The 130,063-nt window shown below is 43.2% G+C and overlaps 1 protein-coding gene across 2 annotated transcripts; it reads left to right on the forward strand.

The window, feature by feature from the left end:
- Positions 1 to 23,044: 23,044 nt before the first annotated feature.
- On the forward strand, positions 23,045 to 116,489 carry NUP93 (nucleoporin 93). 2 transcript variants are annotated; one of them, XM_069456733.1, is made up of 22 exons: positions 23,045 to 23,099; positions 35,132 to 35,324; positions 44,199 to 44,316; positions 79,654 to 79,716; positions 85,252 to 85,380; positions 96,077 to 96,151; positions 98,494 to 98,583; positions 100,116 to 100,255; positions 103,310 to 103,442; positions 104,211 to 104,368; positions 105,473 to 105,638; positions 105,913 to 106,006; positions 106,800 to 106,991; positions 107,912 to 108,038; positions 108,155 to 108,227; positions 108,468 to 108,512; positions 110,022 to 110,138; positions 110,849 to 110,967; positions 111,892 to 112,009; positions 112,451 to 112,534; positions 113,974 to 114,102; positions 116,028 to 116,261. In XM_069456733.1, exons 2-22 carry the CDS (start codon positions 35,146 to 35,148, stop codon positions 116,136 to 116,138), a joined length of 2,460 nt encoding a protein of 819 aa, XP_069312834.1. In that variant the 5' UTR covers positions 23,045 to 23,099; positions 35,132 to 35,145; the 3' UTR covers positions 116,139 to 116,261. The 2 variants fall into 2 exon arrangements, with proteins under 2 accessions (XP_069312834.1, XP_069312835.1); XM_069456734.1 differs by lacking the exons at positions 23,045 to 23,099; positions 35,132 to 35,324; positions 44,199 to 44,316 and adding an exon at positions 66,675 to 67,091 and having other exon boundaries at positions 116,028 to 116,489.
- Positions 116,490 to 130,063: the final 13,574 nt, after the last annotated feature.

A 130,063-nucleotide genomic window follows, 5' to 3' on the forward strand; every position in this document is an offset into this window, starting at 1 on the left:
TAATTTGCATTTTCTTGGTCACCAATGATGTGGAACATCTCTTCACTTGTTAGTTACCACATGTATTTCCTTTTCTGAGAAATGTTTGCCTATATCTTATGCTCACTTTTAAAAATTAACTGAAGTCCATGCTCTATTCTGATTTCCTTAGTCTTTACCTAATGCCCCTTTTCTGCTCTAGGATCCCATCCAAAATACCCTGTCACATCCAGTCTTGTGTCTCCATAGGCTCCGCTGGGCAGGGACAGTTTCATCAGACCTTCCTTCTTTCGATGACCTTGACGGTTCTGAGGAGTACGGGTCAGGTACATTGTAGGAGACCCTGTACTGGAATCTGTCTGATGTTTTTCTCATTCTTACACTGGGGTTATGGGTTCCTGGGTAGGAGACCACAGGGCCTTCCTCATCACATGGTATCAACGGCATAACACTATCAGCATATCCCCGCTGATGGTGACCTTGATCACCCGGCTGAGGGAGTGTCTGTCAGGTATCTCCACAGTGAAGTTCGTATGCTGTATTCTTTGGAAGGAACTCACCATGAATAGCCCATACTTTAAAAATGGAGATTTACACTCTTTGAGGACAAGTATTTAAACAGATTATTTAGAATTCTTCTATATAGGAGATTTTTTCTTCTCCTTTATTTACTTATTCAATTATTTAGTTATATCAATATGGATTATGGACATTTATCTTATATTTTGGGTTATAATACAGTACTACTTTCTTTTGTTGCCCAAATTGTTCCAATTTTGGCTATTTGGAGCTCTTTCAGGTGGCTCCTGTATCCCTTTGACATACCCCATATCATTATGAGTTATCTTTTTTGTCTTGGAAAAGTATTTATTCAATTTGTGCTGATTTTACTATGGGTTGTTTGTATTCTTATTGCATGATAAATATTCTTTTTTTTTTTTTTTTTTTGAGATAGAGTCTCACTCTGTTGCCCGGGCTAGAGTGCCATAGTGTCAGCCTAGCTCACAGCAACCTCAAACTCCTGGGCTCAAGCAATCCTTCTGGCTCAGCCTCCCAAGTAGCTGGGACTACAGGCATGCGCCACCATGCCCGGCTAATTTTTTCTATATATTTTTAGTTGGCCAGATAATTTCTTTCTATTTTTAGTAGAGACGGGATCTCGCTCTTGCTCAGGCTGGTCTGAAACTCCTGAGCTCAAACGATCCTCCCGCCTCAGCCTCCCAGAGTGCTAGGATTACAGGCATGAGCCACCATGCCCAGCCTAGAATCTACATTTAAATTGTCAGAAAGAAGAGGAGAGTTTAATAAAGTGACTGTGTATGTACAAAGGTTGGTTGTACTTCTACACACCAGGAGCAAACAACTAAAAATATAATTAAAGGATAAACACCATGTACAATGTTATTAGAAAACACCAAGTGCCCAGGAATAAATCTAACATAAATAACGTTCAAAATTGTCACAGGGAAAATCATAAAACCTTATTAAGAGATATTAAAGGCTTTCTAAATAAATGGAGAGATAAACAGTGGTTCTGGAGCAAGCTGGTATTGGCTCATGAGAGTCAATTGTTAAATTTTTAGGAATTTTGTAAATTTTAAACCCAGCCATTGTACAAAATTATATAAACTTACAATTAAACAAATTATATGAAAAATAAAGGTAATAAATATTCAAACTCATCAGTTCCTAGTTGCTGTACTATATTTTATTGTTACATATGCCAGAGTCTGCAAAATTTTTCTGCAAAGGGCCAGATAGTAATTATTTTAGGCTTTGTGGGCCACGTAGGGTCTCTGTTGCATGTCCTTTTCCTGTTCCTCCTCCTCCTCCTCCTCCTTTAAAAAAAAAAAAAAAAAAACCCTTTGAAAATGAACCATTCTTAGGCCACTCAAATCTTGCAATTTTTTAGGACAAGCCAGAAATCCAGATTTTTATGTAAAATATTCAGGTTTTAAAACGATTGTGTGGAACCTGAAAATATTACGTTAACTAAAATAAGCCAGACACAAAAGGCCAAATATTGTATCATTCCACTTACACGAAACAGCTAGAAGCAGCAAATTCATGGAGACAGAAAATCGCACAGAGGTTACCAAGGGTTAGGGGGAGAGGGGAATGAGGAGTTACGCTTTAATGTCCAGTGTTTCTACTTGGGATGATGAGAACGTTCTGGAAATGGACGGTGGTGATGGTTGCACAACATTGTGGATGTACTTGGTGCCACCCACTGGATCGTATACTTAAAAGGGGTTAGAATGGTAAATTCTACAGAATGCATATTTTACTACAGTAAAAAATTGCATTAAAAGAAAAGAGGGAACAAGACACAAACAGATTGTGTGGACCAAAGAAAAGGCAGAGGGCCACATTTGGCTGATTTGCAATTCCCGGTTGAAACATCCCTGTGGGAAATGCTAATTCCCACTTATTTCCCCTCCATCTAGCAAAATTCTGCTCATCTTTCAAGGAATGGCCCAAATGTCACCCCCGCCCCATTCCCAGGGCTAAAAGTACAGCAGTGCTGGGCACACTGTCCCGCGTGGCAGCCGTGAGCTGGGACAAGTGGTGGCTGCCCCTTCAGAACCACTTTCTCCAACTTGCCACAGTCCCCACGGCTTCCCACGCATCTCCCGCCTGCCCGCTTCACCCCTTTATAGGACCCCCATGGCCCTGTAGGCAGGTGAGATTTCACCGCCCAGTGGCTGTCAGTGCCCTGGGGACGGCGATGCTGCCTTATGATAGTTTCCAGTGCTCCTCTAGAGTCTGGTGTGGCAGCTCCAGAGACACAGGGTTCTCCGGTCTCACATCATCAGGGGCAGGACTTTGCTGTTTGTTGGTTTAACCCAGGCTGTCTCAACCTCGGCACCGTCGATGTGAGGTTCAGATAATTCTTCCTTGTAGGACGTCCTGTCCTTTGTAGGATGTTTAGCAACACCCTTGGCCTCAACCTACTAGATGCCAATAGCACACCCCTAATTGGGACAACCAAAACTCTTTCCAGATATTGCCAAATGTCCCCTGGGAGGCAAAATAACCCTCAGTACCAAGTGAGGACTGTGGTTTCATTCATTGTTGGTTTGTCACATAAGTACTTTCTTAAAATCAAGATCCCAGATAAGGGTAGAGGGATAGTACGCAGTTTGGAAACTGGATACATTTAAAAAAAAAAAATCAACAACATAATTTAGCTATGGTTACCCTGAATTCCAAGTACCCGCCACCGCCACCCCAGTGACACAGATCCCAGCTCTCCTGTTCAAATCTGCAATCTGAGCACTTTCTATTCATAATAGTTTGAGAGGGGGTTGACTTCACTTACTGGACGTTTTCTGCCATCTGGTGGTCATTTCTCTTTATTGCAAGCTCAGAGGAATTCCAATTCAGGGGCACTAGTGGACCAACCAGAGCACGAAAAGGTTAAGACAATGAGACTTGCCTTAGATGCTAGAAAGCAGCTCTGGAGCTCACAGCTCAGATAGCGTGAGAGGTGTACAGACAGGCCCTTGCAAAAATACTCTGGGGTTAGTAAGAGCTGGAATAAGCGGTGACTTGCCAAGTTTCCTCGGGCCTATCTCAGTCTGAACTTTAGGACATCCACCCTGCCCCTGTCTTTCCTACCTGTCCTGCTGCTGAAGGTTCTAGTTGGAATATGTTTATAGTTTATGATCAAGTGCATTTGAATTCATTTCATGATGATATTTTTGAGAATTTCATAGTATACTTGGAGATAGACACATTCAGGGTATCATAAAACCAGGGCATTTTATATTAAAGCAGTATTTTCCAAATTTGTCTCATCATAAGAAACAGACACAATTGATGCAATAAACCTAAGGTGGAACCTTCCAGCAGACTGTTAGGAGCAAGGCCATCTGGGAGCCTCTGTGTCATGGGGTGTCAGAGCTGTTGCTATGGTAACTCAGGGTACTGGATGACCTTGGCAATGAGTCTCCCTGAGACTCAGTTTCCAGGCTTGGGCCACCTCTCTGTCACCTGGACCCAGATAAAATGGTTTTTCAGGGCTCAGGCTTGGGCAGAAGCCGAGTTCTGATTGCTGCCAATGCCCCAGTGGAGAAGCTGAGGTAAATAGCAGATTCAGAATATTTAAAGTGAATACAAAACTATTTCAGCAATGCAAACAATTAAGTGCATTGTTGTGGGAGATGGTGCTGTTGATAAAACATGTCTCCTGACAGCCTACACAACAAACAAATTTCCATCCAAATATGAACCGTCTTTGACGATTACGCTGCCACAGTTAGGATGGGTGGAGAGCCGTATACTCCTGGACGTTTTGATACTGCAGGGCAAGAGCGTTATGGCAGATTACAGCCCCAAGTTATCCACCAACAGATACAGAGACGGGGTCTGCTCTTGCTCAGGCTGGTCTCGAACTCCTGAGCTCAAGCAATCCTCCCGCCTTGGCCTCCCAGAGTGCTAGGATTACAAGCGTGAGCCACCATGCCCAGCCTTGTGCCATCATTTCTTGAGCCTGTTCCTTATTGTTGGAAAGTTAAGATTGTTCATTTTCTTCCTTTGACAGTAGGATTTAAGCGTCTCGCCGTCGTTAAAGCGAACACAGGAGTGTTTTGCCATTCTGTGTGAGGTTTGCCCTACTCCCTGCTTAGCCCAGGGCTGCCCCTCTTCTCCCACCAGACACCCCGTGTCCCCCCACAGTGTTGTAGGGAGCTGGCCTATGTCCGGGTGTCTCGGATGCAGAGCGGGAGACGTGACTTACTGAAGCAGGGACGGAAGCAGAATACACAAGGGAAAGCCTCGGCCTCATCCATCCCCCCAGGCTGCTCTGGAGCAAAGCTCATGTCACTGAATTGTCCGGCTGTGATCCAAGGGGGTGAACTTTTGTTCTGTTGCCAGGCACCGGCTGCCCCAGGGGTGGGGTGTAACCTGCCAGGCATCCTTGGGGGGTGCACTGGCAGCAGCTGTGGGGTAGTGACAGCTGGTGAGGGGATCTGGAACGCCCACCTGGGCACATCCTGCATGGGGAGACCCTTCCTGACACCTATTTATGAGCGAGGTTTCCTAAGAAGCATCTGTGAGGTGAAGGCATCTTTAGAGCTCTTGGATGAAACTGGGAGATTTGGGCTTGGAGAGGCAGGCAGCAGGAAATGAATCTGTTTTCTTTTCATATCTGGCTGCAAAGCCCACAAACGCCCAAGCTCAGGCTAGATATGGAATGAGATGAAAGATTGGGCCACATGATGGCCCAAGTGGAATTTTAATAAGAAGCAAACAAAAAAATCAGTCAATAGAAAGGCAGCAGGAGACAAAGGGGAGGGCAGAGGGGACATGTTCCCAAGCTTTGGCAGATTTATGGGCCTTTGGAGCCCCGGAGGAGGGAGGGGATGGTTAGCGTCCGGGATGGAGCTACTGTTTTGGGGAAGGTGCAGGCAGGTAGGAGGGTGGGGAGAGGAGAGCAGACATTGCAATCACCCTGGCTGCATCATACCCCAGACACGTTTCATTTTTCTGGAATGTGGGCTATCAAAATCAAAATAAAAATCTTTAAAAATCTGGGTTTCCAGGAACACCAGGCCAGTGTTCCTACAAGGCCACAGCAGGACCATCTCAGTAGAGGCCATCCCCTTTAAAGCAGGCCACAGTCCCCACCACTCACTAACGCATCACACCTGCCACTTCGCTCCTTTGCAAGACCTGGCTGGCCCTGCAGGGGTTGTGCCTTCTCACCTACCAAGGCTTCAAGAAGTCCAACTTCATTGTCTTCTTTTTTTATTCTCAAGCATTGTTTGGGGTTCCATTCTCTACCTCCAACAATTGGTCCAATGTTCAGAAAGTGGGGGTACTGGGGGTAGTTGAGGGGTAAGAGCAGCCGAGAGGGAAGGCTGTAAGCCCTGGAACTGCGCTGCCTGGGCTCAGATCCTGGCTCCGGCACTGGTTGTGTGAGCTTGGCAAGTTGCTTACCCCCCCAGGAGTCTCAGTTTTCTCATCTATAAAATGGGGATGATGAGATGAATAAATACATGTAAAATTCTTAGCATTTATGAAAGGCTCAGTAAGTGTTAGCTATGATTGTGGTTGCTGGCCCTGGACACCAGTGTCACCAGACCCCCTGCTGCACAAGGCCACTCACGGGCCATCAGCCACAGCCGCTCTGGGCAGGCCACACAGGTGCCCTCCCAGCTGCCTCGCCACTGACCACAGACCTCCCTGATGGGGCCCCGCCTTCTCCCCCAGGGCCCCAGCAGTCCTTGCCAGTGTCACTGGACATTCTTGTACCACCTCTACCCAAGGACTCCCTCCAGGGCACCGTGCGAAGTGGACCCGGGCCCTTCTCTCCACCTCCACCCCTGACCCTGTGGTCCTCCGGACTTCAGCTCCCTTCAGAGCCACGTGCCGCCACCCCTCCCTCCCCAGCATGAGAAGCCACCATCTGTGCTGCCTACCTGCCTCAGGATACCCTGCGGCAAGGGTGATAAAAATGCCAATCCCTGGACCAAAAACTGTGAATTCCTCCATCCCATGAATCAGAACTTCTGACCTCAGGACTAGCAATTCATATACACACACACACACATATACACACACACACACACACACACACACACTGAGTTTTTGGAGTAAAATTACATTTACATTCAGCAAAATGTGCAAATCTTAACTATATAGTTTGATGAGTTTTGACAAGTGTACACCCCCATGTAACCCATACCTCAACTAGGGTATAGAACATGTCACCTAGAAATTTCCTTGTTCCACCTGCCATTCAATACCCCACCACTCCCCCCATCAGGCAACCACTGCCGTGATTTCAATCCCATGTTAGTTTTGTCTGTTTATGGACTTCATATAAATGGAATTGTACAGTGTGTACTTCTTTGTTCTAGCTTCTTTTATTCAGCCCAGTATTTTTTAAATGCATCCATACTGTTGTAGGTATCAGTAGCTTGTTCCTTTATATTTTTAAGCAGTATCCCATTGTATGCATATTCCGTAGTTTGTCCATTCTGCTTTCATGGACATTTAGGTTGTTGCCAGTTTGGAGCCACTATGAATAAAGCTGCTATGAGCATTTTTGTGCAAGTCTTAGCACAAGCTTAAAATTTGTGGAATTTTACTTTTATTTCTCTTGGGTAGATACCAAGGAGTGGAATCACTGGGGCATTATTAGAATCTGCCAAACTGTTTTCTAAAGTGATTTAGCATTTTACACCCCTCACTGGAAGAATATGAGAGTTCCACTTGCTACACATTCCTGCCAGCTTTTGGTATTGTCAGACTTTGAAATTGTGGGTGTGAATTGTAGCCATCCTAGTGCTATCTCACTGTGGTTTTAATTTAGATTTCCCTGGTGACTATGATGTGGACTATTCTTTCCTTTGTTCATTGGTATTTTTATATCCTCTTACATGAAGTGCCTATTCAAATTGGGTTGACTTTTGAATTATTAATCTGCAGAACTTCCTTACATATTTTGAATATGTGTCCTTTGTCATGTATATGTACTGAGAAAATGTCCTTTAAGTCTATGGCTTACCTTCTCATTTTCTTCAGGTTATGACCCCGAAACGCTGCCCACTCTGCCAAGAGGGCTGCCTCTCTTCATTTTCTTAATGGCATCTTTTAATGGTCAGAGATTTTAAGTGTTGATAAAGCCCAGTTTACTGCTTGGTCTCCTTTGCTCAGTGCTATCATAGTTTTCTGTCTAAGAATACTTGCCCACTGACAATTTATATTTTTATCGAACTTCTCAGGTAACTCTGTTGTGCACTAAAATTTGAGGTCCATTGGGCTCAGGTAATGATGCATCATTGGGTTTCTTCCCCCTGCTGGCACCATTTCCCCCCAGCACACGTGTGTGAGTACACACACACACAAACACACACACGTATGCACACACATCTGCCACATGGAACAAGGAACCCAGAACTTAAGACCCCAAGACATGGTGGGTCAGAGACAATAGGTTTGCCCTACTATCTGTCCCTTCTTCTTCTTAGTAATAAGAACCCAGCGAGTATGTGGGACATGGACATCCAGCTAAGACTACATGTCCCAGTCTACCTTGCAGCCAGTGATTTGTAAGTAGAAGTAGATGTAAAACTTCAGGAATGTATCCTTAAAGTGGTTGGGAAGCTCCTTTGGATCTCTGCCTTCCTTCCTACTGGCTGGAACATGGGCATCATGGCTGGAGCTTAAGCAATCGCCTTGGAGACTGAGGCAGTCTGAGAAGGCAAGTGACTTGCCGACCATCCCAAACAGGTCACAGGCAGACTTTTTGCCTGGGGCAAGTGGTGCAGGGAGACCTGGAAATGAAGCACCTTAGAGGGCAAACGTGAAATCCTGTTCCCCCAGTCGCGGTGGGGTGTGCCTGTAGGACTAGGGGAAGGCAAGTGAGGTGCCTCACACACAACACTTACTGGGGTGCTTCCGCCTGGTGGCCGCCCTGCACTTGCCCGGCCCTGAGAGTGAGCACCATTTTAATTAAGTGTTAACACCCTCCCTGCCTTTCTTGTCTCACCCTAGTGCCTGCATGGAGTAGAAGGCTCAACTTTTTCTCTTTCAACAGCAGCCCCTCATTCCCCAATATTAAGTCTAAAAACAGAGTGGTACAGAGGCAAGACCCTGGGCTGCAGAGTTAGACCAGCCTGGGTTCAAATCCTTTTTTGTTCCTTGGCTACACGACTTTGGGCAACTTCCTTAGCTGAGCCTCCCTCCTCCTCTGAAAAAGGGGGATACTTTGAGGGACTGCTGGAAGGATTAAATTAAACAGCATTAAGAAAAGTGTCCAGCCGGTAATCCCAGTGACTCGGGAGGCTGAGGTGGTAGGATTGCTTGAGGCCAGGAAATAAAATCAGTTAATGCTTATTGAGCACCTAGTATATGCAAGGCTCTGCTCCAAGTCCTTCGCATGTATGAACTAATTCAATCTTTATAACAACCTTTCATGGTAGGTGGTGGTGGTTGTTGTTGTTGTTGTTACTGTTATTATTATTTTAAGAGACTGTGTCTCACCCTGTTGCCCAGGCTGGTCTTGAACTCCTGGGCTCAAGCGATCCTCCCGCTTCAGCGTCCCAAAGTGCTGGGATTACAGGCATGAGCCACTGGGCAGAGCCCATGGTAGTTTATTATTATCCCTATAAGAATACCTGCAATGGGAAAGACGTAAATCCTCCCAAAGTAAACAGGGTTGGGGAGGTTCTCGGTATTGTCACCAAAGAAGGCAGAACTGACGTTGGGAGGCCCCCAACCCAGCCATGTTCATTGCTGTTGTCCATACTTGTTTGCTAATACTAATTTTCTCCTAAGTTTGCAGAGAAGGATTAAGTCCTCTGATTTCTAAGAGCGGTAATAGTTATAAATCTGTTTCCATTTTCCACTTTCACTCTGGGGGACACTTTTCTTTTGTCATTTACGTTTTTTTTTCCCTTGAAACTCCAGCTGCAAATACATTTAATAATCAACCACAACAGAGCCCTTGACAGATGGGCCTTGAAACAGATGGCTCCATTGAAAGGCAGCAATTGAAATTGGAGGGTAATTTGAACCAATCAAGAAGATGGGGTCTCTGGGAGGCAAAGTTTCTACAAAAACTGAGACCATATCCCCCCCGAGCTCCTTTGGTACATTTTTCACCCACAGATGAGCCTTCCTGGGGCTCGATCCAGCTTTTTTAAACATCTGGAATGTTGAAAAGGAAGAGAGAGAAGCCCTGGGGCCTTGTCAATCAAATTCACTTTTGGCAAATTCAGCATCAGTGACAAATTGTGCAATTTGACATAAACAAAGTGGATACATGTCGGCAAAACTGTTTTTAAACAGCAGCAATGGAGAGATATGTAAGATGGGTGTTTTTTTTTTTTTTCACTCAACAGTCAGTATGTTTAATAACAAATAGATCAACCAGATGTTTTAAAAACTTACCACCTTGGCCGGGCGCGGTGGCTCACGCCTGTAATCCTAGCACTCTGGGAGGCCGAGGTGGGCGGATCGTTTGAGCTCAGGAGTTCGAGACCAGCCTGAGCAAGAGCGAGACCCCATCTCTACTAAAAATAGAAAGAAATTATATGGACAGCTAAAAATATATATAGAAAAAATTAGCCGGGCATGGTGGTGCATGCCTGTAGTCCCAGCTACTCAGGAGGCTGAGACAGGAGGATCGCTTGAGCTCAGGAGTTTGAGGTTGCTGTGAGCTAGGCTGACGCCACGGCACTCACTCTAGCCTGGGCAACAGAGTGAGACTCTGTCTCAAAAAAAAAAAAAACAAAAAACTTACCACCTTCACAATGTCATCTGATAGTCAGCTGCTGCTAATTAATGACAATGTGGGATTCGTTCCAGTTTCAATTCAGAAAGTTGGCAGTAATGTCCATTTAAGGACTTCTTTGGACAGCTCTTTATTAGAGTTCATGAAGAGTTCTAAATACATCTTGGAGGCTTTCTTGAACTAGAAAGCACTAGCCTCCATTCCAGACTTTAGTGTGGGCCTTGGTCTGTCACTATGTCCTTATTGGCCTTGGGTAAGTCATTTCACCCTCTTCCAGCTTGGGTTTCCCACGGGATACATACATGTATCCAGTGGATACGTGATGATGATAAACTCTGCTCTGCCTACCACTAGGTTGTAGCAAGGTTCAGGTGGAATAATAGCTGTGAATCACTTTTTCCTTAATTCTAATTTATTGATCTTGTTATGAAGAATAATTTAATCCATTAAAATGCACACATCTTAAGTGTACAGCTAAATACATTTTTGCATACGTGTACTCCTGTGTTGCCACCCAGCTCAAGATATAGAATGTTTGTGGCACCCCAAAAAGTTCCCTGTGCCCTTTCCTGGTTAATACTTCCAAGGAACAATCATTCTCACCTATATCACCATACATTAGCTTTGCCTGTCTGGAACTTGATATAAATAGAATCTCACAGTATGTATTCTTTTATGTTGGGCGTCCCGTTGACATAGTGGTTTCTGAGATCCATTTATATGGATGCAGCACTCAGCAGCGTGTTTCCTTTTGCTATTGAGTAGTGTTCCATCGTAGGGCCGTCCTACAGTTTGTTTCCCCATTTGTCGCTTGTCCAGTTTGGGGTTATTATGAAAAAAGCTACTATGAACATTTTTGTAGAAGTGTTTTCGTTTGTGTCAATGTGTTTTCACTCCTCTTGGGGAAATAACCCAGGAGTAAAATGGCCAGGTCACAGGGTAGGTGTGTGTTTAACTTTCTCAAAAATTGTTACTTTTCCAAAGCAGTTGTATAATTTTACATTCCCTTAAGAAAAATCTGGGAACTCTAGTTGCTCTGCATCTCCACTGTGCTTGTCACCTTTAAACTGCGGCGCCCTCTACAGTGTAGGGGGTGTTACTACACCGTGAGGAAGGAGAGCTTGGAGGAAAACAGGGCATGGGTCTGATTGTTGTTTGAATCATCCTTCTGCAAAGGGCTTGCCCAATGGCCTTGAATAAACGACTTAATCTCTCTAGCTTTATTTTCTGCATCTGTAAAACGGGGATCTCGATAGCACCTCTCTCAAAGAATCGTGAGGATTAAATGAGAAAAATCTTGTAAAGACCTCAGCACAGGGCATTGTACATAGTACTCAATTAATGATAACGGTGATCTTTCTGTCTTTCCCTCCCTCTCTCTTCTCTCTCTCCCCCACCCCTTTCTTTTTCTTGTCCACTCCTTAATAGATCCTAATAGGAGAGATTATCTTTAAGTGCGACACATCTGTCAGGAGTGTTGACAAAGCCTAAGACTTATGATCCATTTTATAGGGGTAGGAGCTGTCTCCCTTTGACCAGACATGTCTTTACTGCTCCGAGATGGAGTCCACACCAAGGAGGCAGAGCAGAGAGGAGGAAAAACCTGAGTCCTTGGTGAGCTGCTGAATCAACCAATTTGACACTAACCTAACCACTGGACTTCCACTTAGGTTACCTATAAATTTTTGTACAGTTTAGAGCAATTTCAATTGGTTATTTGCAGCTCAAACATCCTGACTGATGCTGTAAATGATCCCAGCATTCTTCCACTGAACCTGGACTTGTTCTCAGCATCCTTGACCCTGGGCTTCCAGCAGTCTCAGCCAATTGCCAGGAGCTGATGTTCTAGTGAAGGCCTTTTTGCCATCCTGGATAATGTCAAGTCACCGTTTGTGCAGCTGAAATTAAAGGCATCCGAAGGGCAAAGTAAGGGGCTTCCCTTTTAAGCTTTTAATGACTTTTGAAGAATGTTGCTGATCGCTCAGCCACAGATCACAAAGCTTTATGTAATTTGCGGCCACCCACCAAGAAACCATCTCTGGCAGCAGCAGCTCCAGATAGGGGCAATCAGTGGAGCTGCATTCTGTCTGTATTTAAGAAATATTTCTCGCTTTCCTTCCATCAACCACATGCTGGGTATTGCGGGGAATACCAAAGAAGTAAAACTAGGCTCCATACTGCAAACAGTTGGGGGAGAGGAAGTGATATGAAGTCTGTGTCACAAATATATTTAATATTCCACAGTGAAGGGGATATTTTATTTTTTTACTTTTTATTTTAGTATAATGAATAATATATGTATGGTAAAGTGCACAAATCTTAAATATGTAGCTCAATGAATTTTTAAAAAATGAATGCACCCATGCTCTCAGCATCCAGATTAAGAACTGGAACATTAACAGATCTCAGAAGTTTCCTTCATTCCCCTTCCCAGTCAACAACCTGTCCCCACTCACAAGAACCACTGTTCTGACATCTGTCATCATAGATTAGTTTTGCCTAATTTGAACTCTGTGTGAGTGGAATTATACTTTTGTATCTAGCTTCTTTCATTTGCCATCTTGTCTGTGAAATTCATTCATGTTATTGTTTGTGGATGGAGTTCATTCTTTTTGTTATATTTTGCTATATGACCACAATGTGATTTATTCATCCCGTTTTCTGCTAATGGACTTTTGGGTTGTTTCCATTTTAGGGCCAGTACAAATAATGTGCAATGGACATTGTTGTACGTGGCTTATGGTGAAAATGTGTACACATTTATGCTGAACATAGACAGACTTGCTGGGTCATAGAGTGTGTGTATATCTAGCTGTAATATATTAATATTTTGCCAGTTTTCAGGAGTGGTTGTCCCTATGGACAACCCCTCAAGAGTAAATGACAGCCCCAGTTGCTCCATAACTGTTTGAACAATTGGTATTGTCAATTTATTTATTCTGTTTTTTTAATTAATTAATTTTTATTTTTTAGAGACAGGACCCAGGCTGGAGTGCAGTGGCATGATCATAGCTCACTGCAACCTCCAACTCCCAGGCTCAAGCGATCCTCCCACCTCAGCCTCCCCAGTAACTGGGACTACAGGCACATGCCATCACACCTGGCTAATTTTTTAATTTTTTATAGAGATGGGGTCTCACTATGTTGCCCAGGCTGGCCTCAAGCAATCCTCCAGCCTTAACCTCCCCAAAATACTGGGATTACAGGCATGAGCCACCACACCCAGTACGTATTGTCAATTTTTAAATGTAACGATTTTCTCAACATCATTAGTTGTCAGGGAAATGAAAATGAAAACCACAATGAGATACTCTGCACATTTATTAGAATGCCTCAAATAAAGGAAAAAAATATGACAATACCAAGTATTAGCAAAGATTGGAGCAACCGGAACTCTTATACATTGCTGGTAGGAATATAAAATGGTATTATTTTAGGAAATAATTTGGCAGTTTCTCATAAAGCTAAACATATATTTACCATATGACACAGAAATTCCATTCCTAGATACTTACCCAAGAGAAACAAACACAAATGTTCACACAAAAACTTGTACAAGAATGTTCATCGCAGCTTTATTCCTCATAGTGCAAAACTGGAAATAACCTTCAAACATTCATCAGGATGAATGGGTAGACAAAATGTGGCATATCCATGCAATGAATGCTAGTCATCAATAACAAGGAATGAACTACTGATACAGGCATTGACACCGACAGATGTAAGAAGATGTTATGCTGAGCTAAAACCGCCAGACACAAAAGACACAGCATGATTCCATTTACGTGAAATTCAGAACAGGCAAAACTAAGTTATAGTAACAGAAAGCAGATCAGTGTGTTCCTGGGATGTGTGGGGGGTGGGGGTAGAGAGGAGATTGACTGCAAAGGGACACAAGGGAACATGACGATGACGGAAATGTTCTACATCTGATTGTGGTGGTGATCATACAAATACATACACATACTGAACATATCTAAGTGTACTCTCAAAACAGGTGCATTTTATCGTATGTAAATTATACTTTATGAAAAATCTAGTCCTTCTGGTCCAGTGCATGGGTAGTGGTTTTTCACTGTGGATTTAATTTTCATTATCCTGATGACTAATTATGTTGAGCACCTTCCATATACTTATTGGTGATTTGGATATTGTGTTAGGCTTCTCCAAAGAAAAACAACCAACCAGATGCATAGAGAGAGAGAGAGAGAGAGAGAGAGAGTTATGATAAGGAATTGGCTAAAATGATTATGGAGGCTGACAAGTCCCAAGATCCGCAGTTAGCAAGGCAGAGACCCAGGAAAAGATGATGTTTTAGTTTGAGTCTAAAGGCAGAAAAAACAAACAAACAAACAAACAAAAAAAACCAATGTCCCAGCTGGAAGGTAGGCAGAAGGAATTCTCTGTTACTCAGCCTTTTTGTTCTATTCAGACCTTCAACTGATTGGATGAGGCCCACCCACATTAGGGAGGACAATCTGCTTTACTCAGTCTAACAATTCAGATATTAATGTCATCCAGAAATACTCTCACAGACACACCCAGAATAATGTTCATTGGAATGACTGGGCAACCCATGGCCCAGTCAAGTTGACTCATAAAATTAACCATCACATATCCTCCTTTGTGAAATACGTGTTCAAGTCTTTTGCCTATTTCTAATTGGGTGATCTGTTTTTTCTTCTTGATTTATAGAATTTCTTTATATATTCTGGATATGAGTCTTGGTTAGATACTTGTACTGAAAATTTCTTCCAGTGGCTTAGCTTTTCACTTTCTTAATGGTGTCTAATTTATCAGTCTTTTCCTAATGGTTAATGATCACTGTGTCTTATTTAAGAAATGTTTTCCAATACGCCCTTCCCCCCTGCCCTAAACCCTGAAGTTGTGAAGTCTATTATTTTATCTTTTATCTTGTCGAAGTTTTATTGTGGTTTCTTTTCCGGTTTGGGTCTATATTTTACCTGGAATTCATCTTTGGTATATGGTGTGAGGTAGGAATGAATGTGCTTTTTTTACTTTTTTTTTTAACCAATAGATTCAATACCGTTTACTGAAAATAGCATCTTTCTCTCCTCTGAGTTACTTTTGTTGTAATCAGGTAATTATGTAAGTGTGTATCTGTTTCTGGACTCTGTTCTGTTTCATTGGTTGACTTATTTATTCTTTTGCTACTATTATCCTTTTTAAATTACTATAGCTTTAAATAAGTCTTGAAATCTAGACATGTAAGTCCCCTTATCACTTTGTTTCTCTTCTTTAAGAATGTCTAGTAGTAATATTCTTGGCCTTTTGAATTTTCAGTTAAATTTTAGAATCTGGTTGTCAATTCTAAATTTCTATGGAAACTTTGCTAAGATTATGGTTGGAATTTCATTGAATCTATAGATCACTCTGGGGAGAACTGACATCTTAAGACTTCACACCAAAAACGTGATATATCCCTACGTTTATTTAGGTCTTCTTTTATTGCTCTCAATAATGCCTTATAGTTTTTAGCATCAAGATCTTGCACATTTTTGTGAGGTTTATTCCTACTTAAATGATGTTTATGCTAATGTAAATTTACATTTGAAAATTTTCATTTTCCGATTATTTTTTGCTAATGTATACAAATGCAATTAATTTCTGTTTATCAACCTGGTATTTTACAACCATGCTAACTTCATTAATTTTAATATTTTTGTCTGTAGATTATTTTGGATTTTCTTCTTATGAACTCATGTCATCTGTCTGTGACTATGGTTTTATTTTTTTCCTTAGCAATCTTTATACCTATTATTTCCCTTTCTTGCCTATTGCACTGGCTGGGACCCCTATCACAATGTTGAATATATTAATAAATGGTAATGTTTGTCACATTTGCGACCTCAGGGGAAATATTTATATTTTGCCATTAAGTAATATTTGTTGAAAGTTTTTTGTAGATACCCTATATCTGATTAAATTCCCATCTATTCCTAGTTTATTAAAGATTTTTGTCATAAACGAGTATTGAATTGTATAAAATGCTTTTTTAGGGCATCTATTAAGATAAACATTTATTTTTTCTCATTTATGTTGTTGGTGTGGAGAATTACATTATTTTCTAATGCTAAATTAACCCTGCATTCTTGGTTTAAAAAAATTCCTCGTTTGGTCACAGTGTATTATACTCTTGCTATAATAGCTAGATTTAATTTGCTAATATTTTATTTCAGATTTTTGTCTTTATGTTTACTAGGGCTGTTCTATTTCTTTTCTTGTAAGGTCCTGCAAGATTTTGCCATCAAGGTAATGCTGGCCTCATTGAACAGGTTGGGAAGTGTCCTCATTTTTTTTTCTGTTCTCTGGAAGACTTTATGTAAGGTTGGTGTTATTCCTTCCTTAAATATTTGAAAGAAGTCACCCGTGAAGACATCTGTGCTTGGAGCTTTCCTGTTTTGGTGTGTTTGTTTGATTTTGGTGGGAAGTAGAAGATGTGTTTTGAAATTCTGTCTGTACCAGGGGGGATGACACTTGCTGACACCCTCCTGTCTCCCCATAGCTGTTCCTTCGGAGCTCTAGGGCTCTGCTCAAATGCCACCTCCTCAGGGAGGTCCTCCATGACTTCCCCAGCTAGAGTAGCACCCATTCCCCTCCGCTGCCCTTCCTATTTTTTCATAGGCTTATCACTCCCTGAAATTAACCTTTCCAAAATTTTATTCATTTGTTTATTGCCTGTCTGCCCTATTATTAATAGAATGTGAGCTCCAAGGGGCAAGAAACTTGTCAATCTCATTCCCTTCTGAATCCTCAGCACTTGGAAAATTGCAGTTGCCCAACAAATATTTCTCAAGTGACTGAATGAGAGGTGGTCACATGGAGGCCCTCTCCCCACAAAGTCACCAGAAGAGCAATGGTGAGAGTTGCTAATCACTGAGACTCATTTTTTTAAAAAAATGTTTATTAATAGAGTTTATTTTTTAATTGCAGTTTTAGAGTCACAACAAAATTGAGCAGAAGGTACAGAGATTTCCTACGTACTCCTGCCTGCACACATGCATAGCCCCTCCTGATTACTAACGTTCCGCACCAGAGTGGTACATTTGTTACAACTGATGAACTCACAGTGACACATCATAATCACCCAAAGTCTGTAGTTTACATGAGGGTTCACTCTTGGTGTTGTACATTCTATGGGTTCGGACAAATTTATAATGCCATGTATCCATTGGCCTCATCTTTTTAATGACAAAAATTGTCCAGGGTCTCAATCAGACTTACATAGAAACAAAAACCTGCAATATAATTCTGTACTCCCTGCCAAGTTACAATGTCATTTTGAAACAAAATGTAATGTACATAAAAATAAGACTTTCCCAGCTTCTTTCTTTGTAAATGGAACTGTTTAAAGCTATTTTTAAAATGGATGGAATAAAATGTAATCCAATGGTGGAAACATTCTTCTTAACATTGTTGGAAGTACCTCCGTATATTGCGTGTGAGGGACAAGAACATTCCATTGGAAAAAGCTTGCTGAATTCTAGCCCTCTGACCTTGTAACAAGTGTGGTGGATGAGATGCTACAAGGGTTCAAGTATCCTGCATCCTTCAGGATTATTTTGATTGCAAGCGACAGAAAACCTAAGTGAAATTGAGCAAAAAATGGAATTTTCTGGGTCATGCAACAGAACATCCCGGCAATAGGGTTAGTTTTAGGCACAGCTTGATCTGGAAGCTCACACAATGTCACTTGAGTCCATCCTCTCTCTCCATCACGACATTGCTTTCTTTCTGTATTGGCTTCATTGCCAGGCACGTTCTTCCTTCATAGCAAATAAACAATTAAAGGGTTTTTTGGTTTGTTTCTTTCTTTTTGAGACAGAGTCTCACTATGTTGCCCTGGGTAGAGTGCAGTGGCATCATCATAGCTCACTGCAACTTCAAACTCCTGGGTTCAAGAGATCCTCTTGCTTCAGCCTCCTGAGTAGCTGGGACTACAGGCACACGCTATCACGCCAGGCTAATTTTTTAATTTTTTTTGTAGAGACAGGTCTCGCTCTTGCTCAGGCTGGTCTCAAACTCTTGACCTCAAGCGATCCTCCTGCCTCCGCCTCCCAGAGTGCTAGGATTACAGGCATTAACCACCACACCCAGCCTCAATTAAACAATTTTTTTAAAGGTTAATTTCAGGGAATTATAACGCCTACAAAAACGTCTTCACAGTTCCAATTTCAGTGGTAAAGAGAACTGTCTGAGCAGGACATCTGGAGAGTGCATTTTCTTGACACTCTTGGGTCAGAGACCCATCCCTGAACTAGTCACTGTAGCCAGAGTACTGCAGAACCCTGCTCTGATTGGCTAGGCCGATCAAAACACAGGGACGGAGAGTCAGGGCAGGAAAGGTCCCCAAAGGGGAGTCAGAGTGTTAGGCAGCAGCTGTCCACTGGAGACCCACTGTCTGGTAATACAGTCTAGTGCACTGAATGCCCATCCCATAACCTCAAAGAGTTAATATGAAGACTAAGAATATCTGAAAGTGCTACAGTTCAACTAGTCAAGAGTACAAAGACTTATATTTGTTTAAAATGATTATGCAGGAAAAAAAGATTGTGCTATATCCTTGGCATATACACAGACATGCAAATCTTTGCTACATATAAGGCCTCCACCAAAGATTTCCTTTGGAAAAGTGCACTCTGCTAAAGAATGTTTGGGAACCAACGGGACTAAATGGGGAAAGGGAGGGACTCCCTGCTGCCATCCAGCTCCCTTTTAAATAGGAAAGAGCATGAAAACCCCTAACTTGGAGAAAGTGAAGCCCAGGACCTACGAGGACCCTGGGACACATCTCAGAACAATCTTCAAGCCAAAGGCGCTTAGAAGCTTCTGAGCTTAGTTAAAAGTGTTGTTCAAAAAGCTCTTCTAAGCTATATAATTAATTAACAGATAGTTAGAAGCAGCTCCAGAAATGACTCTGATACAGGCCTTGCCACCAGGAGAAAGAAACTCCTGTCTTTGTGGCATTTGGGTAAGAAGACGGCTCATGGAGCAGACTGGGGTTGGAGGTGGGTTCGGAATCCTCAAAGGAAATTCTGTGGATTATATACCTGGGTAAAACTTGGGAAGCTAATGTTTGTTATAACTCTGTGCAAACAAAACAAAATAAACAAAACAAGTTTTAGTGTATTTTTTCTGATTATGGGAATTACGCATGGTCATTTCATTGCAGAAATTTTGAAAAGTACACTAGCTTTTCGGGGCTCACCTGTGGTTCACCGCCCAGGAGAAACACTACTCCCACTGTATCATATCTCCAATATCTTCCCTCTCTCTTCCTTTTTCTCTCTCTCTCATATGTATTTTTAACATAGCTAAAATTATAGTTACATTGCTCTGCTTTTTTCCTCTTCTTGGGCATTTATAATGTAAATTATTATATGTCATAATGACTAATAATATAATGAACACCTGTGAACAACCACTCAATCCAAGAACTAGAACATATCCAAAATATTACATTTTCCAGGTGGTCCTCCTGTAGTACTTCCTATCCCCAGAGATAACCACAATCTGAAATTTTTTGTTCATCACTCCAAAGTTTTATAGTTTTGTCATAAATGTATCTATGTGTAAACAATATCTTATTTGGTTTTACCTGTTTTTTAAACTTTTTTAGAAATTTTGAGCTCATACTGTACTATATAGTCTTCTGGTACTTGCTTTTTCCATCTAACATCATGTTTTCAAGATTCATCTACGGTGCGTTTGTGCCTGTAGCACACTCATTTTTCACTGCTGTGTAATGTTCCATTGCATTATAGCCCACAATTTGTTTATTTATTTATTTTTGTTAACAGACATTTGACTTGTTTCAAGTCTTGTGTGAATATGAACTGTGCTGCTATAAAGATTCTTGTTCAGGCCGGGCGTGGTGGCTCACGCCTGTAATCCTAGCACTCTGGGAGGCCGAGGTGGGCGGATCGTTTGAGCTCAGGAGTTCGAGACCAGCCTGAGCAAGAGCGAGACCCCATCTCTACTAAAAATAGAAAGAAATTATATGGACAGCTAAAAATATATATAGAAAAAATTAGCCGGGCATGGTGGTGCATGCCTGTAGTCCCAGCTACTTGGGAGGCTGAGACAGGAGGATCCCTTGAGCTCAGGAGTTTGAGGTTGCTGTGAGCTAGGCTGACGCCACGGCACTCACTCTAGCCTGGGCAACAGAGTGAGACTCTGTCTCAAAAAAAAAAAAAAAAAAAAAAAAAAAAAAAAAGATTCTTGTTCAAACCTCTGGGTGCACATGTGTGAGAGTTTCTCTAGGGCATGTATCTAGGAGTGGAACTGCTGGGTTTTACATATGGAAATATAAAATGTCCTGATTTTTCATATGGCGGTGTTGCACAAGCATTTGTCTAAGATGTGATTAATAATTCTTTTTTACATACAGGGAAAGCAAGGTAGAAGTATAAAACATCATTTGGATGCATGATACTATTACCTTTGTGGATATTCTCTGCCCACAGCAGGATCTAGATACATATTTAATAGCTTGGGGACAAAGGCCACATCCACATGTATTGTCAATCAGCACTGAGAGGACTCACAATATGCTGGTGTGAGGCATTAAGAAGAAACAAAGCTGGACATTAGTTGCTATGGACTTAATATTTGTGCCCCCCAAAATTTATATGTTGGAATCTGGCCCCCCCACCCCCTTCCCCACGTGATGGTATTAGGAGATGAGGCCTTCGGTAGGTGATTAGGTCATGAGAGTGAAGTCCTCATGACTGGGATTAGAGTCTTTATGAAAGAGACACTGGAGTGCTCCCTCACCCTTCCTCCATGTGACGTTACAGTCAGAAGACCACTGTTTGTGGATCAGGAAGCAGGCCCTTACCAGACAATGAATCTGCCAGTGCTTTGATCTAGGGCTTCCCAGCCTCTAGAACTGTGAGAAATAAATTTCTGTTGTGTATAAGCCATCCAGTCTATGGCAGTTCATTATAGCAGCCAGTACAGACTAAGACAGTAGTTAAAGGGGCAAGGGCAGATTTTAAATAGTAACATGCTATTGCAATAGGAAAAAGAGTCCAATGTGAACTGAACTCAACTTTGATTTGTAACAGAGGTGACTGGGCATCTTAAAGGGAGAATGAGGGACTGGAGACAGGGATGAACAGAGGTTCAGTAGAGTCTGGAAGTGAAAGATTACAAAAAAAGTAGGAAGGGGGTTGGTCCATGTGAAATGCATCTGGGCTTGTTAACTGGCACTTATGGAAGTTAGCCTCCTGCACTCCCAGAAGCTGACGGATAGGGGCCCTATCTTCCTATCTTCAGGTGTTGGCTGGAACAAATAGTAAATTCTTTTGGCAGCCTTGAGTTTTCTTAGGCAGGCATTTTAAGGAGCGTGGGGTTATCCTAGGGATGTACCCTGGAGCCGTTAGAAACTATGTTAGTGTTTTGTTCAAGTCTTTATGGGCCAAGGTTGATACTAGTCAAGAAGAGGGCTGAGAGGAGCCTGGCTAGAGCTTGGTCAAGAAGAGAAGCTTTGTCAGAGGTGGGAGGAGGGGTGCAGCAAGGATGGGGAGAGCACTGTTTCTCTCCTCTCCGCCACCACTTACTCCATTCCTTAAACCAGGAAAAGCCCTCTGTCAGTCTTTTGCCTGGCTAAGCCCTCCCTACTCATCCTTATGGCTCACTAAGGTGTCACTTCCTCCAGGAAGGCCTCTCTGACCTGTACCACCAGACTAGGTTAAGCTCCCTTAGCATCCTTCCATGGTTCTGTCATGCACTTACCACATTAGATTGAAATACTATCTGTTTATGTACTTGCTTTCTCACTGGATCTTGAGGACTGGGTCTTCCTCATTTTTGGCACATTGTGAGCCCTAATGCATTTTGCATTTGTGGACACTGTCACAACCTTAGTCCCATCATCCTTATGTACTGGACAAAGCTGTAGTCTCCTAGCCCCTCTCTTTTTCCTATAGTTCATTCCCCACCCAGAGGGCCAGAGGGATCTTTCTCAAGGTGTCAGCTCACAACACACCCTTGCTTCAAACTCTCAATGGCTTCCCATTTACATGATGAATAATTTCAACTTTCTTGCCATGTTCTAAAGGACTTGCTAAGTGGGGCCCCAGACCCCTCTGAGTCTTACCCCACCCTCCCCGGCACACCATCTTCCAGCCATACACCCCTTCTTTCTATTCTCCAAACACTAAGCTTGCTTCCTCTTGAGGCTTCACTCTCGTTGCTTCCTTCTGCTTGGAATGCTCTAAAGCTAGGACTTTGCAAGCCTAGCTTTTCTCATCATTTTTCTCATCATTCTTTTTTCAGTTCAGATGTCACCTCCTCAGAGAGGCCTTCCTTGACCACTCAAGCATTCTTTCTCCTATCACCCTGTTTTTTCCTTCATAGCCCTCCTTATAAACTGCAGTTACTTTTTATATTTCATTTCCCCCACCAGCCTGGGAACTTCGTGAGGGCAGAGATTTTTGTCTGTCGTGGTCGTCACTGTGTTCCCAGCTCCTAGAATAGGGCCTGGCACTTGGATGGCGCTCAGTAAGGGGTAAGAAATTTCTTTAGCGCAGGGAATTGTAGAATCGCTTTCTCGCGACAGCGCCAACTGTAACCGCGTGGGAAGAGTGAGGGCGGTGGCTGCCAGGGTCTCAGGAGTGACAGCTCAGCCTAAGGCCCCGCCTCTAGCCCCGCCCCGACACGCCCCGGCCCCGCCCATGTCCTTGTCCTTCTCCACAGGTCTCCATAAAGTTCATTTGGCGGCGCGCCGCGCGGGGGCTTCTGGGAGTGGCCAGCCTCGGCCAATCAGGAAGCGCAGGCGAGCGGCGCGAGAAGCGGCGGCCGCGTTCTCAAGCCGGGACCTGAGCGGCGGAGACGGGTGCAGTGCAAGGTAAGGGTGTCTCTGGTTGCGTCCTTCCGACCTGGGGCTTGTCCTTGAACCTGGACTCAGAGGCTGGGTGGAGCCCCGTCCCCACACTCGGAGCCATGCGGCTTCCACTTCTCGTTCCCCTCATGGCAGCCGGGCACGCCTGACGCCGGCGACACTACGCCTTGTCGAACCGCCCCCTATTATAGCGTCGGGCTGCGCCCCTGGAGTGCCTTTCGCTGCCCTCTTTCTGAATACAGAGCCGAGGCCTCCCCACTCCCCTTCCCCACTGTAACGCTCTGTCGTGGCTCGCCACGCCGTCACCCCTGTGCCCCGCGAGCTCTCCTGGCTAGATCGGCGCCCCCGCACCGCCACAGCACCCCGCCTGATTACCTTCCTGACCGCCCCGCCAGCTCGCTTGCCCCCCGCGGACACACCCTGTGGGGGGAGGCGTTGCCCTCTGAGGGAAGGGGTCTTTGGAGTGAGGGGAGACGACCCCCGCTAACTTACCCCAGCGCTTGGCATGTCTGCTGTACCGGCAGATAGGGAGATGCTAGTGACTGGAACCCGAGGTGGCCCACCTTTCTCTGGACTCACTACATCCCATCTTCCGCAAAGGCGATGTCCAAGTTGACTGGGTCCCTTTTGAAAAGATTACGAGGATAGCCCCATGGGTCAGTTTTCCAAGTATGGACGACCGGTTGACAAAGCCGCTGGTGTGGGTTTGCCCTTTTGCTAGGTGTAGGAAGGAGGTTTCAGTTTTTCACTGAGATACGTCTTCCAGCAGAAACAAGGGTCACCTTTTATATTCCCTCTGGGGGATGTGGGAGGGTAGCCTTGGGCATCGTAGCTTTTCTTCATTTCTTTCTTTCAACTATTCTCCTTTGTGCATTTGTGGTTGCAGTATTTCCATTTTTCATTCATCATGATCTCAAACAGGCTCATAGCTTTACATACTTATATATTCGGCTAACAGATCCCATATTTAAAACACTGGCTTTCAGATCATATCATTCCTTGGCTTAAACCCTCCCGTAGGTCCCCGTATCATTAATAATAATAGACAAACCCTTTACAGTGAGCTGTAAGGCTTTACATAATCTGACCCACTATTACCTTCCCAGTCTTATTTTCTGCCACTGTCCCTTTCCACATGTCTGGCATACTTTAGCCTCTGGGCCTTTGTGCTTGCAGTTTAATATCCATGTCCTCTCACTTCTTTCAGGACTTTACTGGGGTCACCTAGTAAGGCTTTCCCCACTTCCTGCCTGCCTGCATTGCTTTAGTTGTTCTTAACACTTATATTTTACTTATTTATCTTGTGTATTGTTTATCTTCCCCCTCTGGAATGTAAGTGGGGGGATTTCTGTCTGTTTTTTTTTTTTTTTTTTTCCTGATGTGTCCCTAATACCTAGGCCTGGCACACAGTAGGTGCTCAAGAAATATGAAACATCTGAAAGTTCCCGACATTGTTACAGGCTTAGGGATATGGTGGTGAATGAGACAAGCCTGCTCTCATTGAGCTGATGTACCTGTGGAGGGCACCACCAGCAGTAAATACACAGGTATAAATACACAGATATAAAATGTGGTATCAGGGCGTTTTTTTTTTTTTAAAAGGAGGACAGGGATGTTTGAACAGAGACTTGATTGAAATGAGAGAGCAAGTCATGAGAATATTGAGAGCGTTTCTGGGAGAACAGTTGGAGATGTGAGTGGGCTTGAGTGTCTGAACCTGTTTCTTGGTGGACTGAAGTAGAAAATAAGGTAGAGGGAAAGATAGATGTGCCAAGGAGAGGAAGGGGTTGGGACAAAGGTCTGGAGGTGAGAGGGCCCAAGGTATGTTTGGGGAACGGGTCACTTATATTCAACAGACATGTATTTAGTGCCTATTATCTGCCAGACTTAGCTGCTGGGGATTCAGAGTTGAGCATCTGTGGACCTTATGCTACAGGAATTCGCCATTTAGAGAGGGAGACATGTGGAAAGGAATAATCACAACTACTGCACTACGAAAGAACAGTATGGAAGATTCAAATAGTGTGGGAGAGGTTTGGGGTAGGTGGGGCCGCCCCAGCTGACTTTGCAGCATATATAGGAGTTCCGCATGTGACAAGGTGAGGATGAGTATGTGTTATAGCAGAGTTGTGCATGTGGCATGTACAGAGGAAAGAGAGGAAACAGCATGAGGCACCTCAAGGAATAGAGAATTGTTGGGCTATCGTTGGGGGAAGGCGGTAAGAGATGAGGATGGTAAGTAAGGGTGGCATTGCCTGCTCTGTGGAGGGCACCATGTCCAAGCATGAGCACCTCCTCCTGTGGGGGATGGAAGGTGTTCCTGATGGGCTTAAGGCAGGGGAGCATTTTAGAAAGACCTCTCTGACCATGAGGAGGATGAGTTGGAGGAACAAGAAGGCTTAGACTGTGTGAGGGTCAGAGCAGGGGTAAGAGATGAGAGTGTGACTTTGCAAAAGGTTGGAGAGGTAGACTTGGGGATTGGCTTGATGTTCAAGAGGTGAAAGAAGAGCCTGGGGGACTCAAGGGTAGTTTCTGGCTGACTTGACTGGGTGATAATTGTTTCATCAAAAGAAACTGGGAATCTAGGAGGAGGAAGTGTTGGTAGCGCTGGCTAAGAGAGGAGAGAAGTGATGAGTTTGGTTTGGGATGTGTGTAGTTTGAGGCACCTGTGGGTCTTCTAGGTGTAGCTGTCAGGTGGACAGTTGGAAATATTGGCTTGGGAAGAGAGTTGAGCTGGACATGGAGATATGGGAGTGGCCTTTGTTTTGATTGTTTAGGGTCCTCCTAGCTCATTTATTTGCCTTATATTACTGTCTGTTGATACCTATATCCCTTCTTCCCCAAACAACCTAAAGCTTGAAATGCTTTATACATTTTTGTAACTCCAACAGTGCCCTAAGACAGTAGCTACATTCTTGATACACAGTTGCTAACTGCCAGAATAACCTTCCTCAAACCTTGCCAAAAATGTCTATTGATTCCTTATTTTCTAAATTACTATCTTGGTCTGTAAGGTACATCAAAGTTATACTTCCATCTTTCTTCCTTCATTTATTTAACATGTAGGTACTGTTTGTTCAGTGCACTAGGTATGGAGCTGTGGACAAACCAGAAAAGGTTCCCAGACTCGGGGAGCTTATGTCTGTTTGTTAGGAGACAGACAATAAATGAATAAAGAAGTAGACATGTGATGCCAGGTATTGACAAGTGCTGCCAAGGAGATAAAACATGGAAATGTGGGAGAGAGGATGGTGGGACTGCTTTAGCTGGGGTGTGCTGAGAAGAGAAGCTTCTTTAAAAAGGAGACCTTTGAGCAGAGACCTGGATGAAGTAAGGGGGTGAGCCACAGGGATATTTATGGGGAGAATGCACCAGCAGATGCAGAGGAAACAGTGACTGCAAAAGCCCTGAGGCAGCAGCGTATTTAGCATATTTATAGGAGAGCTGGAGACCTTAACGGCTGAAGATGTTGGGGCAGGGGACAGTCATGTAGGCTTCACAGCACCAGGTAATGACTTTGGATCTTAGTCTATGAGTGACGGAGACTATTGAAGTGTTGAGCCTCTTCAAAGGCTCATTCCCACTGTGGTATGGAGAACAGACTGGGGAACAGGAGGGGACAAAGTAAGAACAGGGAGATAGGAGGCCACTGTTATCACCCAGATGTGATACATGAGTGTGGCTTGGACCAGGGTAATAGTGGTAGAAAAGACAAAAAGTGGGTCTGACTCATGTATATATATTTTAAGAATAAATTTAGCATCATGAATTGCTTATGTAGTGTCTGAGAGGGGAAAAGAAGTCAGGGACAATGCCAGGGTTATAGGCCTGAGCAACTCAAAGCATGAAGGTGCTTAAATGAAGAAGAAATGGAGGGAAAGGAGCAAGTTTGGACACCAGAGGGCATCCATGAGGATGACATTAGATTATACAGTAAAGCCCATGGTGGGGACTCATACACAGCCAGAGCTCAGGAAGTGATGGCTGTTGTCATTCCCACTGTCATTGACATGAACTCTTCCCACTGTCAGGCAAGTAAATAAATGAATGGAGTGAAAAGGAATTTAGGTAAGTGGAAATTTCTGTGTGATGGATATTGAGGTAAACCTGAGGACCCCACCTTCATCATCTCATCTAAATTTGATTACCTCCCAAAGGCCCCAAGTTGTGACAACCAAAAATATCTCCAGATATTGCCAAATGTCCCCTGGGAGACAAAGTTGAGTAGTGTTAGTTTAGAGAGAAGAGCCAGAGCCAGAGGCCTTTTGGGGCTGACTTAGGGATCTGACCCTATTTATGCCTGCTGTGAGATAGGTCCGGTGTCATTCCTAAGGTTCCATATACAGATAATTTTTATCACCATTAAAATGGCTTGTTCCTTCCCTACAAGGCATTAAGTGAATTTAAAGACTGAATTAAAATATCCCACATTTGTAGATTCTTCATTGTGAGCAGGCCCTTAGAAATCACCTGAGCAACCCCCTCATCACACTGGTGGTGAAACTGGGATCCAAGGGAGAACCAGTCCCAGGGTGAGAGGGCTGATGGGGGATGGAGCCAGGCTAGAGTCTGCAGCTCTTCCTACCCAGGTAAGCCCTTTTATTCGACTGTGCAGCCAAGAGTTTATCAGAAAGTTCCTTATGTACATAATTTATGTTTCTATGTGATGCCAGGTTATTACTTCTTTTGGCTCATTGAAGAGAAAATAATACAAGTAATATTTTATTTATCAGGAAAACTGATACTACACGTTCTTTACTGCATAACACTGAGTCATTGAGGGCAGTGTTGCTACTAAATCACCTAATTCTTTCTCTTCTGTCTAGGTTAATTTATTTTAGTTCTTTGTTTTCTCCAGAACTCTACCTTCTGAATAATGATTAGGTCTAACTCTCTTTTACTTTGTCTCACAAGAATATAAAGAATTTTTTAACAATTTTTAAATCATTCTTTCCCCCTCTGCTAGAGGCTTCTGAAACAATAGCGTCTGTCAAGATGTAATTCCCTTTCTGGTGGTGGTTGTAATTGACAGCTGACAGATACAGTAAAAAGTGGAATGATATTGTCATCTAACCATAGTTTATATATTCAAAAGAAAAGAGGAGAGCAGAACCAGTATTAAACTTTTGATACCTTGAGTGAGGCTTTTCACATCAATCTTTGGTGTTGAATGTTGAACATTATTCTTGTGTTTTAATCCTGTCATAGTCTGATTAATAAGAAGGTTTGAGGGCAAGATTCCTGCTTGAAATTAGATGCTGAATTTCTTTTGAATCACACCTTCATTGTGGAAGTTTGGATTTATAATAAAAACCATGTTTGATAGTGGGCAATGTAACATACATTTAAAGATTGTAGTTGTCATCCAGAAGTTCTTACAGAATGATATAAAGTTGTGACTAAGTTATAATTTAGGATCAAATATTTACTGGAAGATTTTTTTGAAGCAGGAATGTTTATAATTAAATGATAAAATGTTGCCAAATTGGCAACTTTGGAAAAAAGCTAAAATAGCATTTCACAATGACATAACTCAGCAGAGTTTATAAAATACTTTCTGTGTATCAACCACCCCTTGAAGTAGGTAGGAATTATCTTCTTTTTGTAGATGAGGAAATTGAGATGGAGAGATTTAGATTTTTATCTCAAGGGTGAATCAATCCACCTGCTGCTAGTAGTGAATGATCTGGATTTGAACCAGGTGCTTGGGTTCAGAACTAGTCCTTTACCCGTTCTGTTTAAAATATTTTTAAAATTTTATTTTACTGTCATATTAAAATTTTAAAATAATCAAAAGGGAAGAATGTTGTTGTACATTTTGAAGAAAAAAGGTATAAATAGCAACATCAGTTATTTCCTGTGATGTATGTAAAAGCTCCCCCTTGACAACATCCAATAAATATGGCAGTGCTAACTGCCTTTGGTAGGTTGCAGGATCTTTGTAGTTGAAAGAGATGATATGTGGGTATGTAGTAAAATTAGAATTCCTCAGAAAGTGGGAATAAGTATTGTTTGGTTATATTGAAATTCTGTAGGGAAAGTAATCGGTGTCATCTCCCTGTATAAGTCAGTAAGTCGAGAGAGGTTCTTCTAACATTGAAGAAAAGACAGATGGACTTGTCTTTGTTCTTTCATCTCTTTCTCAGCCCTTTGTGTTTCTTGGACAACTGGACTGTTTGAATTGTGAGTGATAAGGAAAAGGGAAGATTCACATGGGTTTAATACATTGCATTATAATTGAAAAGCGCAATGAGTTCCCTGTAGCATCCTGTGTGTTAGGTCAAAAGAACATTTACAGGACAGATTTCATCATTTGTAAAACAGATTTTTTTCCCCAAATATACTCTTTAAATAACCAGTTTAAATAGGGAAGGTGATGGTAACAGGCCTCTTGTGTTACTCATTTAATCTTATAACAGTGTTTTCACTGCAGGGGCCTAGTGAGGGTAGCTTACTTGCCAGGTCCAGCTCAGGTACGCTAGGCGAGGGTTGGCAAACAATGACCCGTGGACCAAATAAGCTAAGAAGAGTTTTTACATCTTTAAATCATTGGAAAAAAAAAAAAAATCCAAAGAAGAATATTTTATGACCACATGAAAATTTTATGAAATTCAAATTTTAGTGTCCATGATTAAAGTTTTATTGGAGTGCAGCCATCCTCATTTGTTTACATATTATCTATGGCTGCTTTCAAGCTGCAATGGCAGAGTTGAATAGTTGTGACAGAGACAGGCCCACAAAACCTAAAATATTCACTGTCTCTTTACAGAAAAAATTTGCTGACCCTTGCCCTAGAACCTCTGCAAGGGTTTGGCAGACAGGTCTACTAGGATGGCTCGCTCTAAGGCTTTTGTATTTGCCTTTCCCTTTCCCCTTTGTCAGCTTCGAGGCTCTGAAGGCTCTGATTTTCTGGATATCCTGGGAGTAATATAGGCTTAAGTCAAGAGAACTAGTAAGGAACAGCCATTTCTGGGATGACTCAATGGTTCCCCAGCTTGGGAGTCCACAGCAAGTTATTCTATAATACTTGTTGTGGCTGAATGCTTTGAAAGTAAAAGAAAAGAAACTAATGAACTAATAATTAGTACCAGAAAACAGATATGTGAATATTTTAATATAATAAGCATGAATATTATAAGAGACTAGGATTCAGATCATCTACAAAATCCAGAAGGGACCACTCTTTGAGAATACTGATTTAAAATGGTTTAGAAGTGCTCAGCAGTTGGAATATTTAAGTATCTATTCTTTTCTGGCTTGATTAAATATTTAACATGGTTATATTCAGAATGTGGAAAAGGCCGTATTTTTCATGATTAAGACTCATATGTTAAAAGAAAATGAAGTGAAGTTATTTGATGCATTTTTGCTCTGCCTTTGTATTTAGTTCATTTCACCTTATATGTGGTTTGGGGATTTTTTTTTTTTTCTCATTTATGAATGTTTGATGTGTCCCAAAGGGACATATTTTTTAGCCACTGAATGACAGGTGAATGTAGACCAGTATGAGGAAATGGAAGTTTGGCCAGCCCTTGGTTTAGCTCTAGGTAGGAGCTATCTCTCTAAAATTGTGGGCTTGAATTTTTTCCTTTAGTTAATTTGCTCAGCATACTCTAGGTTAGGGAAGAGCTAGATCATGGGAACGTTCCACTAATAGCATTTCTCATTTTTAGCATGGTGGGGTGTCCTACTGTATCCTCTGAAAAGCAGTGGATCGTTGTCCTTTTTTTTTGTGGGAGGGGCTTTTAATTGAAGTATGATGTAGAATCAGAAAAGTGCACAAATCCTAAGAGTCTAAGATCGATGAATTTTCTCAAAGCGAACACACTGTCAACCAACACTCAGATAAAAAATTGCCAGCCCCTTTGAAGCCTTTCTCATCATTCCCCTCTGTCCTTCCCCACACAAGGATAACCAATCCTGCCTTCTAACAGCAATGATAAGTTTGCTGTTCATTTTAAGGCTCTCAGACCTACTGAGGTCTATGGAGGCTCAGTAGGACTTCTGCCAAGTCCTACTTACAGGGAGAGTAATTTGTTGCTCAGGACTCTGGTACCCTGCTGTGCTCTCTGAAGTGCCTGTCGGTGTTGCCGAAGGCTTCTCAGGATCTGATCACGCTGAAAGGCTGGGTCGTTGCTAACATAGGAGTGCGCTGTTAGTGTGTCCTTGCTGGCCTTTTGCTGTCCAGCCCTAGTTGTGCTGCATTGATCTCCATGTCCTGCTTGTGTGAATTCTCAGTGTAGATTCTTCCTAGCTCCCTCCTTCATAGCTCCCCAAGGGTGCAGCTGCATCTAGTGTTTGCATGGCCAGATTTTCCCAGCACAAAGCTTGGACTGCAGTCCTCCCCCACCCCCGCACCCAGATCATTTTAGTTCTCTGTATTAGACAAAGCTATTGAGGTTATTTTCATGATCAGGTTTTCAGTATCTTGGGTCAAAATTGATTTAGTGGTTTAACCTCTATATTCTATGGCTAAATAGATATTTTGTGGAGGGGATAAAAATTGTCCTTAAATTTATGAAATCAACCATAAATTAAAACATTTTAATGAAATGGGATGATGATTACATCAAATGTAGATTTGGGAACTTTAATAAAACTTTTTTGTAAAATTAATTTCCACTGGTTGAATTTTAATGCAGGAAGGATCTGGTTTTTCCGAAATACGGTATTATATACATCTCTCTTTTCTTCTATGCAGACGTGGAACAAGCTTGTTTTCTTTGTACTCCTACCCTGAAGTTGTATAGCAAAACTCTTTCTATATGTATTTGTTTATTCTTTTAGTTTAGAATTCTGTTTACCTTAAAACTTGGTTGTTCCTTCTAAAATACGTCTGGTTTTTGGTCTGGGTACTTAGAGGAAAAGCACTAGTCTGGACCACATGTGATCTGAATTCGTGCCATTTATACTGTCACTGCCTTATGTTGTGCAGCCTCAGAAATATTAAGTATCAGTTGGTAGTCAGAAGAGGACGTTTTTGCTCAGGTCTCTGTTTGCCACTGGGTGCCGATTTGGCAGGGGAGTGCAGGAAGCCTTTGATAAGGATAGACACTCCACTAAACGAAGAACAAAACTCAATTCATTCGACAAATGAGCACCTACTATGTGCCAAGCACCATTGTGGGAGCTTGGGGTATATCAGTGAAATAAACACTGTCCTTGTGCAGCTTATATTCTTATAGAGGTGACAGACTGTTGGGGAGATAGGGGAGTGTTGCAGGTGGGGGTGGGTTGTACTTTTAAATAGCAGCATTCTAGGTTGGCTTCAAAGGTGAGGTGACTGTTGAGCTGAAACAGAGGTGGAGAATCAGCCAGATATCTGGGGGAGGTGCATTTCAGTTTTGAAAACAGGGTGTGCAAAGGCTCTAGGGCAGGAATGTGCCGGATCCTTTGGGAGCCAGCAAGGAGGCTCCGGGGTGGCTAGAGCCCAGGAAAGGAGTGGGGATGAGGCTGGAGGTACCCTTTCTGTTGGGCTTCACTCTGTATAAGAAAGAGCTTTAAGCAGAGGAGGGATGTGATCTGACCTTAAAAGGATCACTGGTTGCTGGGTTGCTGCAGACAGAATAGACTGTAGGAGGCAAGGGCTGAAGCAGTGGGGTGAGGGAGGGAGGCTGCTGAGGGAGTCTGGGGAGGAGGTGAGGATGGGGGGGAGGTGGCTAGGTAGAGATGGTGGGAAGAGGCAGATTCTGGATGCATTTTGAAGGTAGATTTGAAAGGCTTTATTGGCTGGTTGGATGTGGGGTATGAGTCAGGGGGGCCTCCAAGGTTTTTGGCCCACGCAGCTGACTAATGGAGTCTCCACACACTGAGAAGACCAAGGGGCAGGTTTTGGAGATGAAAAGTTAGAGCTCAGTTTGGGGCATATTAACTTTAGGATGTTGTTTAGAGATTCAGCTTTTATTTCACCATGGTCAAAATAATTCTGTATAATTAACTTTTAAAAAATCTTTATTGGACCATGTTAAAGTAAATCATGAGTTTATTTTGCATTTATTACTTATACTCAAATTCATTGCTGATTGTTTGAGAAGTTGAACATTTCCTTTGTCTGAATTTGTCTGACATGGGAGTGAAATGTTAGATGTACTTCTTTCATTTTTCCTTTTTCTTTCTTCATCTTTTTAAACATAGAAGCATAGAAAAGTTTTGTTTCATTCAGTTCTTTATGTAGGAATTTCCAAAGTTTCCTCCTGAAAGAAAAATGTATCTTTTTCCTTGGCTCTGTTAGAAAAATTATTTTTACCTTAGAGTAAAAAAAAAAAATTAGAGGGAGGAGGCAGCATTTTGGTTTTCTTTCCTCTTTCTGGTGAGTGACCATGTTTCTGGTAGTTAGTGGAATGTCACTGGCCTTGAACATTTCTGAGGAAAAACATTTCTCCCTCAGACAGGAGCAATTGTTTAAAAATACTCCACCTCCCCTCCAATACTCTTCTGTTTCCTCTTCTGTCCCGGAGAATACTTTCCTAGTTCTCCCATCCCCATTTCCTGCATGTACCGATTGCCTCTTACAGCCTGATTGTGTTGGGTCAAAAAAAATTACAATGATTTTCTAGAAAATTTAGGTTAAGAGTTATTACATATATGAATTTTTGTTAAAGATTAATGTCAGCTTGGAACTTCATAAAGAATACGTGTTTTCATGTTTACTCCAGCTGAGCTATATTTGTTTTTTAACCTTGTGCCCTTGCCTTTAAATTTAATGTCCTTTAATGCTCATTTAAAAAAGTCCTTATTCTCCCACTGTGGATTTATGGTGGTAACAGTGTCCTTTTAACATTAACCTATGTTTCATAGCTGAGATATAATTATATATTATGTTAATATTATAACTGTAGTTCTAAACCAGTGGGATTTCACATGTGTGTTAGAAGCTGTGGGATTAAAACGAAGAAGAAAAGTATAATCAAGAACTACTGTTTAAAGGATTTTGTTCTTTTTTAAAAATAATTTTGTTCTTAACCTTTTAGCGATGTAAAGTTTTTTTATGATGGTGATACTTTTTATCTTCTGTTGATTTAAATAGTGGTAGGAGTTAAAAACATTCTCTTGGTCAAGAACCTTATACAAAGATGGTATAGTATATATGAGATTCATAAATGTGTAATATCTGTTAAATATCAACACTTCATAGGGCTTTTCCTGATCAATTGTTGGAGAAACAGGTGGTTTTGCTAAAAATAGTCATGCCTAGAAGCCAGCTGTAATTTATATTAGTATAATTAGCAGTAATGATATTTCTAAAAGTGGTAGGTATAGTAACAATTAAGTCTGATGTCCTGAATGTCATGTATAACAAGCAGACACAGATCACTGCCCTCAGTAACCTTGTAGGCTAAAGAGTGTGTGAATGGAGACCTGGACATGAATAAAAGAACGTCCTTTCTGTTAGTGAAGGGGCAGGTGTGTTAGAATAACACTGGGGGAGGGAGGAGAGTTGGTGGTTATTCAGAAGACCTGTGTTCTGGTCTCCGTTCAGCCAAATTACAGCAGAGAGAATTCTGGGCATGTAACTGGGCTTCTGTAGACTGGAGTTGCTGCTTCTGTCTCCTCAGAAGCCTCACAGAGTGGCATGAGGATCATACGAGATAAGGCCTTGTAAGTTGCTCGGCACTTTTCAGGTGGTAGTGTTTTTCTGAGGTGGATGGAGGAGTAGGAGGTGCAGGTGGCTTGTTCTTTAAGCCTCCTAGAGGTTTTACCACAGTGGCTTCCATTTCCTTATCTGCTTTGGGTCTGTGGAAGGAGGCAGGAATTCGGGTCTGTGGCTTGATGTCTTTGCATTTATTCTGGTGGCAGAAATCAATCTTGGGGCTGTCAATATGCACAGAAATGATCTGTTTCTTCACAGTCTGACTCATTTTCTCTGTCAAACCTGTTCTTGGGCTATGTTCAGGAACAAATCCTGCTTGTTGATGAGCTGTCTCCTTGTCTGTTTACAAAAAGTTCTTCTGTTTCATTAAGCTTGTAACAGATTCAGGCAGTGTTTGAAGCCTATCTTTCCCTTGATTTAGATCTCTTTTTTTTCCTACCCCATCTAGGATCTGTGTCTCCAATGGATACTGAAGGGTTTGGTGAGCTCCTTCAGCAAGCTGAACAGCTTGCTGCAGAGACTGAGGGCATCTCAGAGCTTCCCCACGTGGAACGGAACTTACAGGAGATCCAGCAGGCGGGCGAGCGCCTGCGTTCCCGTACCCTCACACGCACGTCCCAGGAGACAGCAGATGTCAAGGCGTGAGTACTGGTAGGGAGGCAGCCTTGGTACTGGGTGGCTCGGGGGCAGGATCTGTTTCTTCTTTCCTGCCTTGAATTCAGATGCAGTCTGTGAATGACAGTCACAAGCCAGATTTTCGGGAACTCAGAAAGGTTTTGTAAACAGGTCAGCAGCCTTGCTTTGTTTCCCCGCCTTTCATGTTTTCCAGCCTGTCTGCTGATCAAGCTATGAGCCCATATCACAAGCAGAGGTGATCACAGAGTGGGAGGGGTGGAAGATCTCCATTATGCAGAAACTGGTCACAGTAGTTCGTGCTTGGGTTTGCTGACTACTGGGTCATAAGATGGCTCCCCTAAGTATGTTAGTAAATACGGGTCACACGGAGGAGTGTTACCGTTTTAAGAGCACTTGGAAGAAATGAATGAGCAGTCAGTGACAAGAAGCCATCCAAGTGAGGAGCGATTCTGTCTGCTTGTTGTCAGTGACCCCAGAGGCTGCCTCTAAAAAGCCTTGCAAATAGCCTCTGGCTGATTGCGGAATAGGGAAGTGGGTGAGCCCCAAGAGAGTGCAGCTGGGGAAAGTGCTGCCTGCCTGGGCCAGCAGCCGCTCTGCCACACAGCATCAATTGGGCTGTTGATTCCACAAATGTGTACTTAGGGTCTATGCCGTACCCGTCCTGGACCATCCTTGGGCTACAACTGTGAATTAGACATGGTCCTTGCCCTCAAGGAGATTATAATATGGGGAGTGGGCAAGAAAAAACTGTGCTGCTTTCCATAGGAAAAATGTGATTTACTAGTTACTGTGTGTCAGAAACTTGGCTGGATTTAAGATTTTGCTTAATCCTGACAACCAACATTAGGACTATAATCCCCATATTGCAGTTGAGCAACTAAGGCTCAGAGAGGGCAAGTAACTCTCTCAGGCCACACAGCTGATAAGTGGTGAGTCAGAATTTGAACCCAGCGAGGCTGACTCCAGAGCGTATGTAGCCCTGATGGAAGGGCCATGGGAAGACAGATGGGGAACTGCCACTTGTGCCTTTGATGGGTCTGGAAAGTCACTGAGATTCTGTGCAGGAGATACGGGAAATTGTCAGTCATCTCTTCAGTCTTCATTTCTTGAACTGAGAAAGAACTAAGCGCTGGTCATAACATGGGGACATTGTCTGCTCTAGGCACTTGATGTCACAGGAGTGAGTATAATGTAAGAGTGGGCCACATTTTTTTCCCAGCTAATCTTGAGTGTTGAATGGTTTGGCTGCTCTGTTGAGTCAGTAAGGATGTTCTTTTGTAGTCCCCGCCTCAATTGTTGTTTTTTAAAAATAAATAGTTGGTTTTGGTTCTGGTGGCATTGGTAAAGGCAAGTTAGAGGAACCCTGGCAGGGATTTTTTTTTTTTTGCCTTCCAGCCTTGCAGCTAAATGCAGCCAACTGCTCCCCTTCATGGCTTCCTAACACCCAACCAGCCTTTAGACACTTCTGCTAACTTGCCCTCCCTGCAGGCTCCTTAGCTGCTGCTCCTGGCTGCCTGCAGTTACCCCCAGTCTTGAGCATGCAGCTTTGTGCTGTGTGCAGAGATGCTGCTGGAGCAAAAGGCCTGTGATGCCAGCTGAGTTGCTATAGTTATAATTTAATTGCATCAGCTTTACAGCCTATTAGGAGCAAAAAGGGAAAATGTTTTCTTGGTAAAAATTATCAGTCATGCTCTCTTTCTTGTAAATTTCCATTCTTTCTCATCTCTTTCTACCTTAAATTCATTATTTTAGGGAGGAGGAAGTTGGAACATTGAAAGAATGGGTATAGGGTGGGGCAGGTGCTTAAAAAGAAACCAAAGGGCTGATTACTGTATTTTTCCATCTTCTTGATAGGCAGAGACATAAAGTGTGATGTGAATATTTTAGTACATACAGGATGAGGGCAGAAGAGAAAACTGGGTAGGAAAAATTTTCTTACATCAAATAAGTTTTGAAAGAAAATTCTGTCTTTTAGATTTTAGTTTAGATTGTAGATTTAAGATTGAATTGTTTTGTGCTGAATTTGTTTATTTGTTTAAATACGCTATGTTGGATTTTTTTGATTTAGTGAACAGATTTGTGTTTGATCTTTTTAAATTGTTAAATTTTTCACCCCTAAAGAGTATCCATAACATACATTAAGGTGCAAATCAGGGTTTGCAGCTGGTGAGCCACATTCATCCTGCTGCTGATTGTTGAAGTTTTATTGGAAAAAAGCCATGCTTATTTGTATTGTCTGTGCTGCTTTTGTGCTACAGTAGCTGAGATGAGTAGTTGCAACAGAGATCATATGGTCTGCACAGCCTGAAATATTTACTGTAAGTCTTTGCAGGGAAAGTTTGCTGACTCCTTGTGTAAATGATAATAATAAAATGAATGCATACCCATGTGCACATTGCCCAGTTAAGACAGAGAATACTATCAGTATCTGTGAAGCCCTCCCTGGGTGCCCATAATCCATTGCATACTCCTCTTTTCCCATCAGAGATTCCTAACCGCATTTTTCCATTCAAACTCTGAAACCAGAGAACCTAGAGCTGTACAGAGAAAAAGCCAGTAGTCATTCTCTTCCTAACTTTATCCTTCAGGGTAACCAATGTTATTAATTTGCTTATTCTTTTACTCTTTTCTCCATATTCATGCAAAGCACACACAAACATTTATTTGCCCAAAGTTACACAACAAATGATAACTTTACTTGTGATAATACTACTAAGCTATCTTTTTAAGCACTTACTATTTGTTAGGCACTATACCACACACTTTACGTGCATTATATAATTTCTTCTTAAAATAACCCTGTGAAACGTGTGTTATCTATATTTTATAATTGAGGAAAGTCAGACAGTAAATGGCTAAACCAGAATTCAAATCCAACTTAATTAGTAAGATTCCCTTACATTTGTATGTCATTTTTCAGTTCCCAAAGGATTGTTACAGGTGTTCTTTCATGTGGTCTGCAAAGCCTGAGAGGAGGATGATGCAGGGATTTTTCACCACCTGTAACAGAGGAGAAAACTGAGGCTTGGAAAAGTGTTACCTGCAAGATTTTCTGTGAGTGAGTGACAGGCGAGGCCTCCTGACATTCTTTCTCCTCCCCATGTATTCTGGGAATAGTCCTTGTCCTTTTACTCTTCCAGGACTAGAGCGTTTGACTCTACCTTCCATGGCTTTCTGCTCAGGAGGGGCTGCCTGGCTTTCAGGAATCGAGGCAGATAGAAAGCAGGAACCTGTGGGTTTTTCTGCCCTTAAGAACTGAAAGTGTCTAGTACAGCCTTTATTTGTAAAACCGTCCCTACCCTAGATTCCCTACCTCCTTCATCAATCTTTTTCTCCCCTCTTCCCATCAGGGTTTCTGCAGATGTACTGAATAAGCCATGCACTCAACAGTTCCTGCAGGTGCTACCCACTTAGATGACCTTTCTCTTCTAATAATATTTTTTTTTAATTTCAAAATATTAATGGGGGATACAAATGTTTTTGTTACATGGTTAGCTTTTATAATGCTTTAGTCAGGGTTATCAGTGTGCCCATCACCTGAATAGTATTCATTGTACGTGTTAGATAGGTTTTTACCCCTTCCCTCCTCTCCCCTCCTCCTCCCTTCTCTCTTCTTGATTTCCAATGATTTTTACTTCTTTCTGTGCCATCAGTTAGTTCCAAATTATTAAAGAGTACATGTGGTGTTTGTTTTTCCACTCTTGAGATATTTTACTTAGGATAATGGTCTCCAGTTCCATCTAAATTGTTGCAAAAGATGATTCATTCCTTTTTATGACTGAGTAGTACTCCATGATGTATATATACAACATTTTGTTAATCCACTCACGAATGGTGGGCACTTGGGTTGATTCCACATTTTTGCAATTGTGAATTGTGCTGCAATAAACATTCACGTGCAGGTGTCTTTTTGATAAAATGACTTCTTTTCCTCTCTTCTAATAATTCTAATAGGTAATTTTTAAATTCTGAGGTTCTCAACCCTGGTACACATTAAAATTATTTGGGCACTGGATCCATTCTGTTGTGTCACTGGTGGAGATATAGCACTGTGGAGAATTTGGGCATAGCTAGCGAAATTGACCTAGCAGTCCTAGCAATGCCACTTCTAGGGTTCTGTCTCAAAGATATACTGGCAAAAATACAAAAAGACTTGTGCACAGGGGTATTCATTGCAGCATTATTTGTAATAGCAAAAATAGGAAACAACTCAAGTGTCCATCAATAGGGGGCTGGTTAAATAAATGTATGTCTGTATAGTGCAGTACTTTTCAGTAGCACAAAGGAAAGAGAATATAAGCTACCATGGAGTGATTCCAGGACACATTATTAAGTAAAAAAATGCAAGATGGAGAAGAGCGTTTAGGACTTCATCATTTGTTTAAGAAAGCAGGTGACAGGCATACCATGTTCGTAGATCAGAAGACTTAATATTAAAATGTTAATACTCCCTAAATTGATCCACAGGTTCAACACAGTCTGTATCAAAATCCCAGCTGGATTTTTTTGTAGAAAGTGACAAGTTGATCTTAAAATCCATATGGAAATGCAAGGGACCCAGTATAGATTAAACAATCATTAAAAAGCAGAAAAAAGTTGGAAGCCTCACTTGCAATTTCAAAACTTACTACAAAGTGACAGTAATCACGACTGTGTTGTACTGGCATAAGGATAAACATGTAGATCTATGGAATAGAAGTATGAGTCCAGAAATAAACCCATGTGTATATTTTCAACAAGGGTGCCAAAACCATTCAGGGTAAAAAGAGCAGTCTTTTCAACAAAGGATGCTGGGACAACTAGATACCTGCATGCAAAAGAATGAAGTTGGACACCTACCTCACACCATACACCAACATTAACTTCAAAAGGATTGCAGGCCTAAATGTAAGGGCTAAAACTATAAAACTCTTAGAAGAAAATATAGATGTTAAGTCTTTCTGACCTTAGGTTAGGCAGAGCCTTCTTAGATATGACACCAAAAGCATAAGTGACAGAATCAAAAATAGATCAGTTGAACTTCATCAAAATGATAAATTTTATGCTTCAAAAGTTACAGTCAAGAAAGTGAAGAAACAACCCACGGAATGGGAGAAAATATTTGCAAATTATATGTCTGCTATGCAGCAGTCCCTAACCTTTTTGGCACCAGGGACTAGTTTCCGGATGACAGTTTTTCCACAGATGGGGGGTGGGGAGTATGATTTTGGGATGATTCAAGCACATTACATTTATCGTGTACTTTATTATTATTACATTATAACGTATAATGAAATAATTGTATAACTCACCATAATTCAGAATCAATTGGGAACCCTGAGCTTGTTTTCCTGCAACTAACGCCTCCACTGATCTGACAGGAGGCGGAGCTCGGGTAGTGATGTGAGGATGGGGAGCAGCTGGAAATACAGATGAAGCTTCGATAGCTCACCTGCTGCTCACCTCCTACTGTGGGGGGTGGGGACCTCAGCACTAAGGGACTTGTATACAAAATATGTAAAAAACTCTTGTGCTATATGTATGCCATGGAATATTACTCAGCTATTAGAAATAATGGCGATATGGCATCTCTTTGGTTCTCCTGGAGAGAGCTGGAACCCATTCTTTTAAGTGAAGTATCCCAAGAATGGAAAAATAAGCACCACATGTACTCACCAGCAAACTGGTTTCCCTGAGTGCACATTTGGGAATAACACCAATTGGGTATCGGACAGAGGTCGGGGCTGGGTGGAAGGGATGGGTGTATACCTACTTGATGAGTGTGATGCGCACTGCCTGGGGAATGGACACGCTTGAAGTTCTGACTGGGGGGGATGGGGTGGGGGGAGGGGAGGGGTGCACTGTCTAGGGAATGGACACAACTGAAGCTCAGACTCGGGGGGATGGGGAGGCATGGGCAATATATATAGCCTGATCTTTTGTACCCCCATAATGAGCTGAAAAACAAACAAACAAAAAAAAACTCTTGTGCGATGCGCACTGTCTGGGGAATGGACACACTTGAAGTTCTGATTGGGGGGGTGGGGGGAGGAGATGGGTGTATACCTACGTGATGAGTGCGATGTGCACTGTCTAGGGAATGGACACGCTTGAAGCTCAGACTCGGGGGGATGGGGGGGCATGGGCAATATATATAACCTGAACTTTTGTACCCCCATAATAAGCTGAAATAAAAAAAAAAAAAAACCCATAGATCTTTAGAAAAGTCCAAAATAAACAAATCTGATTTTTTTTTTCCTGGGGAAAAAAAAAACAAAAAAACTCTTAGAACTCAATAAGACAAATAAACTAATTAAAAAATGGGCAAAAGATCTTTGTCCAATAAGCAGATAAAAAGATGCTCCCATAGCTGGGTATGAACACCTATAATCCCAGCACTTTGGGAGGCCGAGGCAGAAGGATCGCTTGAGGCCAGGAGTTTCAGACCAGCCCGAGCAACATAGTGAGACCCCGTCTCTACAGAATATTTTTTAAAAATTAGCTGGGCAAGGTGGCGTGTACCTATAGTCCTAGTTACTTGGGAGGCTGAGGCAAGAGGATTGCTTGAGTTCAAGGTTACAGCAAAGCTATTAAATCACTGCACTCTAGCCTGGGTGACAAAGATCCTGTCTTTAAAAAAAAAAATCATAAAATAATATAAAAAAAAAGAAAAGATGCTCCCATCCTTAGACTTCAAGGAAATGCATATCACAACCGCAATGAGATAGCTGTAAACAAAAAGACATAATAACTAGTGTTGGTGAGGATGTGGAAAAAATTGAAACCCTCATGCACTGTTGAGGGGAATGTATAGTGGTTCTTCCACATTGGAAAATAGTTTGGCAGTTCCTCAGGTTAAATATGGAGTTACTACATGACCTAGCAATTTCATTCCTAGGTGTATACCCAAGAGATGAAAACATTTGTCTACACAAAAGCTTGTGCATGAATGTTCGTAGCAGCATTTTTCATAATAGCCAAAAAGTGGAAACTACCCAAATGCCCATCAACTGATGAATGGATACATAAAATGTGGTATGTCCATACACTTGGAATGGAATACTACTTGGCAATAGAAAGGAATAAAATAATATTCATACATGCTTCAACATAGATGAAACTTGAAAGCATTATGCTAAGTGAAAGAAGCCAGTCATAAAAGACTGTATGTTGGTATGATTACACTTAGAGCAATGTCCAGAATAGGCAAATCCATAGAAACAGAAAGTAGATTAATGGTTGCCAGGGGACAAGGGGGAGGTTTGGGGGTAAGTGGAGAATCACTACTCATGGGTAGGGGTTTATTTTGGGGGTTATGGAAGTATTCTAAAATTGATTGTGGTGATAGTTGTACAACTCTGGAAATATACTATTAATAAAAATCATGGAATTGTACACTTTAAATGGTTAATTGTAAAGCCAGGCATGGTGGCATGTACCTGTAGTCCTAGCTACTTGGGTGGCTGAAGCAGGAAGATGGCTTGAGCCCAGGAGCTCTAGTCTAGCCTGGGCAACATAGCAAGACCTTATCTCTTTAAAAATGGTGAATTGTATGGTATGTGAATTAATGTCCCAGTAAAGCTGTTAAGAAAAAAGGAGGGAGGACATTGTACTAACACCCATGCTCAGGCTTCACCCAAGACTGATCAAAATCATTGGGAGAAAAGTTGCCTAGGTGATTATTCTAATGTGCAACCAGTGTTGAGAACCACTGTTTAGATAGTTAACTATGAAGGATTGTTAGAGGAGAGAGGCAAGATTGTCTATCTGACATGGCAGCCTGGAAGGGCAGCCCCAGGGATGGCGTCATAGTTGACCTGGAGGACACAAAAGTCTACAGGAGGAACCCTCTGGGTAAATATAATCTGTTGTCTGTAGTATTTATTAGGATAGAACTAGACATGGGAAATCCTTTCTCTTCTCCAGCAAGTCTGTTAGTTTGGGATTGAAAATCTCGGGTGTTATACCCATAGATGTTAGGGTTCCATGTGCTGCCAAATGCTCTAGCTTCTTCTAAGTTACTCAGAGTGAATACAGACTTTGTCAGGGGGAGTTTTTGGCAACAAATTATAACCCATAAACAATCTAAAAATTAATCTAATTCCCCTAAGTATCTTTATTCTAGAGAATATTCTAGATATTAGTGACAATTTTTTTTTTTTTAACTTTTCCATTGTTGCCCAGATGAGTAGAGGTAAAGCTGGCTGTATCATTCCCATTTCTTTTGAAAAGCATTTACTGGTCACATAACAGCTTCCTGTGTTACCGTATTGGGCTGCAGAGAGGGAACTTTAAGATGTGCTGGACGTGGCATTTGGCTTTTGAAGGGAAGCCAGAGAGAACTGGCCTTGGATTCTGGTTTGATTGCCCTAGACTTTTAGTTTGCTCAGCTAATGAAAGAAGTCTGGACTAGGTTACCCCTGAAGCTTCTGTAATGTGTTTATTGTATTTGTCTTTACAGAGACTATCAGTATAAGACGGTGGTTAATAGTTGTGCTCCAGAACTAGATGACCTGGCTCTGCCACTTCGTGGGTCTGTGACTTTGGACACGTCAGTTACCCTCTTTATACCTTAATTCCCCATCTGTAAAATGGGAATGAATAATAACATCAACCTCATGGATTTTTTTACTATAAAGCGTTTGGAATAGTCTATCCCTTAATATTATCATTTTATTCTAGATAAGGCCCTCACTCTAATTCAGGCATGATCAGAACTCGAATCTTTATTACTGCAGTGTTGTGTCTCTTATTCTTTAAGGAAAGGTATAAAACAGCCTTATAAAAGTATCTGAGTAGTATATAGGAAGTTTTGAGTAATAAACACTCTCCGGTATTTTATGAAGCATATTAGGTGTCCTAATCCTACTTTTGTCTCCCTGCTCTATATCCCCATGTAGGTCAGTTCTCCTTGGGTCTCGGGGACTTGACATATCCCACATCTCCCAGCGATTGGAGAGTCTGAGTGCAGCCACCACCTTTGAGCCTCTTGAGCCTGTGAAGGACACGGACATTCAGGTAAGGGTGGCCATGTGCAGGTGGAACCCTGAGCATGTAACCCAGGCTGAAGACACTGGCCCTCTGTTGACCAGCTGATTTAGGAATTCTAGTTTTCTTTATTAATTTTCTTCTTCCTCGGGTATTAAGAGAACAGGAGACTCAGCTTTGGTGGTGTAGTGGGGAACATTGGGTTATTTTCACAGAGCTCTGTGTGGCTGAATTTAAGAAAGCAATTCCAACCTGCACTTTTTAGATTATTGTAATTATAAGAACAGATTTCTTTTCCTTCCTTGGTCTTAATCCAAGGCACAGAGACATTAGTTGTAAGTTTCTTTTGCTTTCTTTACTGGGTTTCAAATAATTTTACTATTAATCTTCCGTATTTCTTTTTTACATTTTGCTTGTATTAGTTGGCAAAGAGCTGGAGAAAACTTAGAGTACTATTTACTGAAACCTACTCTATGATTTCCAAGAAGTATTTGGCTGCATTAGTGGCACCAGGAAATGGTCTAATAGAGCACTCCAGTCTCATTCAACCGAACATGCTACCAGCAATTGATAGCTGTTTCAATCTAATCAGAAGCTGATATAAAATTGTTGAGGAGAACATTTATAGCTCATTTAGTTTTGAGGAATTGGAACACTGCATTTGCATTAGAGTGAAGGGACAGTGGGGTACCATTTTTATCACTGATTTACCTTTGAAATGAAAAGATGCTGGTCCTGCAAAGGCAAATCTTATTGTTATTTGGACTAAGTTTGAATTAATACTCTCTACTCCACTACTCTTCCCAAGAACTGTTTTAGTTCCTCTAATGGCTACATTTCTACTGCATTTATTCCAATTTAGAAACCTGAAACTCTACATTGAGTTGAGAGTTGAATAGAGATAAAATTTTTCCTCTTATCGATACGTTCCTAAAGTATGGAAATTCTGTTTTCTCCAGTTTTATATGCTAAATCATATTTGCCTGTCAACTGTAGATGCCTTTTCATTTCTATGCAATCTTAAAATGGCATGCACGCTTTTTTTTTTATTATTTTAGGCCTCCCCTTCCATTGCACCTGCTCAGTGCTCTGTGTTAACAAATACCTATAACAAGGATGAGATGGGGTTCATAGGACAGAGCTGAAATAATTTGAATAAACACCATATTTTGAGAGTATCCATAATAGTGTGGAAAGACATGGCACTTGCTGAAATTTTTTCTTTGTTTGCTTGAGTGTTTTCTTCATTGATGTTGAGAAGCTTGAGTGTTTTTAATGTTCAAAATACCAAAGAAGTTGTTTATTTGAAAAACTAACTGCTTTTTAATTTTTTTGACATTCTTGGAATACCTATTTAGAATAATTGGCAACATTTAGTGATGCACTTCGTGCATTTCCAGTGATGTGGTACTCTGTTGTTTGCCTGGAGATATGACAGGTTTATAAATGTATTGAGCTGTAATGATCATCTTGTCTAACCTACTTAATGGAAGAACACCCTCCTTGAGCACCCCCGTTGGATGGTTTCCTAGCAATGTGTGCTCGGTCACATCAAAGAGAATTTCTTAATTTGGAATGAGCATGGCAAAGAGTTTGGGTCCTGTACCACTAGGAAATCTTTGAACTTTGAGATTGAAGGATGCTTCCATTTCAAAATTTTACCTCTTAATTGGACTTTTCCAGAATAGCTTCAAAAATACAAAATGGTCACTCCAGGATAACTTCTGGTTAATTGGGAATCAGTCATCTAGACCTGAAGTAAAGGTTTAAGACTTATTGAAATAAGTCCTCTGTCGGCTTCATCTTCTTGCTAGCAAAGGCTTAAAGGAGAACAGTTAGATTTGGTCTAAAAAGCTGAGGCTTTGGTCTGATCTGAGATGGCTCTAGTTTATCAATAGGGACTGGAGGTTTTAAGTTGTATTGTATGGCTCAGCTGACCTATACTTCCTATACTCGTGGTAGTATCATGTCCTTGTCTGACTTCCTGTTTAGTAGCCAAGTGTGAGAGCCAAGCCAGTTCACACCTTAGGCATGCAGTGGTCCTCCTTTTAATTCTTCTCATAATTTTTTGGTTATCTAAGAAGAGTAAACATGGACATGTTCAGATATTTGTTTTTAGAAAAGCCAGGTATACTATCTGATGGACTTTTTTTCACTTATTTTAATAGCTTTATTGAGATAGAATTCACGTACCAAAAATCTGATGGACTTTTGTAAATGAACTTTTATTGTTTAGCCGGCACATTTTTTTGAGGTGAGAATGCACCCTAATCCCATATGCCGAGTATCAGAGTGAAATTATTATGTCAGTTTATAAGACCCTTAAAGTATTGTTCCATAAAAGGAAATGCCGATGCATTGTTTGACAGGTGCTATCCAGGACTTTGTACTGTCCATTGTTTGCATTCCTTATGAACTTGAAAAGGTGTTTTCCCATGTATAGATTGTCCTTTTCTGTTTGGCAAACATTAATTATATTTCCTTCTGTTTCTAATGGAGCTTGAAATTAATATGGATTTTTGTTGTTACTGTTTTGTTGTTTGTCATCATCAAGGGTGTTGACATGCATTGAGAATGCATTTTTAAAAAATTGCTGTGGCAAGCAAAGGTAATATATATTTAAAAACCCACTTAAATATATGTATGGATGATATTAGTAGAACTTTTTAAAATGTTTATTGATTTTGTTTTTTGAAAATGGTCATAAGGCCTACAAATTTCTGTAATAGAGGTGAAGAGCGATAACATAACAGGACATGCTGCTGCTGAAACAGCTGTACTGATTTCAGTGACTTTGTGGTGCTGGGGAGTACTTGTCCTCTCATAGAGATCCACGTGCCCACTTCTGTCTTTAGAGAAAAAAATTTGAGAGCAGATTGCGCATCTCTACTATGATCTGAACAGACCTAATGTACCGTGGATAAAGTGCATTATATAATAATAAAGTGCAAATTTACATAGCTCAGGTACATTCTGGGTTTTTCACTAGATCATGTATATTTCAAGAAGGCGTGCAGAAATAGCCTGAATTGGCCATAAAGACGGGAGCTGCAGTTTCCCAGCATTAGGCTATAATATTTCTACATGGCACTAATGCAAACCAAAGCAGTAATGTTATTGCTAAATTTATTATATTAGATTCCTAGGGATGCCCCAACAAATTACCACAAACTTGGTGGCCTAAAACAAGAGAAATTTATTTTCTCACAGTTCTGGAGTCCTGAACTTTGAAATCAAGATGTTGGCATCACTATACTCCCTCCATAGGTTCTAAGGGAGAATCCTCCTCCTTCCGGTTTCTGGTGGTTCCTGGCATTGCTTGGCTTAAGGCAGCATAACTTCAGTCTCTTCCTCCATCTTTGCAGGTTCTTGTGTGTGTCACGCCTATCTTTCTTGTTTCTTACAAGGGCACCAGTCATTGGATTTAGGGTCTACCCTAAATGTAGGATGATCTCATCTCAGGATCCTTAATTACATTTGCAAAGACCCCATTTCCAAATAAGGTCACATTTATTTATAAGTACCAGGGGTTAGGACTTGAACGTATCTTTTGGGGGGACATACTTCAACCCACTTCTTTTTTTTTTTTTTTTTTTTTTGTTGAGACAGAGTCTCACTTTGTTGCCCAGGCTAGAGTGAGTGCCGTGGCGTCAGCTTAGCTCACAGCAACCTCAAACTCCTGGGCTTAAGCGATCCTACTGCCTCAGCCTCCCGAGTAGCTGGGACTACAGGCATGCGCCACTATGCCCGGCTAATTTTTTCTATATAGATTTTTAGGTGTCCATATAATGTCTTTCTATTTTTAGTAGAGACGGGGTCTCGCTCAGGCTGGTCTCGAACTCCTGACCTTGAGCAATCCACCCGCCTCGGCCTCCCAGAGTGCTAGGATTACAGGCGTGAGCCACCGCGCCCGGCCCAACCCACTTCTATAGTGCCAGAAATTTTAAAACTTACTGTAAATAATGAAACATTTTCAAATCTAACTCCATTTCACAGCCATATGGAATATTGGGATAAGGCATCCATCCATTAATAGTCATTCGGTGAATGCAGGTCCCGACCAAGCTTCTGATCTCATGCTCATCATTCTCTTTTGGGCCTTTAGGAGATGAGGCCGGCTACCCATGTCTGGTTCCAGAATTCAATAGTAGTTACTCTTTCTAAACAGGTTAATAATCATGTGTTTGAGGGATTTCTGTAGAGACATTTTTTGACTAGAAATCATCTGCTTTTGAAAGTGTTAAATACATAGTTTTTAGGGTAAGTATGGACAGAATTAAATTTTGGTGCTTTCCCAAGGTAGGAGGAACTGCCTTGTGTACTCTGTGCTTCAGTACCAGGTTGTTCAACCCTTTCTTTTTTATTTTATACTTTAGATCTTTGTTCACTGCCTTTCCTTAGCCTGGAGTAGCACCTCTGGAATGTCCAAGCCCTAATTTTAATCGAAGATGCTAAGGCTTTCCTTACAGATGCCACCTCTTCCATAGTCTTCTCAGATCTCTCCTCTCCACAGCCTCCAAATATAGTATGTTTGCTTCCCTGCTTAGGGAAAGACAAAACTTTCTGAATATTCCCTTACAAAGTAAACAGAAATCTGGCCGGCGCAGTGGCTCACGCCTATAATCCCAGCACTCTGGGAAGCCGAGGCGCGTGGATCGTTTGAGCTCAGGAGTTGGAGACCAGCCTGAGCAAGAGAGAGACCCCATCTCTACTAAAAATAGAAAGAAATTATCTGGACAACTAAAAATATATATAGAAAAAACTAGCCAGGCATGGTGTCACATGCCTGTAGTACCAGCTACTCAGGAGGCTGAGGCAGGAGGATTGCTTGAGCCTAGGAGTTTGAGGTTGCTGTGAGCTAGGTTGACACCATGGCACTCTAGCCCGGGCAACAGAGTGAGACTCTGTCTCAAAAAACAAACAAATAACAACAACAACAAAAACAACCAAAGTAAACAGAAATCTAGATTATATTGTTGGGATCGATTTAGCAGCCAATTCTAATCTTAGGTAAGTGAAAATTCAGCCCCTACTACCCCCCTAAAAAAAAAAAAAAAAAAAACACTCTATTTTGAAGGTCTTTGTAATCTGCCCAGATCTCCAGATGGAAATCTGTCTTGTATGAGTAAGGAGAAAAAGAAGTCATAAACAGAGGATAAGAGAACCATAAGAAAATTAGAGTCAGGGAAACTGATCTGTCATATGTAAGACTAATGATGCAGTGATAATTGACTTGTTAAAAACTTTTTTTGCTTACCACACTGAATCTATAATAACAAGTTACTTCTTTCTTTTTTTCAGTCCCTGGAAATGCAGAGTATGCTCTACTACTCTTAGTTTATCTTTTAAATAGTGAGAAGAAACTAAATGGCTTTGCTAAGTGTAAAAATGAATCAGTGGCCAGGTGTGGTGGCGTGTGCCTGTAGCCCCAGCTACTCAGGAAGCTGAGGCAGGAGGATGGCTTGAATCCAGGAGTTAGAGGTTGCAGTGAGCTATGATGACACCATTGCACTCTAGCCCAGGCAACAGAGTGAGACCTGTCCCCCAACCCCCAAATAAAAAAAGAATCAGTGGTGTTGTAATCTCATATCTATCACCTAAATTGTTATTTTCATTGTTTATCTTTTAATTTTCTATCTTCAGAATTAAGATACTGCTGCTTAAATGCAGCTGTATATAACAGCAAAGAGGAAACGCAATTGCTCAGTAATTGGGTGTTTGTAGTACTGGCAAGTTGTTGGTTGAGAACAGGTTGCAGAAATCCTGTGGCAGTTTGTTGGAAAGAGGGTCAGACTTGCCTAGAATGATTACTGTGCTAATAGCAGCTCTTCAGGAATATTACTGACAAAATATTAATATTGAAGAAAAAGTGCAGTAAAATTTCCCTAGCTTGAATCAGTTGAAGGAAAATGCCGTCTGAATCAGTAAACAGTATCTTAATTCTAGGACTACTTTTAAAGAAACGCAGTTGTCATTTTCATCTGTTTCTAGAAACTGAAACTGCTAAGCATGTGTACCAAGGAGAAGTCTTACCAAAGCTGCTTTAGTAATTTCAAGGACAAGATGAGGTTCATTCTTAAGAGTTGCATCTATTCACATACTGATAGTTTGTATAACAATTCTGAGAAATGGTTTAAGTGGCAAAACATACCTGTCTTCCATCTTGTTTCTGCTCTTAATATGTTTGAGCTTACTTCGTGGCACAAAATGGTGATCCAGCCCAAATTGGATGATTAGAAATTTTGAATTGATGGACAAAGGACTCTGAAGGAATAAGACTTTGCTCTTCAAATGATTTCACATACTATAAAAATACAAGAGACTGTTCCATGAAATCTAATGATGTGAAAGTTTTTAGTTGAATATTCATCTTTATTGATCTCCTTTGTTAAATTCCTCTTGCCCATAACAGAATCAACAGGAAGTTCATGGTAACCTTTCTTTTGAGATTTGAGAGGACTTCAACAGATATTTGAATCTTGCCCTCTCCCGGCTTATAATAGGTGCCTATTCTGGACTTACAACAGCCTGTGGTTAATGCTCTTGGGCTCCTGGCAAATGAATCTGATTATCACTAGATCCAAAGTCTGTTTGTTGGAGAGAATCCCTTTCCTGGACGACCAGGTACGTTTTAGGCCAAGATTTGGGTGTAGTGGCTGCACTGCCCGCAGAAAAGATGCACATCTCATCGTGCTGTATTCTGGTTCAGGGACAGTAGTTGTGCCAGGCTTTGTCCTCTATGTGAACACGGTGGTATTTCACATCACCCCCACTTAATAAACATATTTGCTCTTCCTTGTCATTAAACCCTGACCCAGTATAAACCTGAGAGCTGATAAAAACCGGTAAAACTGTAGAAACAAAAAATACTGTCTGCACAGAGGCGGGCTAATGTGCCATTCAGTTTCGTGTTTATAATGAGGTAGCCTAACGCTGATTTCTATGGTAAGAGCTGAAACGATTTAATTTTTCTGCCTGTTTATGATAAGGGGAAAGGTAGGCATTGTGGTCTGGTGGCAAAGTATGCAATTACATTAAAGTATTCTGTGAATGGAATTAAAAATGGTAACTTTGGAATAAAAATGGGCCTGTGGAAAATGTAAAAAACTGCTTTTGTGTGAGCCAGGGATATAAGATTTCAGCCTTTTTATTTATCCATTCACACTTACTCCTGAATGCAAGGCTTTCAGAACAAGCAAGTAAATGGATGCTGAATGCGTTCTGAGCAAGCAGGAAATGACAGGCTTTTTTGTCTTCTCAGAGGTTTCTTAAATCCTGTAGCGAGCAAGAGAATATCAATTACCAACTTAAAGAAGAAAGAAGTTGGAATGGTTCTGTAAGAGTATTTTGGAACAAGCCCATGGCTAAAATATTTATCTAACATTTTAATAGAACACTTCAAATGATGGCCAGGCTCTGGTGCCTTTGAACTGGAGTTGAGTCATCCCCTCCCTCCTTCACTAGCTGTCTCTTAACCTGCCGATATCTATTGATGCCCCCGATGAGCATAGATTATCATCTTCAGTCTGGCATCTTCAAATTGCATGGTTTCAGGACCAGAAATGGGCTTGTCTTTTTATCTGCTGAACTACTTGATACCGGAGTGGATGTGATTTAAATGGCAGTTAAAGCCTTGTCGAATATTGAATGCATTACCATAGACCAGTCTGTCATTCTCAGATGGCAGCCCTTGACCCAGTGCTCCACTCTGATCTGCTTGCCACAGTGCCTTGTGATCTCTTATTTCTGTTTTGGAATGTTCTATCCAGGCCTGCAGCCTGATGTGGCTCCTTTGACAGTGGTCGTTGGAAAGTGTGGCTCCTCAGTTACAGAACTTCAGGGCCCAGGTTGTGAGTGTTTCCACTAAAAATCCACATTCCGTGAAGGAACTGAGAGAGGAGCTCACATAGGGGCAATTCTTGGTTTTACTTCTTTTTGTTTGCTTGCTGGGGACCAGGAAAAAAGCCAGGAGGTAGGGTGGGCAACATCCTCTACAGACAAGACCTAGACTTAGGATTTTCTTTTGCTGCAGAGCTCCCAGAACCAGTGTGTATGGCTTCCTTTGAAAGCATTTTTCCTGTTTCAAAAATGCTCGGCTTCCATCTTGCAGTTCAGATATGGAGAGGTCGAATGTGTTCTCCAAGCCCAGGCTGCTGGCACCCAAGCTGAGGCTGAGGCCCTCAATTCTGACAGACGCTGGTCTGCAGCGATCACAAGACCAGCAGTGATGTGTTCGCCACTTTAATTATCCTGGAGGACAGAAGGGCCAGTCCTTGCTTCTCACTGTGGAGTGGCTGTGAGGCCGAGATGCCATCAGCAAAATCCTGCCTGTGCTTTTCAGAAAGCTGCAGCACTTGAAGCACTGCAGCAGAATCTGCTGAGCAGGGCCGGGCATGACACAGCCACCAAGAAATTGTTCAGAAAGAGCCCTTGTCTTATAAAACATATTTATGGCGAGGACTGGGCTATTTGTTTAATTTATAAAACAAAGGGGAGAGTTGGGTCAGCACAATGTAAGTGGCAGTGTGGATTTACTGGCTGATTTTATTATCACTGCCTCATTTGGTTTATTTGTTTGAATGATGTGAGCAAAAGGACATGGGGGAGAGTTTCCTCCACTCCTCCTTTTCTTTAAAAAAATTGTCTACTTTAAAATGCTGTTGCTATCTTAGGGACAGGTAGAAAAAGCCATGGAGAGTTATGATACACTTGATTTGTTCAAGGTACCAAAATACACGGGTAGGATTATTAATCCCTGGGATTATTCTCTCCTCTCCTATTAGTTTCTCTCTTATCCACAGCGTATATCAATTTGTGTTAGCAGGAGCAGTCTCTAAATGAGCAGGGCCTGGTGGATCCTTGAAGATTTACTGTGACATTTGGTTCTGTGATGATGTCCCAAACTGCCCAGATGTCTTAGTGTTCAGGGAATATGGTAGTGATGTTACTCATTCAAAAGGTGCTTTCCCTGAATCAGTGCTTCTCAAACCATTTTTTTTCCCAATTTGTCTCGGACTGAGAGACTTTTATAAAATACAATAAAAATGAATTACTAGAAAAAAATGAAATAAAAGGCATGCAAGATACAAGCCCTAATTTTAAAAATTAGATTCAATAGACATAAAATTACTCAAATTGCTATAAAAGTTTCTAAATGCCTATTCTCAGTTTTTGTGCTTATCTGATGTAGACTGGGACCAAACCATTTGTGGACTGGTGCTCCTTTGACCATACCTTAAGTAGTGTGAGTTTAAATAGTTGTATTTTTCCCTCCCTTCTTGTGTTTCCCACTGATGTTAAATTCCTGTCTTGTGTTTTATTCCAGCTAATATCAGGGAGGCAAAGCTAAGATTTATTGAACATTTATTATATCTAGACACTGTACCAATTACTTTTTTTTTTTTTAAACAGAGTCTCATTCTTTTGCCCCAGGTAGAGTGCAGTGGCATTAGCACAGCTCACCGCAACCTGAAACTCCTGGGCTAAAGTGATCGTTCTGCCTCAACCCGAGTAGCCGGGACTATAGGTGTGCACCATGATGCCTGGCTAATTTTGAAATTTCTATTTTTAGTAGAGACTTGGTCTTGCTTTTGCTTATGTTGGTCTCAAACTCCTGAACTCAAGCAATCCTCCTGCCTCAGCCTTCCAGAGTGCTAGGATTACAGACATGAGCCACCACACCCAGCCATGTAGTAATTACTTTCAGGGCTTCCTCACTTAATCTTCCCAGCACCCTTCTGAAGTGGATACTTAACTGTTAACCCCATGTCACAGATGAAGAACCTAAGACTTACAAAGGCTAGATATGCCAGACTTGAAGTCTCCTCTCCCTTCTCTTGGTTTGGGTTCATTACTGTTCTCCTAACATCCTAGGTTTTAAATTTCATTTGTAGACTAAGACTGTTTTCATAAAGGAGTGAATTTTAAAGATGTGTTTGAAGGAGCAAGATTAGTGGAGGTATGAAATAGAAGTATAATTGATTGCTCATTTAGAGCTAAATCAAGAGTAGAAAGCCTACAGTGCCAGAGAAAGGTATACCATCTTCTGAATGGATGTTTGTTGGCATTGCTCTTATTTACATAAGCTTAGTAGTAAAATAATGTTGATTGAGGGAGAAGCTGGGGTGTACTTTCTAAACCTTGGTATGAACTCCTGCTGGGTTTGGGAGCAGAGTCAGGGGCTGGGGGCATTTTGCAGGAAGGCCAAGCCTGCTTCATCCGTTTATCTCCAGGTGCTTGCTTTTTTGCCATAGTTTTTTGCTTGCTATAAACTTGTCAGTTTAATTTACTGTCTAAAGCTCAGCCTATTATTTTTCAGGTTTGCTGCCCTACAGGTATACTGCAAAGCATTTCTGTGAAATCCTGGAGCAGCTTTTAGTTTAGAATGCCGGGGCTTTGTGCTTGTGGAAATAGGTTGTGTTCAGCTTCTTGCTTGATCATCTTTGTTTTGTTTTGCTTCTGAAGCTGAGCTTGAGTTAGAAGGATGATGCTAGAAGCAATTTAAAGGGCACATCAAATTTTTACTGTAATACTGAACTATTGATTGTTGACTTATTTGTAGGTTTAATGCAGACCCATTTCCTTACTTAGCGTCTGACTGGCCATTAAGCTCTGGCAGTGTGCCGGAATGTTGAAATCTTGTATTGTATAATAAGATTTGGCTGTCTATGTGTATTTGGTTTTTAAAGACACAGACAAAGCCCTCAACTTTGTGTGTGTACTCCACAATACAGGAAAGAATTTCTCTACAGCAAAATTATTCACTTCTAGGAGACAGCATAAAAGCGAGCAGTTGACATTCAGTAGAACATTAACACCTGACGTCATGCAAATTGGTACTCTTTGGGCGATGTGCCTCTAATAAAAGCAAACTAACAGAATCATGAAGAGAAGACTAAGCAGGGAATGAAAAAGGTGTGGCAGTGCATGTGTGAGAGTAGGTTACAGTTAAGCACTCGCAGGTAAGGGGCCCTTAGCATTTGCTTGGGCCACTCTGCAGACACGGAGTTGAAATTAGAGTAGCTGAAGGGCTGATGCAGTGTCCTGCTTATGGAGGGATTGGGGCAGGGACTCAGAAGTGGTTGGAGGAAAAGTAATCATTGGTTACAAAAAACTTCTACCCTCTTCTTTCACGACCTGGGCACCTCTTAACTGGAGTATAGGGTGTGTCCTCATCCTTTGAGTTAAGGCTGAGGGCATAAGATGACAGGGAAACATTAAATCTGGGATTTTGGGAGTGTGAGAACCAAATGGTTTTAGGAGGGAAAACTCACTCTCCCACCCCCAATTACATCTAGCTAACATGCTCACGTTCTGTTCTTTTAATGGATACCCTGAAGTGCATTTCCTTATTTTTGGCCCTCCTCTAAAGCCTTTGCTAATTTTCTACTTTGGATTTTTAATGCCTGACTCAGCTTGGTATTGAGGGTCTTTAAGAGTTTTCTGTTATAGTACTGTGATATTGTGAAATATATACTTGGTCTTTGACCCTGTTTCTTGACATACAACTCCTAAAATCCTTAGAAACACCAAAAGTGATGTCTTTTTGTATGCTAATGGGTTGACTGGTGTCTGGCAGCTCCTAGATATAATAGTTTCAGGATGGTTGGTTGCTGGTCACCAGAAAGAACAAGACAGGATTAGAGGGTTGGGATTTTCAGCCCACCTCAGCCTTCTGGGAGGGAAGAGGGGCTGAAGGTGGCCCCTCACCAGTGGCCGTCGGAGAGTTTCCGGGTAGGTGAACATGTGGAGGCCGACAAGATGATGAACAAGAACTCATTTACATGCCGGGAGGGTAGTGCACCCCAATTCCACGGGGGCAGAAGCTCCTGCTCTCAGGACCCTTCCAGACCTTGCCCTATGTATCTTTTCATCTGGCTGTTTATTCATAGCCTTGTAATATCCTTTGTAATAAATTGGTAAACGTAAGTATTTCCCTGAGTTTTGTGATCTGCTCCAGAAAATTAATCAAACCCAAAGAGAAGGCCATGGGAACCTCAACTTGAAGCCACTCCATCAGACCTTCTGGAGGCCCAGACTTGTGCCTGGTGGGAAGGAGGTTGCAGTCTTGTGGGGCTGAGCCAGTCTATGGTTTCTGAGGCCATCTCTAGGTAGAAAGCGTCACAGTTGAATTGAATTGAATTGGAGGACATCTAACTGGTGTCCACTGCAGAATCAATTGCTTGCTTGGTGTGTGGGGAGAAACCCTCACACATTGGTTACAGAAGTCTTCTGTGTTGATTGTTGTTGTGTTATCAGAGCACAAGAAAAACACAGTTTGAGTTGGTTTTTTTCTCACAAATACGCAGTAAACCGAGGTTTTGGGTGAGACTGTTACAACTTATTTATTATTAGTGTATTGATTATACGTTAAAGTCAAATCCTAAGTAGAGGGCAGAATAGGAAAGAAATTAACCAAGGAAAAGGAGACATTTGGTTTTGTTTCTCATGTGTTTTGAGAATGAAGTTGTAAATTAATCTACCTTCTAACCTCTTTACCATTTTGTTAACTATTCATCCTACCATCTCTCTCTTTGTTGGTGGTGGGGGTGTCACGGAATGGGTGTATTTTAGAGCAATAAATGTATTAGCAGAGCTCTTCAGGCATCTAGGCGTTTCACTGGGGGTTAGGAAGGGAAGGAGCCACTGATCTCATCTCTATATTTTGTGTTAACTTTCTGGCTTAGCTTGGTTTTAATATTCTTCTCCATTCCTCTCCTGCCCTGGACACCTTTGGAAACCAGAAAAAAGCTTTTGGTCAGTGAATCTAAAGTGTGGTGCTCAGACCAGCAGTGTTAGCATCACCTGGGAACTCGTTAGAAATGCAGATTCTCAGGAGTGAGGTCGAGATTTGTGTTTTAACAAGTACTTTATTTGGAGATCCACTGGATTAAGTGATGACAGAAGTCCAGTGTAGGTAAACCCTGCTTTTTTCTAGACATTGCTGCTGACTTTTAAACTCAGTCCACTTGTGAGCTGATACTGACTTTTCACTAAACAAACTGTAGCACCAGCCTGCAAAGCAGTGTATTTATCTTTTAAGTGTTTGAGTCCATAAAGAATTTGTAACCACCTTTGTTTTTATCTTTGCTTTATCAAGGATATAGTGGTCAATACAATACATGTTTAAAACTTATATATATATAAACTTGTGGTTTATAATTTGTCATTACAGTTTTTTTCACCATAGAGGTGACATTGAGGCTCTCAATAGCTCAAAATACGTTGCCTAAAAAGCAGTCAGAGCCCGGAGGAGAATGGAGAAGAGAGGGAGACATGGGAAAGAGAAGTGGGGGGGATTAATAATCCCTTCTTGGTTAATCATTATTATCCTTTCTGAGTGCCGTGAGTGGATGTGCTGTTGCTTCTGCAAATGTTAATAATTCATGGACGGACTATGCCAAAAGGAGGCCTTAAATCTGGTCTCTCAGCAGATTAAATACACCGTCTGCCATCAGTAGGAGCCAGGAGAGATGAAAGATGGACTTGTTGTTTTTATTCATTAACCTGATTTCTCTGCCTTTCTCCCCAGCTCCTCTCATTCTCATTTTGTTTAAACTTTTCATTTGCTTCTGTCCACCCCTCCTCCTACCCCCCATTAAATGAGTGCTGAGGATCTTGGGTCTACTGCTAATGACATTAGATTTTACTTTTCCTTAGCTGCTAGTAACAACAGATGCCATGGGAGAAAGCAGAGAGGCAGAATAAGTATTTCCTTGGAAATGTCTAAATCAGTCTGCATATTTGAAAAATGTATTAAAATGTGCAGCCTGTGTTTTAGAAATCATTTGAAATGGCTTCTCTTTGCCTTGAAGAGTAATCCTATTGTATAGACAGTTGAAGATATATGTAGTGTTCTTACTTCATCCTGGTCTGGTTCTATTTTCCCATTTCACAGATGAGGAAACTGAGGCATGAGGTGAATGCCTTGGGTTCAGTTACCTAAAACCCAGTTGTTCTGACTCCAGCTTCAGTATGCTTTCTACTAGACTTAATCACTTTGTGATTTTAGAAACCATACGTGGGTAGCCTTATCACCAGATTAAGTTCTAATATAGGTAGCTTCCCAAGAGCACTTCACCAGATTAAATTCTAAATGATAATTTGCCAAGAAGCACCATCGTTGGGAAGGCTGTTGACAGTCTGTACTTGTGTAGACATTTCTAGAACTTCCAAACAACAACCATCAACAATTGATAGGTTAATCCATTATGTTGAGCACTTAACCGCGCATGATACTTTGTAAAGCACCCTAAGTGGATACAGTACAGCCCCCTCCTTATTATAATTTTAGTGTTTCAGGTTTTCCTGAGGGGATTTGGCTACTTGAAATGCCCCAGTATTGACTTAAGGATGTGAGATAGCAAAGTAGTAGAAATGGAAATGCTTTGGTCTCCTCAGTAGTTTGCTGGAGGACTTAGTGTTAAGCATGTTAATAAAACTGGACTACTGTTTTTAAAACCATTTGCACTGTGTCCCTACTGGAAGGCTGTCAGAGAGAACAACAGTGTGGGGAAGCAGATTTTAAAATCAGCCTATTTTTCCAAAAAAATGTTTTAGAATTGCAGATCCTTGTGTCCCTATTTTAGAGATGAGAAGGGTGCGGTACAAGGATGAAAACCTGACACAGTGTTTTCTAGGGCAGCGTAAATTCCTGGGGCCTAGACACGGCAGCCCTCCCTTGCGGTGGCTGTCTGCCCTGACCTGGAGTGGTGGGTGGGGAAAGGCAGGGCCCTCCCGGCTCTCCCACCCGTTCATGTAGGACTGGCCTCCCACAGGTCATCACCGTGTTTCCCATTTCAAATTCGTTTTGCTGTTATTTCTCATAACTTTTACTCTGGTTATTTTCTTGTACAGTTTTTCCCCTTAAGGTTTGCATTCTTGCATATAATTTCATTACATCTTGGTGCCAAATTTTATTTATCACTTTAAGGAATGTCATATTCAATTTTATAATAGGGATTAATGAGAAAATAGAATCCTGCCTACAAGTTTCCTTCACAGAAAAATTTCAGGAACCCGTATTTTTTATGTGTCAGTGAGTGTGAAATTCTGATCTGGCAACGAAATAAAGTTGTTTTCCCCTTGTTTAAATCATTGAGGGTTGGATAATTTCAGTAATCCTTTTCTTTCTTTTGAAGAGTCTTTTATTTTGGTTTTTTTTTCCAGTGTCTGGCCTCATCACTGTTTTCCACATAGTAACAGAATTAATAAATATGTACAGCAAAAAAAAATTACATAAAATTAATGTTTTAGTGTTGTTTCCCGGATATAATAGTAATATTAATAATATGATGGACCCTGCTTTAATAAGAAAATCCAAATCTGAATATCTGGATTTGTAAAAGAAATCTTAGGGTGATATTTAGTTTTAGTATTCCTCCAAATAACAGCTTCCCTACTGAATTTAAATAGAATTTGTTTAAAAGAATTCTATTTACAATCAACCTGGCAAGAAATACATCTGTTGTGTAAAGTACATTGGTAACAAGAATTAACGAGCTAGAAGCCGTTCTTTTGCAACCACCTTCATCTCACATGTGATGACTTAGAATTCTATGAAATCTGGGGCTTAATCATGTACCCAAGAAGTTTTTCTCCGTACAGGGTGTCCTACAGTGCTGTCCAAAGAGCTCTCTCTGTAAGGAACAAGAAAGCCAGGCCCTAAAGCCAGGACCTCGGCCAGGTCACTATGTGACCTCAGCCAGAACTTGAATTTCTCTGTGCCACAAGGGAAATGAATTGCCCCTGAAATTTTATGGCTGTGAATCTGATGAGTCTGCATATACTTTATTATTTTATTTTTTTATTGTGATAGAACTTCACATATTCTACAAGTTCTTGCCAAAAGTCTCATTTGTTCCCTCTATCTAAATACTAAGGCTTGATAGATACTATGAGTATGGGTGTGTCTGTAACAGACAGTCAGACTGGTAGGAAAAGAGCTGTCTGGTTTTTCAGTTTTGGAAACCTGGGAGGCTGCTTAAAAAAATGGCAGTGAATTGCCCTGAAGGAGTATTTGAGGAGCATACCTCTTTTTCCCATTTTAGCTCACTCTGATTAGTAACTGCTTTTACTGGGCAACTACTTCTTGAAAACATAATTGAAGTGGAAATCTTACCTCTGAAATTCCTTTCACCCAGGTGCACTAAGTTTCCGGCCCTCCTATAAACCCTGCTCTCACCCTTTTGGTTTATAGTCATATCAAAGGCAGAACCACCACTCTGGGGCAGCAGGAACTCATCAGCTTCTGGAGGCAGGGAGAGCTTTCTTTTCCCTGTTTCTTGACCCCCCTGAGCAGAGTAATTTGTGTATAAGCAACAGAAAATAAACCTTAATTTTTTTTACTGCTAAATGGAGAAATCATCTTTCTCTCTCTCTCTCTCTCCCTCTCTTCTTTCTCTCTTTTTTATTGACTGCCTAAATCTATCATTTTCCTCACTTAAAACGATACTCAGAATGAAATGTCTGCAATAAATTAGCAGACTGCTTTTTCATCCTCAGCTGATTTGTAAGGACAGATGAGCTGTGAATGTCACATCACTGACTTTGGGTCAGGACCATCTCATTTTCCCCGAACCTCCTTGGCATCTAGATGCATATGAGAAGGAAGCTGGCTTTGGGAATTGAATACTGTTGGTAATGATGCTTAGTCACAAAGAAGAGTTTGATGCCTCTGCAAGTTGGCCAGGAACCACCTCAGCATCTCACTACCTAAGGCTGGAATTATCTAAGGGAACTGAAGAGATTTGAAAGAACAAACAACAAATAAAAGTAATACTTAGCTCCCCTTTAAGTAACTACCTACATCTACCTGAGTGGGGATTAGTGAAAACTAATAAAAATCAATGAAGTGGTTTTGTTGAGTGCCCATTAAGAATAGCGTTATGATAGGAATGGAAGATAATTAGAATAAATATAAATTCTGGATACTGCCCTCTGGAAGCTCCTTGTCTTCTACCTGGAGAGCCAACACTAACATTCCTCCATCAGGATCAAACTGTCCAAAGGCAAATCTGAATGAGAGTGACATGGGATTCTGAATGCCCTGGGAGCTCAGAGGAGAGGAAGCGGGTAATGATGAGTGAATTCTGGAGTAGTTGGGGAAGACTCCCTGGAACAGATGGGAACCAAGTGGGCCTTGGGAGGTGAAAGGGGTTTAGCATGCAGGAAGTGAGAGAGGAGTAATAACCTAACTAAAGTCAGAAAGGTGAGAGCAGAAGTTATGTGCTAAGAAGTAAAATCTGTCAGGGAGGAGGGATCAAATACGGAGGGAGTGACTGCCAGGCAGTGGAGTGTAGGTGGTAGGTGCTGGTGAGAGTTTTGGAGTAGGTAAGTGTGCAGAAAAAAGGAGGGAGGGCATGGCGATGCTTCCCAAAGTTGGCTTGGCCAGAGGAAGGATAGCTGCTGAGGTGTTGTTCCGAGGCAATTATAATGATCCAGCCACAAGATGACAACAGCCAGGATCAGGGTGTTGGCCAAGAAAACGGAGAGGAGAAAGATGTGTGAAAGACATTTGAAATAAAACAGCTGCTACACTTGGTGCCTGATGGGCTTAAGAAAGATGTTCAGAAATTACACAAGGTTTGGAACAAGGAGAAGGATTGGTGCTTTTGGTTGAGGCTGAGAACGTGGGAAGATTAGATTGAGAGCTGAGATTTCATTCCAGTTTTTGATGTTCTGGCAAGCCATCACTGTGGAAATGCCCCTGAAGCATTTAGAGACAGGATAAGAAACACTGCTCAGAAAATAGCTCCAGACAGAATTTTCAGGAGCCACTGGCCTAGATGGAAGAGTTGTGGCAGTGAAAATGAACGTACAGTAGGAGAAATGGGTAGCGTGAGGCCAAAGGACCAGGTCTCAGTGAGGAGAAGGAGCCAGGAGGAGGTTGGGAGTGGTGGGCTGAGAGGGGAACCAGTATCCAGCTATGTCTCAGAAAGCTGAGGGGTTGCCAGTGGGAGGAGTAAATCGCTTAGCCTCACCTGGCCTGTCATTCTTTACTCTTAAAAGCACTTACCCACCGGTAATGTTACTTGATCTTCCCAGCAGCCTGGTGAACCTGTCAGAAGACAGAACAGAGCCCACCAGGGATCTGTAAAAGTTTGATTTCTGGGCAAAGTCCTGCATATGGGCAGTGTACCGTGGAGCATCACAGTTGTTCACTGGAATATAATTTTACCTGGCAATTATTATAATTCTACTTGAGTCAGAATTTCAATAGCTTCCTTTTTCTATGCTATAATCTCTGCATTTGTATAAGTGAACCCACTTTTAACCCTTATGTTAGTAAATACTGGGCCCATGAATTTTCTATTTTTTTTGTCTTTGCTTTAGTTTCTCTCCTAGGGTATAAAGCCAAAACACAAAATTAAACAATGCATTACTAAATAGACATTTAGAAATAGATTACTTTATGTTCAGTTAGTGACTAACAAGTAGAAAAGCATCTCCTTTGTAAGGTGGCTCTTTCTAGTGTTTTTATGACCTCCACATACATAGTCTGGCATCTGGGGTCCTCTTTTTGGTTAACACTTTTTGGTACCCTCTGTTATGAGGTGCTTTGGAGCCAGAAAATTCTGCAACTCCAAGCCAGCATCTCTGGTTTCCTTGGGATACTCATTGATAGGGGGAGAAGGGTCTGAGCTGGCTTAGGACTTATTCTAGTATAAGGAAATATCCTTTTAATTTATTTGTTGGCAGTACTAAAGAGAAAAAATGTCTTAACAGTGACTTGACAAGGTCATTTTTTTTTTTTTTTTTTTAGTAAATAGAGTTTTCTCACTCTCCTGTAGTGAACCTCAGATATATCCCTTGGGAACAGGTTTTACATGTGTGAAATGGTTTGACTTAAACCACACTTGGGTCTTTGGGTTCTTTTCATCCCCAGGCAGAGATTCCTATTGCTGCATATCCTCTATGCTCCAATACAGTATTTATTTGATTAGAAACAACAGAATTTGCTCCTTGCACCCGTTCAGAGAGAGGTCCCCCAGGATTATCTTTTGTTCAGTAATTGGAGCATAAGCTGAGCCTGGTTAATTTCAAAGCTTATTCTCCCCCCACCCCACCAACACACATGTTCCCTTCCTCCTTGTGCAGTTTCTGAGCTGTTAGTGGTACCTTGTATTGGGTCTGGAACAAAAAAAGCTTGAATTGTTGAATGTTAGCTGCAACTACTGTGACATCTGCTATGGCACCGAATAGCACTGTTGGTACAGTTAATTTTAAGTTGGGGTAAGAAACAAAACTAGAAAGCTCTTCAGCTTTACAGTGCTTGTTAACACATGCACCTCCAAATTATGCATTTGGTGCTATCACAATGAATAAAACAAAGGAAATCATGAGTTGATTTTTATGTTAGTAACATAAGTTCTTTCATTGTTATTCACTGTTGAGATACCAGTGTGTCCCTATGTTCATTCTTTTTAGTTTAGTTGGGTTTTTTGTTTGTGTTTATAAGGCGAAAATATCTGAAACATCTCAACTCTGGGTATTTATTTAATTGGCAAAAGTTCTGATGTAAGAAATATAAGTTAATTATATTAGTTCTTTTAAAGCAACAAAGTCTGTAACTTGGTTTTGCTTCTTAAAATACAAAAATGATGATGGTAGATGAATAAGAACCTTTAAATAGCCAAATTTTACATGCAAAATAGCCAAGTTAATATTTGTATAGAAATATATTATGAAATTGGCAAATATTTAGTGTCTTTCCGGTTCTGCAGTGTAGGTGTTGGTTTTGCAACCAACAGATTGCAATCTTTAGGTTTATGGTTTTGTTTTTGAAGATGGAATGGTCTTTTTCTCTAGTTTTCTTTTGCAATATGCACCATAATGATGGCCCACCGCCTGACTGGCCTGACTTTAATCATCTGGTGCCTGGATCTTAGCTTGGTTTCATCTTTGCTTTTTTACAAGCATTCCTGTAATTGCACAGTTGTTTGCTGCATTGAATTTCCTTCCGTGAAATGAAAAACACATGTTAGTATTTTAATGTAGTCTTTAATTTTCAGGTTATACATTAAAACATAGAGAAAAAAATCCCTTTTGGAGTAGCACTTTTAAAAACCATTGCAGTATAATGGTAATATTCATTACTTACACATCGTATATTTTTCCTAAATGTTGTACAAAGACGTGACAGTTCAGCTGAGCATATGTTAATAAAAGGTCTGCATTTTCCTGTGTCACTGACAGTTTCATTGGCTGTATATTCCTGAAATGAAAATAACCTCTGTTCTGTTCAAAGCTATAATTAATCTGAATAGTTACTTAAACAGTATCAGAATCTTTTAACTACTAAGAGGCCAAACATTTATGATGGCGAATTTACTGTTCTTTTGAAGGACAGTACAATTGACAAGGGCACAATGATCTGAGATGCTTCTGTATGTTGGAGCTACACATTCTGTAGACTAAAATGGCAGAATCTGTCTGCTGCTGTATAAAATCTTTTAACTACCATTTATTTTAGCATCATGGCATGTGCAAATTCCTGCTGCTCAGTTAAGAGACCAGCTTCACAACTGGTGTTACAATCTGTGGCCACAGCACTGCATCACAATGCAGCAAATGCATTTTCTACATTAACCAAACATGACAGCTGAAGCAGTTATTAACCATGCAAGATGTCGGAAGTCATCAAAAATTCACATCAGAGTAATTGCAGTGGCTTGGGTTGGGGGAAGGAAAAGTATCATAGCATTCCTTGCCTACATGTTGTCTCTCCCCCTCTTAAATCTTAACTTGGTACAGTCCGTTAACAATAAAATACCCTTCTGTAACCTATAAACTGTTACTCCCACCAGTTTGTGCTTTAAACTGACGGCTGACTTCTCTGAATTTGTGTAGAGCACAACGAATGGTGATGCTCTGTTCCCGGGGGCTGCAGTGCACCCTTTTTAAGGGGACCCTGCAGTCTCATTGTCTAATTGGACTCTTTAGTGCTTCAGTCATATCAGCACTTGCAGAGAGGTCGTTCTTTTCCTTTTTCTTCTTTCTGTCTCTTTCTCCTCTCTCCTCTCTCTCTTCCTCTCCCTCCTCCACCCCCAACCCTCAATTCAGGCAGTTTGGGGTGGGAAAAACTTGAGCACTGGTCCTGACAGAGCTCATCCCACATGGAAGGTATGGAAGAGCTGCAGGGACCGACAGCATCGGCCGTTCTGTAACTCCTTAAATTTGAGAGCTGCAGGTAGGATTGCCTATGTTTTGTAAAGAAATTAAGATAAATGTACCTGGTATATAGAGTGACAGCATGTTGTACCTCTGAAAGACAGAGTCTTGGTTTGTTTAAAAATTTGAGATAAATTCGGAAGCAGTTAACTCATTTGATAGAAAAAGTACTTGATGCTTTTGAGAATTGTTCAGATTTGTGCGTTGGCATTCTAATATTTTTCTTTTAAAAAAAACATTTCTTGGGTGGGGCAGAGAGGTATTTGCTTAAAGATTTAAATAGTTGGTTATTTAGGATTTTTGCGGACTTCAAGTAGCAAGTAGTGTGGGTTTTCTTTAGGGATTTTTAAAAGAGATACATGTGAAGTGCACGATTCTTATATGAGGTAAAATATGAAAATAGAATTTCTTTTCTTTCCTAAAACCAGGTCCTTTGGTATTGTAGGTGAGAGTGAGTGTGTGTGTGTGTGTGTGTGTGTAGGATGCCTTACCAAGGAATTCAGTCATTTATATTTGGTGATTAGGGGAAAAGTACTATTAGAGGTTTTTGCAATTATCTCGCAGGAAATGTTTTACCATAATGCTTTAATTGAGAAGAATTAAATAGTAACACCAAAGATGGGGATTCTTAAGTATTATCAAATATTGGCAATTTAAATTAAGATAGTTACTTTTTGCTTCTTAAATTCAACCTCAAAAGAGTATGATGTGAGTCCTTTAAGTATATTTCAGATTTTTGGCATAGAGCATGTGATTTGTGTAAGTGAAATGAAAACTTCCTAAGTCATGTAAGCATTATCTGGAAGGTAATAAAATTATAAATGTTGCCTAGAACACCTTTAATGTCTTGATTAATACCAGAGATAAAATGCTTTTAACCCAGCATTAAAAAGCAGCTTGTTTGTTGTCTTGTCTTAAAATAACAACAGAATTATCCCAAGGAATGTATTTGTATTGTGGGACCTGTAGGGTCTGGACCTCTTTCTGAAGCACAGGCTTGGAAATTGCTCACCTAGTTGAAGGATTTAGTTCCCTTCGGAGGTGTGGGACTTTCTTTACTCTTAACAATAGGAAGGCTTGAGGAGCTGTCAAGTGGGAAATAGAGGAGAGCTGCTCAGGGAAGGGAGAGGAACTGTTGAGAATTTGGCTCCTCTAGGCTTTGGAGGTTTGGATTCATCCATGAGTAAGATTCCTTTAAAACTCTGACCCGGTGCAGCATTGCAAAGAATTGATTTCTGAGATGAGACAATGAGCTGTGGTTTGCATTTTGTAAAGATGGAGGAAACCTCTAACACTGACCCTGTATGGGAGATGACTCAATTATCCGTGCCTTGGTACAGTTGCAAATTATTTTCCTTTGTCTGTAGTGGGTGGATGCCAGCGCCTTCATCAGAGCTCCTTAATTTAATGTATGGAAAATGTCTCAGCCACCATTTTTAACAATTAGCTGTATCATGGTCGAGGTGAGCTGGGTTCTGAAGGCAACAGCAGGGCCATTCCATTTACGTTAAGTCCTGTGGCATAGGAGCTTTGTTACTGTAAAACTAAGAAAATAAATTTGCTCACTGTATAGGAGAGTTCTTTAGGAGGGTGGAGAACATTCCCAGGAAGAAAATGGAATCCTTTTGTCTACAGTAAGTATTTCTCATACTCATATAGCGGTGACAGGTTGAAAATTTGTCTTTGGTTGAATGGGCAAAATAGACTTTTAAGTGAACGCTGCAAACATGAAAGGTGTAACACAGATGTTGGTGGATGTATTTTTTTTATGCATGTGTTAAAAACCAGGTGTGAGATATATATATATATATATATATATATATACGAAATACAGGTTTTATGAATGATTTTAGCACATGAATTTAATTAATTATTCAGTAGTAATTTAAGTTAATGAGAAGTGTGAATTTATCTCTAGTCACGTATGGAAATGACACTTGGGAGAAAAAAGAAATCTGAATATGGTAAATTTAAAAGAGTTCAGCTTCTTTTCACTTTTAAGAACAGTGTGTTTTCCATTCCTGAAAAGAATTGCTGGATTTTAATGTCTTCTTATTTTTTTAAGAAAATATTTTCATGTTAATAACCTATAATAGCTGATTAAAATACATAAGAAAAAATGTTTTGACAAAACAAGATTGTGTCCTGCAAGATCAATAGAGTGAGGCTTTCACTCTCACTCATGGGGACAATTTTTAGTGCCTTCTGCTTAATTAGTAGTTGTGACTTCAGAGCTACTTGTGTAAAACTGTTTTTTGTAATTATAAGCCTATAAATCTTGATTCTTAAAATTAATTGGATTTGACCTGGCTCATTTCTTTGTTCTTTTATGCTCTTAGTAAGAGGAAACAAGTAGATTTTAACTTTGATTTGTGTGTTTCTTTTAAAGGCTGAAGAATTTTTATCTTTTAAACTCTGAAGAATTTATAGTGAGTGTATTTTACAGTAAACTATACCAGGAAGTATTTGCTCAGAATGCTTTAGTAGCTGCTTCCAGAGTTGAATCTTCACAGAACTGGGTATCTAAGAATCCTTTTAACTTGATATCAGATTTATAAAGCCAACTGTTCTTCTGGGTCTTGTTACGTTAACTGCTATTCATCCTAGTCACTGAATGCTGTTTTCTCTAATTAATATATGTTTGAAAGTAGTGAGAGAACAGTTTTCTTCACATCAACCTTTTCATTGACATGGAAAGGTTCAGTTGTTGGAAGCCCCGGTTAGAATCCTATAAAGATTCCATAAATCTATGGTACAAATTTTAACTTGAACATAAGAGCCTAGATCCCAACATAATTTTTTAATCCTGAGAGGAGTGACATTTAATATATTAATTGTTTAGATATATGGTAGAATGCAAAGGGATTCTTTTCCCTTGATTCTTACAAGGTTTGTACCTTGAAATGAAGAGTTTTAGGGCAGCAAATTAGAACTCCATTTTAACTGCAGCTTTGCTTGTATAAAATGTTTGATTGGATGGCGTGGGGGGGGTGTCTCAAAGCCTTTCATTGAAATTTTTAAAGTAAAATTTGAAGATCCTGGTCTTATTTCTTTTTGCTGGCTTTGTAATAAAGCTGTGTGTTAAGTGCTCTGGGGAGGTGGCAGACACCCAGTTTCTTCATATTTTCTTTGCGTCCACCATGGTCTACTCAAGTTTGGCTGCTGAGAAGAGGCTCTCCTTTCTAGTACTTGCAGGGGATTCCTGAATCTCTTCAATCTGGAAGCTCTTCAGTTTTCTCATGGAATTTTAGCCTGGCTGGCAGTATATAATCAGGAGTTGGTTCTTTTTGTCACAAAAAATGTATTCGTATCAAACCTTTGACTGCTCTGGCAGCTCCATAATGTAGATAAGAAGGCATGTCAGGCAGCCGCTAGGAAACAGTCCGTGGCACTAAGATGGCAGTGAGGAAGGAGTAAAATGGCGTCACCAGGAGCACTGTGATAAGAAGTGGACCGCACCAGTTATTTTCCTTTGATCAAGTTTGAAGACAGCTTTAGGAGCCCTGCCTTGCCAATTTACAGCTACTTTTTATTGTTAGAAGATAGAAATTTTGAGATGTTTCTTGAAGTAAAGTCTTAATTAGCACTTATATCTAAATGGCTTCAAATACTACTTTTAAGAAATTGATGGCAAACATGGTTAAAACAAAATATTTTAAATTTTATTTAAAATACAATTATCTATTTTAACAATATTTTGTATTAATACTTCTGAAATTCCTTGCTTTGTGCTTTCTTTTTCTTTTTTAGTATAGAAACTTATTCTTTCCAGCATAGGATGGATTTTTAGAAAACAAAGGACAATATGCTTCTCTTTTATGGCAAGGTGAAACTAGCATTCCTGTGAAAATATGTTATTTGTCTCTGGTTTTCATTCTAGTTTTTTGTGGGGTTTGGTTATTTTTATATATAAAATATATGTCAGCTGCCTTCAGTAACAGAGCTTATTTCTTTTGCGGTTCAAGGTATGGATTATTTTGCAAATGTACTATAGTCATAGTGGCAATGACAATGCTAATTTCTCACCTAGTCTCACTTTCATGAAGTTGGAATTTCTGGAGCTGGCCTTAGAGTCTGTGTAGTGAGATCTGTTCATCTTACAGTTAAGTAAAGCAAGGTTTACTACAGTTAAATAACTTTTCTCAAGGTCGTACATCTGGAAAGCAGTTGATTTTACCCTAAATCCGGACACCTGACTCCTAATCTGTGCTGTGCTGTGCCTCTGTCTGCATCTGACTCCATTTCTTTCTCGTTGAGGGCTTGCTGGTGACTGATGGATCTAACGGATTGAGCTTTCAGCAAAGTCTGTCTTTGCCGTAGCAGCTACCTCACAGAGATGTTCCTTTTAAGCTGTGCCAGAAATGACTTACTCAGCTGTGCTTGGAGTCTTCCTGGGCCCATGTGGAAGATGATAAGCATTTATAAATTTATCATTTATAAACAAACATTTAAAAATGAGATTTATCCTGCAGGTTGAGCTTTTAGGTCCATCGTGTTGGCTTGGTCTAAAGGGTGAAGTGCTCGTCTCCTGGAATGGGCAAAGTCATCACATTCACCGTCTGTGAGCTGGGTTGGAGCTGGTTGAGGGGTCCAGAAGTGCAGAGCCCAGTAAGAATGGACAGGGTGAAAGGGTTTAGCTCCCTGTCAGTTTTGGGAAATTTGTATTTGAAAAATGGTCTTACCCGCTCTCCTGTTGCTTGTATTTGCCACTCCAGCTAAGGAATGTTTCGTGTTTTCTACACCTGTGGTGACGGTGGTGAGTGGTGCATTCTGCAGTATTCCTCAGCTCTGACAGGGTAAAGTCAAAATGTTTCCAAACTTAATTAAGGTTTTAGAGAGTGTGAAGTTACATATACCATTAGCAGAGGAATGCCTTGACAAGTTCGTTAAAGACTACATGAAGTTCTAAAAGGAGAGCTCTCTTTTTTCTGTTAGCAGTAGTCTTCCAAACAAATATATTTTTGAAAAAAGAATTTCTGAATAAGAAGAAACTGCAGCAAAACCAGCACTCCCTTTTCTGTGACAGATCTGTGGTGACTGGTGCTCCAATGCCATCAGCATAAGCGTTGCTGCATAGCAGGAGGAGCTGCGATTTTCAGCTGCGGTGTAAATGACTGACACGGCGGCGAACCGGCGGGGAATTAATGTGAGACGTAGTTCCCAAACATTGTCCTGACTAACAGGCTGGCTCCTTGTGCCTGCTAAGTAGAAGTCTGAGGCTTAATCCTGAGCATTGTAGAAACCAGCCTGGCAAAAGCTGCTTGGCTCCCACCTGACTGACTCTGAGACGTACCCTCTGCTATCCTTTCCTGCTTGTGGCTCCCAAATCTGGCTTTTGTTTCCTTTTCCAAAGGGAAAAATGCACTAGATCTGACAAAACTGGGGATCTCTGTGTGTATTTTTATATAATACAGGACTGCGTTAGTGGGTTCTTTTAGGGTGTGTTTCGGGGGCTGTGGGAAGGGATGCTGGCCATGATAAAGGCCATTATTGATGCGTTGCAATTTTATACTGCAGTGCGGTTTTGTACCCAAAGTTCTTTGGATGTGGACTAACCCATCTCCAAGATGGAAATCAGGTCCCTAAAGACATACTGAGACATTTTTATCATCCCTTAATGTATTTTCCTTATCTTTCCATCACCTTAGAGTGACCATGGGATTCATATTTTTTAGATTTATTCACCTTAGGGTGAGAAAAGGGTTCTGCTGCAGCTCTTTGAAGCCAGACATACTTCAGCATATGGCTAATATTCCATTTGCAGAACTAGATTGAAGAAGTTTTCTCTTCAGAATCCTTCCCTTTCTTGTGTCCCTGAAGTTTAGCCTTAGTGAGTGTGCTGGGCATTTTGGAGTGGTTGGGGGAACGGGATAAAATTCTCAGAGTTGTCCTTGCTTTTTCTCTTGGGGCCACCTCAGCAGTCTGAGAGCAGTTGGCTGGCTGCCCTTTCTCCCTCCCTGGATTTCTAGTGCTCCTGCTTTCCTTGTCCCCAGCAGAGGCCCCTCCACCACATCATGGCACACCCTGCTGCATGACGGTCCTTCTCACTTGGATGTGAGTGCTGGCCAGCCTGTTTTTCTGGAAGTGGTGAGGTGGCAGTACTGAGCAAGTCACGTTCCTCTCCCCAGCCCTCTCGTGACCAGCAAAGGAAGGTTGCTTATGTACTCTTGAATGGGTATCGGAGGGCTTTATTGGGTTGGGGAAGAGAGGGGATTCTGCTAAAAAATCATTATTTTCTCCACTAGTGCCTAAATGGCCATCATTTATTATTTTACTTATTTATATTATGCCCTTAATACTTGTTCCCACTCTGTACAAGTGTCCAGAGCCTTTCAGTAACTGAGCTGGATAGACTGTTTTCTTTCCCAGGATGGCCAGAGAGAGAAGTAGCTGATAACAGAAATTCCCCAGGGCCCCTAAAAGGGGCAGTACTGGCTTTGCAGCAGTAGCACAGAGATTTAAATGGCCCTGTCGTGGCCCACACCAATAGTCCCAGCTACTCAGGAGGCTGAGGCAAGAGGCTTGAGCCCAGGAGTTTGAGGTTGCAGTGAGCTACGATGACACACTGAACTCTACCCAGGGAAACAGAGCGAGACTCTGTCTCCAAAAAAAAAAAAAAGTGGCCCTCCCAGGGATGAAGTCCTTAACCTTGGCCTTCTCTAAGTGCAGCAACTCGATGTGCCAAACAGCCCCAGCTCGATGGCTGGGTGATAGGAAGAGGTACCTGGTAGCTATGTGTCTACACTGTGTTGACAAGGAGTGTGCCATGCATCTGTGCACCCCTCACTGCCCTACCAAAGGAGTGGCACGTCCCCATTCTTGCAGATGACTTTTTCTTTAGCTTTCCCTTCTGGATCATGGTGAGTCCCACTTCTTATTTTCTTTTTTTATACAATGCTGAAATCTTTGAAATTGGGCTTTTGTTATATGGTGGTTTTTTTCCTTTTTTGTGGGGGGTGGGTAATAGGGGGATCTGTAAAAGGCAGTTAGGTAGACTTACATTAGTGGCTCTCTCAAAGGCCTGTGGCTTTTGCAAAAGGCAAAGGTGCAGATGGACTTACTTCATAGCGATATTGGCACGCCCTTGAAGAGGCCAAGCATGCCAGTATACTTTGGTAAACATGTTGCCTGTAAGGCCCTTTGCTGGTCCAGGAAGAGGCACTGCCCCATGCCATGTATTCTTGGGTTTTGAACCTCCTGTGCACATTGAGTTCTCTTCCACCTGTGAGAATTTATAGACTATCTTGAAAACCAATTTGATTCATGGGGGCAAGTAATTTGTTTTCCCTTAATGGACTCAAATCTATCACATAATTGTGTGACACTTTTTTTAGCCCAATAGCGGAAACCATGTACAAAGTGGGACCCAGCAGTCTGACAGTGACAGATGGCCTGGTGCCCGCTCAGCGCCATGTTATATCGCCAAGGTCTGCCACCTGTGGCTCCAGAGATGCCTGCAGCACCGATGGATCTGCTGAGCCGGCAAATGGTGGAACTCCACAGTCACTCTTGCAGCGTCTGCTGCCACCTGCTGAATGAGAGTGGCTAAGCTTTTGCATAAATGCATAGTGAGAAATCATTCAACAGCATTAAAAACATATTACAGTTGGCAAATGTCAGCTCTGCCCGCTTAGCGCTGCTTTCTGCAGGGGTATTTTTGAAGTTATATATGCTATCTGTGAACAAATGATTTAAAGTATTAAAATTTTTGTAGAAAACAAGCAGTGGGACTTGTTGGGGAATAAACCCTGGACTTGCTATTTAGTCTTTAGTTCTTGCAGAAGGAAATTCAGTCTCTCATGGACCTTGTAAGCTGACATTTTATGTGCTCTTAATTTATTGCAGTAATAGTGTTCTAATATAATAAATAAACATGCTCTAAAACCTTATAGAGGTTCCCCAAATCTTAAAAATGCCCAAATTTAAGAATTTCTCTGTTTATTTTCTGTGCTTTATCAGTAATGAACATCTCTTTGCACTTGAAAAAATCCTGGAGGCATTCTCAGCATAGGCAACACAGAAGGAAGCTAATGAAAAGCATGTCCACACCATCTGATGAGCCCAGCGGCTCGCTGGCCGGTACTGGCAGGATTTCTGTTGTGCTCATCTGAAAACAGTCTCTTCCTTCATCCTTCCTCATTTTCTCCATAAGTAGGAATTTTTTGCCTTTGTAAAAATTTCATCTAAGAGAAGGTTTCAGAAGAGGTCATTTGTTCAGAAATAGGGAAGAAGGTTTGGGAGAGGTGAAGGGAGAGTAGGTATGTTACTCAGAGTGAGTTGAAGCAAAACAATGGATACAATTCTCTGTTTATGGAATTTGCACACTTCTTCATTGCACTAACTAAAGTACTAATGAATGTTTACCAGTACTTGTTGGAATTCTTGTTTCATCTTTGAGGAGATCCTTTATTGATTATTTTTTAAGTGTATTCTTTGATCTGCTTTAATTTTTTTGCTTCTTCATTGCCTTCCTAGCTCTTGCTTGTGTCTTGGCAATGTTTTTTTCAACGACCATGACCATTCCCAATGCCACTGCTCACTTTGTATTAATATTATTTTGATTTGGCATGTTGGTTACAGATTTTCTATTAATTTGTATATATTCTATGTATTGAATGAGAGATGATACAAGATATTTGTAGCACCCACCTTGTATTTTTGTATATATTTTTGAGATACTTGGGAATAGTAAACCTTTAAATTGTGAAAGTAAAGAAAAATTTCCTTCTCGTAAATGTCCAGTCTGCTGTGGGTGCCTCACTTTAAATTTTGACAGTTGGTTTATTTAAGGGAGAGACATGGAGTAGTCCTTGGTGTTTTGAGGGGCCATGTAAAATATGGCTGTTGCTTTGTGGGACCAACTTAGACTCTTATTATTTATTTATGTTTGTATTTATATTTAATGTATATGTTCTTCAATTCAAATTATTGAATATAACTTTGTCAAATCACTTATTTGTTGTAGATGAGAAGGAAAGAACTGTGAATGAATCAATATAAGCTCTTTTTTTTGCCGTCTTACTTTCCTGGCTAAAGTGGATACTGAAATTTTTCTCACAGAGACCCTTATTTCTTGCGGTTTTCACTTTTGGAAAGCAAATAAGCTAAGAGAATTTAGCCATTTGGCAAAACCAAACATCCTTTTGCCCACTCTCCTTTTCCACAGAAGAAATTAGCTTCCATGTATATTCTGAAGCCCAGAATCTGCGTGGTGATTAAAAATAAGGCGATTTCATGCCTATCTTTCTTGACCTGAGCCATTTAAGGGCCACCTTGGCTGCTGGTCCTTGAGATGTGACAACACATTTGATAGGAGAATCAACTTACCTTGAGGTCATGTTCTGGGTTGTTTTCAGCCAGTGCAAAAAAGACAAGCACATCCTCTGTCAAAGATGGAACAGGTAGCTGGAGATACTGCTTGGACAGATGTATGGTGTTTATTGTTTCACAACAATAATAGTAATAATATTTTGGAACACTATGGAATTGACCTCTAGATCAGTGATTTCAAGCTTTTTGGACTATGACTCATTCATACAAATATGTAGAAACAAAATACATAGAAATAAATATATATAATTGAAACAAAAGTTTCACGAAACAATACCCATACCACATATCTCTGTTGCATTTTATTTCGTTAAAAAATGTTAGTTGATTTCATGATGTCTCATTCCTCCCCTATGTGAAGTGGGGCTGGAGGGGGGAAGGAATAAATATGCAAGCATGAAATATCTATTTATTCCACCTTGATTTGCTGTGATGAGAGACAGCGCGGTAGAGTGGAGAAGGTTAAATAAGGGGTCACAAAATTGGGGTTCTAAATCTCAGCTTTGCTACTTATGAACCAGGTCATTTCAACATGGAACCCCACCAAACCATTTCATATAACTTGGTCTACTTTTAAACCTCTGTTAAAGATTACCTTTAAAAGTACGATCCAATTAAGTAGTATTGAGAGGCAGTAGCATTAGGTTAAAAGTGAGAGCTAGAACCAGATGTTGTAACACGCTTATGCGTGCCACAAAGTAATCACCATTTAAGTGTTAGCTGTTATTAGTGCTGCTATAAGTATTAATATTCTCTGAGCCTCAGCTCCATCATCTGTAAAGGAGGTCTAATCTGATAAAACAAATTTAAGGATATTTTGCTCTCCAGAGAGAAATTTTTCTTTGCTTTCACAATTTAAAGGTTTACTATTCCCAAGTATCTCAGAAACAATTGGTCTGGAGAGTCAGAACTATGTTTGAATCCTGCCTGTGCATCTTCCTGGTTAGGAATCTTTGGTCAAGTTATTTAATATTGAAACCTCAGTTTCTTACCAGTGAAATAGGGTGGAGGAGGGGTGTGGGAGAGACTGAGGTGATCTTGTCTATTCTTTTATATTGTTAAAAGATTAACAATAATGTCTCTGAATTGCCTAGAGCAGTGTCTGGCCCTTAATTGCTTCCTGAATGGGAACTATTATGTGGTATAGGAAGCTGGAAACCAAAACACATGGAAGGAGCCAGTTAGAAGAGGATCTGTTTCCAGGACTCTGGCAGTGAGGAGCAGTTACAGACGGGGAAGTCATGAGTAGTCCGCTTACTTAGCCGGCCTGCAAGTGTTTGTGGGGTGTTCTTTACTGAGTGGACCAGCAGTAGAAGGGGTGGGTGGGGGGCTGAGAGCAATTACAAAGTGCTTGTTGATGAGATCAAGGGATACCAGTGATGGGACACTCTGAGGATCATAGTTAGACACTGGCATCTCAGAGCAGGAGGTGAGCTCTTGGGGCCTCTCTGTGCCCAGGGGGCTTCAGCATGGCAGGGAGCTCATTCACCCTTCACGCCCCAGCTCCCCCCTCCAGAGAACCCATTTTCCAGTAAGCTCTGCAGGTACTCTCCAGGGTGAGGACAGGAGAGAGGCCTCACAGGAGGAGCTGGAAGGAAAGAAAACACACAGGTAGAAAGGGGAAGTCAAAGAAGGGATCTGTGGAAAACCTGGGCCGAGGTAGGAATGTTTCTACCCAACTTTTTAGTTCTTTAGTTCCTGTGGGCTGTTACTTTTCCTTGAGGTGTGTGTGCTTTAAAAGAAACTAACCACCACTAGGTGGCACACAGATCTCAGTGCTATTTTGACTACAAATTGTTATTTTTAAGATTCTTTTTGCAAGATAGGCCAGTATTATGTTGTTTTTAAAAATAAAATGTGATGTGTAACCTATTTTAGCATTTTATTTTAGAAGGGAATAAAGGATGAAAAATTAAAATTCGGAATTTATTTTGTGGGCTCAGTTATTATAGAGAAGGCCCAATTTTTGAGATACATGATGATTTTTTTTTGTTGAGGTATATAATGGTTAATAGTATTCGTTCATATGGGGGTGAGGTCTAAGATTTGACTCTCATGCACAAATCCGTCATTTAATTTATTGTGGTTTTTAAAATATAACTTTATAAAGACAGGAGTTATCTGCTCTAAAGCAGTAATGTCTTTTCTTTTTTTCTTAATTTCTGTTTGAAATTTCATCTCTTAGAAATTGGGGGTTGTGTTTCTTGCAGAATATTATTTTGCTTTTAAGCAGATGTGTCTGATTATTGCTTTGCACTTGTGTCTTAATTGTGTGCATGAGAGAGAGATGTGGATGTGGGTGCAGTGAAAAGACTGGGGTGGGCTGGTCATTGACTAGGAAGAGCAGAGGAAGCCACAAGGGGGGCGGCAGAACATCCGACTTAACCCAGACACCCCCACCACTACCAGAAAGAAAAAATTAGACCAGGCCTTGTCAGGCAGTGGCTGTCTCTCCGCCCCCAAACGTGACTTCTTTAGACAATCAGCAGCGTAAGGGCAGCCACAAAAAGGTGCGGCAGAGCACAACCTATGCCACCCTTTGCTAGGGAGCATCGTTCATTGATATTAGTTGCATAGCTTTGTTTATAAACTGTGACACCAAAGGCTTTAGCTTTAGTCATTGAAGACCCCTCACGAAAGGGAATTCAGACCAAAGGTTTGTTGACTTGATGAAATCATTTGCCGCGAAAGGTACAAATAAGGCCCATTAAAATTTTGGGCATCATCTTGTGTCTGGCTCCCCTGCTGTGGCCAGAGGCAGGCATGCGGTGACGGGCTGCCCACTTCTGAATGGACCACGTGGGTTCTTTGCTTTCTGACCTCTAGTTTATTGAGGTCATTACATTATTAGGCAATTGAACCCCAGCCCCCCACCCCGATTATCTGTACACATATTTGGAGCAGTCTTCGTGTTGCATTTTCAGAGACTGTCTTGAGGAGTCTTTATGAGGAGACGTTTTGCTGGGCCTGCCAGCCATTGTCCCTGTCCGTCCCAGTGCACTTCCCAGGTAGGGGTGTGACAGCAAGTGTGGGGGAGTCATGGGCCAATACGTAAGGGAGCTGGAGAATCTTTGAAGATTAGTAATATTTTATTTAAATTTATATCCCGGTATTATCCTGTCCCCTTCCCCCGTTCTTTAAAAAGACTATTTGAATGGAACGCAGTCCTGTGCTGCGTAATGAAATTTTGGTCAAGGACAGATCAAATATATAACAGTGGTCCCATGAGATTATAATGCCATATTTTTACTGTACCTTTTCTGTGTTTTGATATGTTTAAATACACAAATACCATTGTGTTACAGTTGCCTACAGTATTTAGTACACAAGCGTACTGTACAGGTTTGTAGCCTAGGAGCAATAGGCTGCACTGTATGGCCTAAGTGTGTACAAGGCTATACCATCTAAAGCATCCTGAGCAACACATGACTGTATACTAAAACATTACAGTTGTGAAAATGTAATAAGTGATCAAGAACTAATTAACCATGACAGTAAGTTTCCAATACAAGAAAGCTGTCAAGTGTGTTTTAATTTAGCTTGTCATTTTAAAAATTTTCGCAGAATTCTTTGTAGTATATTTCTTCAAAGTTTCTTTAAAAAGTAAAAACATGATTCTGAAAAAGCAGGTCCCTTTAAACACAGTCATAAATGCACCAGTAGTGTGCTTAACATGCTTGTGCCTTGCATGGGAGTATAGGTGGATCTGATGTGTAGGGTAACTTGAATTCTTCCCTATTACAGCTAGACTTTGATCTCTAGTTAATGGATCATCTTCCTTGTTCCTACTCGACCCCCATTCTCCAAGCTTTGGAAGAGAAACTCCACCCTTGTATAAAGGGCGAGGTATTAGCATGGAAGCCCACTCTGTGTGTCTGCGTGTGTGTCTGTCTGCTGCTGTGGCTGTGCCTTCTTTCCCACCAGATCTCAGCTCAAGTAAATAGGGACAATGAACAGCAGCAAGGAGGTCACCCTGGGCATCTGTTTTGTTACTGAAAATCACCAATAGACCTAAATCTAATCAATTCTAACAGAGCTATTTGTGTGAGCCTTGGGCGCAAGAGCTTGATTACATTATCTTATTGCTACGCATGAATAAACTGAGGTATAGTGAGTTTGGGTGACCTGACTAAAGTTCTGCCTTTAGTAAATGGAGGCACTAGGATTTGAAATGGTCACATTTCAAAGCCTTTCCTTTCAGCCATTGTGTTATTGTATAGTTTTCATTTTGCAGGTGTTTAACCTGTGCACGTTAAACTGGATTTGTAGACTATCTCTTCACCTCACCTATATTAAACAAGCAGTGGATGTCATCAGACCTAAAATAGGGAATGCACGTGGCAGAACCCTGGAAGCAATGTGCAAATGAATGATTTTTAGGGTTTCTCAGCCATTGGCAAACAAATGAATAGCACCCAGCCAAGTGGGTGGTGATGGTGTCTTCCATGTAAGGAAGAAATCAAAGGATTAATTGAAATCAGCAGAGAAATATAGACTAAGGAACAGTTAGAGGAGCTGTGAATGGCCACGTAGCCAAAGCAGTATGTGCAATATGAGCCATTTAGGAATTTTGAAGGATGGTCTTGACTGTTCACTTTTTACATGTTGACGGCACATGGGACTCCCCGCTACTGTTGCATAGGGTCTTTCTCTTCTAACAATCATGTGCTCCTAGATTGAAAGAAACTAGGAAATATCTGTAAGAATTATTTACTTTGATGTTTTCAAGTTGAGAGAATTTTGTAAGATGGAGGTGGGCAGAGTGGCAGATACGCTTATGGTTATTTTTTTGTCCTATAGTATACTTTTGATTATTTGAAGGTTAATTTTAACCTAAATCGTGTCCATCTTTTTCCCCTTTCATAGGGCTTCCTAAAGAATGAGAAGGACAATGCCCTGCTGTCTGCCATTGAAGAGTCCCGGAAGAGGGTAAGAAAACGAACCAAAATGTAGATGTATATAGTTATGAGGGCAGCAGTATATACCAAGGGAATGCAGGTTCTGGAAGCTGGAGTCTGGGTTCCAGGCCCAGCTCTCTCCTACTGTAGAGAGTTCTTCAGGAACCATTTTTGAGCAAAATACCATGCTTGTAACTGTGTATATGTATTTAGTGGCTGAAATGCATCGGAGACACTGGACTGGACAATTAATTGTTAAATTAATGTTAAAATGGAAGGCCCAGAATGTTTTTTGGTTTCATTATTTTATAAGTGGTATTTTTGTTTCTACTGAATCACCAGTTCAGAAAAGAAATGATGATCATTGATAATTTCCCTCAACTTCTTTTCCTTTTATTATGCAATATGGCTGTGCCACCTTTTATATTAACAATTTCTCCAAGTCTTAAAAAAAAAAAAAAACCCTAGCTCTATGCTTGAAAAGATGGTAAATAAGTCAGCAAGAGCAGCTACTATATGTGCAGTAATATTTTGCAACCAGCATTCCTGCAAGATGCTCAAAGGTCATTTACTAACATGTGAGTTGTCGCCATTTGTTTCCAACAAGAATCAAAAGATCAAAACCTTTCCAAAACATCCCCTCACAGAGAAAGAGATTTTCAGGCCACTGGGGTCTTTTGGGGAGGGAAGAGAAAGGTTAGCTATCCTGTGGATCTGGTTCTAGAAGGGCAGCTTTCCCCAGGCAGGAGGCTGGCAGAGTCCATGCTGTCTGCTGGCAGTGTCTCTCTGCAAAGGCAGTGGGCATGAAGGGAGGCCTCTGTTTTGCTGTTTACTTATTTAACCCTTGATATAGCAAGTGAAATGTACTTAGGTATCATTTGTATAATTTAAAAAATAATAAAGTGAAAAAATGCTGCTTCTCAGTGTGCTTTGTTAAAATATCTTATGAAGGTGAACATGTCTCAGTAGGCCTAATGGGAGATGGGGCAGCAGGCAGGCTTGCCAGCTGTAAGTTATAAGACAGTGTTCCAAAGGCATTACTTAAATGACTGATAGGTTTAATTATCGAATAAAATTCCCAAAAATTATGTTGTTGGCAGTAGTACTTACTCCTAGAAATAGACAAATTCACTTGATTCAGATTTGGAAATACAAAAAAAACAGTTGTTTTTCTTTGCTCACACTATGAGTTTCTTACTCACCAACATTGATTCTCCTGCTGTAAAGGACCAATGAAATTAAATTAGGATCGTCGAATGCTACCAAGCCTTATTAATCCATTTACCCCACAGAATGTGTTTCTGGAATTGGCAGTCTCCGAACATTGTGGCATACTGAGACTAAATGTGCAGCCAGCCAAAACATTTAGGTGACATAGCACAGTGCAAAATGTGTGCATATGTGTTTGTGAGGGAGGCATTCCAGTGTTGGGAGCTGGCCTAGGGGGAGACCTTTGACCTGTCTGGACACCGGGAGACTACCACTGAGCAAGAATCATTTTCAAACAAAAGGTGAGCGGCTTTCTGGCATTTTGGTGGCAATTTCATGTTTGAATAACTTGCCAATGTCCTGCTGAAATGCCAAGAAAACAAGCTACAAAACCACAAATGTGTCCTATCTTTTCCCATTTGGTACATCCCAGCAAAAACAGAACAACATTATCAGAACATATGCAGTGTTTCTAAAAGCCAGCAACAGCTCAGTAATAAACTGGTGTGAAGTCAAAGCATATTGCCCTCTTCCCTTTACGAAAATGGGGTTCAAGTGCTCCCCACCTGTTCTTACTGCAGTTGCCCAGTTCTGTCACTGCCTTTTTTTCTTAACTGTTCAAAGAGAAATATTTTCCACACATAACAATAACTTGAAAGATTCAGATTGAATTTATAATAGTTTCTCTACTGTCCTGTCATTTTCTGTGGTTTGTCTTGCTTTCCTTGTAATTTTTAGATCTCTCCCCTCCCTTTCAGTTTATCTCCTCTTCCCTTGAGTTTCTTTCCTTCCTGTCCCTACCTCCCACCTCACCCCAGACTCTCACTGCCCTCCTCGTAGTTCTTATTAATAGTTAAGTAGATCCATTGATTCTCTCTCATTAGTTCCTCTAGTTAGCATTCTTCTTCGCACCTAATCCACTGGTTTAGACATGGGTATAAACAGAATAGGCTGGAATGGGCAGATGGATGGCTGATCATCCCTGATTAGCCCACAAATTGGATGTTCCATTACCTCTAATGTAATTAAGATAAGCTGGGGGTGATGTGGTCAAGGGAAGAGAATTTTAATGTTGGGCCATATATTATTATCTGAAGTTCCTTATCACACTAGCGGTGAATGGACCCACGGCACTATTCATTCAGGTTGGGGGAGTTCCTTTCTAAATGAGTAGCCTGGCATGCTTCTCACAGATATCCGAGAATTTGTGCCCAGCAAGCTGCCAGTTTTCAAAGTACTGAGCAGGAGTTCTTGACACACAGGTGGGCAGCCTAGTTAACAGAGGGTGGTTAATTCCTACTGTTGTCATTCTGACCCTCACCTGGTGCTGGAAGTCTGTCCCCCCACTGTCCTCATCAGCAGTTTCTGTGGGTGGCGTATTGTCTGTTTTCTTCAATTGCCTTTACTCACTCTGCCATTCTTTATCAGCCAGAGGTCTTGTCCTTAAGAAGTCTTGTGACATTTTGTGGTGGTACCACAGTCTAGTTTGTGCCTCACTTCCTTTTGCAAGCTCAGAAAGCTGTAAAATGTATCAACCTCCCCCCCCCAACTCCTTATTTCTGCATTCCCCAGTTCTCATTCCACACAGGCCTCCATTGTACCTTTCTGGGAGAGGCTCAAGACGGAGGAGGTTATTGGTTTGAACACTAAGTAGGAAGAGTTTTAGAAGATGTGGCTCACTTGTGCATGCATTCTTTCTGGATAACTTCTAGAAAAATTATCTCTTCCCTTGACCTCCACCCCACCTTTCTGTTCTATCATACTTCTCTCTATTCAAAATGTGTAGCTTTCGTGTTTAAGTTTACTGATGGGAATAAGAGGCAAGGATTTTTCTCTGGGTATTTTTCAGCTCAGGTTAACTAACTAGAATGAGCCATTCTGCCTGTCAGTGAAAAGAAGAAAACCAGATGGAAGATTATTTTTAAAGTTTATGATTGTCATTTCTCCTGTGTGTTAAGAATGCATGAAAGGGGTCCAATGTGCCAACCTTCTACCTAATCATTTGTATGTGTATCTGTCTGTCTAGTGTCCCCTTTTCACATTTTAATAAATGTTGGTCCAAAGTCAAACATCCCATTTGTAGGAAGAGTATATGTGGTTTTCTAACAGTTCCCTGAAGTTCATGTATATGGATATTATCAGTATAAGTTATCTACATTGCCAAAAATAAAGCAGGCATTACTAATACTCATTCCCTTTATGCTGCCTAATTAGATGCCAGTCTGATTGTAAATGAAATGGTTTCCTGAAAAGTGGGCTTAAGCTGATAGGAAACCCGGTCTGCTAATTAACATATTAACTGCATGTAAGTTGTATTTAACTCACAATAGTTTTGAGCCCCAGGCCTCGTGAAGCTTATGTAACTAACTCACTCATCTCTTCACCTTGGGAGCCGAGAGAAGTATTTTTCAGTTGCATATAACTCATGCACAGAAAACAATAAAAAATAAATTTTTCATTAAATTAGAAAGGATTGCTTTGTTTTTGAAGTTTTTATTCTGTTTTAGTAGTAAAACACTGTGGTCCCAAGGGGAAAAAAAAATTAGTGTGGCAGTCAGCATGTTAAAGAATAATAGGCTGAGAATGGTCATAATTCAGCATATCTCTGTAAGTTGTTTTAATTTTCTCTTCAGAGTTTTTTTGTCTTCTTCTTTCTTCTCTTTTTCCCTTCTACCTCCCCCCACCTTTCTCTTTTCTCTTCTCCACCTGAATGCCTTTGTTTTGGCAACTACCAGTAAATCTGGTGAGGTTTGCCAGAATTTTCGGTGACTTTGAGTAGACTGGTAGGAAACCTAAGTCCAGAAGGCTGTTTTTCTTTTACTGGTCTGCTTCCTCTTAGGAAAATATTAGCATTTCTTAAAAAAAATAAATAAAATCACTGGGAGAATCTTTCATCTTTATCTTTCCTTATCTTACATGCTTATCAAATCTTAAGATACCCTTGATGTTATAATACATCATTATTTTATGTACTCCAAAGAAAAAATACTGCTATGACATGCTAGCAATTACAATATGCAGCCTAATTTCAGAGGTTTTAAAAAGATACTTGTCTTAATAAGCACATGGAAAGATGCTTAATGTCACTAATCATTAGGGAAATACAAATCAAAGCCACAATGAGATACCACCCATTAGGATGGCAGCTATCCAAAAAACCCAGAATATTAAGTCCCAGTGAGGATGTAGAAAAATTGAAACCCTTGTGCACTGTTGGTAAGAATGTAAAATGGTACAGCCTTTATGGAGGAGACAGTATAGAAGTTCTTCAAAAAAATTAAAAATAGAGTTGCCATATGATCCTTGTAATTCCACTTCTGAGTATATACCCAGAAGAATTGAAAGCAGGGACTTGAATAAATGTTTTACACCCATGTTTATAACAGCATTGTTCGCAATAGCCAAAAGGTGGAAGCAACTCAGGTGTCTATCAGTGAATGAATGGGTAGATGAAATATGGTATGTATATACAGTGGGGTATTTTCAGCCTTAAAAAGGAAGGAAATTCTGATACACGGTACAACTTGGATAAACCTTGAAGTCATTATGCTGAGTGAAATAAGCTAGTCATAAAAAGACAAATACGTATGATTTCAGTTATGTGAGGTACCTAGAATAGTCAAGTTCAGAGAGACAAAAAGTAGAAAGGTGGCTGCCAAGGGCCGGAGAGAGAAGAAAATGGGGAGTTATTCTTCAGTGGGTACAGAGTTTCAGTTTTGCAAGATGAATTCTGGAGATGGATAGTAATGATAGTTGCACAACAGTGTAAATACACTTAATACCACTGAACAGTACACTTAAAAAGGGTTAAGATGGTAAATGTGTATTCTATCACAGTTAAAAAGTTTTTTTAGGCTAGGCAAAATGGCTCACACCTGTAATTCTAGCATTTTGGGAGGCCGAGGTGGCAGGATTGCTTGAGGCCAGCAGTTCGAGACCAACCTGAGCAAGAGCGAGACCCAATCTCTAAAAAAAAACACAAAAATTAGCCAGGTGTGATGGCGTGAGTCTCTCATCCCGCCTACTCAGGAGGCTGAAGCAGGAAAATTTGCTTGCGCCTGCGAGTTTGAGGTTGTAGTGAGCTATGATGACGCCACTGCACTCTAGCCTGGATGACAGAGTGAGACCCCGTCTCAGGGGAAAAAAAGGGTTTTAAAAATGTCTTAGAATCAATGAAATAGGGTCGTGCAAACAGTTGTCAGTAAATTCTTTAAGGATAATTTAAAAAGTAGATTGCCTTTGCTCCTCCTAGGGAGAAATGGTAAGTCTGGGGGACTTTGAGCTTCCGTTGAGCTTTAAAGGAAACCATGTTCTTTGTTTTTCGTGTGGGTCATTGCCCTCTACTCCTTTCTGACAGACCTTTGGCATGGCTGAGGAGTACCATCGAGAGTCAATGCTGGTCGAGTGGGAGCAAGTGAAACAGCGAATTCTACACACACTTCTGGCATCAGGAGAAGATGCCCTTGACTTTACTCAAGAAAGTGAGGTAGGTTGAATCCAAAAGCTAAACCACTCAGTAAAAATGTGAAGTTGGGGAATGCTTCTCTGCTTGACTAGTATTTTTGGCACAGCTGATTACTATCTCCCCCTTGAAACACTTTCTTCACTTGGCTTCTAGGATGCCACATTTGCCTGGATTTCCTCCAGCACGTCTGGCTGCTTCTGCTCCGTCTCTTTTGCTGAGTTTTCCTCAAACTCTCCGACCTCTATATGTTTGAGTGTCCCAGGCCCTGTCCTTGACCCCTTATTTTTTCTTTTAATCAGTGCCCTGTTGATTTCATCTGAGCTTGTGGCTTTAAATACCGTCTATTTGCCAAAGAGTCTGAAATTCATGCCTGTAGTGCTGAACCACAGACCTATGTACCTAGTTGCCTTCTTGGCTCTACTTGAATGTCTCATAGCCACCTCAGGCTAAATATGTCCAGAATTGAGTCATGATAGCAACTCCCGCCTAACCCGCCTTCTCTTCTCATAGAGTTCCCCATCTTTATAAATGGCAATTCCAGCTTTTCACTGACTCAGATCAAAAACCTCAGATTCATTTTTGTCCTCTCCCTCTCACCCATCTCACACCCAGTCTCTCTCACATGTTGACAAATCCAGTTAACCCTACCTTAAAATATACCCAGAATCCACCCACTTCTCACTACCTCCACTTTTAACACTAGTCAAACCACCATCGTCTCTTGCTTGGATTATTAAACTGGCCTCCTGACTTACTGTCTTAGTTATCATTGCTCTGTAACAAATTACTTCAAACCTTAGTTGTTGAAAACAAGCATTTAGCTCAGCTGGGTATTTCTGGCTTGGGGCCTCCAGGGCTGCAGTCGAGGTGTTGGGGAGAGGGCGCTCATCTCAAGGCTTGATGCAAAGCGGTTCCCTGCCAAGGTCATTCCTTTGGCTCTTGGCAAGTCTTAGGTTCTCTCTGGCTCTTAGCTGGAAACATCAGTTTTTTGTCCATTGTGCTGCTCACAGCATGATAGCTGGCTTCCCCTAGAGCAAGAGAAAGGGGTCTGAGGGAGAGCTAAAGAGCCCCCAGGACAGAAACCATAGTCTTTCTGTAACTTAATCTTAAAAGTAATATCCCATTACCTTTGGTGGTTAGAAGTGAGTCACTAAATCCAGCCCACACTCAAGGGGAGAGAATTATACAAGGGCTTGAATACCAGGAGGTGAGGATTATTGGTGCCAGCTTAGAGGCTGCTGACCACACTAGTCTCCCTGCTTTTGCCCTTGTACCCCGCTACAGTCTCTTCTCAACACAGCAGCCAGAGCAACACTATTAAAAGACTGCTTAGATTGTGTCACTGCTCTGCTCACAACCCTCCAGTGACACCCATCTCACTAGGAGTGAAAGCCGAAGTCTCCACTGTGACCTGTGCATCCTTACATGACCTGGTCTGGTTGCCTTTCCAAGCTCGTCTTATGCTGCTCTCCCCACTGCTCTTGCCACTCCAGCCAACCAGGCTCCTTACGGTTTCCTTGAACGAACCTGGTGGGCTTGCTCCTGCCTCAGGTCCTCCGTGTTTCCTGTTGCTTCTGCCTAGAATGCTCTTCACCCAAAGAACTGCATGGCTGTCTCCCTCACTTCCTCCAAAATATTTACCCAATGCCATCTCAGTGAGGCCTTCCAAGGTCCAAAAATCCAAACCGACCGTTTCTCATTGAACACTTCCTATATCCCCTTTTCTTGCTATATTTCCCCTTTAAGCACTTCCTGACATATGCCATAGTATATATTTTAAGTTTTTATATTATATATTGTCTGTTTCTCACAGTAGGATGTAAGCTCCATGAAGGTGAGGATTTGGGGTTTTTTTTATGTTTTTTCATCTGTCTCCAGTGCCTAGAAGAGTCTCTGGAACATAGTAGATGCCCAGGAAATATTTGTAGAGTGAATCATTTGGCTCTAGCTAACTTTGTGCTAACTGAAGTATTAGGGATATGTTGAAACTGATTGTAGAATAGCTATGTTAAATAACATTTGTCTGAATTGCCAGCATAAATTTAAAAAATAAAGGCAATATAGTTAATATGATTCAAGAATTAAAGCACCCTGTCCCCAAGTACCTCATTCCCTTTCCCCTTTATCTTCTCCATAGGCAATCACTCTTACTACTTTCTTGTGTATATTTCCAATATTTCTTTATACAAGCACATGAGACTATGTATTCTTATCCCTGTTCCTTCTTACACAAAAGTTAGCTTACTGTATGCTCTGGTCTGCATTTTTCTTTTTCTCTGAATGCATCCTGCAGATCTTTCCTGAGAGAGATTTTGAAGCTGCATCTGGGATCAGCAGGAATGGGTGTCTTGCTTGATCAGTGATGTCTGCATTTGTGCCAGGGGGAATCTTAGCTTGTCATACATTTGCCACTCTGGTATCGGGAGAAGACAGCCCTGGACTTCAAATCCTAGCTTTTCCAAATCAGCAGTGACTAGTTGTGAGGCCTTGTCCAAGTTGTTTGACCTGTAGACCCTTAGGGTCCTCACTGATGAAATGGGATCATTGGAGAAGATTAACAGTAATGTCAAGTACCTGATCCATAATGGCCATTCCTTCCTGTTGTCTTTAAAAAAAGTAGATTCATACGATTTGGAGGTGGAGATTAAAAATTATAGTGTTATAAAAGTCATAGTGATAGACATTTTTAGGTAGTGTTACAAGTCCTTCCTCTTAAGTCTTTTTCCCCAGAAGTTGTTTCGTGGGTAGCTAGCATTCTCTGTGCACGTTGAGGCTCAGAGAGACATGTGGTATGCTGGCAAGTCCCAGGGCTGTTGGCATCTAGACCATCCCTCTATTAAAGTCTAGGTCACGGACGGGTAGGTTGGCAGTTCGTGGTGTCTACAGAAACTTTGCACATCCTGTATCTACAAATTTGCTCCTGATTTAAATGCCAGTTTTTCTATTTTCCCCCAAATAAATAGATGCCAAAGTCATTTGTCTTGGAAATTGCTCATTAGGGACACTGTCCCATATTTCTTATACTCAAAGACTTCAGACTCAAATCAGAGTCTTTGGTAAAGAAGAACTAATTTATAAGACTCTGGCCAACCTAATGTTTCTTTCTCAATTCTTTGTGAATCTAGGCAAATAACTAGAACGGCTCATGATTTTATAAACTTCATTTTTTAAAATGGTGTTAATAGGTTGTGTTCTGTGTTGGGATTTGAAAGTAATTATAAACTGCTAATGAGATGTTCTTTCTTGATTGCCCTTCTTAAAAATAGAATAGTCTATTTAGTAGACTCTTCTTCCCTGACCTCGAGTCCCCTTGGAAGGGAGTTATCGATGCTTTTGCTATTCGCTATTGTGACACCTAGTAGAGTGGATAGCTTTGCTGTAAACGTTGGCAGATGACGCAAACAGTTCTCTCTTCAGATTATTCAGGGAATTGCCCTTTTGTGGAACCGTACAGATTTGTTGGTTGTTATTGTTGTTTTGAACTTTTATCCTGAAGTATAACATATATGCAGAGAAGTGCACAAATCATAAGTATACGACTCAATGAATTATCACAAATGGAGCAAACCGAGATGAAGAAACAGAACATCACCAGCCCCCCAGCAATCCCCTTTGTGTCCCTTTCTGGTTGCCACCCTCTATCAACAAGGGAGCCATTATTTTGACTTTTAATATTATAGATTAATTTGGCCCTTTATGTCAGTGGAGTCATGCAATATACATTGTTACTCTTGTTTCTGGCTGCTTTTGTATAACATTCTTTATATTGTTGCATGTAGTTGTAAGCCATTCATTCTCACGGCTGAATAAACTGCAGTTTGTTTATCCATTCTAGTGTTGGTAGACATTTGAGTAGTGTCCAGTTCTTGGCTTTTATAACTAGTGCTGTTGTGAACATTTTTGCATGTATCTTTTGGTGAATACATGTTTGCATCTCTGTTGGGTACACCTAAGAGGGGAATTGCTGAGTCAGAGGGTATGCATATCTTCAGCATTGGTGGATACCGCCAAAATGTTTTCCAAAATGGTTGTATCAGTGTAACTTCCCACCAGCAATATGTGAGAATGCCATTTGTTCCATATTCTTGCCACACTTGGTGTTTTCTGTCTTTTTAAATTTAACCATTCTAGTGTGTATGTGGAACCATGTGTTTTTATAGGCTTTTTCCATATAATTTCCTTTAAAATGAGGGAAAGGTGATATTAAGTCCACTTGGGCAGGTACCTTGTCCACTGTGTTTAGAGGAGACCACACAGTGTGGAGGGCGGAAGACAGGTTTTGGAATTCAGCAACCCTTGGGTTCCTGAGCCTGGGTTTCCTTGTTATGAAATGCCCTTCTTGAAGAACTGTTGTAGGGAGTGTAGAACACGCGTGAAGCACCTACCCCAGTGCCTGGCATAGAGCACAAACTCATCGTGCCCTAGTATTATTTGTGTGACTTAGTATTTGGTAAGATACACATTGTTAAGTTTACTTTCATCATTGTGATATGGATCCATTCCTTTTTAAATGGTTTCCTTGATTTATAAAGTATTGCTAGAAATGAAAAAACCTTTGGTTATAAACAGAGGACATAAAGAAGTGTGACTTGATAACAAAAACATTCTTTTCTGGGCGCATTATTTTCAGGAATAAGGTTCTTGAACTCTGGTTAGGGAGGATGCTTCAGATCATTTTGAGCTGACCTTACATTTGAAGGAAAATGTCCAGATTTGTTTAAGTTAATAAAAAGAGAGGTTCAAAGCTTTTTTTAAAAAAGCAAAAATGGACTAGGACAGGATGATTCCTGAAACATTTTCCCCCCAAGCCTTCCAATAACAGGAGTTTTCCCAATTCCTTCCAAAGAGACGTTGGTATTATCTATTCCTGGCAAGTTTTAATAAAAGAAATGATGCTTCAGTAGCATAAAGTCAATTTGGGAAATTAATTTCCTTAGGATATCACTGGAAGAAAGGGGTATAATTTTTAAAGGAAGGTAGGAATTAAAAGATTCATAATAATAACGTTTCAAGTTGTGGACTGAATAAAAATGTGCTTTGAAGCAGGAAAGTGAGACTTGTGGCTGTGAACCCTCGTGCCCAGTTCTTGCACGCGTCTGGTGTGCGTCTGGTGTGCGTGCGGAAGAACTCCCCCAGTGCCTCAAGGCTTGCGTGACAGCAAGGGGTATTTAAACAGTTTGGAGAATCCTTGGTGTAGCTTAGCCAACTTTTAAAACAGTGTTTAAAGGTAAATTTGTCTAACCTCAGTGTAGTCTAGTGGCTGTTTGGTATTGGACATAGTCAATGGGTGTCCCTTAAGGTACTGTCTGGAAAAGAGGTTACAAGGAACAGGCCTCTAGAGAATCTAAATTGTACCTTAATAATTATAGATAATGATGGTGACATTCTATACTGTATATGTTGAACATAGTCTCTATTTTTAATAACTGACTTAATACCATATTTCATCAGTTCCTAGTCATGCATCTTTTCTACATTTTGATGCCTCTGAAATGAGGATGTTTCTTAAATTCAGTGATAGCATTTCTTTTCATAGTGGTACATAAAATGACATTGTGTCTTATAATAGATGGTGTAGTAGATTCAAAGAAATACAATAAAATATAGACTGACCGAGTTTGAATTTGAAAACCCCAGACTAGATGATTCAGAGAAATATTTTGTGGCTCCCTGGCAGTTTCCTTGGGGATGGACCTGGTTCACATGTTGGGGTTTGAGTAGGAATTCAAGTATAGAAAGTGCTCTGCTGCTCTTTCAAAAAGATTTTTTTAAAAACCCCAACAGGCCCTTCATTTTATCATCATGATGTATTGTATACATGAACACCTTCTCATCTTGTGCACTGTTCTGATGGTAGAGAAAAGTAGACCACCTTGGAAAACTCTGCTGCCGTCTCCGTCCCCTCAGATAAAACCTCTGCTGGTGGTGCAGCCCCTTCCATTTCCTCTCAGGTACTTCTGTGCACGTTTGCACATGGATGTATATATCCTATCAATTTATCATCAACTATAAATGGCATCATTTTATACATTAGGTTCTATAATTTAGTATTTTTTTGTTTGATGTTTTACTTATTTTGGAGCTTTTTCTAGTTCAGTACACATAGGTTTCTGTCATTTTTTATTGGCTACAATAGTGTTCTATCCTGTGAATGCCCCAAGTATTATTCTCATGTATTATTCTCAAGTATTATTATTTATCCATGGTCACACAATCATTGGTTGGGTTACATTTAGGACCTAGGTCCTCTCGCCCCCGGTTGATGTTTTTTTTTCTAGTAGTATTGGGCTTTTACATGTAGATTTTATAGTCAACTATTGTAAATTAATCACTTTGGTTATATTTTGCTCACATAAAGCCAAAACATTCCACATGGAAATTAAACTCTCTTCCCTCTGCAGTATCACCATGTTTTATTTTTCTCTATACTTGTTTTGCTAGGACTGCTAGTCACATTCCTTTTCCCGCAACTAGAACATACCCTACAGGGGAAGAGAGTATTATGTGTCCCTGGGTACCTTTGTACAATAGTAGGTGCTTAATAAAAATTTGCGGTTCCCTCCTGCCACTCTCCAGCCCCATCCTATCTGTCCCGTGGCTGTTTGGGGAACCCCGTCTGCTCAAGACCCTTCTTGGTTTGTGCTCCTGGAGGCTGCTGTTTATCCACATATCGCCAGACTCCTGGGTGAGCCTCTTGTTCTCCTCTCTGGCTTTAGCCTGCTGCCTTCGTGCCTCTCAGGTCTCCGACTCCCTGCTGCTGTCCCTTCCTGCTGCTTTCCTGTCCTGTTGTTCCTGCTGTGGCTTAGTCAAGCCGGGTGCAGAGAAACCCAGGGATGAGATCGGAGGCATCTGGAGCGTTATTCCCACACAGCAGACTGGCACCTGCCTTCCCAGCCCCCAGGCCGCCCCCGGCTGTGGAATTCCAGCTGAGCGTTTGCCGGTTCCTCTGATTCCTCTGCTCGGGAATGTGCATGTACACACCCTGTTGATGGATAATTGACTTTTTATGTGTGGTGAAATAGCGGCTTGGCCAAGGGTAACTGAAGGAGAGGTACTTTTGAAAACAAGAGCATTAGGCAAAATTAATTTAAATGGAAATTTGAAGGGTGAAGACCAACTACTTTTTAAATGGATGATTTTAAAAATTAGGTTTTTAGTGCTGGAAAATATTTCTCAAGGCTGTTCGTATGTATTTAGCTGAAACAACTGTGTCCTTGAAGAAATGCTTTAGTGCTGTTCTCGTTTTCATTCCCCTGTTCATTCCCCTCCAACTAGGTTACTGGAATTAACAGGCTTACCGCTCTGTTCTTTAAAAAGACTGTGGAATCTTCAGCTTTCTGATAGTTCTTTTCCAGAAAGGTGGCTGTCTCACAATGGAATCCTCAACACAGTGTTACTGGAAACACTCAGAATTGGTTCAGAAGTAGAAAATGCTCGGGGCGGGGGGGGGGGGGTGGCGGCGGTTCCCTTCCAACAAGGAATATGTGTTCGTGGTAGAAAAATGAGATGAGACTTTCCAGCCAGCACAAAGGTCATGTTTCTGCAGTGTCCGTATCTCTCCGTTGTTGTTCATTGTAGGATTCCTTCCTGTGTTCATTCATTATGGTGGTTTATTTTTTGTTTATAAAGTAGTAACAGCAGCTAGTATTTGTTGGCCATGTGTTGGGCACTGTGCTGAACTCTTTTTACCTCTTCCTCACCATAGTGCTGTGGGGTAAGAACTATTTTTCTCCCTATTTAATCTTCACTCCAGACCTGTGGGGTGGCTACCGTTAGTTACTACCTCCATTTTATAGCTAAAGAAAGTGAGGCTTAAAAGAAGCAATATGCTCAAGGTCATGTTGCTAGTAAGAACTAGAGCCAGGATTTCTAACCACTGCTCTGTATTGTTCTGTGATGACTGTCCTCGGAAAGTGGTCCTGGGCTGCCCTGGCATGCAGGATAGTGTGGTGGCAAAGACTACAGAGTGTGGTGCCAGACAGTGGATTCAAGCCAGGGATCCTCGACTTCCTGTTGGAGTGAACTTGGGCAAATTGCTTCACCTTTCTGTGTGCTTTTGTGCCTTCAAATGTAAAGCGGACATGATAAAAGTACCTCCTTCACAGGGTTGTGGAGTCAATACATGGAAATTCAGACAGTGTTCTGCACATAGTAAGTGCTCATTAAGTATAGCTATCATTATTATTGTAACTGGATGGTTTTATTAATTCCATGTTGCGGGTAGGAATGTTTTCAGCTGTGAATAATGGAAAACTTGAGATTGAGTGGCTTGAATAGGGGTTTATTTTTCTCACCTACCAAGAAATCTGCAGGTGAAGAGTGTTGACCTTAATTCAGTTATTCCGCAGTGCCATCAGAGACCCAGTACCTTTCTGTCTTTGTGCACCACCGTCTGTGACACATCCACTTACCTTGGGTTCACAAGATGGCTATAGGAGCTCTGCATATCACATTCACATTCAAGGCAGAGGGAAGGGGAGAAAGTTGAAAGGCCATGCCAGGCTCTTTCCCTCCTTTATCAGGAAAAGCAGAAGCTGTCCCCAGATGCACTAGCAGCCTTGTGTTTTCATCTCATTGGCTAGATCTAGTGCACTCCATTCCTGGATGTAGTAGAGGCTTGGAAAGGGTATATTCAGTGGTGTGTAGGAGCCAGCTCATGAGTTCCTGTTATTAAATTTTCCAGGGATTTGCAATCTAGTTGATAGCACCTTGGTGGGAGTATTTACACCACGGAAACCAGCAAATACTGCACATCAGGTCCCCTTTCCCAAGAGCCAATTATTAAACATTCACCAGCACACTGCTGGGTATATCTGATTCTATTTGCCAACCTGAAAAGTGACAGGGAGTAAAGGTGTGAGAGGTAGGGATTGGGAATGGTCAGTGGGTCAGCCAGCCCGCAGCATCTGTGAAGATCAGTGAACTGTTTAAGCTCTTTTAATAGCATGGAGATCAGAGCTGAGGGGGACCTCTCAGGATCATCTAGGACAGCCCCTTCCTTTGACCAGTGTGAGGCTCTAAGTGGTTTGGCTCCAGACCCCAAAGCCAGGCATTGAAGTGGCCCTCCTGGGACCCAGGTGTCCTCGATAGTCCAGTGTTCTTTCTCCAGAATTGAGAGTTTAAAACCACCTTTCTACCACCTGCCCCTCCCTAGGCCCTCCTCCCAGTTCTTACTCTAATATTCCTTTACCAGCTTCATGGTGCTGGGAAGTTTTTCTGCTCTCTTCTTTTGGTTTCCCACGAAGCCTGGTCTTCTCTGCTGTACTTTAGATTTTAGAGAATAGAACATTTTTTTTTTTTTTTTTTTTGAGACAGAGTCTCACTCTGTTGCCCAGGCTAGAGTGAGTGCCGTGGCGTCAGCCTAGCTCACAGCAACCTCAAACTCCTGAGCTCAAGCGATCCTCCTGTCTCAGCCTCCCGAGTAGCTGGGACTACAGGCATGCGCCACCATGCCCGGCTAATTTTTTCTATATATATTTTTAGCTGTCCAAATAATTTCTTTCTATTTTTAGTAGAGATGGGGTCTCGCTCTTGCTCAGGCCGGTCTCGAACTCCTGAGCTCAAACGATCCGCCCACCTCGGCCTCCCAGAGTGCTAGGATTACAGGCGTGAGCCACCGCGCCCGGCCAAATAGAACATTTTTTTAAAGTGAGATGAGATTTATTTTAACTGAGATAAGTTTAAAGAATTTGATATCTGTTATGCTATAGTACAAACTAATGTATTGGAAATTTAAGAATATACCTAATTTTGATCCATATTTGTTTACAGTAAGGAATAAGCTTAGTTAAAGATGAATATTAGTCTTTCTTTTAAAAAAGACTGATAAATTTTTTTCATATACAGTTATGTACTACATATACAGTGGCGGTCCCATAAGATTATAATGCCTTATTTTTACTGTACCTATTATGTTTAGATATGTTTACATAACACGAATACTTACCATTGTGTTACAGTGGCCCACAGCATTCAGTACAGTAACATGCTTATAGGTGTGTAGCTTAGGCTTTACCATATGGCCTAGGTGTATAGTAGATGTCTGCACAGCGAAATCACCTAACCATGCGTTTCTCAGAATGCGTCCCCATTGTTAAGTGACACACGATTGCATTTGTATCTGACTCTCTCCTTCAGCTGGTAAGCTCTTTGGGGACAGGCTCTCTAGGCTGGCTTGTTTTCGTCCCTGTGGAGATGGATGTATACACAGCTGTGCACGTGGCAGGCACTTAGCAAATATTTACTGTATGAATGAGTGACTGCTTAACTTAGAAGCCAGGCTCCACATCTTCAGATACCAGAAAATTAATCCGCAGCTGTTGTCTTAGTGTAGTTTCTAGATTGGAAATGTCTAAATCTGGTATTGTGACCTATAGACTCTGTTCCTTCAACTGCCTGATACAATTCATGGAAACAGGAGGCCCACCAATGAAAGTGATGGCCTCACAAGTGAAACAGGCATCGAGATGTCAGTAGGGCTTATCCAGCCTCCTGTTATTTTTTAGTTAACCCAGTCCAGTGCCTGCTCTTTTCCCATGTGTTCGTGGTAAGAAAGTTGCATTTTATTGAAATCCCTAAAATCATCATTTTGAGGAAATCTTAACTAGGAAACAGACTCCTCACAGCTCTGTTAAAGACAGGATGTTTATGTGATTTTTATTTCTTCACATGACTGAACACTGTTCTTACCCAATTCCGAACGTGTGTTTATCCACAGCGGAGTTACATCAGTGATGTGGGACCCCCTGGTCGAAGCTCTCTGGATAGCATCGAGATGGCCTACGCCCGGCAGGTGAGGGTGCTCCGGGAAGACTTAACCCAGGAAAATCCTTTGTGAGCCTCTGGGCTGTAAAAGGGAGCAAAGACTCCATGTGAAGGTCAAACCCCAAAAGGAAATTGGGTTGTCTGTTAGAGGACTGGTTAATATTTTGCCATATAGGCCACTGAGGAATTCTATCAAATAGGGTAATAGAATGGCTCAGATTTGGTTTGGGGCAATTGAAATCTATCCTCTATACTGACCAAGCATCTGAGTTTGCGTTTCTGGCAATAGCCCTGTGTAGAGTAAAGCCTTGAGCAACTGCACTGCTTAGCAAATGGAGTTCTGTATTATCTGAAGTACATGTTAGGCTGGTGGTATTAGCAGAAATCCTCCTTTGGCTCCTTGCTAAGAGAAATTTTCTAGATGCTTTTCTGCCTTGTTAAGCATGTCAGATTCAGCACTACTTAGTATCATTGCTGTCTTGGAAGAGCTCATGACATTTTGGGGATCAGGCTTCTGGTTGTAGATCGTGGCCATGCAATGATGAGGCTGAGGATTGAGGTGCTTCCTCAGCACAGGAACTCTGGTGGACTGACAGTGGAATTGACTTTTTGAATAAAGCAGTGCTGGCTGACTCTGTGTTTCATTGTAATTTGCCACTTTCCCCCACAAAGTATCAAGAAGGGAGAACATTCCTGTTTCTTAAATTAAGGGTAGTGGGCTTCCATCCCCTTAAGATCATCCTGTATCAGAATTGGCCCCGGGAACACCAGTCAGCCATTACCACCTCCCATGATTCTTTGAGGGGAACACATCAGTGCCACTTGGGACCCTCCGCAGTAGCCATCTCCTTCCTTCCCTCCGACTTGGAGGGGGGTGATTGGAGACGGAAGCAGATAGCAACTGTGGAGGTGAGCAGTGGGCATGGAACCATTAGACCCTGTGCTCTGTAACAGGTCTCTGTCTTCAGCCACCAGTTAACTAGCCAGTGGAGTTCTGCATTAACTGAATTACCTGGTTGGCTCATGGTATTCGCAGAAGCCCCTCTTTTATCCCTTGTTGAGAGAAATTTTCTAAATGCTTTTGAAAAAGTCCCTCCCCGTCGGTGTGCCATTGCCACTTCAAACTGCAGGCAGCTGAAGCCAGCCTCATCAGCTTCCCACAGATGAGTTCCTCCTTCTGACTCATGTTTTACCACCAGCCTCCATTTATTGCCTTCTCCTCCAGTTTTTAGATCCTATTTCCCCTGCACATCTACACCCTTTAAATTTCACCTTCAGTATATGGCTGGCTCCCTCCATGGCCTTGAAGAGAGGCCTAATGAAATTATAAGCTTCTGAGGAGAGAAACTGTATGTCTTCTGCATCTGCAAAGACTAAAACTTCATAAAACTCACATTTTATAGCACCTAGGATACCATCACGCCACGTTTATGTCTGTTTACATGGCTGTCCTCTCCAGTGGAGAGTAACTCTTTGTATCCCATGGTGAACACAGTACATTGCAAAGTGAAGGCCCCTAGTAAATGCTTGTTGAGTGAATAAGCACTGCTTTATAGTTTAAAACCATTTTATTTAATCTTTATAGTAGCTCCGGGAGCTACGTGATGCTAATGTCCCCCATTTAAAATAGAGAAAATGAAGGTTCAGTGGGGTCATGATTTGTCTAACCCCTCCTTTGTTCAGTCCTTGGTAGAGCAAAGACTTCAAATACAAAGCGACCTTCCACAAGAGTAGAGCTTACTAGTTTTTGCCATCATTATTTTAGTTCCTTTAAAATAAAATCCAAAATAATCCTGGCTTTCCCATACCCTAAAGCTCACATAGGTAGTATTTCTTGAGAAAATTTTACCTAAAGACCATAGATTCTTTCAAGGAGAAAAGGATGTTCCAAGTGTAGAGCAACTGCTGTTCTAACACATGTGGAGCGGGGCTATACCCTGACATTCCGTACTCAGCCCATGAGCCCTGGACCAGGGGCCATTCAGTCCTTTTGCCAGAATTTTACCGAACTTTGCTTTGGTTCTTAGGAAGCAGCAGCCAGAGTCCTTCCGTTCTTTCATCTTCCCCTTGTCCTTGCTCCCTGGGACAGAGAGGCACAGAACTGCCTGTGGCACTCTTCCCACTGGACCGCTCTGCTCCCATTTCTCCTGTGTTTGGAGGGCTGGGGTAACAATTAGCTTTGGTGTGTTGCCCACAGCTCAAACACAGAGCTAGGGAGCTGGCTAGTGTGGATAGCTCAGCCACTCCAAGGAAGGAAAAGTTGGCTCAAGTTTCTGCTGACCATTTCCTGGCTTCAGAACTGCTTCAGAAGGTTTTAAAAAGAAATGAAAATAGAAATTGTGCCATTTACTGTGCTTTTCATCATTTCAGATTTATATCTATAACGAGAAGATTGTCAACGGGCACCTGCAGCCTAACCTTGTGGACCTCTGTGCTTCCGTCGCAGAGCTGGATGATAAGGTAGCGCCCAGAGCCAGCCCGGGGAGAAAGCTGGGGCCAGTGTTCAGATGGGATTAGCAGCCTGCTGACTGGCTGAAATGTGCTGCAGAGACACTCCATGCTGTGGAATAAAATGTTAACTCTTCTCCAGAATTTTATTTTAAATAATTTTGGGTGGTTTTCTTGATGATGATTTTTTTTTAAGTGCATCTTCAAAAGACCCAGCTAGGATCAATTAATGGTCACAATAGTTCTCCTCAAGCTATATTTGCTTTGAAGTCCTGTCAGCCTTTGACTCCCTGCTCACCATTTTTCCTCCTTAGACAGACTAATGGGCTCTTTAACAAGAGCTGAATTGTACAGGTGATGCAGTTTTTTCATACCTGTGAGCCCCTTAAACTTGACTCAGGTGGGGTCTTTGTGAGCATTCTTCATCTACCTACCCCGGTTCCATTACATACACACACACACACACACACACACACACATCTTTTATTCTCCTATCTGCAACTCTTACCGATGGGTGAGTGGGTGGGTTAGTAGGTGGCTAGGAGGAAGGAAAAAAGGAGGAAAGAAAGGTATTATGGAAACAAGCACCCATACACAGATTTTTTTTTTTATCTTTTCAAAGATGCATCTAACTTTTAATTTTTTTTAAATAGTAAAATATAAGGCAATACAAACAGACCTAAAGGAGAAAGTAAGAATTCACCAATCATCCTACCACAGAAAGACTCACATTTGGCTGGATATTCTACAGTTGTAATTATTGAGACAGACCATGAGAACAGGCTTTTCTATTTTGCTTTGAAAAAACTGTAAACCTGCTTTTCTCTAAACAGTGCTATCCTGCAAGGATTCTTAAGTTTAGAGTATTGCCAAGGGTTCAGGGAACGCATTTTTAAAGAGAGATTTGTGGGTGGGAGGATTCTGGGGCGAGGTGGTCCCAGCTGTGTGGTAACACAAAGGAGAGAATGCCCGCTCCTTTCCTGGGAGGTGTCTTTTGAAGGGAGCGGGTGGCAAGGAGAATGGGAAGCTGTGACACTCACCAGATGGGATAAGAGCAGTGGCCCTTGGAGAGTCTCTGGGAGGACAAAACCTGTATTATTTAGGTTAAACTCTTATTTTAAGCCTTAAGAAACTCAAATAACCTTGTAAGGACTGAAATGCAGCTATTTGAGTTTAAACTCCTAGAGCTTTGGATGATTATAAATGTATTCACTCTCTTTTAAGGGATAACCCACAGAGATTCAGTGTTCTTGTTACTTTTGTGTGCTTTTAATTATGTGGGTGGTTATGTCAGCCTCAGAATGTAATTGATCTGAAAACCAACTCGGGGCAGGGGCGGGGGTGCCCTTCGGTGGTGGGAACTCTGAAGGCTCACGAGGCAGAGACGCATCTTCTGTGCTGAGCTTAAGCTTGTGGGTCACAGACAGACGACGTTCACCTCACCCCTCCTCATCCTGCCTGCCTTTGAGACCATAGTGCCGCGAGGAGCCAGATAACTGCTCCAGCCCTGCAGCATTGTCACGTGCGGTCTCGTTCATGCGCAGAGCATTTCTGACATGTGGACCATGGTAAAACAAATGACAGACGTGTTGTTGGCGCCGGCGACGGATGCCCTGAAGAGCCGCAGCAGCGTGGAGGTGCGCATGGACTTTGTCAGGCAGGCCTTGGGGTACCTGGAGCAGAGGTAAGGCGGCAATAGGGCGGTGCGGCTGGCTGTCAGCCCCTGCAGCAAGCTGTTTCTCCCGTCTGAAGTAGCCCTTGGGCTAAGTGCGCTGTAGCTGGTATAATTTAAGATTTATTATATTAGATTGAACAAGGCTGAGAGGTGTAATCCTGTTTTCAGAAACACTTCCCTGCCAGCACTGGTTCTGCAGTGGTATCAAATCACACACGTAAAATCACAGTCAGCGGGAGCGCAGTTAGACTTCTCGTTTTCTCTCTTTCTCCACTCTCTGTCCCTTTACTGGGAGACACCATAATGCCATAATGCCTTAGGTCATAATCCTGTGTCCTCATGTGGCCCAGCCATTGCTCCTTAGGCCCTTTTGTTTTCTCTCAACATTTTAATTTTCACTCCCAGCAATATTACCACTTTCAAACCTTAGGACGGCCCCTAATCTTTCCTTTTGACTCTCCTCAGTTAATCCCTATGAGTCAGGGTCCGTCCCCGCTGCTAGTGCCTGTGATTTGTGCCTGCGTCTCTTTGCCATCCCCTCACTAATCGGAATTGGCCACTGAAGGGTTTGTGGCTGTGCCCTTGTGCCTTGTTATCCCCTTCTTTAGTAGGACCGTGCCATTCATCCTTCCCTGCAGACACTCCTTCCAACTCTGAATTGGCCACAGCTCATGAGTTGTCTTCATTCAAGTTGGAAGAGATGGTGGGGGGCATCTGTTTGTCCTGGCTGCAACAGGACTCTGTCCATTCTCTGCTTTCAAATACTTCCATGATGGGAAACTCATTACATTTGTTAAACTGATTTTTAGTTTTTGTTGTAAAAATGATACATGCTTATAGAAATTCTGGAAGATGCTAAAAAGAGGACCTGAAAAAAGAGGGGAGGTCCTCTACACCTTATATTCAGTGGCTTCTATTACCTTGTTATATGTCTTTTTTTCCACTGTTTTTTGATTTATGACTATTTTGATTTTATTTTTTACAGTTATGATCCAAATGTGTACAAGATATGGTTTTGTATAGTTCAGTTCTTTGTCACTGTCATTTTCATAACTGCATAAAATTTCATTGAGTCTGTTTCCTATAGTTAACATTTGGGTTATTTCTTTCTCTCTCACTAACTCGTTCTCTCACTCACTAACTCTCCCAGTTACTGCACCTGGTGTTGAACATCTGTGCGTATGGAACACCTCATTTTTTGAGGCAGTCTGTTTTGGACATGAACATTTTCTGAAAGTTCTTTATTAACCACATATTTGGGTATCTGTAACTTGGACTATTTAATCTTGGTATAGAAGCACTTACAAACACTGCAGGGGATTTTAAGAAGCATGCTAGCAAATAAATGAAGAAGGAATGATAGAAAATCATCATTTTGCAACCACTAGTGTAGTAGCTGGTTCAGCAAGGACCATCACTGGAAATTAAAACCATTGGATGGAAGAAAGATTGCTCGTGAACAGAATATTTACATGACCTCAATGTGTTACCCCACAGATTACTTATTAATTACAAAGGAAATAATATTAAATTATAATGGAGAAATCTGATTGGACAATACCTTTTAACCAAGTGAATTAAATCTAGTGTTACCAATAATGAAGCAAACTGGTGTCACCTACCTCACTGTGGGACTCAGTGGGAAGTACCAGCATCAGCTGTGTAGACTTAGTGGTAAAAAAGTTGAACCTGAATCAAATCATGAGGAAATGATCCAGCTTGTGAGACGTTTTACCAGACACCTGGCCTTGATTCTTTATAACGGGTCAATGTCAGCCAGGTGTAGTGATGCACACCTGTACTTGCAGCTACTCAGGAGGCTGAGGTGGGAGGATTGCTTGAGGCCAGGAGTTCAAGGCTACAGTGCACTATGAGCGCACCTGTGAATCATCACTGCACTCCAGCCTGGGCAACATAGTGAGACCCTGTCTCTTTAAAAAATATGTATATGTCAGTGTCATGAAAGACAAAAAAGGTGGTTGGATTATCCTAGATTAAGGGAAGTGGAAGTGGCATGATAATTGCCATGTATTTCCTTGATTGGATCCAGCATTTAAAATAAAAACAAACTATAAAGGACATTATTAAGAAACAAATATGGGCTATGATTTAGATGGTAACATATTAATGTTAAATTTCTCGGTGTCATAATGGTATTGAGGTTAGGTAGGAGAATGTTCCTAGTTCTTAGCCACATAGTAAGAATTTACAGGCCGGGCGCGGTGGCTCACGCCTGTAATCCTAGCACTCTGGGAGGCCGAGGTGGGCGGATCGTTTGAGCTCAGGAGTTCGAGACCAGCCTGAGCAAGAGCGAGACCCCACCTCTACTAAAAATAGAAAGAAATTATATGGACAGCTAAAAATATATATAGAAAAAATTAGCCGGGCATGGTGGCACATGCCTGTAGTCCCAGCTACTCGGGAGGCTGAGACAGGAGGATCGCTTGAGCTCGGGAGTTTGAGGTTGCTGTGAGCTAGGCTGACGCCACGGCACTCACTCTAGCCTGGGCAACAGAGTGAGACTCTGTCTCAAAAAAAAAAAAAAAAAAAAAAAAAGAATTTACAGATGAGGTAGTACCTGATTTATGTAACATTTTCAAATGGTTCTGGAAAAACAAAGCACATATGTGTGTGGATAGAAAAAATATGCCCACAAATGTTAAAAATTGATGAATCTGGGTAAAAGATATGTTCATGTTCATTGAACCATTCTTTTAACTTTTTGTAGGTTTGAAATTTTTCAAAATAAAATGTTTAAAAAGAATCCACTAACGGCTGTGAGCTGGAGCAGTTATTCTGCACATCAGCTCTTCATGCATTTGAAGTCCACAGTTGTGTTCTTTCACGTATCAGCAGTGATGAGAAATCTTTGCAGTGATCCACTGCCACTGAGTAGATAATGTAGTTGGCTTTGTTAACCGTGTCCTATTTCCTCTTCTGTGTTGGGTTTGAAGTCCAGGCCCTGCCCTGCAGAGTTTACAGCGTAATGTCGTGGATATGGACATAGATGTGCGTGATGTGTATTTTCATTCTCCCCTGTTTTTCCCTTTACAATTTTTCTAGTTATAAGAATTACACCCTGGTGACTGTCTTTGGAAATTTGCATCAGGCCCAGCTGGGTGGGGTGCCTGGGACCTACCAGCTGGTTCGAAGTTTCCTAAACATTAAACTTCCAGCTCCCTTGCCTGGACTTCAGGTACTGGCGCCTTTCTCTGTGTGATCACTTACGCTCCCAGATGGGTGTTTTCAGTTAAAATGAGGTTATGTGTGGAGAAGAGAACAGAGAGGGGTTAATGAAGGATAGAAGCTGAGGGATCTCTTGGGAGGCTAAGCGTGTAGGAGTCCAGGCAAGGTACAGGGGAGAGATGTCATTGAGTTCTGGACATGTTGCGCAGACAAGTGACAAAACCAGATTTAGGATAGGTAAGCTGTAGTATCAGGAGAGTGGGAACAGATCTGCCTCTCTGATCCCTGGTGTCTCACAGTGTTTAATACCAAGATACTCAATAAAAAGTTTATAACCTAGAAACTCAAGTACGGTGATGATGAGGGTCTCTCATTGGTCAGTGACATCATTAGCCTTTGCTTTGTGGGGTTGTTAGGACTGTGTGTCTGCACGTTATCACAGAAGAACACATTACCCAGTTACTGCAGGCCACTGGGATTCCACAGAGAAGCCACAGGGCCGGCTGTGGAGCAGGTGGGGTATGTAGTGCTTTGGAGGAAAAGCTCTGGAGCCACACTGCAACTGAACAGCTTGCTCTGAACAAATTACTTAACTTCCTTGTGCCTCAGTCTCCTTGTTTGTAAAACAGGGAAGAGGAGGGTGTTAATGGTTCTTCACGGAGTTCTTCTGAAGATTGAGTGACTTAGAACAAGGAAAGGGGCTTAGCTGGGCGTCAGCACATCAAAAAGCAGTCAGCTTTTACTTCTTTATTTTGAGCATTCATCTTTGCTCTTTTAGGATGGAGAGGTGGAAGGCCATCCTGTGTGGGCATTAATTTATTACTGCATGCGCTGTGGAGACCTGCTTGCTGCTTCACAGGTGGTTAATCGAGCCCAGCATCAGCTGGGAGAATTTAAAACCTGGTTCCAGGAGTACATGAACAGCAAAGACAGAAGGTATGGGGAATGAGGTGGCGCGGCCAGAAGCAGCCACACGGAATCACAGGGGTGGCCTCCACTGGCGTTGTTCTCTTTTCCCTGCATGTGCCCAAAATAAGTTTCTTCTTGGGGAAAAAGGAGGTTAAGAAAGCGAGTAGAACTCTCTTGGGAATAACAACTGGAAACATTAAAAGAGAGCCCCGTTCCGACACTGATGTCTAGACATGCAGGCATCTGTGCGTGGGGATTTTTCTGTTCCTGTAAGGGAGAGAGACTGTGTTTGGGAGCGTGATTTGATTTATTCTGTACATCCAAGGCACATCAAGGACTCTTTATAAAATGAGAGTTTTTTGTATTACACTTTGTTAACACTTAGTGCTTTTCTGGTCAGCCCACGATGGAAATATGTTGTCGTGTGCTTCACAGCCTAAAAGCTAGAATGAGAAGTTAGTAATCTTGAATATAATCATTGAATTTGTTCACTAAATGTTTTCTTTCATTAAGGAACTGCTAGGTGTTAGTGTTCCCTGAATTTTGCTAATGTAATTGGCCTTCAGTTCACACTCAAACTGAGTTTATATATATGTACATGTATGTAGAAGAAATAATGGTTGTTACTCCAGTTGAACTTGTGAAAAACCAGGGATACTTTTGGCAGCATTAATAATGCCATGTCAAGAGATTGTCTTAAACCACAAGCCCCTCTCTTGCTCATATTAGACTTTAAAGCAGGGTTCCCTCAGAAGGAGATCTGAATGCAGGTAGTTTATCTGGGAGGTGGTCTCACATGAGCAAGGGAATGTGGAGGACAGAGGAGGCTGTCCGTCACTGCCCGAGTGCTACGGGGGGTGGAATGGAATACTCATCCCCCGGTGTTTCTAACCGCCCCCGCAGGGCTCAGCAATTAGAGGGAGCCAGCAGGCCGAGAGACACAGGTGCTGGTAGTTGCAAGTCAGGTCAAAGCTATGGTACCAAGGGGATGGGGCAGGGACAGTGTGTGTCACCCTAGATGAACGAAGGCTTCCTAACTCTGTTACGTGGTTGGGATCTTGGGTGATTTCAGATGCCCTTGAGGATATTTACTGAGTGTGTGCCTGTCTGTCTGTTCCCTTATGTCTTTAGATTGTCCCCAGCTACGGAAAACAAGCTCCGGCTGCATTACCGCAGGGCCCTCAGGAACAATACGGATCCCTACAAGCGGGCCGTGTACTGTATCATTGGCAGATGCGACGTCACCGACAATCAGAGTGAAGTCGCGGACAAAACCGAGGACTACCTGTGGCTGAAGGCAGGCGCTGTTTCTTCTGTCCCAGCAGGGCTTTACCCCTTCCCTCCGCTCACGTTTCCCACACAGAATTTACCTGCTTGGTGCAGGATGCCACTAAGGTGATCAGGGTCGGTGGATTTCTCGTCTCCCGGCCCCATGTTTTGTTGGTGATTCCCAGGTGAACTATAGCCTTTCATGCAGCCTCCCACTCATAGCATTGAGCAGGGCTAGTGAATAGCACGGCCTGTGCTCAGGACGTGGTCTGTTCCAATGCCTGTTTCTCTTGGGGATTTAGTTGAACCAAGTGTGTTTTGATGACGACGGCACCAGCTCCCCACAAGACAGGCTCACTCTCTCACAGTTCCAGAAACAGTTGTTGGAAGACTATGGTAAGATCCTGGACATGACCGCCTTCTCTTCTCTTGTCCACTTAAGGCAACTACTTAAGTTCTCCTCTGGGAAAATCTTTCATCTCTGAACTCCGTCTCTCCTTCAATAGCCCTATGGATCTTCAAGGCAAAAGCCAACAAGACCATTTCAGATTCAAGTAGAGGCCACGTGGCGTTAAGTGTGTATGGCTTATATGGTCATGTGTAGTAATCTGTTTTCTCTAATTTCTTTGAACTGCTCCGGCAGACATTTGCTTGGGGAGAGACAAAGGGGACTTAGCTGTTGCTTCCTGGTAGGCCTTGCACAAAGGAGAGAGAAATACCTTTTCTTCTTCTCCCTCATTGTTGAGACACTCTGGGAAGAAGATTCCAAATAGTCGTTAGCAGTTATTGAAATCTACATTTCTTTGAATGTAATTGAACTGAAGCTTCTTTGAAATCTTCATTTCTCTCCTTAGTGAGTGACTCTTAACAGGGCACAGGAGATGAACAGTCCCTTTTGTAGTCTGTGTTAACGTCCTTAACTCTGTTTCACTCCCACCTAATGCAGGCAGTTTGGGTTTTGTAACACAACCCCTACTTGCTAGCCATGTTGTGAAGTCTAGAGAAGGTGGAGGAACTGGGTCACGTGTCACTTGGCAGTTCACTGTGTCCAGGGCCCTCTTAATTAATTGAGGTTCATGCTGGTGCTGCCTTCCTGCCGGGCACACATTGCTGCTGCTTGGGGGCCAGGGCTGCCAGTGGGCTGCTTCCTTCTGAGTTGGTTTTATCTCTTCTCCCTGCACCCCGCCAGGTGAGTCCCACTTTACAGTGAACCAGCAGCCCTTCCTTTACTTCCAAGTACTGTTCCTGACAGCGCAGTTCGAAGCGGCAATTGCCTTTCTCTTCCGCATGGAGCGGCTGCGCTGCCATGCCGTCCACGTGGCGCTGGTGCTGTTTGAGCTGAAGCTGCTTTTGAAATCCTCGGGACAGAGTGCCCAGCTCTGTGAGTATTCGTGACTGGGTTGACAGTAGTGTGACCACATCACATTCCGCAGTGGGCAACAGTGGCCACAAAACTGTAAGGATTATTGGGCAATAATCCTTATTGCCCAATAAGGATTTGGGCAAATGGTACCAATCATGTTAGAACACTGTAGACAGTTGAGCTTTTTGGATGATTAATGTTAGGATTCTTGCTCCACCCCCATTAGTATTCCCTGGCAGGGGTGGTGAGCCTGTGGCCTCAAGGCCAAATGTGGCCCTCCAGATCCCCAAGTGCAGCCCCCTGACCAAACCTAAACTTCACAGCACCAATCCCTTTATTTGTTCTGTAAAATTTGGATTCAGTGAAAAGGCCGCACTCAGGGATCCAGAAAGCCACATGGAGCCCTAAGGGCACAGGTCCCCACCTCTGCAAGGTGCTGTACAAAGTGCTAGCTCTGTGGCAAGCTGACTGCCCGGGGAATGGTGCAGAAACTGTCCCTTGAGACATGAGTCTGGTTCCCACTAGGGCTCTGGCTTTAACGACATGGGAAACCCCACCCAGCCATCTGTGTGCATACACGCCTCGGACGAGAGAGTCGGGGGAGGGAGGGGAGTAAACGTGGGTGAGTGGCTGCGGGTTCCTCACGGGTGCAGCAGTTACCCCAGGGCACGTGCCGTAATGGTCAGTTGGGTCAGCTTTTAACTCAAAGACCCAAATACTAATAATTTACTGCAAAATGCCATTTTCTCCACTCTGTGCGTGGGGAGGAATTGAGGACAGGGTGGTGAAGAGGATTGGCCAAAGCTTACATTGGCAAACACGCGCTGGGCCACAGGAGTAGATGCTGCTGGGTCTGTGGATTCAGCTTCCGTGGTTTCTGGGTCACGGGGGTCAGAAGGGCAGTGTGATTGTGACGCATTCTTACCCCCATGGTGTAGTGAGCCACGAGCCTGGTGACCCTCCCTGCATGCGGCGGCTGAACTTTGTGCGGCTCCTCATGCTCTACACCCGCAAGTTTGAGTCCACGGACCCCAGGGAGGCCCTCCAGTACTTCTACTTCCTCAGGTACCACTTGCTTTTGGCCATTTACTTCAGCTAGTTTTAATTTCGGCCATTCTGAGAATGGCTGTCAGAGACCTCACGTCCAGACCAGGAGCTGAGTTGCTTTTGTTCCCTTACAGGGACGAGAAAGATAGTCAAGGAGAAAACATGTTCTTGCGCTGCGTGAGTGAGCTTGTGATAGAAAGCAGAGAGGTACGTCTGTTTCCCTGCCTCGCCCGCAGTGCTCAGCGCACTCATGCCCGTGCGACGCTGCATGTTCACCTCGCGGGGGCCTAGGGAGGTTTTGGCGTTTTCTTTGCTTTCAGCCTCACTGTTTTCTAATTTGTCTAAGCCTTTTCCCGTTGCCCCATTTTCTTCCCCTCTTTTGTCTCTGAAGAATTTTGGATTATGTTTATGTCTTTGTCCAATAAATTAACTTTTTTTCCTCCACAGTTCGATATGATTCTTGGGAAACTGGAGAATGATGGAAGTAGAAAGGTGGGTTAGGTGCAACCCTGGAGAAGTGTTCGTTTGCAGGTGGGGACTTATACAGTCAAAAGAATACAGTTAGATTTCAGGATTCAGTCCCATACATGCAAATCTGAACCAAGTTGCTTAGTTTAAAAACAGGGAAAATTACAGGCCCAGATGGTGACCTTGGTTTTATACACATTTGTATCTCCTTAAAATATGTTAGTTTGTGATTAGATAACTTTTTTATTATGTTCAGAATATTGGTTCACACTTGCCAGTTTTTGAGCTGAGGTGGCTACATTTCTGCCATTCTCAGCTCAGAAAACATGCAAGAAAAAGAAATTGATTACTGCACCTAACTCTCCCCAGATGGAAAGTTAGAAGTGCACTTGACCTCCTGCAAAAGGCAGTTTCTGAGGGCTCAGAACTCCACAGTGACCTAGAAATGCAGCTGCTCCCAGAAGCCTTAGTGATGCTTGAGACATGTTGTGCCTGTTGGTCGTCATAGCAGAGGAGATAGAGGCCCTGTTGTCAGAGACCAGTCCTCACCCAGACTCTCCCTGTGGCCTTGGGAAAGTCACTTGCCCCCAGGGACTGACTTTTCTCCTTTGTAAAACTGAATGGCCTGGACCCAGCAATCTCAAGATGAGCTCACACACTTACACCATGCAGCTCAGAAAGGGGCCAGTGACAGTGGTGATGACAGTTGCCAGGCACTGCACTGAGTGCTTTCCATGTAGTTTCTTATTTAATTGCCACAGTAACCTGAAAAAGTAGGGACCATTATATCTGTTTTCCAAGTGAGGAAATGTGGACACAATGAGGTTATTTTCCTCAAGATCACACAGCAAGTATAGTAAGAAGGGAGTTGGAATTTGAACCCAGTCCTTCTGACCTCAGAGCCTGTGATCTTCACTGATGCCCTCTGCCGCCTCCTGAGTGGCAGGGCCAGGTCACCCCAACTTGGCCAATGGCGAATCAGAATTGCTGATCAGAGATGTCACACGGTTGCCTTCACTCTCCCACGGTTCCTGAGGCCTCTTACACTCTCCTGACCATTTGATGGCTGTTGAGTGGTGATAGTGATGTTTTTAAAATGTCCTGATACCACTTGCCACTCAGCACCGAGTTTCTTTTGCCATCTGTCTTGGAAAGCAAATCCAACATCTTTCAGATATTTTCTCTGAGCCTCCTGATATTTTTCCCTAGTTTCTACTCATCAGCAAATTTAAAATCATTGATTTCACTGACTCTGGGTCATTTTGGAAAATTAGAAAGCACAGATGTCTTATTGCTGACTCCTCCATGCTTCCAGTGAGTCTGCCCCTTCATGTGTGGTTTCCTTGGTCTCCTTTCAGAGTTTTAATAGGGCCTGATAGCTTCCAGAAAGCGAGAGTATGAAATACATGCATTGCCCCGGGCAAGCATTTTCAGTTAAAGTAATTTTGGATCCCATTTGCTCCTCTGTGTTTAAAATAATAGCTCTGTACTTCCGTCTCTCTCTTCCTCCCCCTCCGTAATTTCTCTTGTCAGCCTGGAGTCATAGATAAGTTTACTAGTGACACAAAGCCTATTATCAACAAAGTTGCTTCCGTGGCAGAAAATAAAGGACTGTTTGAAGAAGCAGCGAAGCTTTATGACCTTGCCAAGGTAAAGTGTGCCCTCTTGCTTCTGCAGTTAACAGATCTGTTGGCCTTTTGGCATTAAATGTACAACCATTTCAAGAGCACCATTGTTCTCCTAGTGCTTAGGCAATTATTGGTCCCGAGTGAAGTTCCCATTTTGCAGAATTATTTCTGCCCGTAAGGTATTTCTGGCCAAACTAGAGCAATACATTGAAAGGATGTCCTGCAGGCATTGAACTGTAGTCTCACCTGGCAGCAGAATAAGCATCCATCACATTTCAGTGGTGAAGCTACTGGCAAAAATGCCATCGTACTTGCCCTCTGGGCAACCGCAGACATGCTAGTGAATGTTGTGTGTTAGAGAATAAGACCACAGCTGGGCATTTTGAGAGAACTAGAATAAATATTTCTACGTAAGACCACATGATGACCACTAATGACCTAAAAAAGATTACATTCTCATCTTTTATAGATGAGAAAAGTAAGCAGAAAGGGCTGTAAGTACTATTTTTTTTTAATTAAAAGTTTTCATTGACATATAATTATCAGGTAGACAATGCATAAATATTATGTGTATAGCTTGCTGAATTTTCTGTAGGCATCTGTAACCACCACTCAGATCAAGATACAGAACATTTCCATCCACCCCATTAACTTCTTTCATTTTAGTTGTTCAGTTTTTCCTTTTATTCATTATTTTATTGACGATTTCCTTAATTTTAAAAACTTGGACAGAATGCTGACAAAGTGCTGGAACTGATGAACAAACTGCTGAGCCCTGTCGTTCCCCAGATCAGTGCCCCACAGTCCAACAAGGAGAGGCTGAAGAACATGGCGCTCTCCATCGCTGAGCGGTAAGGCCCGGAGCTGGCTCGTGGGACCCGGAGCTGCCACTGCCACTGCCACTGCCAGGCCACCCATGCCCACCTAAGTGCATGTACAGCTTTAGTAGGCAACAGCAAACAGCTTTCCAAAATGGCTCTGCTAATTCACCGTGCCCCCAGCCCTACATGAGAGTTCCTGTGTCCTCACACTGTAACCAGCACTTGGTACTGTGTCAGACTTCTAACGTTTTTGCCAAAGAAGAGGGTATGAAATTGTATCTCAATATTTTAATCGTGCATATTAGATTTTTTTCCCTTTTTTCCACATTAGCTTTAGTTCTGGGCATTATGCTGTTGGATATACTTTTATTAGCCATCTCAAAGGCATGAGGGAGCAAAGCTAGTGATGGGGAAATTCTTAGAGGTGTCTTGGCCAGTGTTTCAGAATCCACCTTCTCCCCAGTGAGTTAACATACTTGAACGAACCAGTTTAAGTTCCAGACTAAGGCAAAGGATGTTACTTTTTGTGCCCTCTCCAGATACTTCTAATAGAGTGATCCAGAGAAGAAAACTGGGTTTGGGATGCTTTTCTGGGCTAACACAAAAGAACATTCTTTGGCAGTGAGGTATCTCCATTTGGCAAATAATCCCTAGCGATGGCTACCGGGACTTTTTCCTGTCAGGAAATCCTTCCCTTCCTGGAGATTGGGACACTGGGATGGTGGTCAAGGCTGGAGAGTCATGCTTCATGCCAAGTATTTATAGGTGGATTCATACCAAAGCCACATCAACGCTTGGCCGTTTCAAAATAAACACCATTTTCCACTCCTTAATTAACCTCACCCAGAAAGTACAAGAGGTTTTGATGCCTTTTAAAATGCTATCCCACAGTCGTGGGTTACACAGAAATTCATGATGCGCACTTGCTCCCCACACCCCTTTTTTGTCTTTCAGGTACAGGACTCAGGGAATAAGTGCAAATAAGTTTGTGGACTCCACATTCTATCTTCTGTTGGACTTGATCACCTTTTTTGACGAGTATCACAGTGGTCATATTGATAGAGCTTTTGATGTAAGTTTCAGGAGGGGGGTTTGAAGTATAGGCTAATGTGTGCCCTTGAAAATTCAAAACACGTCACGGAATTCATTTAAAACAGAGGAAGTGTCACCACTGTGCCTGGTAAATGAAGAAGGACAGGTATAATCTTGGGGCTTGCAAGGGGATTTCTGTGTGTGTGCGTATGTGTGTGTGTGTGCGCTTTTTTCTGTTTTCCCTTTAATCTGAAAACAGGTTTCTCAAAGTAATTTGAAATCTCTGAATTTTTTACATTGTGTCAGAAAACAACCATGAGAATTAAGTTAGTCAGCAAGGTAGAATCAAAGCCTTTGTGTGTATGGGGGAATGGCGTTTTCTATTAAGAAGCCCTTTTGACCGTGTCGCTTGCTGACTGTCTATGGAGATGAAGTGACTGTGAGGGCTGTGTCATGTGGGGCGGTTGTTTGTTTTAAACAGATAATTGACCGCTTGAAGCTGGTGCCCCTGAATCAGGAAAGTGTGGAAGAGAGAGTGGCTGCCTTCAGAAATTTCAGTGATGAAGTAAGTCCTTTTCTTCCTGAGTGATAGAATTCTTTTTTTCCCCACAGCCCTAGCTTTTTGTTTTAATGCAGCTAACAACTTTAGAGTTGTAGTTACGGTGACCACGCAGACTGCGTTTTCCAAGGTGGGTCTACTTAAAGAGATCCTAGACTGGCTTTTCTGTGCGTGCCCACATCCCCGTCAGATGGTCTGAACTCCTGATTCAGAACATACAGCCTCTTCAGTGAGCGACATGTGCTTAGGGAAAACAGGATTCTGGTTGATCCTGTGAAGTCTGGTTTAATTCTTTTATTATCTACATATCCTAGAGGGCGTTTTAGTGCTTAACTCTGATCTTCTTTAAGTAGTTCCATTGAGGTACATGAAACACACATTATGATTCTCTGCCATCCTCCTCCTTCTTGAACTGTTTTGTCCAAAGAAGCAAATGCAATGACCAGGGACTAAGTTATCACCCCGCAAATCCCAGGTCGCTGTCTCTCTGTAGGGTTTCTAGCATGTTGCCACGGTCTAGCGCAGGGTCCTCAGCTGGGCTGCACGCCGGGGTCTATAAAAGCCTCCATGCCTGGGCCTTACCCCAGAGATTCTGCTTCACCTGATCTAGGCCGCAACTCAGACTTCTCCCGTTCATTCCTCTTCTCTTGAACCACAAATACTCAAGTCTAGACTCTATAGACTCTAGAACCAGCTGCCTGGTTCTGGGAAGTCACTAGTGGCATTTCAGTTTAAAATTGTTCCTCATTAAGCAACTGTCTTTTATAAAAATCACATGTTTGTTTTAGAGGAAGAAGAACAGCTTCTGCACATAGCAGGGGCATTGGCTATTGTGGTGCCCACAGTCAGGAGGGCTTGCCCCTTGCCACCTTCCCTTCACAGCTGCTGCGGACTCTTCCCTTGGCCACGTGTTCCTTTGTTATTTCTTGCCTTTCCTGGCCGCGTCCTTCGTTGCACCCCAGGCTAAAGTAGTGCAGCAGGGCCTGCCCTTGCAGATGCCGCCAAGGACTCTGGTGGAGTCGCGCAGATTCAGTGGAGACACCCCAGTGGGCTTGAGACAGTGGGGAGTGGTGGGAACTGTGGAGAACTGGCGTGTACGCCTTCGACCTACTGACGTGCAAGGCCAGATTCTTTAATGTAATCACTCTGCTGCCCAGATGCCGTCAGCATGCTTTTGGCTCGCTGCCCCTGCCTAGGAGGAATGGCGTAAGGAAGGGAGCAGGAAGAGTGACCACCTGACCTAAGCAGCATCGCCTGGGGATTGCTCTCCCACTTGACATTTTAGTGCCGTCAGCTCCCTTTTGGTGGCTGTGTAGCTCTTCACCTGGCAGCCGTGGGATGTCTTGTGCCCAGGCCTGCTTGGAGCCGCCCACCCTCCTTCTACCCGTTTTTGGGCCTGAGGGCTTGGTCCTGTTCCCTTACCGAATGTTTGTCTCTCTGTGTAGATCAGGCACAACCTCTCAGAAGTGCTTCTTGCCACCATGAACATCTTGTTCACACAGTTTAAGAGGCTCAAGGGGACGAGTCCATCCTCAGCATCCAGGCCCCAGCGAGTCATCGAGGACCGCGACTCTGTAAGATCCCAGCGTTCTCGAGAAACGTTGCTGAGAACCACATGTCTGGTTTGAATCCCTTGTGCTCTTAAGAGACCACGTCACCCGAAAGTGCTCTTTGCCCTGCTCCCTGGCAGCTGGGTAAATCTTGGGTCAGGAGGCTCTCAGAGCAGAGAAATCGAGCATTAATGGATTGCAGCTCTTCTCAAGCCAAAAAAAAGAAAAAAATGCTAAGTCTACAAATATCACCTTTTAAAAGTCAAACAGAATGCTAATTTGTAGTTGATTCCACAAGAACTTCCTGGTCATTTTATAATATAAGGTTATTTTGTGAGTCTCAGCGCACCTTCATCAAAAGCAAACACTTTCATCAAAAAACTATATTTTTGATTAGCACATTAATTTGATGCAATCCCTTGTTTCTCCTCTCATTTGTGCATCACAGCAACCCTAGAGAGATAACTAGGGCAGCATTTATCCCCATCTTACAGCTGAGGGAACTGAGGCCTGGAGTTGAGAAGCATCTTGCTTGTTTTTGTGGGCCCCCCAGGTGGTAGAGGGGCCATGTCTGGAAGCGGGTCTGTCCGACACCTGAGCCTGTGCCCTTTCTACTCCCTCTGGGGCCTCCAGCAGTGCGTGGGTTAAGTAGAGCCTGGGTAGCTAGAACCCTGGGACTCACACAGCATATGTTGTCTGACTGATTTGACAAAAAAACAGCAAAGGTGTGTGACCCAGTGAAACCGTGAGGTGGTCTGGCTGGGCGCGGTGGCTCACACCTGTAGTCCTGACCACTCTGGGAGGCCGAGGTGGGCGGATCGTTTGAGCTCAAGAGTTCGAGACCAGCCTGAGCAAGAGCGAGACCCCTTCTCTACTAAAAGAAAACCAGTTTTCTTCAGGAATGGTACTTAAGTAAGCCTAGTAAATGACCCTTGAGTTTTCCTTAAAAGCCTTGTTACTAGGCCAGAAATGTGTTTGTGGACTCTCCATTTTTGGTTCAGATTTGGTTTCAATTTGTTTTTTTTTTAATTTTTTTTTTTTGAGACAGAGTCTCACTCTGTTGCCCAGGCTAGAGTGAGTGCCGTGGTGTCAGCCTAGCTCACAGCAACCTCAAACTCCACTCCTGAGCTCAAGCGATCCTCCTGTCTCAGCCTCCCGAGTAGCTGGGACTACAGGCATGCACCACCATGCCCGGCTAATTTTTTCTATATATATTTTTAGCTGTCCATATAATTTCTTTCTATTTTTAGTAGAGATGGGGTCTCGCTCTTGCTCAGGCTGGTCTCGAACTCCTGAGCTCAAACGATCCGCCCACCTCGGCCTCCCAGAGTGCTAGGATTACAGGCGTGAGCCACCGCGCCCGGCCTTGGTTTCAATTTGTAAGGCCATCTTTTTCCCTCCTGGAACAATCCAGGAATTCCATAAACATTGTTGCCTAGGAAAAGAGGGCCAAGCACGTAAGTCAGGCAGGGAGAGGGGAGAAGCAGGGGAGGAGAGCTGAACTGGGACTGCGCACACTCACAGCCTTTGCCTCTGCTGTTGCAGGGGCTCCGTGGGGGCCCTGGAAACACGGATCCCCGTGGAAGTAGATGGGTAGAAACCAGCCAGGAGAGGGGGACGAGAGGCTCAGAAAACTAGAACAGGCAGTTCTCAAGCTCACGGCTGAGTCAGAGCTAGTCAGATGTGTTTGGGCGAGGCGGCTTGCCCGGCAAACCTATCTGCCTTTTGCTTGCTAGACAGGCTGGGATGCCTGTGGAACTGGGGCCCCTGGGAACAGGCTTTGCTAACTCTGCACCATGCTGGGGGAATATGACAGTGGAGCACACGGTTGTCATCCGCCCACCGGGGATCTGTCCCTGACACCATGGGGTAGAGGATGGAAGAACGTGGAACAGTGCCCTGACTTGGAAGTTAACTGGTTTTCTTCTCTTCTTCCCCCTTTCTCTCAGCAACTCCGAAGTCAAGCCCGCGCCCTGATTACCTTTGCTGGGATGATACCCTACCGCACGTCCGGGGACACCAACGCAAGGCTGGTGCAGATGGAGGTCCTCATGAATTAAATGCCATGCTTGGGGGGGCTTCCAGGACTGCACACTGGCAGTACATCGGGCGCATGGGCCCCCTAGGGTGGGGTTTCTGGCTTTGTTTTTGTTGTGTTTTGTTTCGTTGTTTTGTATTACGTATTTTTGTCAACACCAATAAATTGGTTTGGTTTGTATTTCTTTTCAACATTCTTTTATTTTTATTGTTTGTTTTTTTCCTTTGAAATTTTGTTTACGTTTTTATTTGTGTATTGGGATGAAATGCTGTCACTACTTCTTGGGCCACAGAATGAGAGGCCATATAGGCATCTATGACTTAGTTAAATTGACCTTAAATAATTAAAAATCTACCCAAAATAAGCCAGGAAACTAAGCCTTTGGGAGTTACTTTTATTTAGATATAATATTCCATGTAGCAGAGTCGTAGTTCATTTTCACAGTTTTATTTGAACGTGAAAGCCAACCTCAGCCTTAGAAGATTTAAGATTTGTATGGGAAATATCAAGCACTCCATGTCCTCCCTCTTCTCAGGTGTCTCTTGGAGTCCATGTGGTCCAAGATCGTCCCTCAAATTACCTGCTCTGCTGGCAGGATTAATCAGTTGCTGTTCTGTTGCAGTCCCACTGGAGATGAAGGTGTAGGCCTAGAAGAGCCTTCAGAAGAACGTTGCAGGTGTCCACCTCGAGCTTGCGGAAGGGGTAAACCTTACCGCCTCACCCCTCTAGCTGTTCCACTGAGCGCCGGTGCCCGGGCTTGTGCGCACCTCTCTTTTCCAAGCTCCTCTTCCCTTCTCTAGTGGTCAGTTCCTCTGCTTGCGTGGTCCCCCCTCCCCACTCCTGAAGATAATTGGCTGGGCAAGCTCATGGGTCACATTCTGAGTGTGTGACGTACACAATCCAGACACTACATGGCCATCAGCACTGTAGGCATTTGGTTCCTGAGCAGTAGTTGTCACCCATCCTTGGCTTTATTTCTCCCACCACCTGTCTCAAAGTCCTGGACTGCACTGGAGAGGAAATGTGGATAAGCGTTTGGTCCCGAATGGGCCGGCTGGAGCCACGACACGCTGCTCTGCTGGCTTGACGGACCGCTTCTGCGGCGAGCCCTTTCCCAGAGGGCCCCCAGAGGCACTTTTGCTCCTAGGGAGAAGTTTCTTTGTCACAGAGTATGGTCACCCTCACCATCCTCTAGTTAAAATAGTTGTTACCTTTCCTTTGGGGAAAGAGTTGATCTGTAGATAATGGAGCCATCTGCTCTGCATGGGTTGGATTCCATATTCCATCAAGGCGTGAGGGTCAGCGGGTCATGTTCTTCCTCCTCTAGTCCTATCCTGTCACCCTGGAGTGCCACCTTCCATTGAGTGTCATTAGAAAGTCTCGGAACATGAGCCCTGCGGGGGACTTGATTTAGCAAGTTGTGCCCTGCTTTTACGCATTGATTTAAACAAATCAAATGACTTAACAGTGCTTTTTAAAAAAGAGCACTCTGTGGACTTTTGGTAAAGTGTAACTTACTTTTTTAACATTAAGTCTTACTTGCAGATAGAAATATAACAGGGCCATAAAAATGGGAGAAGGCTCAGGTTAAATACGTATTTGCCCCCGGCTCACCGCTTGTTCGTTATCCCATGAGGATTGCAGGTTTGCCTTTCCTTGCATCCTGCAATCCTGCTGGCTCCAGATAGAACTGTGTGCCCGCCCTGCATGGGGGGGAGGTGCCTTTGACTGGTAGACAAGACCTAAAATCAGAAGGGAGAGAAAAGCAACCGGACCTTGAGCTGCCTACTGGGGGAGCTGAGTGGGGAGTGAAGTGGTCACTGGTTGACAATGAGGACTTGCTGAGAGTGAGACATCGTAGGAGAAATAAGGTAACTAAGTTCATAGCAAACGGGCCAAGCCTCAGAGCAAATCCCGGTGCTTGTCCTACAAGTTGATTTCCGTGGCCAAGTGCAGCCTTCTGGGTCCGTGCAGAGATGAGGAGAAACACGCTGAGTTTGCAAGGCCACAGCACCAGGTTCCCACGTCCCCACGTTTACAGCTTGTGCCCAGAAGTCATGACCCATGACGGGTTATGAGCTTAAAAAGTCATCCTCGGCTCACCTGTTGAGAGAACTAAATCCTTTCCCTAGATGTCAGGCCATGAGTTCACTGTTTACCCCCAGGAACTGAGAAAAAGTAGCACTAGGGGTCTCTCTTGTCTTCCAGGGATGAGATTTCGATCTTTCTAATGCAATCGAGTGCACTTGGAAACTGGCTCAGAGTGGCTTTTAATGAACTGAATGAAAAGTTCAGAGGGAAGTACTGAACGCTCTGGATCCTTTTCAGAGGCCTGGACTTTTAATTTCATGGATTTTGGTCCTTTGATTTTTTTTTTTTTAATCAACTCGACTACTTGATTTCAGAGGGAAAACTGAAGTGAAACTTCAGTAAGCTCTCTTACAGCAAATCCTGTGGTTTTATCACGATCTAGATGGACTCATCAGAGACACTGCCCTCCAAGAACTTACAGTCTAATTAGAGACTTAAGGACAATTGGGCAGCCACTTATTCTTTTGATGCATCATTTAAATCCGAGGGTAGGTTACTTTAACACATTAACTGCCATGTGAGTTGTATTTAACTCAAGCTGGTTTGGAGCCTGGGGCCTCGTGAAACGTATATAACTCACACGTCTCTTTACCTTGGGAGCTGCCTGGTGCTCAGGCGACTGACACTGGCACGCTGTAGCATCCAGCTGACATGATGGGTGGCCCCCTGGGCAAAGCCCTGCAGTTAGTTCGTGAAAATTTTATTGATGCTCTTACTGTTACAATTAATATTAACAATTTAATTGCATATAACACACATAGAAAACGATAAAAAAAATTTTTCATTAAATTGGAAAGGATTGTTTTCAAAGTTTTTATTCTGTTTTCATAATAAAACACTGTGGTCCCAAGGAAAAAAAAATTTTTTTTCTAGCGTGGCAGTCGATGTGTTAAGCAAAGAACTATAGGCCTTTCTGCAGTGTCCAGCATTTGCTAATTTGAAGACTATTTTCTGTTTGGATTTTTACTCTTGCCTGCTCCTGGCCAAAACCCCGAATACTAAATTTAGCAGTTACTCGAGGATATGCCAATATCCTGCTGCTTTAGACGGGATTTCTACAGTCCTTGCTTCTGCATTAGGCATTAGAACCTTTGTCTAGTTCATTAGGTACTTCACATCCCTTGCCAAATTTCCATCCTGCTACTCAGGAAGTGACTCAAACATGCCAAATGCTGAGTGAGAGAATAAACACCCCCTTGCCAAATTGTTGGCAGGCCCCGCGCTGACTGTGGACTCTTGCTTAGCCCCAGCGAGCCACGGAGATGGGTTGAACCCTGCATCCAGCAAATTGGGAGAAGGTGTTACAAAATTCCTGATGAAGACGTGCATTTTATATCAGCAAAGTTGGGTTTTTGCCCCTGCATTTCTGGAATATCAGGACAAAGTCCACAATTCAGTATCAGGAATTGTCTAGAACTGTAGAGGAAAATGAGGCTGTTTTCAGGGTCCTGAATGTCCCCCATTTGTAATTCTAGGCTGAATCCCGAAGTCACCCCACCTCCAGACTGTCTTCTGACAAGTCCATGGTATATTAGTATCTCTCACAGGGCAGGGACAGGAGGGAAATAAATCTTTTTCTGCCACTTGTTTCTAACTGAAAAGGTCGGTGGGAAAAAAAAGGTTAAACCTACTAAAATGTTCTGAAAGGAGATTTCAAATGGTCTGTGCTTCTCCTTGTTATTCACATAACTGTTGCATACTGACTACATAGGCTGCATGTATTCATGTTATCAGCCAAGTTCAATTTCAGCAGATATTTACCTCCTGCATGTGCTGGGCTGTGCTAGGTAGCTGGGATATCCAAGTCAATCAAGCACTGTCCTCATCCCAGAGTTGTTGATCATTCTTAAGAAGTTGGTTCTTTTTTATTCTTTTTGCCAGGATCACCTAAGTGAAGTACTCAGGGTTCTAAGCTGCTAACCCAGGGAAGGAGGAAAACTTCTTGTCCTGACCTTCATTTTTGAAATATGCTTCTCCTGTGTGCCCTCCCATGGGTATCTGGCCCACGGTGACGGTGGATCGCTCAGCAGATGTTTGCCTGAGCAGACACTTTGCTTTGGCCTCCTGTGCCAGTCCCTTCCGCACGTACCTGGATTCAGACTCAGTGTCAGCGTGGGGTCCCTTAATAGGCGTTCAGTCTGAAAGAAGGTGGAAGAGAGGAGTGTCTCCCAGGGTCAGTGCTGATCCTTCAAAGTCAGAAACTTGCAGAGCTACACAGGCAGCAGGAAGACGTTGAGAAGGGGGTGGAAATTTGATTTACTGTTAATAATAAAGGCCGGATCTTTAAAGGGGGGAGGGGTGCTGGCAGAAGCCCTGCCTTGCACTGGCTCACTCTGTACTCCCAGCTGCCTTCACCCTTGGCCATCATTTCTTGGACATGGGGAGGGTGACAAAGTTTGCCTCAGACATTGGCTTCTGCTTGGGCAGGAAACGGGAAGCCAGGGATCCCAGAGGGGGCTTCCAGCATCGAAACGGATGTGCTGCAGCCCCTCTGGTGGCCCCAGCAGGCCTGGCCTAGACAGGCTCTCCTGTGACATCCAGGGCTGCATGGCCTGCAGGTAAGGCCCCTTCATCCAGGCCAGATTTAGCAAATAAAAATACAGGACATGCACTTAAATTTGCATTTCAGATAAACAGTGAAGACGGTCCTAATGTAAGTATGTCCCAGTTTGACCTGGCTTCCATGCCCGGACTCACCTTTGCCAGCCTAGAGAATGGCGGGCCTGGCACAGGCTGCTAGGAGCTCTCCAGCTAAATTGAGTTACCCTGATTTGGTGCACTGTTTGCACTTCTGTGGGCAGCGGAAATGACAGTGAGATAGGAAGTCACTTGAGAGAGGGCAGTCACTGGAATTGAGTTTTGAACAGCCAGGCAGGCGGCTGAGCCGGGTAACACTGGCCCCTGTTGACGTGGCTGCTGTCATCACTGGGTGTTCTGTATCAGGAGTTTCAAATGTGTGCATTTATAAACCGAGGAAAGAGAAAAAATACAGCCTTTTCTCACTCGATCAGCAATTTGCATTAGAAACTCGGTGGGGGAGAATTCTTTACGTCTTTCAGTTGACTGATTATTTTCCTTTTTTCTGTCTTTGCTTTTCTGATGTTGCTCTGTGTGGTGTTTGGGAGGTGGGGGGAGCATTGGTCTGTGTGTTCTGCATGTTCCTTTCTGCACAGTAACTTCTGCATTTACTCTGTTTAGGATGGTTGCTTCACCACCACCCCTGTCTATAGGCAGTACATTTCTGGAATGTTCTCCCAAAGTGCCATGTGCCCCCTTTGTTCAGTCCTTCAGTGGAACGAAAACCTCTCTTGGGCCTCCTTTCCTGGGAATGTCCTTAGCACAGCCTGGGGGCGCCTCAGAAGGCAGCAGAAGTGCCTCGTCCCGGCCTCGGGGGGCGAATGAGCCAGGCCCTTTCTCCACACCCTGCAAGGAAGGCTTCTAAGGCCTGCTGGTCCCTGGGTCTGCCGAGTCCGCAGAGGTCTCTGTAAGTACAGGATTCCTGTCCCAGCCCTGAAGTCTTGCTCTCCCCCCGTCGGCCTCAGAATTCTGTCCCCTCACCAGGGTGTCTGTGTTAAGGTCAGGTTCTGGCTGGAGGTGTGGCGGGATGATGAATCGAAAGCATCGTGGTGATAAATCCAGCATGTGGCATGCGTTCCGGGGCTGGGAGCAGTTGCAATCTGGGACCCTTTATTTTGGACCTCAGTGGAAAGCATTTTAAATGGGGCTTGAGAGCCAGTTACTGGCCTTGAGGACGGGGAAGCGGGACTGGGGGCTCTGTTTTGCTTGGATGGTGGAAGAGGCTTGGGCCTGTGTGTTGACCAGGAGGGGCATTTTCAGGACCTGGGGCAAGGGATTCTGCTTGGGGACAGGCAGACGGCTAGGGAGGTGGGTGTATTCATCCTCTGCCTGAAGTGGCCGGCTCCAGCTGCCTGGGGCCTGCGTTCTTCCCCTGGAAGGGGCTACACAGAAGAGTTTCAGCCCATTCCCTTTGCATGTCGTCCCCTGCCACCTGCTTGTGTGCATCCTGGGGCCTCTGGGTGGCCGTTTCCTTGTGAATCACCTGGGAATGTGGATCTCATACAAGTGCCCCTGCGACCCATCGTGGGGTTTGATGGCACCCTGTGGGACAGCGCAGCTCCTCCCGAGCTGGGGCTGGCGGCCTGTGACTGTGGAGGGGAACTAGCTGTCGAGGGGGTGGCGCCGATGGGGTGAGGGGCCCCTGCGGTAAATACGTCCCTGTTTATCCAGCGTTCTTAGAGCTGAAGGCTTTTCAGGGGGCTGAGGCTGCTTTCTGAGTCCTCAGTTAAAACCATTCAAATGCCACCCAGGTGGCAAGGGAGGAAGACAAAGTTAGGGCCACGGGTCACCCCAACATGAGTGGCATCTCAGCTGTTCCCTGGAAATGGCCAGATGTGCACAGAAGCGAACAGCGCCAGGCACGTGTGAGGAGCCACGGTGGGAAGCGAGGCCACAGAGCCCGGGAAGGCTCCTGCCGCAGTGCTAGCCTGGGGCGGGGGAGGTTGGCTAGAAATTCTTTTTCCTGGGTTGTCCCAAATGTCTCCTTCCCATAGCGCCAGGCTGCAGGCACCACCCTCACCACACTGGGGACCTCCCTCCCTCGGGGTAGGTCTCTGGGGTGAGCTTTTGTGCTGATCAGCCTGGCAGATCGGCTGGCTTGAATTTTTAGGAAAATGTAAACCAAACCAAAAACGGGCACTTTGTTTCCTCAAAAACAGATGTTTGGGATGTGCCCCCTGGTGGCCGGCAGCAGTCATTACATCAGAAAACACAAACTGCCCGGGAAGGGTTCCGGAGACTTCTTTGAAAACTAAATTCTGAAAGTAAAGAGCTCCACAACAGTGGGGGTGGGGGTGGGAAGAGGAAGGGGTGAGGAGTGCTGGGCGGGCAGCCCCCAGGCCGAAGGCTCCCGAAGCACAGAGCCCTGAGCCGAGGGAGCACTTCTGGCTGAGCAGCAGCCGGGCGTTGCAGGCAGGTGGCCACAAGCTGTGCAGCTGGACCGAAAGCTAAGATCCCTTTTCCTGTGCTCGGTAGTCATGGGACCGAGGGCAGCCGGTCATCACTCTGAGCCAGCTTGCTTGTGTGGAAAGCAGGGACGCCGGGTCCTAGCCCACCAGGCCACTGGGAAGATTAAGTTAATTCACACAAATCACCTGCCTGTTCCGCGTCACAAATGGGCCTCAACGCGTACCAGTGAGTTTTGGCCGCCCTGCGCCCTGCCGCGTTTAGATGGGTCTCTAAGGCTGTAGGTGCGTCCTGTACCACTGGGCTTCTGCCTTCGCGACAGATTTGTCACAGGCGTGCAGGTGGAATCCATTGCCCCCACCGCAGGGATGGTGCTTTGGGGAGGGTGGGCAAGAGGCAAAATTAGTTCAATACTGGTGGGCCAAAAATTTGCTATCAGGGGACGGCAGACAGTGATATGTCAAGTTCCACTGTGGTTCTGTTTATTCAGTGACTGCTAAATGGAGAACGCGATTCAACAGACGTTCGAGGGCCCGCCCTGTGCCAGGCGCTGCTCTAGGTGCTGGGGACACAGTGGGGAGCTGAATGGAGATCCCTGCCCTCCAGCGAGTGACAGTAGGGATGCCTGTGAAATGGATCCCTCCTCCCAGGCTGACTCAACAGCTTCACTCAGCGCCCGCCAGGGCCTTTGGGGCTAAGAGCTACGGGGGGTTTCTGATGCTGAGGCCGGTCCCTGCATTCTGAGGCTCGCGGTGCAGCTGGGGAAAGAGAAGCAGGTTATGTGCAGGTGCACACAGACACACCGTAGTGAAACAGAAGCCTTCAGAAATGCCACAGGAAGGGACATATGCAGAAGGATGCCCAGTGGCTGGGGGTGCGGGAGGCCGGCCTGAGCGAGGCGAGGCTGCGTGGGTGTGGCCATCCTGCTCGCCCAGGATGTGGCGAGCCCCAGGGCCCCTCTTGGCCGGGCCCCAGCCGGCCTGCTCCCTACGTCCCCGGCAGTGCTGTGCAGCTGTGACTCTCTCCCACGACCTTGAAGCAGGAGAAACGGCGGGACTCAGGTGAGGTGAGGGGCCTGCCGGAGGTCACAGGCCTCACGCTCAGCCCGCCCCGGCCGAGCAGAAGCCTGACTGTGGGGCACCACCTCGTCCAGGAGGTGAGTACGTGGGGGCTGGGGGCATCCGGGGTGTGTGTGGCCCGTGAGGCAGAGAGGTGAGTCAGGGGTGGTCTGATTTGGGGGCCCCCACTTGTCTGCAAACGAATGAGGCTGCCGGTGGCCCTCGGGCAGAGTCCAGCACAAAAGCCTGGTGGCCGTCTTACGTAGTCGTGTGTCTGAACACGAGGAAAAAGTTCTTTAAAAGCCTTTGACGGGCCGGGCGCGGTGGCTCACGCCTGTAATCCTAGCACTCTGGGAGGCCGAGGTGGGCGGATCGTTTGAGCTCAGGAGTTCGAGACCAGCCTGAGCAAGAGCGAGACCCCATCTCTACTAAAAATAGAAAGAAATTATATGGACAGCTAAATATATATACAGAAAAAATTAGCCGGGCATGGTGGCGCATGCCTGTAGTCCCAGCTACTCGGGAGGCTGAGACAGGAGGATCGCTTGAGCCCAGGAGTTTGAGGTTGCTGTGAGCTAGGCTGACGCCACGGCACTCACTCTAGCCTGGGCAACAGAGTGAGACTCTGTCTCAAAAAAAAAAAAAAAGCCTTTGACGACCTGATAGCTCATTTTTTAAAAAATCCTAAATCAGCAATCCCTTTATTGAGAAGAGCCAGATTCCGTGCCGCACACGGCCTTGGTCAACACGTCGTCTTTCCTCTAGTGCCAACTCTGCAGTCCCAACCCTGGCTGCATGTTAGAATCACCTGGGAGCTCTCACAGCTAGTGGTTTCCAAGCCAATTTCCCCCTGAGCTCCTGACTTAACTGGCCTGCGGAGGGGCCTAGGCACTAATTCGTGTTTTGTAAAAGCTCCCAAGTGATTTTTCTGCCCTGCCAGGGTCAGGGACCCTTGTTCTGGCTGAAAGCAGGGAGAGGCCAAGCAGGCCTGTGGCCCTAAGTGTGGACACCACCACTACCACCAGTCCCCAACACAGGTTTTCATAAAACATCAGAGAGGTACTAAACAGGAAGGTGAAAATTCTGCCTGGCTAGGGAAGAAATGCGCCGTCCCCCGGCCCCTGGGTCAGCTCGCCCTCTCTGTACCCAGCATGATCAAAGCCAGCTGTCCAGCCTGGTTTTCGAGGTTGGGTGGTTAACCAGTAAAAATGGCATCAGATAAAGATCATCAGTGTGTGTGGGCGTGGGGGGGTCAGGGGACACACTTTCCAGGAAGTCACAAGTGAATGAGCATCCGACAGCTCTGGTTGAAGCCCTGGCCACTGATCAAAGACGCTTTTTTCCAAGTGTCCAACTGTCCCCGACCTTCCTGTGCTCACCGCTGGCAGGCACATGCTCTGATGGGGGCTTGTCCCGAGCCTGCCTGTCCCGTGCACAGCTCTGCCGCCAACTGTGAGCTCCCTGGGCTTTTTCACAAATCCCCTCTTTTGATCATCAAAAAAACTATTGGCTGGGTAGAACTATCTTCATTTGACAAACAGTGAAACTGAGGCACCTGGCCAGGCCTCTTTTGGCTCACATCCCTCCCACTCCCCTCAGGTGTCCAGGGCTGGGCCTGGCTTGGGGTCAGGGAGCTGAGCTTGTAAAAGCAGCGCTGAGATTCCAGGCTACTAGTCCCTGTCGCAGGAGCAGGTCCTAGGCTCCTAGGCTCCAAAACTGTCCTTTAAAGAGTGTTCTGATTAGAAATGCACCTGTGGAAATCAAAACGGTCCAGAATGACCACGTGTCTCCTGTTGCTTTCAAGAAAAAATGTTTCCATCAAAGTTTGAGAAAGTAAAGGTGTGTTTATAAATGAAAGGCTGAGGGTGACAGTGGGCTTGACGCCTTGGTTTCCTGGGAGAGCACATTGGCAGAGCTGTCGGGGTGGAGGAACACGTGGTCTTCGCTGTTAATACAGGGCTGAATTTTCACTGGAATCACTGCTTCCGTTTGCATTGCTGCCCCAGGGCTGAGCTCGGGCCACTCTGTGTTGGAAATCTGGGCTACGCCTAGACGGAGGGATGAAGGGTTGATGGAGATTATTTTCTTTATGAGGAGTAGAAGAAGGAAAAAAATGAAATCTGACTCTTTTATCAGATAGCAACTACTGAGCATGGTTCCACTTTTCATCTTGGAAGCCAGGAAGCTCAAAGCTAACATTGGGCTTTCTCTCTCTTAAATAATTTCTTATCTTTTTGCTTTATTCTAATTGCAATGTCATATACCCCAGTCTACCCTTGCCCCGGCCAGAGGAAGTTATCCCTTCTCTGGACACATGTAGCATTTTATCCAGGGCTTTATGCTTTATGCCTTGGCATGTGGCTATTTGCTGGCCTCACCTCCTCTGACAAACTGTGTGCTCCTGAGGACGGTGACTGTGCCTGTTCTTCTGTGTAGCCTCGAGATTAGCCAGACTGTGTCTGATACATTATTAAGGTCTACGTTCCTTGTGGAATGAATGTTGGCCAAATAGGTTTGTTTAAACATGTCTGTCCATGCAGAAAAAGGAACCAGTAGTCCTGCCTTCAACAATGAAAATGTCTTAACTCACATGTCCGTTTTCCTTTTTGCTGTAGCTATCAGTAGCTTCGAGTACTTTAGTGTCCAACTGCTGTGACGTTGTTCAGGTAGAGGACCGGGATTGCAATAGACACAGCCGTGTGCTCCGCAAGGCTCCAGGGAAACCCCGATTCTTGGTCCTGGCTGCTGGAGAGGCTGCAGCCCAGCCTGTGGCTCCCAGGCCTTCCCTGCGCCTGGCACCTCCATTGCCGCCCTGCTGTCCCCGCACTGTGTAGGGCTTTGTGTCTGTTCCCTCTTCCCCGACGTCATCAAGTCTGTGAGCCCCGTGCGGGCAGGGACCCAGCTCCCACCGGCTGGGGAAGATGTTTGCACGGCTCGTCACTGTGCCAAAACCGGAGGAGCCACAGCCCGGAGGAGGAAGCGGCGGAGCTCTGGTATTGTTGCTGCAGCTGGTGTTGTGAATCAGGCCGACGAGCAGCGCATCCTCTTACCCGGCTATTTCACGACACCAGGGTTGCATCATACCCATCCTCTCCAGGCGAGCCTCGCGGGATCGGGTCGGATGCAAGGACGTGGGGCTGGGCCGGGGTGGGGAGTCTGTGTGTGAAAGATTGTTCTGTGAGCCCACTGGATCCCAGTCCAGACTGTTCCTCAGGATCACTGCTGGTGCCTGCCCCTCACTCCCTCCTCTGCCCAGGCCCGCAGAGTCTCCAGGGTGGGCTCCGGAAAGCACCGGCTAGAGGTTCCAGGGGATGCCGACATCTGGGAGCAGCCAGGGACAAGCCCTAGGGCTCACAGCTGGGGCTCTTGGCTACTTTGGCCTGACCATTGCCGTAGCCTTCTCCTGGCCCTGTTGCCCTGGGCGCTTTCCAGAAACAGGTAGGATCTGATACCCCAGGACAATGGCCAGCCTGCTTGCCCTGGCATTCGAGCCTTCCCTACTCGGAAACAATGCCACCATTGCCCCGGTTCCCTCCTTCCTTCCAGGCCCTGCCCCTACACGGATCCACGTGGTGGTTCTGTCGGCTCTGCCTTCAAAATGTGTCTCGACACCCTGCTGTCCTCAAGGCGTAGGGCTAAAAAACAACAAAACAGAACAGAATGTGTCTCAACTTCCAACACCTCTCCCCATCCTGCCATCCCGCAGCTACTCCCCTGGCCTGGCCGCCACATCACACGCCTGCGGTGGCCCTGACTAGGCTTGTCTTGCCCTTGCCTCCCTCGGCCCATTCTCCACACAACAGCCAAAGTGACCTTTGAAAAATATAAATCTGACCATCACGTAGTAGAATGTGAAACCTCCAACCCCGGCCTGTAAGGCCAGGTGTTCCCTCTGCCAGGTTTCCAGTCCACGTCCTTGGTCTCTCTGCTCCAGCCACACGGGCCTCCTGGATGTTCTGGAAGCCCAAGCCACACTCCTGTCGCAGGGCCTTTGCACGTGCTCTCCCCGCCGTCTGGACCCCTGTGCTCGTACCTGCTCGCTTGTGGGTGGCTCCTTCTCACTGTTGGAGCCCAGCTCAGATTCCTCATCCTCAGAGAGGCCTAATGCTCTTCCTAAGAAAAAGCTTTGTTTTCTTAATAGCATTTATCACTGCATGTATGATAATAATTGCTTGTTTATTGTCTGTCTCTCTCACTAGAATGTGAGCTCCGGGAGGGCAGGGTCTTTGTCTTGTTCCCTATGGTATCCCTCTTCCCTAGCACAGGGTATGGTATATAGTAGGTACTCAATAAATGTAGTGGCATGAAGAAACAATTGGGCCCCAAATCTCCTCCCATTTCTTCCCTCCTGTCCCCCTTGCTGTGACAGCCGCTCAGCCCGGGCCGCCGCCGGACGGGCGAGAGATACCTGGCACCGTGCGGGTGTCATTTCCATTTTGCTGCTGCGGAGGCGGAGACTCGCCCGGGTCAGGCGACTCCCGCAAAGTCACACGGAAATTGCCGGAGCTGAGACTCCCGAGGCCAAATCGCAGGGCTGTGCTCAGGGCGTGTGGAGTCTCGGACCCGCGGGGCTCCCAGGCTGCCTGGCCCGTGGCTTCTCCCAGAAGCCAAAGTCCTGGGAGGCAGGGACTGTGTGTGACCCAGCACTGTGTCCCCCAGCAAGGACGGTGCCTCTATGAACGTTTCTCGGGTTGGTTAAATCCCGTCCAAATGCGAGCATCCCCTCTCCTAGGGGTCTGTGCTTTGGGACAAGGTGTCCGACAGCTGCTTGTTCTGCTGATAGACCCGTCCAGGGGTCCTGCTCAAACCCACCCCACCCCGCAGAGGTGGAGGACACGGAAGTGTAATGGAAGCAGCGAAGTTCCCCTTCAGGTCTGGAAGGGTCTGGAAGGGACCTTGGCGCTGACACGGGCCAGGGGTTCTGGAGGGAGGAGGAAGTGACCTGCCCAAGGTCACCCGGCACAGTCACGGCCCCTCTCTGCCCACGGGCAGGCTGTGGTGTTGCTGGAAACCAGCCCTGGCCCCCTCAGGCCCCTTCCTCTCCCCAGATCTTAATCAGGAATTTTCCACGCCTGCCCAGGCTCCGGGTGTGTGGGATGGTGTGAGGGCATGCTGGGCAGCCGGTCAGGTGGCAGTTTAAGAGGGAGACAGTGGTGATAAGATCTGCCCCGGGGCCTCGGGAGGGAATGAGTAACTGGCAGGGAGGGGCCCCCACAACTCCTCTCCTGACACCGCCAGGATGGGGCCCAGGGAAGTGGCAAATGGGCCATGACTGGGCCTAGAGCGGGGGCTGGGGACACACGCACCTGCCAACCCCACTCTGAGGGGGGACTGGAATCCAGGGAGGGGGGCAGGTGGGCCTGGGGGCCGTGAGAGGAGCCCTGAGATTTAAAAAGTAGCGCGTATGATAAATGTACACACTTTGCAAAAAAGTGCACAGTTGTCATGACCTTTTGGGCTTGGTGCTGGGGACCTGTCGCCCTCGGCTGGCCTCGTGATGCCGGACTAGGGGCTGGATCCTGAGCTGGGGGAGTCGTGGGAGCTACCCCTGCATCGGCCCTGCTGGTGGCAATGGGCAGCCAAGGGTCTCTGTGGCTGCCGCGCAATCTGGCGTCCCCTTCGCTATTCATTCAACAAGCGTCTGCTGGACGCCCACCTGTGCTGTCACAGGTGCTCGGGATGATGACTGGACAAAATAGGGCCAGACTCCGCTGCTGCTCTAGTGGGCCGGGTGAAGTTTATGTCCTGGCCCCAGAAAAATGCACTGCGGTATGAAAGCGTGGCCACGACCTTGGGGGGCTCCTGGACCCTCACC

Source organism: Eulemur rufifrons, chromosome 23, assembly GCF_041146395.1.
Source record: "Eulemur rufifrons isolate Redbay chromosome 23, OSU_ERuf_1, whole genome shotgun sequence".
Lineage (NCBI taxonomy): Eukaryota > Metazoa > Chordata > Mammalia > Primates > Lemuridae > Eulemur > Eulemur rufifrons.

Bases quoted from the DNA above. Each gene is read 5' to 3' on its own strand.
- NUP93 (XM_069456733.1), top strand. From the start codon at position 35,146: ATGGATACTGAAGGGTTTGGTGAGCTCCTTCAGCAAGCTGAACAGCTT. The intron at 105,639-105,912 runs GCAGGCGCTGTT...TTGGGGATTTAG, and splicing joins AGGACTACCTGTGGCTGAAG to TTGAACCAAGTGTGTTTTGA. The intron at 114,103-116,027 runs GTAAGATCCCAG...CCTTTCTCTCAG, and splicing joins TCATCGAGGACCGCGACTCT to CAACTCCGAAGTCAAGCCCG.